Source organism: Stegodyphus dumicola, chromosome 6 (genome assembly GCF_044657685.1).
Source record: "Stegodyphus dumicola isolate Sdum_Otavi_A_Nest chromosome 6, ASM4465768v1".
NCBI lineage: Eukaryota > Metazoa > Arthropoda > Arachnida > Araneae > Eresidae > Stegodyphus > Stegodyphus dumicola.
The window spans coordinates 365406-509584 of record NC_140773.1 but is presented as its reverse complement, the minus strand read 5'-3'; the positions used below and the strand labels follow the sequence as shown (position 1 = coordinate 509584).

Genomic DNA, 144179 nt, shown 5'->3' with positions numbered 1-144179 from the left:
AAATGTAGCTCTAGAAAAGAATTTTAAAATGATTTTCTGTTTCCATTTCAGCTGTAGCGCAATCGATTGGACAGAAAACATCTTTCCTCCCTCTTATCGAAAAAGGCAATTTCTTCCGTCCAAATCCAATGCTCAGTCAATAAGGACGTCACTTAGTCAGTCAATGTTCAATTTTTATTCAGTCACTGGTCAGGCAAAGAGATCTTCACTTTCTCAGTCGATTTTCAGTGAATGTCCAATTTTTATTCTGTCACTGGTCAGTTAATCAGATCGTCACTCAGTCACTAGGCTGTCAATGAGATCGTCACTTAGTCAGTCTATGTCCAATTTTTATTCAGTCACTAGTCAGGCAAGGAGATCTTCACTTTCTCAGTTCCTGTACAGTGCATGTCCAAATTTTAGTCTGTCAGTGCTCAGTCAATGAGATCATCACTCAGTCACTGCTCAGTCAATGTCCAAATTTAGTCAGTCTCCGGCCTGTCAAAGAGATAGTCAGTCAGTGAGTCACTGGTCAGACAATGTCCAATTTTTAGTCAGTCAACGGGCAATCAAGGAGACCGTCACATAGTCAGTCAATGTCCAATTTTTAGGCAGGCCCTGGTCAGTCAATGTGATCGTCAGTTAGTGACTGGTCAGAAAATGTCTAATTTTTAGTCAGTCACTGGTCAGACAATGTCCTACTTTTATTCAATTAGATTGTCATTTAGTCAGTCACTGGTCAATGTCCAATTTTTAGGCAAGTACTGGTCAGTCGAGATTGGTGAATTGACAAACAAATCTATCACGAATACAAACTGAAATTGTGTAAACTTATCTCAGATCTATATAATATGTTTTAAGTCTTTTGTTTATTTTTAATTTTTTAAAGCAGAAATATTTCAGTAATGTTTTTCTTATGTTTGAAATTTTGAAACGCTTGCTATGATTCGAAGAAGGATGTTGAGTGTACTCGTCATCAAAGCAGATAACAGGGCCGGTACCAACGACGAGATCAACGAGCTGTTCTTCAGAATCTTCAGTTGGTTTCAGTTCTGTTCTGTCTTCTTGATCCAGTTTGCCATTCATTTTTGGTTCATTATTTGTGTTAAGGAGATTACCAGAATCGATGTCTCTTTGTGTTCCAAGATCGTTATGCGATACAATGCATTCAGCATCCAATGATTCAATAGAGGCATTGAAATTGAATTCTTCCTGTTTCAAGATGGTTATACTGCTATTCGTGCCTATTTGATTACCTGAGTTATCAGGTTTTGGAAAATCAAAATCCTTTTCTGTTTCCTGTTGGAGGTAATTAAATTGCTTTTCATCGCTGATATTGTGCACATCATAAGAATTATTATCGAAATCTTTGGAAAAATGGCCGATGTGGTCAGTATCACTATCAATATGCAACTTAAGAAGATTATTATCAAAAGCTTCGAGGAGATCGGTGTCACTGTCTATGTCCACATCAAAGGAATCATCATTAAATTCATTAATATCAGCATATGAATCAAGGAAATCTAAATTACGTACCGTGTTTCCGGCATTAAACTTGTGTTCATTACGGTTAATAAAGTTTTCCTCATTATTTTCCCGAATTCTCTCTTCTCTTCGAGAAAACAAAAGGAAGGCGGTCGCAAAACAAATAAGTATGCCCAATAGGCTGTCGATAAAGGGTGTTGGTATAAAAACGTAACACAATACTGTCAAAAAAAAGAACTCCATTTCTAAAAATGGTTCGAATGCGATTTCAGCATCAAAAATAACAAGCAAATAAGCTCCACACGTAAGATTTTAGCACCACTAGATTTGATATCTCTAATGATTATGTTTTATAAGCATTGTTAAAAATGTATACATTAACTTTGTTTTAATTCAACAAAGCCTAAAACAATTATTGGTAAATTCATTGTTCCGAACTTTATTAAAAGGATTCTTTGAATATGTAACAATGAAAGGTATTCTGATATATAACTCTACTCACAATAGAGGGAAGATTCTATGAGTCTGTCTTTCGTTCGGTCTGCGTGTAAGCTGATAGACTCAGGCCTACGAATTTGCTACATAGGTGCATACAGACAAGAGCCAGTGCACCTCGAAACGAGGTTACCAAAATTCGAATGACTTTTTAAATTTTATTTTTTTATTTTTGTTTTATTCATTTTTTTGATAAAATCGGTAATTCTCTCTCATTACATCAGCAATAATGGCACGCAACCATTATTGCTGTTGTATCCCTGTCGCCACTGTTGATGATATCAGCACTGTTGCCATTCGGAAAAATGAGGACGAAAATAAGCGTTTTAAGAACTTTTAATTAATATCTCTGCTTTTTGCTATTTTTTGGGATAAAGGTGGAAGCGGAAAACGAACCAACGCTAAACTGCCGCTGCCATACATATTCAAATAAATGTTTCTTTTTTGGGAGTTTCTTGCAATACAAAGCATAAACGTAATACTTATATGTACATATATATATACATATATATGAGATTAATATTATTAAAACGAAAATACTTGAATACTCTGGGAAAATATTTTTTATACAAAAAGTACTTTCAAAACATGAATTTGTCTTGGATTTATTAGTGCAAAGCACAGAGAATCATGTTTACCTGCCACTCTGATGGAAAGGGTTTCATCTACCTTTGACTGGGTAAAAATGAAGCTAAATATATGCACAATACAAAAATATATAAAACTATTTTTAATTCTTTAATAGTCACCTCTTTAAGATAAAATCAACTGGTTAGCGTAACATGAACTTACGTTATACAATTAGCGAGAACGATACACCAAAATGAGTTTTGGTGATCGACGTACTGAGTGTACATAGTGTTTTTTCTACTTTTCATTATTTACCCTTTATTACATTTACTTAATTATTGCTGATAAATCGATATGGACTTTGCGAAACCTTGGGGCAGCACATTGATGTTTATTATGCGTTACAAATTTCAACAACTGGTCTGTGCAACTATGCTCCGCTCACTCATGTTACATGCCTCAAAAACTACGGCCACGATATTCGTTAGCTTCAAGACATGGAGCAAGGAGGACGCTACTGCCGTAGCAATAACGAGGATAAAGTTAAGCCAACGGGTTTATGATACAGGTGTGCTAATTTGCTTTTACGATGTGAAAGTTACGCTTCAGATATTTTAAATCGCTATTTTACACAAGTTATCCCGCTGTTACATATTGCCACATTGGATGTGATTCCGAACTTCAAGTGAAAAGGTTTGTTCCAACATTGGGATTTATTTTTGACTTTTATATGATACCCACTAAGGAGAGATATAGATAGGTAACGATTTCAGGGTATTGTACCTCTTAAATAAGCGAAGACCTATGAACTATGACCTATATGTTATTAGAGGGAATGTAATTAGCGCTAGGAAGGCTTATAAATAATAACCTCAATCATATGCTTACATACGAAACCATCACAACAGACGACATTCTGACATCATAACAGACGACGACATTTCATACGACCATCATAACAGACATTCTGAACATGGAAAATGAGTGAATAGAACATAACACTTCAATTCTCTACATTCCTCAATAATAAGATATACTAATTTGGAAAGATGCTCAGTAGAATTCAAGTCAGGGCTTTTAAGTAACCAATTTATGACAGAGAAGTCAGAGGAATGCTCTTCCATCCAACCAACCAGTAGCCAACCCTAACCTTTGAGAAGCGCAGTTATCTTTCTGAGATACTCCCTTTCCGTGTGAATGACAGGGACATAAATGGATGGAGATGATAGCTCATCAACTCCACGTACAGAATCATATTGAGGAAGGTAAGAACAAGTACTAAAGATCCCAAACACAACCAGAAGAAAGCATCCCAAACCATGATTAAGCCTCCACGGCCTTGTACAGTTCCAATCTGTGACACCGGATTCATACATTCATGATTCTCTCGCCATATTCTGAGCCTCCCATCGGTATTAATTAGAGGGATCGAAACTCATCACTCCTACACATCTCATAGTGTCTATTCTCTATATTCTCTTGGCCAGGTAAGAATGGCAACTCGATGGCATGCATTTAGGAAATGTACCCTAGTGTGTCTACGGCTTCCGAAGGCCATATGGTGAAGGGAGCGATACACGATCTTTTTACTCACTGTACGACTGTCGCTTGCTTTAGATAGGTGGTAATTTGGGCTAATATTTGGCTTCATTGACCATTGTAATATCTTATTATTTAATAAATAAATATAATTATTGTTGAAGTGGCAACGCCATATTTGTATCAAACCGTTACTCAGCAACGAGAGATATTGTTTTAAAAAAGATTTTGTATTCTGAAGATTTTACAGCTAGGAGTAGTATGAAATTTTGCCACTTAAGAATTGTATAAAATTGGTATATCACCGAGAACTAGAAATAAATTTTATGTTCTACTAAGAAGATTGTCTGTTTTGTAAATTACTGCAAAATACATTACAGTCTTAATAAATTGGAGGTTCCACCGAGATACTGGAAATTAGGAGTGCAATTATCAATTTCGATGGTGCTGGTCTCCTAATCCCAGAAATTTGCTGAATTTTTTAGAACAAGTTTGCTAATACCAATTGCCAAGTTTTTTTTTATTTCAAGGAGAAATGGATGTAAGAAGTCTGCCGTTATAAAGCCAGATTTGAAGCGGATCATTCAAAGGTTATCTTCTGTGCTTCTGTAACTTGCGTCCGAACAAAAACTGTCAAAAATAGGATACTGCTGATCTCTGAAGATAAGATTAACTTTTGGTTTTCTTAAAAAAGCTTTTATTGAATTTTAATAATTTATTTCAGAATTATAGTTTATCGTGTAAGATTTTGTTTAAAATAACTGACCCCAAAATTATTCAGCTTGAATTTATAATTGATATTTGTGGTATAGAAGTATTTTGAAATTATTATTTATGCTTTACTTTTATTTGTATTGAATTTTTATGTTGATAAATGATATTTTAAGCAATCCCGGCATTTATAAAAAAAAGAACTGCTAGCTGAGTTTTTGAATTTGTTGCCAATCAGGCGCGTGAAAATAAGTAATAACGTCAAACTGACGTAGAGTGAATTGATTATATTGCAGAATTGGCAAAGTCTGAGTTCTCGCCATCCAGGCGTGTATTAGATAGTAACGTCACCCCGACGTATTACAGATTGTATATTCTAAAAGTTGTATTGCCAAACTGGCAAAAATTGTTTTTGTTATCGCCAACCAGGCGTGGAGATAGATAGTAAAGTCGTCAAACTGACGTGGGTAAAATTCCATTGTATTGCCTAACTGGCAAAGGTGTTTATATAGTTATAACTAACGAGGCTTGTGAATAGTGAGTTAAAACGTCAACCCGACGTAGTATTATAGTATGGAACAGCTTTAGTATAGCCCACATTCAAAGTTTGGCGAATTTGGTTTGGCGCCAAAGCACATGAAATACGTTGTTTTGAAAAATGGTTGCCATCCAGATTTTCGACGAAACTCCGTGTTTCAAAAAATGGCGGCCATCTTGATTTCACCAGAAATCGTGGATAACAGAAATAAGTTTACGACTATTATACACGATTTTAAAAGAAAGAAATATTAAGAAATGATTAATAAAAATGATTAAGGTTAAAAGGATGTAATTTTAAAAACAATACCGGAAATCTTTAGCTATTTCACCTTTAATAAATAATTTGGTGTGACGTCACAATGTATTCTCCATGCTACGCGTAATTTCTATTTTCTCTTTAACAAAAACAATGAATTGTTTATTATTGTAAATTAACATCAAATTCTTTAAATTTACATTTCTGAGCTTAGGCGTAAATGAAAATAAGTATAATAAATTGTTTATATTTAAAATTATCATGATACAGTAAGCGAATTCTACCAGTTATTACAACGATAAAGAACGTCGCAGTCTCTCATACTTGTATTTCATACAGCTTCCATATTTTCAAAGATTTTTAAGCTTTAGCATTTATACAAATAAAAAAAGTTTTTTTTAATTAATACTCTGGAACATATCAATTTTTATCATATTTACAAATAAACGTTTTGCTACGTAACAACATAATCCCTTATATACCAGTAAGTAGACAATTTTCATTATTTTCTAGTACATTAATGAAAAACAGGTTCTTAAATTCCCAAATCACATTATATACTCTGTAGGCAGGCATACTAGAATTCTACACATAAATAAATAAAAAATTTAATTTCTCGCAATGAAAGAAAATATTATAAGAAAATAAATACTACAAATTAGGAACACTAAGCAATGCTTCACATACACACACACATACAGTGTCTCACAAAACTGATGGAACACTTGTGCTTTACAAAAGGAAACTGTAGTAAAATAAATTTAAAAAAACATGTAAAACTTTTTTGTGGGTGTGTTTCATACTTAAATTTAGTAACAATTATTACATAACATACATTTTCTCAAAATATTAAAATATCAATTTAATAAAAATACAATTGTTTAGAACGGAGCAAAAAATGGCTCACATAAGTGATGGGACACTTACTTTTATCCAAAAATTTTACTTTATAAAAGGTTTTAATATTTTGTCGGATTTCCTTTTACTTTTAAAACATGATTTAATCTTCTTGGTATGGATTCGACTAATTTTTTTGCGATTTCTGGAGTGATTTTACCCCATTCTTCTTGAATCACCGATTTTAATTGTTGTTTTGAAGAAATGGTGTGTTTGCGAAATTCTTCCTTGGGTTTTATGCACACCAAGATTCTACCGTCAGAATCAAATATATTAAATTTACTCTCATCAGCAAATATAACTTCATTCCAGTAATCAGAATTCTTATTTATGCGGGATTTTGCGAAAGCCAGTCTGAGGTTTCTATTCTTTTCACTCACGAAGAATTTTTTCCTGGCTGCTCTACCGTGATATCCAGCAGATCGAATTACTCTTCCAATAGTCTCAGGATTAATAATTACTCCATATAATGCTTGTAAATCAGCAGCAACTTTAGGAGCACTTATTCTTGGATTTTTTTTAATATTTCGAACGATAATTCGCTTTATTCATTGGATAGCTTTAATGGTCGACCAGGTCTTTTTTTATCCTGAATCATATGATTCTTTTTATATCGTTTAATTATACTAAAAACTGTTGAATGACTCAGGTTAACTGTTTCAGCAGTTTCTCTAATAGAATTTCCACGTTCAATTTGCAAATTAATAACTAATTTTCGAATTTCAGGCAAAGTTTCTTTTCGTTTAGCATTCATGGCTTCACAGAGATAAAAAACACAAAAATTCCAAAACAAACTGGAGAGAAATACTGCAGACGATTTTATAAATTATTGCCAATTGCTTTTGAGTAAAAATAAAAACCCCAAGAAATATTTTTATTGCTTACTTCAGACGATTTTTGTTGCATAGTACGTAGTAGTATCTAATGGTGTCCCATCACTTATGTGAACCATTTTTTGCTCCGTTCTAAACAATTGTATTTTTATTAAATTAATATTTTGAGAAAATGCATGTTATGTAATAATTGTTACTAAATTGAAGTATGAAACACACCCACAAAAAATATTTACATGTTTTTTTTAATTTATTTTATTACAGTGTCCTTTTGTAAAGCATAAGTGCCTATCACTTTTGTGAGACACTGTATTATCAAAGAACTCATATTATCAAGTGCGATTACGATTGCAAACACTACCGTATTATAATAATGAGGTAAAAGTTATTTATAGGGTCAAAGTTTACAGTTTTTGAGTAGATCGTCGGACTATCGATATATATCGTAAGTCGAAAAGCATTATAAACATATCAAAACCAAAAAATTAAAAATACAATTTAAATGAACAATGATGTCTTAAATATAATTCACAATTAAAACAACAATACAAATTTAAAATACGCAAACGATATGTTAAACATTGCATATAAAATACGTTACATTACAGCTCGTCATCATACATTATTTCGTTTTCCTTTATACACAACGATCCGTATTCGCTCGAAAAACATCAAAGCTCGGTGTCCATGTACACATCCATCTTTTTCCATCTTAAAAATATCAGAGAATTGCACAACCTCGGCATTGCGCACTATCTTGGCTCTGCCCATGTACACATCGATCTATTTTCACTTAAAAAAATCCTATAATTGCACAAACTAGGCACCGCGCACAACCTCTGCATTGCGCACTACATTGGCTTTGCCCATGTACACACCGATTTATTTTCACTTAAAAAACATCCTAGAATTGCACAAACTAGGCACCACGCACTACAATGGCTTCGCCCATGTACACATCGATCTATTTTCACTTAAAAAAAATCCTGGAATTGCACAAACTAGGCACCGCGCAGAACCTCGGCTTTGCGCACTACATTGGCTTTGCCCATGTACACATCGATCTATTTTCATTTAAAAAAACATCCTATAATTGCACAAACTAGGCACCGCGCACCACCTCGGCATTGCGCACTACGTTGGCTCTGCCCATGTACACATCGATCTATTTTCACTTAAAAAAAATTCTAGAATTGCACAAACTATGCACCACGCACTACAATGGCTTTGCCCATATACACATCGATCTATTTTCACTTAAAAAAAAATCCTGGAATTGCACAAACTAGGCACCGCGCAGAACCTCGGCTTTGCGCATGTACACATCGATCTATTTTCACTTCAAAAAAACATCCTATAATTGCACAAACTAGGCACCGCGCACCACCTCGGCATTGCGCACTACGTTGGCTCTGCCCATGTACACATCGATCTATTTTCACTTAAAAAAAATCCTGGAATTGCACAAACTAGGCACCGCGCAGAACCTCGATTTTGCGCACTACATCGGCTTCGCCCATGTACACATCGATCTATTTTCACTTGAAAAAACATCCTAGAATAGCGCAAACTAGGCACCGCGCAAAACCTCGGCATTGTGCACTACATTGGCTCTGCTCATGTACACATCGATCTATTTCCACTTAGGCACCGCGCAGAACCTCGGCATTGTGCACTACATTGGCTCTGCCCATGTACACATCGATCTATTTTGACTTAAAAAATCTCCTAAAATTGCACAAACTAGGCACCGCGCACAACCTCGGCATTGTGCACTACATTGTCTTTGCCCAGGTACACATCGACCTATTTTCATTTAAAAAAACATCCTATAATTGCACAAACTAGGCACCGCGCACAACCTCGGCATTGCGCACTACGTTGGCTCTGCCCATGTACACATCGATCTATTTTCACTTAAAAAAATTCTAGAATTGCACAAACTTTGCACCACGCACTACAATGGCTTTTCCCATATACACATCGATCTATTTTCACTTAAAAAAAAATCCTGGAATTGCACAAACTAGGCACCGCGCAGAACCTCGATTTTGCGCACTACATTGGCTTTGCCCATGTACACATCGATCTATTTTCACTTGAAAAAACATCCTAGAATAGCGCAAACTAGGCACCGCGCAAAACCTCGGCATTGTGCACTACATTGGCTCTGCTCATGTACACATCGATCTATTTCCACTTAGAAAAACATCCTAGAATTGCACAAACTAGGCACCGCGCAGAACCTCGGCATTGTGCACTACATTGGCTCTGCCCATGTACACATCGACCTATTTTCATTTAAAAAAGCATCCTATAATTGCACAAACTAGGCACCGCGCACAACCTCGGCATTGCGCACTACGTTGGCTCTGCCCATGTACACATCGATCTATTTTCACTTAAAAAAATTCTAGAATTGCACAAACTTTGCACCACGCACTACAATGGCTTTTCCCATATACACATCGATCTATTTTCACTTAAAAAAAATCCTGGAATTGCACAAACTAGGCACCGCGCAGAACCTCGGCTTTGCGCACTACATTGGCTTTGCCCATGTACACATCGATCTATTTTCACTTAAAAAAATCCTAGAATAGCGCAAACTAGGCACCGCGCACAACCTCGGCATTGTGCACTACATTGGCTTTGCCCATGTACACATCGATCTATTTTCACTTAAAAACACATCCTATAATTGCACAAACTAGGCACCGCGCACAACCTCGGCATTGCGCACTACATTGACTTCGATCTATTTTCACTTAAAAAAAATCCTAGAATTGCACAAACTATGCACCACGCACTACAATGGCTTTGCCCATGTACACATCGACCTATTTTCATTTAAAAAAACATCCTATAATTGCACAAACTAGGCACCGCGCACAACCTCGGCATTGCGCACTACGTTGGCTCTGCCCATGTACACATCGATCTATTTTCACTAAAAAAAAATTCTAGAATTGCACAAACTTTGCACCACGCACTACAATGGCTTTTCCCATATACACATCGATCTATTTTCACTTAAAAAAATCCTGGAATTGCACAAACTAGGCACCGCGCAGAACCTCGATTTTGCGCACTACATTGGCTTTGCCCATGTACACATCGATCTATTTTCACTTGAAAAAACATCCTAGAATAGCGCAAACTAGGCACCGCGCAAAACATCGGCATTGTGCACTACATTGGCTCTGCTCATGTACACATCGATCTATTTCCACTTAGAAAAACATCCTAGAATTGCACAAACTAGGCACCGCGCAGAACCTCGGCATTGTGCACTACATTGGCTCTGCCCATGTACACATCGATCTATTTTGACTTAAAAAATCTCCTAAAATTGCACAAACTAGGCACCGCGCACAACCTCGGCATTGTGCACTACATTGGCTTTGCCCATGTACACATCGACCTATTTTCATTTAAAAAAACATCCTATAATTGCACAAACTAGGCACCGCGCACAACCTCGGCATTGCGCACTACGTTGGCTCTGCCCATGTACACATCGATCTATTTTCACTTAAAAAAATTCTAGAATTGCACAAACTTTGCACCACGCACTACAATGGCTTTTCCCATATACACATCGATCTATTTTCACTTAAAAAAAATCCTGGAATTGCACAAACTAGGCACCGCGCAGAACATCGGCTTTGCGCACTACATTGGCTTTGCCCATGTACACATCGATCTATTTTCACTTAAAAAAATCCTAGAATAGCGCAAACTAGGCACCGTGCACAACCTCGGCATTGTGCACTACATTGGCTTTGCCCATGTACACATCGATCTATTTTCACTTAAAAAAACATCCTATAATTGCACAAACTAGGCACCGCGCACAACCTCGGCATTGCGCACTACATTGACTTCGATCTATTTTCACTTAAAAAAAATCCTAGAATTGCACAAACTATGCATCACGCACTACAATGGCTTTGCCCGTGTACACATCGACCTATTTTCATTTAAAAAAACATCCTATAATTGCACAAACTAGGCACCGCGCACAACCTTGGCATTGCGCACTACGTTGGCTCTGCCCATGTACACATCGATCTATTTTCACTTAAAAAAAATTCTAGAATTGCACAAACTTTGCACCACGCACTACAATGGCTTTTCCCATATACACATCGATCTATTTTCACTTAAAAAAAAATCCTGGAATTGCACAAACTAGGCACCGCGCAGAACCTCGATTTTGCGCACTACATTGGCTTTGCCCATGTACACATTGATCTATTTTCACTTGAAAAAACATCCTAGAATAGCGCAAACTAGGCACCGCGCAAAACCTCGGCATTGTGCACTACATTGGCTCATGTACACATCGATCTATTTCCACTTAGAAAAACATCCTAGAATTGCACAAACTAGGCACCGCGCAGAACCTCGGCATTGTGCACTACATTGGCTCTGCCCATGTACACATCGATCTATTTTGACTTAAAAAACATCCTAGAATTGCACAAACTAGGCACCACGCACTACAATGGCTTCGCCCATGTACACATCGATCTATTTTCACTTAAAAAAAATCCTGGAATTGCACAAACTAGGCACCGCGCAGAACCTCGGCTTTGCGCACTACATTGGCTTTGCCCATGTACACATCGATCTATTTTTATTTAAAAAAACATCCTATAATTGCACAAACTAGGCACCGCGCACCACCTCGGCATTGCGCACTACGTTGGCTCTGCCCATGTACACATCGATCTATTTTCACTTAAATAAAATTCTAGAATTGCACAAACTATGCACCACGCACTACAATGGCTTTGCCCATATACACATCGATCTATTTTCACTTAAAAAAAAATCCTGGAATTGCACAAACTAGGCACCGCGCAGAGCCTCGGCTTTGCGCATGTACACATCGATCTATTTTCACTTCAAAAAAACATCCTATAATTGCAGAAACTAGGCACCGGGCACCACCTCGGCATTGCGCACTACGTTGGCTCTGCCCATGTACACATCGATCTATTTTCACTTAAAAAAAATCCTGGAATTGCACAAACTAGGCACCGCGCAGAACCTCGATTTTGCGCACTACATTGGCTTTGCCCATGTACACATCGATCTATTTTCACTTGAAAAAACATCCTAGAATAGCGCAAACTAGGCACCGCGCAAAACCTCGGCATTGTGCACTACATTGGCTCTGCTCATGTACACATCGATCTATTTCCACTTAGGCACCGCGCAGAACCTCGGCATTGTGCACTACATTGGCTCTGCCCATGTACACATCGATCTATTTTGACTTAAAAAATCTCCTAAAATTGCACAAACTAGGCACCGCGCAGAACCTCGGCATTGTGCACTACATTGGCTCTGCCCAGGTACACATCGACCTATTTTCATTTAAAAAAACATCCTATAATTGCACAAACTAGGCACCGCGCACAACCTCGGCATTGCGCACTACGTTGGCTCTGCCCATGTACACATCGATCTATTTTCACTTAAAAAAAATTCTAGAATTGCACAAACTTTGCACCACGCACTACAATGGCTTTTCCCATATACACATCGATCTATTTTCACTTAAAAAAAAAATCCTGGAATTGCACAAACTAGGCACCGCGCAGAACCTCGATTTTGCGCACTACATTGGCTTTGCCCATGTACACATCGATCTATTTTCACTTGAAAAAACATCCTAGAATAGCGCAAACTAGGCACCGCGCAAAACCTCGGCATTGTGCACTACATTGGCTCTGCTCATGTACACATCGATCTATTTCCACTTAGAAAAACATCCTAGAATTGCACAAACTAGGCACCGCGCAGAACCTCGGCATTGTGCACTACATTGGCTCTGCCTATGTACACATCGATCTATTTTCACTTAAAAAAAATTCTAGAATTGCACAAACTTTGCACCACGCACTACAATGGCTTTTCCCATATACACATCGCTCTATTTTCACTTAAAAAAAATCCTGGAATTGCACAAAGTAGGTACCGCGCAGAACCTCGGCTTTGCGCACTACATTGGCTTTGCCCATGTACACATCGATCTATTTTCACTTAAAAAAATCCTAGAATAGCGCAAACTAGGCACCGCGCAGAACCTCGGCATTGTGCACTACATTGGCTTTGGCCATGTACACATCGATCTATTTTCACTTAAAAAAACATCCTATAATTGCACAAACTAGGCACCGCGCACAACCTCGGCATTGCGCACTACATTGACTTCGATCTATTTTCACTTAAAAAAAATCCTAGAATTGCACAAACTATGCACCACGCACTACAATGGCTTTGCCCATGTACACATCGACCTATTTTCATTTAAAAAAACATCCTATAATTGCACAAACTAGGCACCGCGCACAACCTCGGCATTGCGCACTACGTTGGCTCTGCCCATGTACACATCGATCTATTTTCACTAAAAAAAATTCTAGAATTGCACAAACTTTGCACCACGCACTACAATGGCTTTTCCCATATACACATCGATCTATTTTCACTTAAAAAAAAATCCTGGAATTGCACAAACTAGGCACCGCGCAGAACCTCGATTTTGCGCACTACATTGGCTTTGCCCATGTACACATCGATCTATTTTCACTTGAAAAAACATCCTAGAATAGCGCAAACTAGGCACCGCGCAAAACCTCGGCATTGTGCACTACATTGGCTCTGCTCATGTACACATCGATCTATTTCCACTTAGAAAAACATCCTAGAATTGCACAAACTAGGCACCGCGCAGAACCTCGGCATTGTGCACTACATTGGCTCTGCCCATGTACACATCGATCTATTTTGACTTAAAAAATCTCCTAAAATTGCACAAACTAGGCACCGCGCACAACCTCGGCATTGTGCACTACATTGGCTTTGCCCATGTACACATCGACCTATTTTCATTTAAAAAAACATCCTATAATTGCACAAACTAGGCACCGCGCACAACCTCGGCATTGCGCACTACGTTGGCTCTGCCCATGTACACATCGATCTATTTTCACTTAAAAAAATTCTAGAATTGCACAAACTTTGCACCACGCACTACAATGGCTTTTCCCATATACACATCGATCTATTTTCACTTAAAAAAATCCTGGAATTGCACAAACTAGGCACCGCGCAGAACCTCGGCTTTGCGCACTACATTGGCTTTGCCCATGTACACATCGATCTATTTTCACTTAAAAAAATCCTAGAATAGCGCAAACTAGGCACCGTGCACAACCTCGGCATTGTGCACTACATTGGCTTTGCCCATGTACACATCGATCTATTTTCACTTAAAAAAACATCCTATAATTGCACAAACTAGGCACCGCGCACAACCTCGGCATTGCGCACTACATTGACTTCGATCTATTTTCACTTAAAAAAAATCCTAGAATTGCACAAACTATGCACCACGCACTACAATGGCTTTGCCCATGTACACATCGACCTATTTTCATTTAAAAAAACATCCTATAATTGCACAAACTAGGCACCGCGCACAACCTCGGCATTGCGCACTACGTTGGCTCTGCCCATGTACACATCGATCTATTTTCACTAAAAAAAATTCTAGAATTGCACAAACTTTGCACCACGCACTACAATGGCTTTTCCCATATACACATCGATCTATTTTCACTTAAAAAAAATCCTGGAATTGCACAAACTAGGCACCGCGCAGAACCTCGATTTTGCGCACTACATTGGCTTTGCCCATGTACACATCGATCTATTTTCACTTGAAAAAACATCCTAGAATAGCGCAAACTAGGCACCGCGCAAAACCTCGGCATTGTGCACTACATTGGCTCTGCTCATGTACACATCGATCTATTTCCACTTAGAAAAACATCCTAGAATTGCACAAACTAGGCACCGCGCAGAACCTCGGCATTGTGCACTACATTGGCTCTGCCCATGTACACATCGATCTATTTTGACATAAAAAATCTCCTAAAATTGCACAAACTAGGCACCGCGCACAACCTCGGCATTGTGCACTACATTGGCTTTGCCCATGTACACATCGACCTATTTTCATTTAAAAAAACATCCTATAATTGCACAAACTAGGCACCGCGCACAACCTCGGCATTGCGCACTACGTTGGCTCTGCCCATGTACACATCGATCTATTTTCACTTAAAAAAATTCTAGAATTGCACAAACTTTGCACCACGCACTACAATGGCTTTTCCCATATACACATCGATCTATTTTCACTTTAAAAAAAATCCTGGAATTGCACAAACTAGGCACCGCGCAGAACCTCGGCTTTGCGCACTACATTGGCTTTGCCCATGTACACATCGATCTATTTTCACTTAAAAAAATCCTAGAATAGCGCAAACTAGGCACCGTGCACAACCTCGGCATTGTGCACTACATTGGCTTTGCCCATGTACACATCGATCTATTTTCACTTAAAAAAACATCCTATAATTGCACAAACTAGGCACCGCGCACAACCTCGGCATTGCGCACTACATTGACTTCGATCTATTTTCACTTAAAAAAAATCCTAGAATTGCACAAACTATGCACCACGCACTACAATGGCTTTGCCCGTGTACACATCGACCTATTTTCATTTAAAAAAACATCCTATAATTGCACAAACTAGGCACCGCGCACAACCTCGGTATTGCGCACTACGTTGGCTCTGCCCATGTACACATCGATCTATTTTCACTTAAAAAAAATTCTAGAATTGCACAAACTTTGCACCACGCACTACAATGGCTTTTCCCATATACACATCGATCTATTTTCACTTAAAAAAAATCCTGGAATTGCACAAACTAGGCACCGCGCAGAACCTCGATTTTGCGCACTACATTGGCTTTGCCCATGTACACATTGATCTATTTTCACTTGAAAAAACATCCTAGAATAGCGCAAACTAGGCACCGCGCAAAACCTCGGCATTGTGCACTACATTGGCTCATGTACACATCGATCTATTTCCACTTAGAAAAACATCCTAGAATTGCACAAACTAGGCACCGCGCAGAACCTCGGCATTGTGCACTACATTGGCTCTGCCCATGTACACATCGATCTATTTTGACTTAAAAAATCTCCTAAAATTGCACAAACTAGGCACCGCGCACAACCTCGGCATTGTGCACTACATTGGCTTTGCCCATGTACACATCGACCTATTTTCATTTAAAAAAACATCCTATAATTGCACAAACTAGGCACCGCGCACAACCTCGGCATTGCGCACTACGTTGGCTCTGCCCATGTACACATCGATCTATTTTCACTTAAAAAAAATTCTAGAATTGCACAAACTTTGCACCACGCACTACAATGGCTTTTCCCATATACACATCGATCTATTTTCACTTAAAAAAAAATCCTGGAATTGCACAAACTAGGCACCGCGCAGAACCTCGGCTTTGCGCACTACATTGGCTTTGCCCATGTACACATCGATCTATTTTCACTTAAAAAAACATCCTAGAATAGCGCAAACTAGGCACCGCGCACAACCTCGGCATTGTGCACTACATTGGCTTTGCCCATGTACACATCGATCTATTTTCATTTAAAAAACATCCTATAATTGCACAAACTAGGCACCGCGCACCACCTCGGCATTGCGCACTACGTTGGCTCTGCCCATGTACACATCGATCTATTTTCACTTAAAAAAATTCTAGAATTGCACAAACTATGCACCACGCACTACAATGGCTTTTCCCATATACACATCGATCTATTTTCACTTAAAAAAATCCTGGAATTGCACAAACTAGGCACCGCGCAGAACCTCGGCTTTGCGCACTACATTGGCTTTGCCCATGTACACATCGATCTATTTTCACTTAAAAAAATCCTAGAATAGCGCAAACTAGGCACCACGCACAACCTCGGCATTGTGCACTACATTGGCTTTGTCCATGTACACATCGATCTATTTTCACTTAAAAAAACATCCTATAATTGCACAAACTAGGCACCGCGCACAACCTCGGCATTGCGCACTACATTGACTTCGATCTATTTTCACTTAAAAAAAAATCCTAGAATTGCACAAACTATGCACCACGCACTACAATGGCTTTGCCCATGTACACATCGACCTATTTTCATTTAAAAAAACATCCTATAATTGCACAAAATAGGCACCGCGCACAACCTCGGCATTGCGCACTACGTTGGCTCTGCCCATGTACACATCGATCTATTTTCACTTAAAAAAAATTCTAGAATTTCACAAACTTTGCACCACGCACTACAATGGCTTTTCCCATATACACATCGATCTATTTTCACTTAAAAAAATCCTGGAATTGCAGAAACTAGGCACCGCGCAGAACCTCGATTTTGCGCACTACATTGGCTTTGCCCATGTACACATCGATCTATTTTCACTTGAAAAAACATCCTAGAATAGCGCAAACTAGGCACCGCGCAAAACCTCGGCATTGTGCACTACATTGGCTCTGCTCATGTACACATCGATCTATTTCCACTTAGAAAAACATCCTAGAATTGCACAAACTAGGCACCGCGCAGAACCTCGGCATTGTGCACTACATTGGCTCTGCCCATGTACACCTCGATCTATTTTGACTTAAAAAATCTCCTAAAATCGCACAAACTAGGCACCGCGCACAACCTCGGCATTGTGCACTACATTGGCTTTGCCCATGTACACATCGACCTATTTTCATTTAAAAAAACATCCTATAATTGCACAAACTAGGCACCGCGCACAACCTCGGCATTGCGCACTACGTTGGCTCTGCCCATGTACACATCGATCTATTTTCACTTAAAAAAATTCTAGAATTGCACAAACTTTGCACCACGCACTACAATGGCTTTTCCCATATACACATCGATCTATTTTCACTTAAAAAAAATCCTGGAATTGCACAAACTAGGCACCGCGCAGAACCTCGGCTTTGCGCACTACATTGGCTTTGCCCATGTACACATCGATCTATTTTCACTTAAAAAAAATCCTAGAATAGCGCAAACTAGGCACCGCGCACAACCTCGGCATTGTGCACTACATTGGCTTTGCCCATGTACACATCGATCTATTTTCACTTAAAAAAACATCCTATAATTGCACAAACTAGGCACCGCGCACAACGTCGGCAATGCGCACTACATTGACTTCGATCTATTTTCACTTAAAAAAAATCCTACAATTGCACAAACTATGCACCACGCACTACAATGGCTTTGGCCATGTACACATCGATCTATTTTCACTTAAAAAAAATCCTGGAATTGCACAAACTAGGTACCGCGCAGAACCTCGATTTTGCGCACTACATTGGCCTTGCCCATGTACACATCGATCTATTTTCACTTGAAAAAACATCCTAGAATAGCGCAAACTAGGCACCGCGCAAAATCTCGGCATTGTGCACTACATTGGCTCTGCCCATGTACACATCGATCTATTTCCACTTAGAAAAACATCCTAGAATTGCACAAACTAGGCACCGCGCAGAACCTCGGCATTGTGCACTACATTGGCTCTGCCCATGTACACATCGATCTATTTTGACTTAAAAATCTCCTAAAATTGCACAAACTAGGCACCGCGCACAACCTCGGCATTGTGCACTACATTGGCTTTGCCCATGTACACATCGATCTATTTTCACTTAAAAAAACATCCTATAATTGCACAAACTAGGCACCGCGCACAACGTCGGCATTGCGCACTACATTGACTTCGATCTATTTTCACTTAAAAAAAATCCTAGAATTGCACAAAATATGCACCACGCACTACAATGGCTTTGCCCATGTACACATCGATCTATTTTCACTTAAAAAAAATCCTGGAATTGCACAAACTAGGTACCGCGCAGAACCTCGATTTTGCGCACTACATTGGCCTTGCCCATGTACACATCGATCTATTTTCACTTGAAAAAACATCCTAGAATAGCGCAAACTAGGCACCGCGCAAAATCTCGGCATTGTGCACTACATTGGCTCTGCCCATGTACACATCGATCTATTTCCACTTAGAAAAACATCCTAGAATTGCACAAACTAGGCACCGCGCAGAACCTCGGCATTGTGCACTACATTGGCTCTGCCCATGTACACATCGATCTATTTTGACTTAAAAATCTCCTAAAATTGCACAAACTAGGCACCGCGCACAACCTCGGCATTGTGCACTACATTGGCTTTGCCCATGTACACATCGACCTATTTTCATTTAAAAAAACATCCTATAATTGCACAAACTAGGCACCGCGCACAACCTCGGCATTGCGCACTACGTTGGCTCTGCCCATGTACACATCGATCTATTTTCACTTTAAAAAAATTCTAGAATTGCACAAACTTTGCACCACGCACTACAATGGCTTTGCCCATATACACATCGATCTATTTTCACTTAAAAAAAATCCTGGAATTGCACAAACTAGGCACCGCGCAGAACCTCGGCTTTGCGCACTACATTAGCTTTGCCCATGTACACATCGATCTATTTTCACTTAAAAAACATCCTAGAATAGCGCAAACTAGGCACCGCGCACAACCTCGGCATTGTGCACTACATTGGCTTTGCCCATGTACACACCGATCTATTTTCACTTAAAAAAATATCCTATAATTGCACAAACTAGGCACCGCGCACAACCTCGGCATTGCGCACTACATTGACTTCGATCTATTTTCACTTAAAAAAAATCCTAGAATTGCACAAACTATGCACCACGCACTACAATGGCTTTGCCCATGTACACATCGATCTATTTTCACTTGAAAAAACATCCTAGAATAGCGCAAACTAGGCACCGCGCAAAACCTCGGCATTGTGCACTACATTGGCTCTGCCCATGTACACATCGATCTATTTCCACTTAGAAAAACATCCTAGAATTGCACAAACTAGGCACCGCGCAGAACCTCGGCATTGTGCACTACATTGGCTCTGCCCATGTACACATCGATCTATTTTCACTTAAAAAAACATCCTATAATTGCACAAACTAGGCACCGCGCACAACCTCGGCGTTGCGCACTACATTGGCTCTGCCCATAGAAATCAAATACCGCTGGAAACGTAGACTTAATCCGAACAACACAGTCTACCAAGCTGAATTGTTAGCTATTTAAAAAGCAATCGATCTCTCATATGGTCACCAAGAAACTGTCTATATCTATAGTGACTCACTGTCGAGCATAGCCGCCATAGAAGGACCAGCCAGCCGAGACCCCTTCGTACTCAACATACAAAGGGCATTAGTCAACCTCCCACTCAATTATCGTCCCATCATTAGCTGGGTACCAGCGCACACAGGTGTAGTCGGCAACGAGCTGGCGGATGAACAGGCAAAACAAGCGGCTTCGGGTATCTTCCTGCCAGAACATGCTCTACCTCTGCCTTCCACTTATCTCAAAAAGATTACACGCGGCGACCATTACGCAGAATGGCAGCAGAGATGGGATACTTCCCGGACAGGTCGAAGGACGTATAAATTTATCCCAAAAGTTACAGACCTTGTCTTCTCCAACTCATCTTCATTGACTACGTTCCTCTCTGGGCACGGCCCGTTTCCTGATTACCTACACAGATTTGGACTTAGAGACTGTGATCTCTGTGAATGTGGACTAATCGGAACGCCAGACCATTATGCATTTACATGCAGATTGACAGAGGCGCACCACATGCGTCCTCCTTCAGATAGATATTGGAGGGAATGGACAAAAGTGCTACTAGAACGGAGGGGTGCGTGCTTTAAGCTTCACAAGATCATCAAGTTCTGCAGGGTACACTTTTCATTTGTCACCTAATACCTCCCAGCGCATAACCCTGCTACCAGATAAGTAATATCTGTTTGCTACTGTTATGTCCATATTATTTTCATCATACTCTTATCCTATTCGTTAGATGCATTTAACGTATTACCTTAAATACTACACTTTATGTGACTTTTACTTGACTGTAATAATCATCCTCGATGTGTTTATAGTATTAACTTAATTATTATAATTGATATCATATGCTTTCATTTTAATCTGAATTTTGTAACTACAGTATATGTTGTCAACACATTAACGTGTCTAATATATTAATTTAATCATTATAATCGTAATCTTATGCCTTCCACTTAAATTGAATGTAGTAAATACATAATCCAACGTATATATATGTAAGTGGATTCCCATCAGCATTAAGTAATGAACTGACACTCTTATAAGTATGTTTCATAAGCAAATTATCTTAAGAATGTATTATATTATGTATATTTAAGCATTGCCATAAGTAATGTAAGCAAGATCCTGTATGCGTATCAATAATATGTGTTGCCAGTTGTACAAAATTTCATGCTTGTTTAATCATTGTACCATGGTATTCTGTGCTTTGCTTACTGTACTCAGAAACTTCATTCTTAGTACTCATTCATCTCAGTATGTTGCCATTTTTATCTCTTATGTTTTTATTGCATATTACCAAGAAGTGTCATGTAATCAAAATGCGCACTAAGTCATGTCAGCCATAGCACTTCCCTATATTCTTTATTATTTTACTGCTATGTAATTATGCCTTATTGCAAATCGTGTAACCTACTAAGCAAGCATATCTAATCTAGAATTTATCATGCGCTTACTTAGTATTAATAGTTATAAGATAGTTGCATCATTTCGATGTCCGCACAAAATTCCTGAAACACAGCTGTATGTTTTGCATTAAATTAAGAAATTTTGAAACTTATAGTACTATTTGCGAACCTTGTTATGCACTTATGAGCTTTAGTATTAAATACTATTCTTTAGTTACTCACTATTAATTGTTATTAATATATCTCAGTATCATTCATTTACTTACCTATTCAAATTTGCAATGTTCTGCATTCGAGTATTTAATTATTTATCTTATAATCCTATATATTATGTAAGCGCATATTATGAAACGTATATATTATGTAATATGTAAATAACGTGTGTCTGCTAGGACCTATTTAATGTTAATAATATTCTGTGTGCACAGCTACTAATGAGTACAATATTTGTGCGGATAGTAAGTTATATAATTTGTTCATTGAGCAAAACAGTAATAATAATTGATACTATGTATATTTTTTTTAATGCTATGTGTAATTTTAGTGCTATGTATAACCTTCATACTATGTATGTAATCTTCATGCTATGTATATCATCATGCTATGTATGTATGTATGTACAGTATGTCTTTAGTATGTGACACGGACAGATACGCAGCATAGATTAAGCCAAGTTCACCAATAACGATTTGTAGTGAAGTCCGGACACCTTACTAACTCAATGTACTAAATTTCATGCAGTGCTCTTAACCCATTACTGCCGATGGAACATTACACAATCAGAGCAATTGTAATTACACGCGCGTATGAATAATACTCAGCTCAGTACAGCACTTACATCTTTTCATGTAGCAGACAACGTCTGCAAAGGTGCCATTGTAACAACCATTACTGTGAATCGGTAACTTCTGACTTAGACTCAATAAATGCCGCTGGTTTGCGGGGCTCGCCCTGGCAGTGGCGGAAGTAGATAGTAGATGATTTCTACAGGTCAGGCACTATTCCGATTGGTTATACCTGAGGCCGGAAGCCTGGTCTGTAGTGCTCTGCCCATGTACACATTGATCTATTTCCACTTGAAAAAACATCCTAGAATTGCAGAAACTAGGCACTGCGCACTACATTGGCTCTGCCCATGTACACATCGATCTATTTTCACTTAAAAAAATATCCTGGAATTGCACAAGCTAGGCACCGCTCACAACCTCTGCATTGGCTTTGTCCATGTATATAGCGATCTCTTTTCACTTAAAAATCAGAAATTGAATAAACTCTGCATTGCTCATATACTAAGAAATCTGCTTTCACTTAAAAGAAATCGGAGAATTGCAGAAATTCTCGCATAAGCAACTCCATTAATTCGCGTTGTAAAAAAAAAAAAAAAAAGTTTCTAGAAAAATTGAGCTTACTACATGCGAATCAAGATCCTAGCCTAATTGATTTCTCAGCCGTACATTTCTTGCAAATACTACCTTTCGATGACTTTTTCTGACTAACTAACCAGCATGGTATCTTAATTTTTCACAGAAAATGTTATCCTTCATTAATCGACAATCCATCAAAAATCCTCTAAAAAGTTCATACTCTATTGTTAATTCATACATAAGATATCTGTTCCCAAAATTTTACGCTTGCTTGAAAACTCCCACCTTAAATTTTCCTTTATAATCTCCTGATACTTAATTACAACATCACTAACAGCAGATTTAGAGCAAGCAATAACTAAACGCAAAAATATCACCTCAAGTAGCCAAAAATATATATATATATATATACAAAATAGTATTCACGGTATCTGAGCGTTAAACAATCGCCAATAACAGTGTTACGAATTATGTATTTAGATATTAATTTTAGTAGAATTCTAATTTAAAATGTTGTATTTCCTCCTGCAACGCAGCGTGAGACAAATTTTAAGACAAATCTATAACGGAAAAGTAAGAATACAGGGCACGTGCATTAAACTTTCAGTAAACGGATATGTCGGTAATTTGTATTGAAATTGAATAAATGTAACTGACTACTAAATTAGCTGTAACCGTAATTCCATCCTCTTGTTTACATTGCGTTTGGCGAATAGTATGGGTTACCAGATCATATCATTTATCGCCGCTCTTGGCGATATTTTTTTTGTTTAAAATTCCGGGTGGGCTATACTAAAGCTGTGCCTATAGTATATTGTACCAACCTGGCAAAGTTGTTTAAATAATTCTCTCCAATTGGTTAGTGTGAATTTCGTATTCGAGAAATTAAATCTCGCCAGAAATTATATATTTTTAATACAAGTACGAGCTTTTAGATTGTATTTCAAAAGGAAGCCTATTAAAGGTAACTTGTGTCAACATGTCATTCTTAGCTGGGAGTAAAACACAGGATTTAAAAGTATTAGCAGAAGAGTTAGGTTTAACCGTGAAACCTGAATTTAAGATTGCTTAGTTGCATAAACTGATTACTGAAAGTCCCGGTTATAATGAGGAGTTTACTCGAGAACTACTGGCTGCAATTAGAGAAGAAAGGGGAAAAAAGGAAGAATGCGAAAGAGAAGGAAGAGAAAAAGAACGCGAAAGGGAAGAAAGAGAAAAAGAACGTGAAAGAGAAGAAAGAGAAAGAAGAGAAGAACGCGAAAGGAAAGAAAGAGAAAGGGAACGCGCAAGAGAAGAAAGAGAAAAGGAACGCGAAAGAGAAGAAATTGAAAGAACAGAAGAGCGTGAAAGAAAATAAAGAGAAAGAAAACAAGAGCGTGAAAGAGAAGAGCGAATTAGAGCCTTTGAGCTACAGAAACTTCAGTTGGAAGCAATGGCTGCAACAGTGCAACCGGTACAAACAACGCAGTTACCTGAGCAGCCTTTAAAAATCAGAATTCACGATGTCATGCCACGTTTCAACCCTAAAGAAGATGAAATAAGTTTATTTCTGGTGTTATTTGAGCGTCAAGCTAAAATAATGAATATACCTGCTGAAAATCAAGTGACTCAACTTATTTCATTGCTGCCTCCCGACATTGTTCAGCTTATTGCTAGAGAACCAGAAGAGGACGCGAAAAAGTATGAATATGTAAAAACTTTACTGTTACAACGATTTAAATTAAGTGCGGAAAAATTTCGACAACTATTTAATAAACATTAAAAATCTACTGAAAGTACTTGGTATGATTTCTACTATGAATTAAAGAATTATTTAAAAGGTTGGCTTAACGGATTAAACATTAAAACTTTTGAACAGCTAAAAGATCTCATGCTGGTTGATCAAATAAAAAAGTGTACCTCTCCTGATTTCAATGAACATTTTATGGATCAATGGACAACCATCATTTCACCTACTGAAATAGTTAAGAAAATTGAAGATTTTGAAGATGTGAGAAAAACAATAAAACCGAAATTTTCTACCAATCAGACTGAGAAATTTAACAAAGGATCATTTAAACCGCGTTATGATAATTTTGTGAAAAAAATAGAGCAACCGCCTCATTTAAAGCATTCTGATAGATGGGATGATTCAAAATACAAGAAAGATCATCAGCAAAGGAATCAGTTCCAAAACAAAAACCAAGAGAATTTATATGACAAAAGATACCGACCACGTTGTTTCGAGTATGGATCATATGAACATTTTAAGCCTCAGTGCCCTCGCTTAAAACCAAATGAAAAGATAAATTGCGTATTTTCGAATGATGATTTGTTAAAGACGTGTACAATTAACGGTTTAGTTAATGGGTATGAAATGCCTATTCTTCGAGACACAGGAGCCACAGTAGATGTTATATCTCGAAAATATGTAGATAAAGCAAAAATGATTGGAAAACATGTCTGGGTACTATCTCTTAAATGACCATTTCGTATGTCTACCGTTAGCTGAAATTGAAATTAATTGCGAACTTGGTCATATAAAGACAAAAGCAGCTGTTGTTACAAATGATCCTGGCAGATATGTATTGGGTAACAAAACTGCTCAGTTGTTCAAAGATAAACAGTTCTTAAATTTAGAAAGAATAAATGCGGTTTTGACACGATCTCAAGTAAAACGATCTCGAGAAGGAGATCGAAGTAGAGACACCGAAATGGGGAAAAAAGAAGAACTGTCTGTTATAGAGTCTGACGAAGCTATTTTACCGCAAGCTGATGAGAAAAACAAGGAAATTAAGAAAATAATTAATTCTAATTCAAAGGAATGTAAAGGAGAAAAAGAAATTAGATGAAAATGGAAATGAAAGGGAAGTAATTGTTATTCCTGAAAAATATAGGGATCAAATGCAGAACTACACAACTTTTATTCAGAACCAAACAAATAATAGTACTAAAACTCAAGGTAATTGGGTCAATACTCACCCTCCTAAAAGTCAAGCTCCTGTCAATGCTTCACAGAAATCTGACAAACAATCTAAGCGTTCATCTCTTGATGAGGAAACTGAAGTTATATATATGGAAGTTGACTCACATTATTTACCTGGTGATTCATCTTCTATGGATCATGTGTATGATTATTCCTCTACAAGTTCCCCAGTTCCTTCTCCAAAAATTAAAGATGTGTTTGACAGTTCGTTAGCAGCAGATCAAAGAAATTCTTATAAAAGAACTCATGAAGGTGCTTCTAAAGCTGAGAAATTAAAAATAAATTCAGAATATAAGCTCGCGTCAGAAACCTTAGCAAAGAGGCATAAACATGATAGAGGATACTCAAAGTTGCCACATTCAATGAGAATGCAAGTAGCAGATAAGAACAAACAATCATCTCGCAAAGAGCAAAAACTATCTTACAAGAAAGAACTGACAAAATTAAACGATTCTCAGTTAAACGTTCCAGATGAATTGCCAAGTTTTGGAGTTGAGATGCCATTTAAAGAGAAGTTTTTATAGAAACTAAACAGACAAGAGCGAGTTGTTGAAGAAGAAAAACTGCCACAAAAGCCTCTGTCACACTCACCAGATTTCAGTAAGAAGTTTACAGGAACTGAAAAAAAGTACTCTACCACAGAAAAGGAATGCGCCGCCATAATATTTGTTGTAAAGAAACTTCAATGTTATTTAGACGGCCATACTAAATTCCTCATCATGACCGATCATAATCCCTTAGTTTGGCTCAAAAATAATGTGAGTTTAAATCCACGACTTATGAGATGGGCACTAGTACTACAACCCTACAATTACACGATCGTTCATCGAAATGGTAAAAACCATAAAAATGTAGACGCATTAAATCGTACTCCCTGGCTTGATTAAATAATTTGTTTCTCTATATAGATAAAAAAATATTTTGTTCCTTCCTCTCTTCTTCAGTGTATGCTATTATGCTATTTCTTGTTTAATTCTCCTTTAAATGCTTGTATTTTAATTCTGTGTTGTGCTGATATTATTGTTTTAAAAACTGTAAACTTTAATTTATAAAAATATAAATTAAAGTTTATCTGGAGGGGGGAGAGGTTGTAATATCTTGTTATATAATAAATAAATATAATTATTGTTGAAGTGGCAACGCCATATTTGTATCAAAACGTTACTCAGCAACGAGACATATTGTTTTAAAAAAGATTTTGTATTCTGAAGATTTTACAGCTAGGAGTAGTATGAAATTTTGCCACTTAAAAATTGTATAAAAGTTGTGTATCACCGAGAACTAGAAATAAAATTTATGTTCTACTAAGAAGATTGTCTGTTTTGTAAATTACTGCCAAATACATTACACCATGTACAATACGGCTGAGATTTCTCATACCACGATTGTTCTAAGTTAAATGTGCTTTGCACTTTGCAGAGTCTCTACTTCTTTTTCCCACCATCCGTGTATTCTCGGTATGCTCTTGACACTGTTGACCGTTAAAATCCTATCCCGCTGAGGATTTTAGAAATTGTATGGCCCATGCGACGAGAGATTACTATCTGCCCGATATTGAAATTTTACCTATACTGGTATATGAAACAAGTGATTATCGACAAGCATAGTGTATGTGCATTTACCACAACTCCTTCACGTAAGCCCAGATGCGGCGCAGCGCTATTCAATTTGCATAGCCATGTCTATCCCTAATTTAGTGGCACTTCAGTGTAGTTACAACTCATGAAGCTTGGGCATACGTGTAACGATTGCAAGAGATAAACATGAATTTATTGCCGAAAAAGAGGAGCAAAAGACTTAATATATTGGTTCCGAGAAAAAAAAAATTTTTTTTTCTAAAGGTTTTATTGTTCTTACAGGATTCTTTTATAAGGGGAAACTTAAAATAAGGAAAGTAGAAAAAAATATCAAAATCAATTCGGATTACAATCAGAAATAACTTTAAACACCTATATTAAAAGACGAAATTCCATCACTTTATCCAAACAATCTTGACTGTATTAAGTTCCATCAGGATAAGGCTACAAACCATACCTCTAAATCTACCGCTTTATGTTTTGCAAAAAGTGATATATGAAACCGCAATTGAAGCCATTCCCTCTAGATGCATATCCACCAAATCTCCTGATGTGTCTCCTATGGATTAATGTGCATTTGTACTTTTAAAACAAGCTCTTTATACGTGGCATCCCCAAACATTGGACGGACTGTGGAACATTGTGAACGAGAAGTGGCATAAAATCAACCTTGATGTTTTCAGGAAAAGGCTTTTGTCTTACAAATCAAGATGTAATATGATGGTTCAACAAAAGGGCTCTCAGCCGGAATATATTAGAAAATGAAATTATAACGTTTGTTTATATATATAATTCTTTGCAAAATCCTTAAAAGGATACCTCAAAACCCCCTGCACTCAGTCATTTGCGATAGTTACGTTAAATTTTAAACTTCAGACTAAACGTTTCAGGATTATTCATAGAGTTTCCTTTATTCTCATTTTTATTAATAATGCTTCATAAATATTTATTCAAATATATGAAAGTATATGAAAGGTTCATTTTCTAATTTATAAAATACGCTGTTTTTAAATATTTTTAACCCAGAGGGACATTAGCCCGAATTCTGTCCAAACGTTTATGTCTGCAAATGAAAAAATGATGCCTTTGGGCGCAATACAAAGTCTGAAAGCTTTCAGTTTAATATTTGTTTTGGGTGTATCTGTGGGGTGTAAATTCTTTACCTTCCAGTATATATCCAATCGAGACATTTTTATAAAAGTTATTTAAATTAATTTCTTCCAAATTTCATTTCATGATTGATTTGTTTGAGTAAAAGTTAGGTTATTTGAAAAGGGGAAAGAAAAGGATGGTTACCTGCCTGGCGCGAGGGATGGCTTAGCGGAGAACGTTCTATGGGAAATCTTATATACATCGAGATAAGGAAAACTGCAGAATCCAACCATGCAGCCAGCACGTTGGCGGGGAATCAAACAGGGTAAAACTCTTAGTATTCTTAAACAGAGGGCATATTGCTATGGGACACATATTGAAAATACTTCGTTTGAAAAGAAAGCAGTATATTCTCATTTATTATTTCTAGTAAGTTTTGACATGAAGGCGACAGAGAGAAAAACATGTAAAATACAAAATAACATCCTTATTCGTGTTTTAATGATAATCTGGAGGTTTTTTATACGAAATGCCGACAAATCACATAGGAAAAACGAAAAGGAAGTAGCAGACAACAAGGGAAAATATGCCTAAGAAAAATTTCAATAATAGCTACAGCTTAACTTAATTCAATGAGAAGTTATATTTAAAATAGAGCATATTGGTAAATCATAACTGAATATGGTGTGTAAACTAGTAAATTAATTTAAGAGCACAAGAAAAACAAATTTAGCAACGGCATTTAACTGCAAATAATATTTTAATTTCAGGTTACCATATAATTTAATTTAAATTTTGCAGTTCTGAAATGTAGCTCTAGAAAAGAATTTTAAAATGATTTTCTGTTTCCATTTCAGCTGTAGCGCAATCGATTGGACTGAAAACATCTTTCCTCTCTCTTATCGAAAAAGGCAATTTCTTCCGTCCAAATCCAATGCTCAGTCAATAAGGACGTCACTTAGTCAGTCATTGGTCAGTCACTGGTCAGGCAAAGAGATCTTCACTTTCTCAGTCGATTTTCAGTGAATGTCCAATTTTTATTCTGTCACTGGTCAGTGAATCAGATCGTCACTCAGTCACTAGGCTGTCAATGAGATCGTCACTTAGTCAGGCAATGTCCAATTTTTATTCAGTCACTAGTCAGGCAAGGAGATCTTCAGTTTCTCAGTTCCTGTTCAGTGCATGTCCAAATTTTAGTCTGTCAGTGCTCAGTCAATGAGATCGTCACTCAGTCACTGCTCAGTCAATGTCCAAATTTAGTCAGTCTCCGGCCTGTGAAAGAGATAGTCAGTTAGTCAGTCACTGGTCAGACAATGTCCAATTTTTAGTCAGTCAACGGGCAATCAAGGAGACCGTCACATAGTCAGTCAATGTCCGATTTTTAGGCAGGCCCTGGTCAGTCAATGTGATCGTCAGTTAGTGACTGGTCAGAAAATGTCTAATTTTTAGTCAGTCACTGGTCAGACAATGTCCTACTTTTATTCAATGAGAATGTCATTTAGTCAGTCACTGGTCAATGTCCAATTTTTAGGCAAGTACTGGTCAGTCGAGATTGGTGTCATGGCAAACAAATCTATCACGAATACAAACTGAAATTGTGTAAACTTATCTCAGATCTATATAATATGTTTTAAGTCCTTTGTTTATTTTTAATTTTTTAAAGCAGAAATATTTCAGTAATGTTTTTCTTATGTTTGAAATTTTGAAACGCTTGCTATGATTCGAAGAAGGATGTTGAGTGCACTCGTCATCAAAGCAGATAACAGGGCCGGTACCAACGACGAGATCAACGAGCTGTTCTTCAGAATCTTCAGTTGGTTTCAGTTCTGTTCTGTCTTCTTGATCCAGTTTGCCATTCATTTTTGGTTCATTATTTGTGTTAAGGAGATTACCAGAATCGATGTCTCTTTGTGTTCCAAGATTGTTATGCGATACAATGCATTCAGCATCCAATGATTCAATAGAGGCATTCAAACTGAATTCTTCCTGGTTCAAGATGGTTATGCTGCTATTCGTGCCTATTTGATTACCTGAGTTATCAGGTTTTGGAAAATTAAAATCCTTTTCTGTTTCCTGTTGGAGGTAATTAAATTGCTTTTCATCGCTGATATTGTGCACATCATAAGAATTATTATCGAAATCTTTGGAAAAATGGCCGATGTGGTCAGTATCACTATCAATATGCAACTTAAGAAGATTATTATCAAAAGCTTCGAGGAGATCGGTGTCACTGTCTATGTCCACATCAAAGGAATCATCATTAAATTCATTAATATCAGCATATGAATCAAGGAAATCTAAATTACGTACCGTGTTTCCGGCATTAAACTTGTGTTCATTACGGTTAATAAAGTTTTCCTCATTATTTTCCCGAATTCTCTCTTCTCTTCGAGAAAACAAAAGGAAGGCAGTCGCAAAACAAATAAGTATGCCCAATAGGCTGTCGATAAGGGGTGTTGGTATAAAAATGTAACACAATACTGTCAAAAAAAAAAGAACTCCATTTCTAAAAATGGTTGGAATGCAATTTCAGCATGAAAAATAACAAGCAAATAAGCTCCACACGTAAGATTTTAGCACCACTAGATTTGATATCTCTAATGATTATGGTTTATAAGCATTGTTAAAAATGTATACATTAACTTTGTTTTAATTCAACAAAGCCTAAAACAATTATTGGTAAATTCATTCTCCGAACGTTATTAAAAGGATTCTTTGAATATGTAACAATGAAAGGTATTCTGATATATAACTCTACTCACAATAGAGCGAAGATTCTATGAGTCTGTCTTTCGTTCGGTCTGCGTGTAAGCTGATAGACCCAGGCCTACGAATTTGCTACATAGGTGCATACAGACAAGAGCCAGTGCACCTCGAAACGAGGTTTCCAAAATTCGAATGACTTTTTAAATTTTATTTTTTTATTTTTGTTTTATTCATTTTTTTGATGAAATCTGTAATTCTCTCTCATTACATCAGCAATAAGGGCACGCAACCATTATTGCTGTTGTATCCCTGTCGCCACTGTTGATGATATCAGCACTATTGCCATTCGGAAAAATGAGGACGAAAATAAGCGTTTTAAGAACTTTTAATTAATATCTCTGCTTTTTGCTATTTTTTGGGATAAAAGTGGAAGCGGAAAACGAACCAACGCTAAATTGCCGCTGCCATACATATTCAAATAAATGTTTCTTTTTGGGGAGTTTCTTGCAATACAAAGCATAAACGTAATACTTATATGTACATATATATATATAACCAGAGATTAATATTATTAAAACGAAAATACTTGAATACTCTGAGAAAATATTTTTTATACAAAAAGCACTTTCAAAACATGAATTTGTCTTGGATTTATTAGTGCAAAGCACAGAGAATCATGTTTACCTGCCACTCTGATGGAAAGGGTTTCATCTACCTTTCACTGGGTAAAAATGAAGCTAAATATATGCACAATACAAAAATATATAAAACTATTTTTAATTCTTTAATAGTCACCTAATTAAGATAAAATCAACTGGTTAGCGTAACATGAACTTACGTCATACAATTAGCGAGAACGATACACCCAAATGAGTTTTGGTGATCGATGTACTGAGTGTACATAGTGTTTTTTCTACTTTTCATTATTTACCCTTTATTACATTTACTTAATTATTGCTGATAAATTGATATGGACTTTGCGAAACCTTGGGGCAGCACATTGATGTTTATTATGCGTTACAAATTTCAACAACTGGTCTGTGCAACTATGCTCCGCTCACTCATGTTACATGCCTCAACAACTACGGCCACGATATTCGTTAGCTTCAAGACACGGAGCAAGGAGGACGCTACTGCCGTAGCACTAACGAGGATAAAGTTAAGCCAACGGGTTTATGCTACAGGTGTGCTAATTTGCCTTTACGATGTGAAAGTTACGCTTCAGATATTTTAAATCGCTATTTTACACAAGTTATCCCACTGTTACATATTGCCACATTGGATGTTATTCCGAACTTCAAGTGAAAAGGTTTGTTCCAACATTGGGATTTATTTTTGACTTTTATATGATACCCACTAAGGACAGATATAGATAGGTAACGATTTCAGGGTATTGTACCTCTTAAATAAGCGAAGACCTATGAACTATGACCTATATGTTATTAGAGGGAATGTAATTAGCGCTAGGAAGGCTTATAAATAATAACCTGAATCATATGCTTACATACGAAACCTTCACAACAGACGACATTCTGACATCATAACAGACGACGACATTTCATACGACCATCATAACAGACATTCTGAACATGGAAAACGAGTGAATAGAACATAACACTTCAATTCTCTACATTCCTCAATAATAAGATATACTAATTTGGAAAGATGCTCAGTAGAATTCAAGTCAGGGCTTTTAAGTAACCAATTTATGACAGAGAAGTCAGAGGAATGCTCTTCCATCCAACCAACCAGTAGCCAACCCTAACCTTTGAGAGGCGCAGTTATCTTTCTGAGATACTCCCTTTCCGTGTGAATGACAGGGACATAAATGGATGGAGATGATAGCTCATCTACTGCACGTACAGAATCATACTGAGGAAGGTAAGAACAAGTACTAAAGATCCCAAACACAACCAGAAGAAAGCATCCCAGACCATGATTAAGCCTCCACGGCCTTGTACAGTTCCAATCTGTGACACCGGATTCATACATTCATGATTCTCTCGCCATATTCTGAGCCTCCCATCGGTATTAATTAGAGGGATCGAAACTCATCACTCCTACACATTTCATAGTGTCTATTCTCTATATTCTGTTGGCCAGGTAAGAATGGCAACTCGATGGCATGCATTTAGGAAAGGTACCCTAGTGTGTCTACGGCTTCCGAAGGCCATATGGTGAAGGGAGCGATACACGATCTTTTTACTCACTGTACGACTGTCGCTTGCTTTAGCTAGGTGGTAATTTGGGCTAATATTTGGCTTCATTGACCATTGTAATATCTTATTATTTAATAAATAAATATAATTATTGTTGAAGTGGCAACGCCATATTTGTATCAAACCGTTACTCAGCAACGAGAGATATTGTTTTAAAAAATATTTTGTATTCTGAAGATTTTACAGCTATGAGTAGTATGAAATTTTGCCACTTAAGAATTGTATAAAATTGGTATATCACCGAGAACTAGAAATAAATTTTATGTTCTACTAAGAAGATTGTCTGTTTTGTAAATTACTGCAAAATACATTACAGTCTTAATAAATTGGAGGTTCCACCGAGATACTGGAAATTAGGAGTGCAATTATCAATTTCGATGGTGCTGGTCTCCTAATCCCAGAAATTTGCTGAATTTTTTAGAACAAGTTTGCTAATACCAATTGCCAAGTTTTTTTTTATTTCAAGGAGAAATGGATGTAAGAAGTCTGCCGTTATAAAGCCAGATTTGAAGCGGATCATTCAAAGGTTATCTTCTGTGCTTCTGTAACTTGCGTCCGAACAAAAACTGTCAAAAATAGGATACTGCTGATCTCTGAAGATAAGATTAACTTTTGGTTTTCTTAAAAAAGCTTTTATTGAATTTTAATACTTTATTTCAGAATTATAGTTTATCGTGTAAGATTTTGTTTAAAATAACTGACCCCAAAATTATTCAGCTTGAATTTATAATTGATATTTGTGGTATAGAAGTATTTTGAAATTATTATTTATGCTTTACTTTTATTTGTATTGAATTTTTATGTTGATAAATGATATTTTAAGCCATCCCGGCATTTATAAAAAAAAAAGAACTGCTAGCTGAATTTTTGAATTTGTTGCCAATCAGGCGCGTGAAAATAAGTAATAACGTCAAACTGACGTAGAGTGAATTGATTATATTGCAGAATTGGCAAAGTCTGAGTTCTCGCCATCCAGGCGTGTATTAGATAGTAACGTCACCCCGACGTATTACAGATTGTATATTCTAAAAGTTGTATTGCCAAACTGGCAAAAATTGTTTTTGTTATCGCCAACCAGGCGTGGAGATAGATAGTAAAGTCGTCAAACTGACGTGGGTAAAATTCCATTGTATTGCCTAACTGGCAAAGGTGTTTATATAGTTATAACTAACGAGGCTTGTGAATAGTGAGTTAAAACGTCAACCCGACGTTGTATTATAGTATTTTGTGCCAACCTGGCAAAGTTGTTTAAATAACTCTCTCCAATTGGTTAGTGTGAATTTCGTATTCGAGAAATTAAATCTCGCCAGAAATTATATATTTTTAATACAAGTACGAGCTTTTAGATTGTATTTCAAAAGGAAGCCTATTAAAGGTAACTTGTGTCAACATGTCATTCTTAGCTGGGAGTAAAAAACAGGATTTAAAAGTATTAGCAGCAGAGTTAGGTTTAACCGTGTAACCTGAATTTAAGATTGCTCAGTTGCATAAACTGATTACTGAAAGTCCCGGTTATGATGAGGAGTTTACTCGAGAACTACTGGCTGCAATTAGAGAAGAAAGGGAAAAAAAGGAAGAATGCGAAAGAGGAAGAGAAAAAGAACGCGAAAGAGAAGAAAGAGAAAAAGATCGCGAAAGACAAGAGAAAGAAGAGAAGGACGCGAAAGGGAAGAAAGAGAAAGGGAACGCGCAAGAGAAAAAGAGAAAAGGAACGCAAAAGAGAAGAAAGAGAAAGAAAAGAAGAGCGTGAAAAAAAAAAGAAAGAGAAAGAAAAGAAGAGCGTGAAAGAGAAGAGCGAATTAGAGCCTTTGAGCTACAGAAACTTCAGTTGGAAGCAATGGCTGCAACAGTGCAACCGGTACAAACAACGCAGTTACCTGAGCAGCCTTTAAAAATCAGAATTCACGATGTCATGCCACGTTTCAACCCTAAAGAAGATGAAATAAGTTTATTTCTGGTGTTATTTGAGCGTCAAGCTAAAATAATGAATATACCTGCTGAAAATCAAGTGACTCAACTTATTTCATTGCTGCCTCCCGACATTGTTCAGCTTATTGCTAGAGAACCAGAAGAGGACGCGAAAAAGTATGAATATGTAAAAACTTTACTGTTACAACGATTTAAATTAAGTGCGGAAAAATTTCGACAACTATTTAATAAACATTAAAAATCTACTGAAAGTACTTGGTATGATTTCTACTATGAATTAAAAAATTATTTAAAAGGTTGGCTTAACGGATTAAACATTAAAACTTTTGAACAGCTAAAAGATCTCATGCTGGTTGATCAAATAAAAAAGCGTACCTCTCCTGATTTCAATGAACATTTTATGGATCAATGGACAACCATCATTTCACCTACTGAAATAGTTAAGAAAATTGAAGATTTTGAAGATGTGAGAAAAACAATAAAACCGAAATTTTCTAACAATCAGACTGAGAAATTTAACAAAGGATCATTTAAACCGCGTTATGATAATTTTGTGAAAAAAATAGAGCAACCGCCTCATTTAAAGCATTCTGATAGATGGGATGATTCAAAATACAAGAAAGATCATCAGCAAAGGAATCAGTTCCAAAACAAAAACCAAGAGAATTTATATGACAAAAGATACCGACCACGTTGTTTCGAGTATGGATCATATGAACATTTTAAGCCTCAGTGCCCTCGCTTAAAACCAAATGAAAAGATAAATTGCGTATTTTCGAATGATGATTTGTTAAAGACGTATACAATTAACGGTTTAGTTAATGGGTATGAAATGCCTATTCTTCGAGACACAGGAGCCACAGTAGATGTTATATCTCGAAAATATGTAGATAAAGCAAAAATGATTGGAGAACATGTCTGGGTACAATATCTCTTAAATGACCATTTAGTATGTCTCCCGTTAGCTGAAATTGAAATTAATGGCGAACTTGGTCATATAAAGACAAAAGCAGCTGTTGTTACAAATGATCCTGGCAGATATGTATTGGGTAACAAAACTGCTCAGTTGTTCAAAGATAAACAGTTCTTAAATTTAGAAAGAATAAATGCGGTTTTGACACGATCTCAAGTGAAACGATCTCGAGAAGGAGATCCAAGTAGAGACACCGAAATGGGGAAAAAAGAAGAACTGTCTGTTATTGAGTCTGACGAAGCTATTTTACCGCAAGCTGATGAGAAAGACAAGGAAATTAAGAAAACAATTAATTCTAATTCAAAGGAATTAATTGAATCTCAGCATCAAAGCAGAGATCTAGCCTCAATGCTTAGCGAAGCTAAAGGTGAAAATTTCGAAAATGATTTCAAAGTAAAGGAGAAAAAGAAATTAGATAAAAATGGAAATGAAAGGGAAGTAATTGTTATTCCTGAAAAATATAGGGATCAAATGCAGAACTACACAACTTTTATTCAGAACCAAACAAATAATAGTACTAAAACTCAAGGTAATTGGGTCAATACTCACCCTCCTAAAAGTCAAGCTCCTGTCAATGCTTCACAGAAACCTGACAAACAATCTAAGCGTTCATCTCTTGATGAGGAAACTGAAGTTATTTATATGGAAGTTGACTCATTTTATTTACCTGGTGATTCATCTTCTATGGATCATGTGTATGATTATTCCTCTACAAGTTCCCCAGTTCCTTCTTCTCCGAAAAGTAAAGATGTGTTTGACAGTTCGTTAGCAGCAGATCAAAGATATTCTTATAAAAGAACTCATGAAGGTGCTTCTAAAGCTGAGAAATTAGAAATAAATTCAGAATATAAGCTCGCGTCAGAAACCTTAGCAAAGAGGCATAAACATGATAGAGGATACTCAAAGTTGCCACATTCAATGAGAATGCAAGTAGCAGATAAGAACAAAGAATCATCTCGCAAAGAGCAAAATCTATCTTACAAGAAAGAACTGACAAAATTAAACGATTCTCAGTTAAAAGTTCCAGATGAATTGCCAAGTTTTGGAGTTGAGATGCCAGTCAAAGAGAAGTTTTTAAAGAAACTAAACAGACAAGAGCGAGTTGTTGAACAAGAAAAACTGCCACAAAAGCCTCTGTCACACTCACCAGATTTCAGTAAGAAGTTTACAGAAACTGAAAAAAAGTACTCTACCACAGAAAAGGAATGCGCCGCCATAATATTTGTTGTAAAGAAACTTCAATGTTATTTAGACGGCCATACTAAATTCCTCATCAAAACCGATCATAATCCCTTAGTTTGGCTCAAAAATAATGTGAGTTTAAATCCACGACTTATGAGATGGGCACTAGTACTACAACCCTACAATTACACGATCGTTCATCGAATTGGTAAAAACCATAAAAATGTAGACGCATTAAGTCGTACTCCCTGGCCTGATTAAATAATTTGTTTCTCTATATAGATAAAAAAATATTTTGTTCCTTCCTCTCTTCTTCAGTGTATGATGCTATTATGCTATTTCTTGTTTAATTCTCCTTTAAATGCTTGTATTTTAATTCTGTGTTGTGCTGATATTATTGTTTTAAAAACTGTAAACTTTAATTTATAAAAATATAAATTAAAGTTTATCTGGAGGGGGGAGACGTTGTAATATCTTGTTATTTAATAAATAAATATAATTATTGTTGAAGTGGCAACGCCATATTTGTATCAAAACGTTACTCAGCAACGAGGCATATTGTTTTAAAAAAGATTTTGTATTCTGAAGATTTTACAGCTAGGAGTAGTATGAAATTTTGCCACTTAAAAATTGAGTACTTTTCCGTTTTGGCGGCGCAAGCGATAAAGTCGCCAATAATGATACAACCGATGCCAAACGGAATATTTTCGCTGGTAACCTTTTACGCCTCATTTTGAAAACAAGTCGCAGCTTTTTCTTATCAGATTGATTGTTTCTTTCAATACTGGCATATAATTACATAGAATTTTTATCAGATAGTTCAGTTTTATGTCTAAGGCCATTTTCGGTAATTAAGTCAATTAGGATGCAATCACAGCGCTTACCCGAAGCCGAAAATATAGAAAAGGTAAAGTCAAGGGTTAAATTCATCAATTCTAATGAGAATGCATTAGCGAAGTAAAGCACTGCAGTTTTACATAATTTCTGAGTAAGCTATTCGTACGAATTGAAATATTTCTTGCATTTAAACTTAATTTCCAAATTTAGATTTAACTTGAAATTAATGTAGATAATTGCTGAGAGCATTAGATTTTTGTAGAGTAGTTTACGTGAGATGAGATCGCTTGGGGTCACGTGATATGAACGGGCGAATCAGAATGTTGAACCATGAAAGCATAGTAAATTTTTAATTGATGTCTTTTTAGAAATTTATTGTTTTTATTTATTGGCTTTTTATAAAATTTTAAGTGATATTAAAATGTTTATGCCTTCAAAAAAAGAATTCTTAGAACTAACATTTTTTAAATATTTTTTATGTGTATACTGTATGTTGTCGCCAATAAATTCTGCTTGGCGAGATTTGCGCCAACGAAACGGAAAAGTACCAAAAATTGTATAAAATTTGTCTATCACCGAGAACTAGAAATAAAATTTATGTTCTACTAAGAAGATTGTCTGTTTTGTAAATTACTGCAAAATACATTACACCGTGTACAATACGGCTGAGACTTCTCATACCACGATTGTTCTAACTTAAATCTGCTTTGCACTTTGCAGAGTCGCTACTTCTTTTTCCCACCATGCGTGTATTCTCGGTATGCTCTTGACACTGTCGACCGTTAAAATCCTATCCCGCTGAGGATTTTAGAAATTGTATAACCCATGCGACGAGAGATTACTATCTGCCCGATATTGAAATTTTACATATACTGGTATATTAAACAAGTGATTATCGACAAGCATAGTGTATGTGCATTTACCACAACTCCTTCACGTAAGCCCAGATGCAGCGCAGCGCTATTCAATTTGCATAGCCATGTCTATCCCTAATTTAGTGGCACTTCAGTGTAGTTAAAACTCATGAAGCTTGGGCATACGTGTAACGATTGCAAGAGATAAACATGAATTTATTGCCGAAAAAGAGGAGCAAAAGACTTAATATATTGGTTCCGAGAAAAAAAAAAATTTTTTTTTTCTAAAGGTTTTATTGTTCTTACTGGATTCTTTTATAACGGGAAACTTAAAATAAGGAAAGTAGAAAAAAATATCAAAATCAATTCGGATTACAATCAGAAATAACTTTAAACACCTATATGAAAAGACGAAATTCCATCTCTTTATCCAAACAATCTTGACTGTATTAAGTTCCATCAGGATAAGGCTACAAACCATACCTCTAAATCTACCGCTTTATGTTTTGCAAAAAGTGATATATGAAACCGCAATTGAAGCCATTCCCTCTAGATGCATATCCACCAAATCTCCTGATGTGTCTCCTATGGATTAATGTGCATTTGTACTTTTAAAACAAGCTCTTTATACGTGGCATCCCCAAACATTGGACGGACTGTGGAACATTGTGAACGAGAAGTGGCATAAAATCAACCTTGATGTTTTCAGGAAAAGGCTTTTGTCTTACAAATCAAGATGTAATATGATGGTTCAACAAAAGGGCTCTCAGCCGGAATATATTAGAAAATGAAATTATAACGTTTGTTTATATATATAATTCTTTGCAAAATCCTTAAAAGGATACCTCAAAACCCCCTGCACTCAGTCATTTGCGATAGTTACGTTAAATTTTAAACTTCAGACTAAACGTTTCAGGATTATTCATAGAGTTTCCTTTATTCTCATTTTTATTAATAATGCTTCATAAATATTTATTCAAATATATGAAAGTATATGAAAGGTTCATTTTCTAATTTATAAAATACGCTGTTTTTAAATATTTTTAACCCAGAGGGACATTAGCCCGAATTCTGTCCAAACGTTTATGTCTGCAAATGAAAAAATGATGCCTTTGGGCGCAATACAAAGTCTGAAAGCTTTCAGTTTAATATTTGTTTTGGGTGTATCTGTGGGGTGTAAATTCTTTAACTTCCAGTATATATCCAATCGAGAGATTTTTATAAAAGTTATTTAAATAATTTTTCTTCCAAATTTCATGTCATGATTGATTTGTTTGAGTAAAAGTTAGGTTATTTGAAAAGGGCAAAGAAAAGGATGGTTACCTGCCTGGCGCGAGGGATGGCTTAGCGGAGAACGTTCTATGGGAAATCTTCTCATATACATCGAGATAAGGAAAACTGCAGAATCCAACCATGCAGCCAGCACGTCGGCGGGGAATCAAACAGGGTAAAACTCTTAGCATTCTTAAACAGAGGGCATATTGCTATAGGACACATATTGAAAATACTTCGTTTGAATAGAAAGCAGTATATTCTGATTTATTATTTCTAGTAAGTTATTTCTAGTACATGTTATTTCTAGTATGTTATTTCTAGTACATGAAGGCCACGGAGAGAAAAAAATGTAAAATACAAAATAACATCCATATTCGGGTTTTAATGATAATCTGGAGGTTTTTTATACGAAATGCCGACAAATCACATAGGAAAAACGAAAAGGAAGCAGCAGATAACAAGGGAAAATATGCCTAAGAAAAATTTCAATAATAGCTACAGCTTAACTTAATTCAATGAGAAGTTATATTTAAAATAGAGCATATTGGTAAATCATAACTGAATATGGTGTGTAAACTAGTAAATTAATTTAAGAGCACAAGAAAAACAAATTTAGCAACGGCATTTAACTGCAAATAATATTTTAATTTCAGGTTACCATATAATTTAATTTAAATTTTGCAGTTCTGAAATGTAGCTCTAGAAAAGAATTTTAAAATGATTTTCTGTTTCCATTTCAGCTGTAACGCAATCGATTGGACTGAAAACATCTTTCCTCTCTCTTATCGAAAAAGGCAATTTCTTCCGTCCAAATCCAATGCTCAGTCAATAAGGACGTCACTTAGTCAGTCATTGGTCAGTCAATGTTCAATTTTTATTCAGTCACTGGTCAGGCAAAGAGATCTTCACTTTCTCAGTCGATTTTCAGTGAATGTCCAATTTTTATTCTGTCACTGGTCAGTTAATCAGATCGTCACTCAGTCACTAGGCTGTCAATCAGATCGTCACTTAGTCAATGTCCAATTTTTATTCAGTCACTAGTCAGGCAAGGAGATCTTCACTTTCTCAGTTCCTGTTCAGTGCATGTCCAAATTTTAGTCTGTCAGTGCTCAGTCAATGAGATCGTCACTCAGTCACTGCTCAGTCAATGTCCAAATTTAGTCAGTCTCCGGCCTGTCAAAGAGATAGTCAGTTAGTCAGTCACTGGTCAGACAATGTCCAATTTTTAGTCAGTCAACGGGCAATCAAGGAGACCGTCACATAGTCAGTCAATGTCCAATTTTTAGGCAGGCCCTGGTCAGTCAATGTGATCGTCAGTTAGTGACTGGTCAGAAAATGTCTAATTTTTAGTCAGTCACTGGTCAGACAATGTCCTACTTTTATTCAATGAGATTGTCATTTAGTCAGTCACTGGTCAATGTCCAATTTTTAGGCAAGTACTGGTCAGTCGAGATTGGTGACATGGCAAACAAATCTATTACGAATACAAACTGAAATTGTGTAAACTTATCTCAGATCTATATAATATGTTTTAAGTCCTTTGTTTATTTTTAATTTTTTAAAGCAGAAATATTTCAGTAATGTTTTTCTTATGTTTGAAATTTTGAAACGCTTGCTATGATTCGAAGAAGGATGTTGAGTGTACTCGTCATCAAAGCAGATAACAGGGCCGGTACCAACGACGAGATCAACGAGCTGTTCTTCAGAATCTTCAGTTGGTTTCAGTTCTGTTCTGTCTTCTTGATCCAGTTTGCCATTCATTTTTGGTTCATTATTTGTGTTAAGGAGATTACCAGAATCGATGTCTCTTTGTGTTCCAAGATCGTTATGCGATACAATGCATTCAGCATCCAATGATTCAATAGAGGCATTCCAACTGAATTCTTCCTGGTTCAAGATGGTTATACTGCTATTCGTGCCTATTTGATTACCTGAGTTATCAGGTTTTGGAAAATCAAAATCCTTTTCTGTTTCCTGTTGGAGGTAATTAAATTGCTTTTCATCGCTGACATTGTGCACATCATAAGAATTATTATCGAAATCTTTGGAAAAATGGCCGATGTGGTCAGTATCACTATCAATATGCAACTTACGAAGATTATTATCAAAAGCTTCGAGGAGATCGGTGTCACTGTCTATGTCCACATCAAAGGAATCATCATTAAATTCATTAATATCAGCATATGAATCAAGGAAATCTAAATTACGTACCGTGTTTCCGGCATTACACTTGTGTTCATTACGGTTAATAAAGTTTTCCTCATTATTTTCCCGAATTCTCTCTTCTCTTCGAGAAAACAAAAGGAAGGCGGTCGCAAAACAAATAAGTATGCCCAATAGGCTGTCGATAAAGGGTGTTGGTATAAAAATGTAACACAATACTGTCAAAAAAAAGAACTCCATTTCTAAAAATGGTTCGAATGCGATTTCAGCATCAAAAATAACAAGCAAATAAGCTCCACACGTAAGATTTTAGCACCACTAGATTTGATATCTCTAATGATTATGGTTTATAAGCATTGTTAAAAATGTATACATTAACTTTGTTTTAATTCAACAAAGCCTAAACAATTATTGGTAAATTCATTGTTTCGAACGTTATTAAAAGGATTCTTTGAATATGTAACAATGAAAGGTATTCTGATATATAACTCTACTGACAATAGAGGGAAGATTCTATGAGTCTGTCTTTCGTTCGGTCTGCGTGTAAGCTGACAGACCCAGGCCTACGAATTTGCTACATAGGTGCATCCAGACAAGAGCCAGTGCACCTCGAAACGAGGTTTCCAAAATTCGAATGACTTTTTAAATTTTATTTTTTTATTTTTGTTTTATTCATTTTTTTGATGAAATCGGTAATTCTCTCTCATTACATCAGCAATAATGGCACGCAACCATTATTGCTGTTGTATCCCTGCCACCATTGTTGATGATATCAGCACTGTTGCCATTCGGAAAAATGAGGACGAAAATTAGCGTTTTAAGAACTTTTAATTAATATCTCTGCTTTTTGCTATTTTTTGGGATAAAAGTGGAAGCGGAAAACGAACCAACGCTAAATTGCCGCTGCCATACATATTCAAATAAATGTTTCTTTTTGGGGAGTTTCTTGCAATACAAAGCATAAACGTAATACTTATATGTACATATATATATATAACCAGAGATTAATATTATTAAAACGAAAATACTTGAATACTCTGAGAAAATATTTTTTATACAAAAAGCACTTTCAAAACATGAATTTGTCTTGGATTTATTAGTGCAAAGCACAGAGAATCATGTTTACCTGCCACTCTGATGGAAAGGGTTTCATCTACCTTTGACTGGGTAAAAATGAAGCTAAATATATGCACAATACAAAAATATATAAAACTATTTTTAATTCTTTAATAGTCACCTAATTAAGATAAAATCAACTGGTTAGCGTAACATGAACTTACGTCATACAATTAGCGAGAACGATACACCAAAATGAGTTTTGGTGATCGATGTACTGAGTGTACATAGTGTTTTTTCTACTTTTCGTTATTTACCCTTTATTACATTTACTTAATTATTGCTGATAAATTGATATAGACATTGCGAAACCTTGGGGCAGCACATTGATGTTTATTATGCGTTAAAAATTTCAACAACTGGTCTGTGCAACTATGCTCCGCTCACTCATGTTACATGCCTCAACAACTACGGCCACGATATTCCGTTAGCTTCAAGACACGGAGCAAGGAGGACGCTACAGCCGTAGCACTAACGGGGATAAAGTTAAGCCAACGGGTTTGTGCTACAGATGTGCTAATTTGCTTTTGCGATGTGAAAGTTACGCTTCAGATATTTTAAATCGCTATTTTACACAAGTTATCCCACTGTTACATATTGCCACATTGTATGTTATTCCGAACTTCAAGTGAAAAGGTTTGTTTCAACATTGGGATTTATTTTTGACTTTTATATGATACCCACTAAGGACAGATATAGATAGGTAACGATTTCAGCGTATTGTACCTCTTAAATAAGCGAAGACCTATGAACTATGACCTATATGTTGTTAGAGGAAATGTATTTAGCGCTAGGAAGGCTTATAAATAATAAGCTCAATCATATGCTTACATACGAAACTATCACAACAGACGACATTTTGACATCATAACAGGCGAGGACATTTCATACGACCATCATAACAGACATTCTGAACATGGAAAACGAGTGAATAGAACATAACACTTCAATTCTCTACATTCCTCAATAATAAGATATACTAATTTGGAAAGATGCTCAGTAGAATTCAAGTCAGGGCTTTTAAGTAACCAATTTATGACAGAGAAGTGCTCTTCTCTGTCATAAATTGGTTCAGAGGAATGCTCTTCCATCCAACCAACTAGTAGCCAACCGTAACCTTTGAGAGGCGCAGTTATCTTTCTGAGATACTCCCTTTCCGTGTGAATGACAGGGACATAAATGGATGGAGATGATAGCTCATCAACTCCACGTACAGAATCATATTGAGGGAGGTAAGAACAAGTACTAAAGATCCCAAACACAACCAGAAGAAAGCATCCCAGACCATGATTAAGCCTCCAGGCCTTGTACAGTTCCAATCTGTCACACCGGATTCATACATTCATGATTCTCTCGCCATATTCTGAGCCTCCCATCGGTATTAATTAGAGGGATCGAGACTCATCACTCCTACACATTTCATGTCCACTAGTGTCTATTCTCTATATTCTCTTGCCCAGGTAAGAATGGCAACTCGATGGCATGCATTTAGGAAAGGTACCCTAGTGTGTCTACGGCTTCCGAAGCCCATATGGTGAAGGGAGCGATACACGATCTTTTTACTGACTGTACGACTGTCGCTTGCTTTAGCTAGGTGGTAATTTGGGATAATATTTGGCTTCATTGACCATGTACAATACGGCTGAGACTTCTCATACCACGATTGTTCTAACTTAAATGTGCTTTGCACTTTGCAGAGTCGCTACTTCTTTTTCCCACCATCCGTGTATTCTCGGTATGCTCTTGACACTGTCGACCGTTAAAATCCTATCCCGCTGAGGATTATAGAAATTGTATGGCCCAAGCGACGAGAGATTACTATCTGTCCTATATTGAAATTTTACCTATACTGGTATAAGAAACAACTGATTATCGAGAAGCATAGTGTATGTGCATTTATCAACAACTCCCTCACGTAAGCCCAGATGCGGCGCAGCGCTATTCAAGTTGCATAGCCATGTCTATCCCTAATTTAGTGGCACTTCAGTGTAGTTACAACTCATGAAGCTTGGGAATACGTGTAACGATTGCAAGAGATAAACATGAATTTATTGCCGAAAAAGAGGAGCAAAAGACTTAATATATTGGTTCAGAGAAAAAAAAAATTTTTTTTTCTAAAGGTTTTATTGTTCTTACTGGATTCTTTTATAAGGGGAAACTTAAAATAAGGAAAGTAGAAAAAAATATCAAAATCAATTCGGATTACAATCAGAAATAACTTTAAACACCTATATTAAAAGACGAAATTCCATCACTTTATCCAAACAATCTTGACTGTATTAAGTTCCATCAGGATAAGGCTACAAACCATACCTCTAAATCTACCGCTTTATGTTTTGCAAAAAGTGATATATGAAACCGCAATTGAAGCCATTCCCTCTAGATGCATATCCACCAAATCTCCTGATGTGTCTCCTATGGATTAATGTGCATTTGTACTTTTAAAACAAGCTCTTTATACGTGGCATCCCCAAACATTGGACGGACTGTGGAACATTGTGAACGAGAAGTGGCATAAAATCAACCTTGATGTTTTCAGGAAAAGGCTTTTGTCTTACAAATCAAGATGTAATATGATGGTTCAACAAAAGGGCTCTCAGCCGGAATATATTAGAAAATGAAATTATAACGTTTGTTTATATATATAATTCTTTGCAAAATCCTTAAAAGGATACCTCAAAACCCCCTGCACTCAGTCATTTGCGATAGTTACGTTAAATTTTAAACTTCAGACTAAACGTTTCAGGATTATTCATAGAGTTTCCTTTATTCTCATTTTTATTAATAATGCTTCATAAATATTTATTCAAATATATGAAAGTATATGAAAGGTTCATTTTCTAATTTATAAAATACGCTGTTTTTAAATATTTTTAACCCAGAGGGACATTAGCCCGAATTCTGTCCAAACGTTTATGTCTGCAAATGAAAAAAATGATGCCTTTGGGCGCAATACAAAGTCTGAAAGCTTTCAGTTTAATATTTGTTTTGGGTGTATTTGTGGGGTGTAAATTCTTTAATTACTGGGTGTAATTCTAGTATATATCCAATCGAGACATTTTTATAAAAGTTATTTAAATTAATTTCTTCCAAATTTCATGTCATGATTGATTTGTTTGAGTAAAAGTTAGGTTATTTGAAAAGGGCAAAGAAAAGGATGGTTACCTGCCTGGCGCGAGGGATGGCTTAGCGGAGAACGTTCTATGGGAAATCTTCTTATATATATCGAGATAAGGAAAACTGCAGAATCCAACCATGCAGCCAGCACGTTGGCGGGGAATCAAACAGGGTAAAACTCTTAGCATTCTTAAACAGAGGGCATATTGCTATGGGACACATATTGAAAATACTTCGTTTGAAAAGAAAGCAGTATATTCTCATTTATTATTTCTAGTAAGTTTTGACATGAAGGCCACAGAGAGAAAAAAATGTAAAATACAAAATAACATCCATATTCGGGTTTTAATGATAATCTGGAGGTTTTTTATACGAAATGCCGACAAATCACATAGGAAAAACGAAAAGGAAGCAGCAGATAACAAGGGAAAATATGCCTAAGAAAAATTTCAATAATAGCTACAGCTTAACTTAATTCAATGAGAAGTTATATTTAAAATAGAGCATATTGGTAAATCATAACTGAATATGGTGTGTAAACTAGTAAATTAATTTAAGAGCACAAGAAAAACAAATTTAGCAACGGCATTTAACTGAAAATAATATTTTAATTTCAGGTTACCATATAATTTAATTTAAATTTTGCAGTTCTGAAATGTAGCTCTAGAAAAGAATTTTAAAATGATTTTCTGTTTCCATTTCAGCTGTAGCGCAATCGATTGGACTGAAAACATCTTTCCTCTCTCTTATCGAAAAAGGCAATTTCTTCCGTCCAAATCCAATGCTCAGTCAATAAGGACGTCACTTAGTCAGTCATTGGTCAGTCAATGTCCAATTTTTAGTCAGTCAACGGGCAATCAAGGAGACCGTCACATAGTCACTCAATGTCCAATTTTTAGGCAGGCCCTGGTCAGTCAATGTGATCGTCAGTTAGTGACTGGTCAGAAAATGTCTAATTTTTAGTTAGTCACTGGTCAGACAATGACCTACTTTTATTCAATGAGATTGTCATTTAGTCAATCACTGGTCAATGTCCAATTTTTAAGCAAGTACTGGTCAGTCGAGATTGGTGTCATGGCAAACAAATCTATCACGAATACAAACTGAAATTGTGTAAACTTATCTCAGATCTATATAATATGTTTTAAGTCCTTTGTTTATTTTTAATTTTTTAAAGCAGAAATATTTCAGTAATGTTTTTCTTATGTTTGAAATTTTGAAACGCTTGCTATGATTCGAAGAAGGATGTTGAGTGTACTCGTCATCAAAGCAGATAACAGGGCCGGTACCAACGACGAGATCAACGAGCTGTTCTTCAGAATCTTCAGTTGGTTTCAGTTCTGTTCTGTCTTCTTGATCCAGTTTGCCATTCATTTTTGGTTCATTATTTGTGTTAAGGAGATTACCAGAATCGATGTCTCTTTGTGTTCCAAGATTGTTATGCGATACAATGCATTCAGCATCCAATGATTCAATAGAGGCATTCAAACTGAATTCTTCCTGGTTCAAGATGGTTATGCTGCTATTCGTGCCTATTTGATTACCTGAGTTATCAGGTTTTGGAAAATTAAAATCCTTTTCTGTTTCCTGTTGGAGGTAATTAAATTGCTTTTCATCGCTGATATTGTGCACATCATAAGAATTATTATCGAAATCTTTGGAAAAATGGCCGATGTGGTCAGTATCACTATCAATATGCAACTTAAGAAGATTATTATCAAAAGCTTCGAGGAGATCGGTGTCACTGTCTATGTCCACATCAAAGGAATCATCATTAAATTCATTAATATCAGCATATGAATCAAGGAAATCTAAATTACGTACCGTGTTTCCGGCATTAAACTTGTGTTCATTACGGTTAATAAAGTTTTCCTCATTATTTTCCCGAATTCTCTCTTCTCTTCGAGAAAACAAAAGGAAGGCAGTCGCAAAACAAATAAGTATGCCCAATAGGCTGTCGATAAAGGGTGTTGGTATAAAAACGTAACACAATACTGTCAAAAAAAAGAACTCCATTTCTAAAAATGGTTCGAATGCGATTTCAGCATTAAAAATAACAATCAAATAAGCTCCACACGTAAGATTTTAGCACCACTAGATTTGATATCTCTAATGATTATGGATTATAAGCATTGTTAAAAATGTATACATTAACTTTGTTTTAATTCAACAAAGCCTAAACAATTCTTGGTAAATTCATTGTTTCGAACGTTATTAAAAGGATTCTTTGAATATGTAACAATGAAAGGTACTCTGATATATAACTCTACTCACAATAGAGGGAAGATTCTATGAGTCTGTCTTTCGTTCGGTCTGCGTGTAAGCTGATAGACCCAGGCCTACGAATTTGCTACATAGGTGCATCCAGACAAGAGCCAGTGCACCTCGAAACGAGGTTTCCAAAATTCGAATGACTTTTTAAATTTTATTTTTTTATTTTTGTTTTATTCATTTTTTTGATTAAATCGGTAATTCTCTCTCATTACATCAGCAATAATGGCACGCAACCATTATTGCTGTTGTATCCCTGCCGCCATTGTTGATGATATCAGCACTGTTGCCATTCGGAAAAATGAGGACGAAAATTAGCGTTTTAAGAACTTTTAATTAATATCTCTGCTTTTTGCTATTTTTTGGGATAAAAGTGGAAGCGGAAAACGAACCAACGCTAAATTGCCGCTGCCATACATATTCAAATAAATGTTTCTTTTTGGGGAGTTTCTTGCAATACAAAGCATAAACGTAATACTTATATGTACATATATATATATATATATATATATATAACCAGAGATTAATATTATTAAAACGAAAATACTTGAATACTCTGAGAAAATATTTTTTATACAAAAAGTACTTTCAAAACATGAATTTGTCTTGGATTTATTAGTGCAAAGCACAGAGAATCATGTTTACCTGCCACTCTGATGGAAAGGGTTTCATCTACCTTTGACTGGGTAAAAATGAAGCTAAATATATGCACAATACAAAAATATATAAAACTATTTTTAATTCTTTAATAGTCACCTCTTTAAGATAAAATCAACTGGTTAGCGTAACATGAACTTACGTTATATAATTAGCGAGAACGATACACCAAAATGAGTTTTGGTGATCGATGTACTGAGTGTACATAGTGTTTTTTCTACTTTTCATTATTTACTCTTTATTACATTTACTTAATTATTGCTGATAAATCGATAGGGATTTTGCGAAACCTTGGGGCAGCACATTGATGTGTATTATGCGTTTTAAAAATTTCAACAACTGGTCTGTGCAACTATGCTCCGCTCACTTATGTTACATGCCTCAACAACTACAACCACGATATTCCGTTAGCTTCAAGACACGGAGCAAGAAGGACGCTACAGCCGTAGCACTAACGAGGATAAATTTAAGCCAACGGGTTTATGCTACAGATGTGCTAATTTGCTTTTACGATGTGAAAGTTACGCTTCAGATATTTTAAATCGCTATTTTACACAAGTTATCCCACTGTTACATATTGCCACATTGGATGTTATTCCGAACTTCAAGTGAAAAGGTCTGTTCCAACATTGGGATTTATGTTTGACTTTTATATGATACCCACTAAGGACAGATATAGATAGGTAACGATTTCAGGGTATTGTACCTCTTAAATGAGCGAAGACCTATGAACTATGACCTATATGTTGTTAGAGGAAATGTATTTAGCGCTAGGAAGGCTTATAAATAATAAGCTCAATCATATGCTTACATACGAAACTATCACAACAGACGACATTTCATACGACCATCATAACAGACATTCTGAACATGGAAAACGAGTGAATAGAACATAACACTTCAATTCTCTACATTCCTCAATAATAAGATATACTAATTTGGAAAGATGCTCAGTAGAATTCAAGTAAGGGCTTTTAAGTAACCAATTTATGACAGAGAAGTCAGAGGAATGCTCTTCCATCCAACCAACTAGTAGCCAACCGTAACCTTTGAGAGGCGCAGTTATCTTTCTGAGATACTCCCTTTCCGTGTGAATGACAGGGACATAAATGGATGGAGATGATAGCTCATCAACTCCACGTACAGAATCATATTGAGGGAGGTAAGAACAAGTACTAAAGATCCCAAACACAACCAGAAGAAAGCATCCCAGACCATGATTAAGCCTCCAGGCCTTGTACAGTTCCAATCTGTCACACCGGATTCATACTCGTACATTCATGATTCTCTCGCCATATTCTGAGCCTCCCATCGGTATTAATTAGAAGGATCGAGACTCATCACTCCTACACATTTCATGTCCACTAGTGTCTATTCTCTATATTCTCTTGCCCAGGTAAGAATGGCAACTCGATGGCATGCATTTAGGAAAGGTACCCTAGTGTGTCTACGGCTTCCGAAGCCCATATGGTGAAGGGAGCGATACACGATCTTTTTACTGACTGTACGACTGTCGCTTGCTTTAGCTAGGTGGTAATTTGGGCTAATATTTGGCTTCATTGACCATGTACAATACGGCTGAGACTTCTCATACCACGATTGTTCTAACTTAAATGTGCTTTGCACTTTGCAGAGTCGCTACTTCTTTTTCCCACCATCCGTGTATTCTCGGTATGCTCTTGACACTGTCGACTGTTAAAATCCTATCCCGCTGAGGATTATAGAAATTGTATGGCCCAAGCGACGAGAGATTACTATCTGCCCGATATTGAAATTTTACCTATACTGGTATAAGAAACAACTGATTATCGAGAAGCATAGTGTATGTGCATTTATCACAACTCCCTCACGTAAGCCCAGATGCGGCGCAGCGCTATTCAATTTGCATAGCCATGTCTATCCCTAATTTAGTGGCACTTCAGTGTAGTTACAACTCATGAAGCTTGGGCATACGTGTAACGATTGCAAGAGATAAACATGAATTTATTGCCGAAAAAGAGGAGCAAAAGACTTAATATATTGGTTCAGAGAAAAAAAAATTTTTTTTCTAAAGGTTTTATTGTTCTTACTGGTTTTATTGTTCTTTTATAAGGGAAAATTTAAAATAAGGAAAGTAGAAAAAAATATCAAAATCAATTCGGATTACAATCAGAAATAACTTTAAACACCTATATTAAAAGACGAAATTTCATCTCTTTATCCAAACAATCTTGACGGTATTAAGTTCCATCAGGATTAGGCTACAAACCATACCTCTAAATCTACTCTTTATATTTTGAAAAAATTGAGATATGAAACCGGAATTGAAGCTATTTCCTCTAGATGCATATCCTCCAAATCTCCTGATGTGTCTCCTATAGATTAATGTGCATTTGTACTTTAAAAACAATCACTTGTACCTTGCAAAACATGCCCACCGTGAAAAACAAGTTCACCGCTCCTCAGCATCCTCTTACTTCCTCCCCGGGGGGCGATACCGCCCCAATTGAGAACCAATGTTCAATCACTTGACTAGCTAATATTTACTGCATTTTCCCCTCGTTTCTTCTCAGGTTACTTGGATCATAGCAAAACACACGCGGGATGCCTTCGTGGAGGAAACTTATTCGCATTTACCTTACACATGAGAAAAATCACGAAATTTCTCTTGAAACTAACTCGTTCGCTGGGATTTGAACCCCGGTCGAACTATAAGAGTGTTAACCGATCCTACCGCTGGAACGCTGATGGGTATGTATTTTCTTTAAGAATTTAGAACACAAATGACCTTCAGTTTCCTTATATCACCAAAGTCTTCTACCGTTTCATATAAAAATAAAATTACTAAAAATATGTGTGAAAAGACATGTAAATATTTTGGTTGAATTTGGATTCAATTTAATTACCTTCATTTCAGGCTATAATTTACGTAATAGCACACTAAATATTTGAATTTATGAACACATGAGGATTACCCGCCCCCAAAAAGTTCGAGAATAATAAAAGTTCATGATGGCCAAGAGCCTCGAGTGGCCGTGCGGTGAAGGTCGCTGAACTTTGGTAGTTCGAATCCCGCGAACGGGCTGGCTGCATGGTCGTTTTCGTGGTTTTACCCATGCATAACGTGTATACGAGCCAGTTTTCCTTAGAAAGACCTCCACAAAGGCCTCCCTCCGCTTAGGCGGCCCTCGAGGCTTTGCCGTAATCATATAAACCAAACCATCATGATGGTAAAGCCATTTAAATAAACGTACATTGTTCTACGCCAGTGCTGTAATTCGACATTCCACAAAAATGTGTCTCGCTCAGATAACCAATATCGACTCACTAGCGGCCGAGCGCTAAAATCGCTGGACACTGGTAGTTCCGACCTGGGTTCGAATCCAGGCGAACGGGCTGGCTGCATGGTCGTTTTCGTGGTTTTCCCCATGTTTAACATGCATACGAGCCAGTTTCCCTAGGAAAGTCCTCCACGAAGGCATCATTCCTCTTACGCAGACACCCCTACTGTTCTTTGCCATAATAATAAACTAGAATATGTATTCATCTCCCGCAAAAGGGAGAAAATTACAGCCAGTGCAGAAAATTTTTAGATTCACTTTTGCAGATTAAATTTCCCATAAAATAAAGAAACAGTATTCAGTACACATAAATCATTATTTGAATGGATGTAAATACTTACTGTAGACTACATAAACCTTATTTCCAGCTTAATGTAAAATATTTTCCCCTTAAAATTTATATAATAAAAAACAGTTAATTCATATTACTTCGAATACTTGCTTACTTACATAGTTAAAATAAAATCGGGTGTAAAGTTTATGCATATTTATCATTAATACTACATTTTACCTATTAACATTTAAAACTATTACAAGACTAAATTACTCCTGAATGCTTATTTATAAGCCTTCAGCCCTTATATTTGATCAAACTCGACTCATTTGGAAAGTATTAAATCATGTGTTTGTTCTCTTGCAAAATCCTGTGAACTCTGTGATTTCTTGAAAAACCGAAACTGAAAATTATACTTATGATTGCTAAATATTATATTCGTAAGATTATTAGCTCAGAAGGGCTATTCATTTCAAAACGCCATTTTGCATCGATTCACTTTTCAAACTGTTGTCAAGAAATATTATCGTAATGTATTATATTTAAAGAAACTAAATAATGAAAAATCTGCATGAATGTTTCTCGCATCGTGAAGAAACAACGGTACCTAGGGCCATATAATTTTGAAAAACGTAGTCCTCCAACCGAACACGGACCGGAATTTTTAATTTGTTTTATTATCTAGTTCATATTTTGTAAAACTTTAACGAATTTTTTATTAACAAGCTCAATGATTTTAAAGCGAGCAATGGCAACACTGTACGGGGAAAAAAAAAAAAAAATCTCCAGCGCGCGATACTGTGTATCGGAAATTCTAAAGATATGCTCATTTTAAAATTATTTTCCATTATTGCTGTCAAAGTGAATTTTACGGTTTAAGTGCGAAGAACACGATATTTAATAAATAAAGGTAATCCACAAAACGTTAAAAAAACGCCCCAATCTACAAAACGTTAAAAAAAAAACGCCCCTTTGAGAGTAATGTAAATTCTGAAAGGTCATATTTTTTTTTTTTAATTAAAAAAAAATATTAAATTTAGTTTTCTTATTTGGACTAATTTTACTATAATCTTAAAGACAGCCTGAAATTCTCAAACGTACACATTTTCAAAACATAAAGGTATAAATGTAATGGGACTCGGAGACAAGAAACAAGCAGTGCTATTGGCAAAATAAAGTCGGATTCCCCCCCCCCCGAACAGGGGCACCTTGAAGCCCGAATTTTTAATTCATTTTATTATGTTGTAAAGTTTATTTTAATTTTATAACAATTATTTTTAATTTTGAAACCCTTTCCTTTAAATTCTTGTTTCCCCATTACAAACCCCCTACCAGAATGAGTTTTTAGTAACGCGTTGCATGTAAATGAGATAGAAGGAGTATTTAAAGAAGGTTCAGTCTAATCGCGGCATACATTATATATAATCTTCTTTTGTTATTTATTACACTGTAATGTATTTTGCTTACTGCACTTTTGGATGAATTCAATCCAAATCGCGTGATACACGCGATCATGAACTCTGATTTGATATGCTGTCATCAGTAATGATTTATTACGCTGTCCAAGTTAATCTGCATAGCCATTAGAACTAACTCTTCTACTCTTCTAAGACTGTTTTATGTATGGCTTATGTATCAACTAGCCAACGAACGGAAACACCAAACATTATATTTAAAAGGTGCACAGAATTTTACTCTGCGGAAAAACAACTTTATCAAAAACAAAACAAAAAAAAAAAATTAAATTAAAATGTATTACATATAAAAAAATCACAATGAAATAAGCAATACCCCTTAATACAGACATTAATTATCCTAATAAATAAATTAACCAACTTCCCTTGTAAGGATCCTAAGTTTTACTAACGTTTATTTTATTTTAAATCTTTACTATCATTTCTTATTTTCTACTTCCGGCCAGAATTAAAAGCTTTTAACTTATTTATGCAAATTTGTCTTGCTAACGCCAAGTACTTAAGTTGTGGCTTTTTGCCAAGCAAGAGAGAGGAAGGAGTTATTAGAAGCAGGCCTCTGGCCATAGTAGTTTTACTCGTTTGCTGGTTGCCTTCAAGGCCAGAGGTTTAATCTTCTTGATAATTTTAAACGTATCGTAGTTTTAGCAGCTCTTTGTACTACATACGGCTTTTTGTTAATTAACGGCCAATCTTAAAGTAGGCACTTGTATATTAATCCAAAGTTAGTTTAGTTAGAGTTTTAGTTAATATTTTTATATTCTTACGTTCAGACCACAAGTGGTTGGTCTCTGTATTCCGAAGTTCCGGAAAGCTCTGTAAAGATAGAAAAATAAAGGGTTTCGTATACCCTTCCTGTGTGTATTGTCTACTTCACAATTTATCGAACATAGCTTGAGTAAGCTCCCTGTTCCGAGTCAGGACAGTTCATGTTTCCAAAGCAAGTAAAGAGGAATACCAGTCCTGATACCCTTGCAAAATCCTAACAGTTCAAATGGTATAAAGCATGGGTGTGTAAAGTGCGGCCCAAACGCAAATTATGAAAGTATTTAAATTTACACATTTTTATTTTTAAAAATGTTTGAATTTGATTCATATATAATCGATTCATTCACATTGATTTTATAAAGATTACCTACCCCACAATAAATATCCTAATTTTCACAATCATGCTTTATTAATGTCTTCAGCTTTTGGAAGTACCTATATTTGTGAACAATTATTTCAAAAATGAAGCATACAAAAAACAAAAATAGGACAGACAAACATCTTGAAAATGCATTAAGAATTGCAACCTCGTCTATTGAACCCGATATCGATTTGCTTGTTCAACAAAAGCAAATTCATCCATCTCATTAGCTTGAATTTTTTCTATCTTTATGAAATCCAAACTAAATGAAACAAAACTTTTACAAATTAATCATAAATATGTACCTATACATGCCTAATTCAAATTTAAAAAAATCAATAATAAAAAGAAGTTAATTTGTTTTAATAAAACAACATAGAGCTCATTTTTATTTCAATTTGTTAAAAAATATGTTTCATAAAAAAATCATGCAAAACTTTTTATATAATTAAAACATAATATAAAAAATTGCAATGAAATAAGCAATAAATCTCCATATTTTCAAGAGAAAACAGTCAGTCCAATATCCAAAGCAATGAATGAAAAACTGTTGCCAAAACCCCATTTCCAAAAGAATAAAACTATCATCAAAAAGCTTTCAATCTAAATTCTGCTTTGTAGATGACATGATTCAAAATATACAAACCTCTTTGCCATTAGCTAATAAAGAGAGAGAGAAAAGGAAATTCTTTCTGTTGTGCCTCGCGAGAATAAGAAGATTGCGATGTGAGTGTTGGGCGTCCAAAAATCAAAAGAAAATAAGCAGCACTTAATCTCATATTTTCAACAATCAGCAGTCCAGTATACAAAGCATTGAATGAAAAACCACATTTCTAAAAGAATGAAGCTATTCAAAATTATGCGATTTCATCAAGAAAGATAAAGTAAAACAAATCTGATTTGAATTTTGAAAAAATCGCTTCGAGGTGCACTGGCTCTTGTCTAGATGCACCGATGTACCAAATTTCATAGCCCTGGATCTATCAGCTTACGCGCAGCACAAACAAAAGACACACACACAGACTCTTTTTTTTTTCTTTTATTACATGTAGGTTTGGTTTGGTTTATTTAATTATGACAAAGCACACTAGGACTATCTGCCTAAGGGAAGGGATGCCTTCGTGGAGGACTTTCTAAGGGAAGCTGGCTCGTATACACGTTACACATGGGGAAAACCACGAAAACGCCCATGCACAGCACATGCAGCCAGCCCGTTCGCAGGATTTGAACCTCAGACCGAACTACCAGTGTTCAGCGACTTTATCGCTCAGCCGCTGGTGGGCCTCTAGTAGAGAAGAGATTAATCACCCTCCATCCATCCTAACTGTCCTCCTAGACTCATTGACCAAGTAATCGCTCTAATTCAAGCGCCCACTTGTACACACCAAGACAGCCGGAAAACAACATGCATTTAGCAAGTTAATCATGGTGACTAGCGGAACTTTGAACTTCAGCAGGAGAGCTTAGACCTTAGTGGGGCGTGTTTGCCGTCCGGCTACTCAGTTATTAAGCCCAATATCCTATGCTCGGCCGTATTGTACGTATCTGTTGATAATCGCCAGCTAATTTAATTTAGGGCCAACTAGTTGGGTTATTGTGTCTAGCTTCGGCTACGTCTGTTTAATTTAGTGTTAGGTTATTTTCTTAGAGCTTGCTTTAGAAGGCCAAATGGAGGCTAGTAGAGGAAATGAGAGTTCTGGATCGGGAGCTTAGGGAGCGGGAGTTGAGAGAGCTCCCGAGAAGGAAGGCTCAGCCGTGGAAGGGACGCTTATCTGAAAATGGGGACAGGGAGCCTTATCAGGAAGTGGATGCGAGTAGAGTAGTTGCTACGTCACAGAAAAAGGACGTGTGCTTAGATTATTTTCTTTTTTTAATTTGGTGATTATAGGCATTTAGTAGTTATATGATAATTTGTAAACTTGCTTATTTATATTGAGTTCTTAAAAACGTATATCAAGTAGGTGTTTTAAGTGACTGATACAGTTATTATCTTGAAACAGATATTAGCATATAATAAAATGTTTCCTTCACAGTATAACCTCTTCCGAAGATAATTATTTTCTTACTTTTATTTATCCTATGACTGAATATATGCAAAACTGCTACATGTCATCACTATTTAATAAGAGATTATATTTTACCGATTTATCGGAGGTGATTTCCCTTCGTTAATAAATTTTTAGCCTTTGTGTTTTTTCTTCGTATTGATTATCTCCTAGTTACCCTGAACGAGGATTATTTTCGAATTTAATGATTGAGTGATCCTATACACTCAGAATTTTACCTTATTTCTTAAATCTTCTGTTCATAATATTACATATACTTTCCGTAATCTTCATTACATTACTCATTTTTATTCTTAAATTCATTTTACCCAGAGTTTTTTCAGACTTGTTAGGCAATACTTTTAACTTACTCGTTATATTTTATGAGTGCAATTACTAAAACACGCATTTTCGTGTATTATATTATTCAATGTAATTTTTAACTTTTTTCGTTCTTTTCAACGTTAGCGATCTTCAACATATTCTGTATTTTAACTTATTTCATGCATTTTCTAATCATATAGATGACTTGTATTTAATTTTAGATGTAACATTTCTAGCTTGTTTTGTACATTTTAACCTTCACACTATTTAATATACTCAAATTTTTAACCAGTTTCTATTTTCACACTATATACATGACTTTTACTTGATTTCTCTCATACATCTTAACCTCCATGATTTCCAATATAGTCCTAATTTTAACATAATTGCTATATTTTCACATCATATAGACTTTTATTTAATTTTAGGTGTAAATTTTAACTTCCAACATACTCTGAATTTTAACTAATTTGCTATATTTTTACACTATGTACATGACTTTCATTTAATTTATAGCTACTTTCATACGTTTTAACCTTCGTAATTTCAAATATACTTTACATTTTAGTTTAATTCCTATATTTTCTGACCATATATATGAATTTTGTTTAATTTTAGATGTAATTTTTAACTTGTTTCGTACATTTTAAACCTTCGTAATTTTTAAAGTACTCTAATTTTGAACTTGCTTATTACATTTTAATACCATATACCTAACTTATTTAATTCTAGATGTAAATTTTAACACCTTTTCTATTTTTTATCGCTTTTAGTTTTCAACATACTAAGAATTTTAACTAATTTGTTATATTTTCACATGACTTTCCTTTAATTTGTAACGACTTTCATACGTTTTAACCTTCCTAATTTCAAACAGGCTCTTAATTTTAGCTTAATTCCTCTATTTTCTTACCATGTATATGAGCTTTATTTAATTTTAGATATTATTTTTAACATGTTTCGTACATTTTATACCTTCATAATTTTTAGAGTACTCTAATTTTGAACTTTTTTATTACATTTTCCTGCCATACGCATGAACTTTAGTTAATTTTAGATGTAATTTTCATACTTTTCCGGCACTGGGTTTCTTTCTAGTTTCCAACATACTCTAAAGTTTAACTCTGTTTTATAATTTTTTATTGTAATTGCGCTTGTGATATTACTATTTCAGCTAAATTAACACGCTTAAATTTCTTAAAAATAGAGATCGATTTCAATTAAGCATTTTATTTTACAACCTTTAACTGTTATTCATATCCAATTCGTTGAATAGCCCTTACTTAGTCCATATTTTATAGTACTATTTTAATTTGCCAATTCTACAATTTATCATTCTGTAGTACTCTTACCATGACTTATCCTACTACTTTACTTCATTATTAACTTCATTCGCATTTTCAAACTTTAACATTTCCTGCATATTCTGGCATTTCCTTTTAATTCTTAATACCCTTTATATCTGAATATATGTTTTTATGCTCTTCAGTGTTACCAATGTTCAGTTTTGAATCTTGATTCTCATTAAGCTAGTTTGATAGATTCCGAATTTTTAGAATGAAATCTCAACTCTCATCCATAATTTTAGACCCATATTCATTCTTTCATGTACTCATAGAAAATTCTTTCTCATTATTTTGAACGCTCAGTACCTTTTAATTCAGTAATTTGTACTAATTGAATGCCTTCTACATCACTTTAAATGTCTTGACTATGTAAATTTTCACTTTATTACCTTTCCCTACACTAAGTACGGATATTTCTGCCTTCATGAACGGCTTTCATGTGAAATGGACGAAATTTGACGTTACATGTATAAAAGAAATTTCTAAAATAAATATTTCCAGTATTGAATAAGAGATGAATGACCATCGATTTTACCCATTGGTTACAATTTCATCTCTTGAAAGTTTGTTTTATTGATATGCATTTATTTCTAACGCATAGTGTTAATAGATTTTTTTTAACTTAGCCCAGTTCCAACTTAATTCACTAGACAATTTCATATATAGACTATTTTTCAATTTCTTAGACTAAAATGTTCTTTTCGCAAATGTCAGTTTGCATTAATTTATTTTCTTATGAATGAAATCTTTTGAAGTACTTTACAAAACATATATCATTACCAATATTTACAGAAGGAACCAAAGAGTAAGAGACATTTTACCCAAATCTCTACTACAATTTCGAATATTTTAACCTTCTTCATCACAAATACAGAAATTTCTTCGTACAATACTCACCATAGCAGTTAAATATTCCTTACTAATACACATTTAACAAGTAATAACTCATTTTCAATAAAAAATTACACCCAAATAAGTATTACGTTTTCTTATAATTGTACATATATGTTTGCATTACAGGAACTTTCTATGCATTTTCGAGAACTGTAATTTGCTAAATATTACCTTTTTCTGAGTGAAAAACTCCAAAGACCACCTAAATCATTCATCTTTTCCTGCAGTATTCCCACAGTACACAATAACTATCTTAGAACTATTTTCTTAATATTAAGAACTAAATATGAAATAAACATTTTTCACTGTAGAATATTTAAGCTTTTACCCAAATCAGAATATAATCTTTACTGAATTTAAGTTATTTACCCAGAATTCCCAAGAAAATGTGCGATGGAAAGCAATATATTTACCTAAAAATGAGTCTTAATACATTTTTATTGGTTCCAGATTTACTATCAGTGGGAAAAACCTGAAGTTCACTTTATATACCCTCGTCAGTATACACAGAAAAGTCATGAACCTTTCTGTAGTACAATTAGCCCTTTACATACGTTTAATATTAATCTAAATAATTTAATTAACTTTCAACTAGGATTTTTAAAAGAAAAGAATATTTATGCGATGCATTATTAAATTACTCCCACGCGTTGTTAAGGAAAATGCAATTAAATATTCACGTACACACTAAGAAAATTCCACTCGTTAGGAACAGTAAAACCTTACCAATACTTAAACGAAATGTAAAATCGTGTAATGCATTAATATAAAACCTGAGTAACAAATCATATCTTATAAGCAGTATACGGTTAAAAAGAATTTTCTTATAACTTATCAACTTTTAAGAAGTAAGAGTAAGGTAATTAACCAACTTTTTAGAAATGCTCTTTTATTTTCTAAATCTACCCTTTTGTAGTAACAAGAAAATTCAGTGATACCCCTATTTTATTTTTATGTAGCATGTGCATTTCTCCTAACAGATGAAAATCCAGATATCTCACTTTTCCAAAGATTTAGCTTTAGACTTACTTTCATAGGAAAAGGAAAATAATTTTACTTAAAAAACAGGATATCTTCTACTAAAAGACCTTGAAAAAAATCGCGATCACTACTGTATGTAGCACTCAGTGATTTAGTTTCAAACCAAATTTTGATATTGTTTAATCCTGCAAGCAACAATTTTCACCTTCGAGTTAAATTTTATACGACTGCAACAGATTTTTCAATGACTTTCATACTCACAATGTGTAAAAGACTTCTAGTTTTGACTATTTTTATTTCTAATATTGAGAAATACATTGATTATTTTCAGGAAACGTCATTTCACAATCATATTTTACCACTCTGAAACTTTTGAATAACACTTTCTATCATAACGACAACCAGATACTACATTATTTTTTTTACAAAAACATGAACATTTTTTTTTTTTTTTTTTCTAAATCCTCTTCTAGAGATACTAATAAATTCTGCTATAGAAAGAAGATTCAATTCCTATTATAACTCTATATACTATTTTCAAAGAGAAAATACACTCTAGATGATAACATATCACCCATATATTTTTAAAAATTTAGAACAATTTCAGTAAGGCAAATTATCTACAGAGTTTTCAAACGCGGATATATTTCTGAAAGAAACTACCTAACATACCGCTCATTTACTTCTAAACCATTTAAATAAAACCAAACAATTAATAAAATATTTGAATTTTTGATAAAGTTTAGTACATCTATCTATACAGTTATTTAATTCATGAAGTACCAAATTTTGAAAATAATAAGAGTAAAAACATCACTATTTTAGAATTTAGGAAGAGATCTTCAATAATGAGAGTGAACATATACCGAACTTCATGCAAGATTTTTATCGTTTCATACCAAACATTTCACTATTTCGTAGATTCTAAGAACATAGCCCAATCTTTTTCAAAGAATATATATCATTTCACATTAATTAGAGAGTGCCATACGAGTTTAATTGCAGGTGCTTACTGAATGACGCTAAACCTTTCAAGGAAAAAATCAAATAATTTTCATCTTTCATGAAAATTTTTGAATAACAATATTTCATAAGAGCTAGAAGACTTAGTGCAATGAAACTGTATCAAAAATAGAAAACTATTTTCCAAAATATGAATTCCCATTGGAAATTTTAGATATTCTTATGTAAAGTTATATCCGAAGTTATATCACTTCAGTCGAACTTGAAGACCAACCAGATTTATTACATGATTTGATACATTTCTCGTATTTTTTCCGAAAATAGAAGTTTATATTTTTCATACGCAAACTATTACAACGAATTACTGACATTTTATTCCCATATTACTTACCATTTTTTACTGCACAAAACTATTGTAAGTTCCATGTTCGAAGCTCAGCATCCATAAATTTCACATAATACTACAGTTACACAGTGCAAATTATAAGATTTAAGATTAATTTCATACGTAAGCGATGATACAATAGAGAATATGGAAAAGGCATTAGTGATATGGATAAAAGACCAAAATCAAAAATGGATTCCAACTGATACTAATGCTATTACAAATAAAGATTTATAAAACACTTAAGAACCAGTAACCGTCGACTTCACTAGGAGGGCGGAGAAGGAAAGTATCTTTTTCTGTAAGTCATGGTTGGTTTGAGAGATTTAAACAAAGACATTCTTTACATAATCTAAGATTGAAATTAGAAAGCACATCTGCTGATTCGGATGCAGCACAACAATATCCAGCAAAATTTGGTGAAATCATTGGTGTCAACTCCTACACTTCTAATCAGATCTTCAATGCTCATGGGTCTGGGTTGTTCTGGAAAAAAATGCCTGAAAGAATTTATTAGCTAAAGCTTGCAAATCAGCTAGTGGTCATAAGGTAGCGAAAAGTCGTATTACAATTGTTTTCTGTTGCAGCACTTCAGGCGATTATATAATGAAACCATTGTTTATTAACAAATAAAAAAACTACACTCATTTAAAGGAATAAACATAAATAACCTTCCCGTTTATTGGATGGCTAATAAAAAAAGCATGTGTCACAGCCATAGCTTTCAATGAATGGTTTCTTAACATGTTTGTCCTAGATGTTAAAACTTATTTAAGTAAAAACGGATTGCCTTTTAAGGCTCTTCTATTAATTGATAATGTACCTATCATCCTCAAGATTTACAACACAAAAATATAGAAGTTGTCTGTTTACCAAAGAATACAACTTCCTTATTACAGCCATTAGATCAAGGAATAATTTTGACTTTTAAGGCATTGTATGTCAAACAAATTTTCAGGTATATTTTAGAACAAATGGAGAATGATGAATCTCTTACTCTTACGGATGACTGAAAGAAATTTACAATCTTAGATTGTGTTAAGCATGTTGGACTGTCATATACTTAGATTAAACAATCAACGCTTAACGCAAGCTGGAAAGCAATGTGGTCGGATGGTGCTAAAGACGAGAATGATAGATTACCATTAGATCACGAATATTCTCAGACCTAAATTGGTCCAAACTAATAAGAAGGTTTTGAGGATTTAGCTCAGGCAGATATTAAAGAAATAATGGCTGGTGAAGAACTAAATGAGGATGAGTTAGTTAACATAATTCATGAAACAAACATGATGAAGACAATGATTCTGATGAAGAGCAATCTTAACCAGTTGCATTCACAGCAAGAGCCATCAGCGTAGGACTTGAATTGGGAAGAAAATTAGGTAATCATTTTTTACAATATGATACAAATGTTGAATGAGCTCTCCGATTCCAATGGGAGCTTAGTAAGTGCTTAAATCAATATGAGGAGGTTTACAAAGATTTAAGGAAAAACCATAGGCAATTGTTAATTACGGATTTCACTACAAAGTCTTGTTGATCTGAAATCTTCCCTAATCCGTCAAACCATTGAAGCAGAATCTTATCAAGAATGATCGTGTGATGAAAATGACATTGTACCAATCAAGAAGAAAAGTGATTAATTCATTAAAGTGATTAAACTTATAATAATTTTTTGAATGATCTTATATTTTCCTAATGTAAAATAAATTAAATATGCACTTCTATTATCTACATATATTTGTTATTTTATGAACAAAGAATAATGCTATTTATTTTAAGATGTCTTAATTTTGTTTTATCTAACTAAATTATGCACATTTAATGTTTTTCTCATTTTACATAGCAAAATCCAAGATTTCGATTTACACGGTTTTGTGCGGAAACCATCTTCCGTGTAAATCGAGGGATAGGTGTATATAACGTGCATCTGATTTTCTTGCAGACATTGGCTGATGGGCTCGGGGTCCAGGTATATTGTGAATTTTAGGTTTCGTTTGAAGTAAATTCAAAGCGATTTCTCTTCTAAAATTCATGCGAATGATTTCTAATATAAAGTTTTTGTGTAAATGTGTGCAAAATTCACTCAGCAGCCACAATCATATTCAGCATTTTGATAAATAAGTTCTAATACCATTTTTTGCTACGAAACTGGTCGATAACGTCTAAGAAATCAATCCAAAAGGTCTACTCCACCCATTCCTTCACTATATAATTTTATAATGTGAGGTTGGAGAACATAAACTTCCTTTTTTTTAAGCTTGGACACATCTTTTTGCTCTTTCTAATGGTTTGTGAGTGATAACATTTGATGAAATAGTTACAACAGAACTGTAGTTTCAACGGCACATATATACAAATTACCCAATTTGAAATTTTGACATTTCTTTTGCTGTTTTAAGAGGACTTTGTTCCATTCTCGAATCTTGTACTGTGCCATTTGCCTTTGTTAGACAAATCTGTCAGCAGACTGTGCGATGAAAAAAAATTATGGAAAAATACTTTGTTTCTCTAGATTTCAAAGACAACTTTTGATCTAAGCTGCAAATTTGCATTTTTCAACTTTTCGGAGAACCTAATAAATCCTTATGAAGCAGATGTGGTCATTTCTAACAAAAGAAACAAGCAGATATCGGAGCTCAAAACAGGGAACTACAGCTGAAACCAATTACCACATCCTCCTTGGTGAGAGAGGTCATACCCTCTTCCAGTCCTCTGCCCCATCCTTTCTACAGAAATAAATGACACACCATTAATGCCTCTAAAAAAGGGCATGTTTACGAGATACGAGCACTGAATGTATTTAAAAATCTAATAAAGAAAAATATACGTGTGATATCACTGATTTTGCATATCATTACGTGCCAATTTTACACAGTCTTGAGGAAATATTTCTCATTATTATTTGAATTTCTTTTATTAACTTATTAAACTTGTCCTTTTCAAGTATGATGGGGAAATGTTTGGGTGGATTTGAATTTTTAGGAATTTTATAAAAAAATTTTGTTTAGTACTGTAAAAATCGTAAAAAAAGCTAATTTTTAGAAATTTTTTTATGCTGAAATATTCATGTTTAAAAAATAAATCATACCTTCTATAGTAAACGGCAATTTTTTCAAACTGACAGATATATTTTATTTTTTAAAAAATATTAAACATGATGTTCCAAAAAAGGAACACTGGCATGTAAAAGGTTAATAATTCTATTTTAAATATGCTAATGAGTTAATTCAGTTCATAAAATTCTAACTATTGTTTTCAAAGAAGATAATATAATAAACAATATACTAGAAAACAAATTACGATTTTATTACTTTGCAGCTTTAGTGCAAGAGGCAATTAATTCATTACTTATAATTACCTCATATAGATGTAGTAAAACTGCTCCATTATAGTGATAAGACTGCATTTTTATTGTAATAAGATGACTTGGTAGAAGTAAGTTGCAATGGACTGGCGGTGGTTCTCTGCATCATAACCTGAAGACATGATTGCATAGTTAGAACAATGGATGCATAAAAAAAAACTTGCAGACATGGCCTAAATTCCACAAATAATTTTATTTCTGGATAATGCATATTATCACTGTGATTGCAGTATGCACCTCCCAGTTTTGTACAGATTACATCATTTTAAAGGATGAAAATTAGAAAAGTAATCTCTGTGGCAAGGCAAAAATAACAGAGCAATAATTTTTGTAACTAATCAAAAAAACATCCGTCATCTAATCTGCGTTGCGCACTCATCGATGAAGTTTGAACCCAACACCTGTACATTAAACTGCCATGTGATCTGAAATGGAATGCTGTATAAAAGCTTAAATGCGTCGCAACTCTCTCTTTTCTGTCATCCCTTCTGCTTCCAGAAGACTGTGCCTCCTTGCTGCAGAGTTTACTTTTCACATCGATTTTGTGTGTCTGCGCATACTGAAAAGTGTGCACATCTTCTGAAAGATTCTAACAGTGTTTATAGTGAAAAAAGTGTCAGCGAATATTCAAGTTTGGTGCTTTAATTTTGTGTTTAGTACTGTAAATTCTTCAGAAAAATTATAATTCAATGGTAATTATTTTGCAAATTTTTCAATGTTCAGTTTTCAGAAAAAAGTAAAATTTAATAATGAAAACAAGATCACATTCAAAAGAAAATGAAGAAGAAACTGAAACTGACACAATCAGTGTGGATAAATTTCCGTGAGCCATATTCGATGGAACAAATCATGACATTCCAATAAATAAATACTTTTTATTGTTTGAAAAGAAATGTGACTCTAAAAATGTCGCCGCGAAAGATAAAGCCTTACTGTTTTTTTGAACGTTTAAAAGACGAGCCCTTAGCATTTTATTTAAGAGAATATGTTGAGTTAGAATGGAAAGAAGTAAGGAATAAATTTCTTATGTATTTTGCTAGTGCAGAAACCATCACTTTTAGTGACTTTATTAACTGCACTTACTCCAAATTCACTGAGATTGACAAATATTATAGACAAAAGTTAAAATTGGCATAAAGTCTAAAATTAGATAACAAAATTATCATCAATATGTTAAATCAGGGTCTGCCTGAACAGCAGAAAATGTAAGCACAATCCAAGATTAGATCAACACTGCTAGGAAATTGTTTCTTAGTTCAAGTTTGTCTACCTCAGCTTCATTGGGAGAACAAAAATTTGCAATTCCAAGACCAAGTATACATCCAAGTTTTTACAAGTTTAGATGTAGGTTTTTAAGACCATTTTTCAATCCTAGATATAATGTTCCACAAACATCGAGAAATTCCCAGCCACGTCAACTGTCTTATCTGCATAGATCATTTCCTTCTTTAAGTCTAAACAATCAAAATTGTCAACAAATCAAACCAAAAAAAGAAGTGAAATTATTTTAAAGTTAAGGTATAAATTAGTTAAAAAGAAGTCCTCGCAATTCTAGGCACAGGGTCTCAGGTAAATGTGCTATCTGAAAATATTTAAAATTCTATTGATGCAAAAATTGAACTTACTCAAAATAATCCTAATACTAAATTATGTTTATTATCCACAGGTCTTGTTGTAACTAAAGTAATTAAATTACTATGCAAAATAGGTAAAATTAGTAATACTATAGTATTTTATGTTGTGAATTCTAATTTATCTTATTTATTATTATCATTATCTTGTGTTTCCTTATTTAAATAGCAATTAAATTTAAATAATTATGAAGTGTATCAATTTAAATGCATGATAAGTAAAGTTATTCAATTAAATAAACATTCTCAGACTAAATTTGTATGTAAGAATAGTGTTAAGTACTAAAAATTTTTATAATTATGCTAAAAATAGTGAATTTGATCAATAGCAAAAATTATTAAGTAACTATAATCATATATTTGCTAAAAACAAATATGATGTGGCTGTATGAATATAGAACCTCCATGAGTATTCTTAACTTCAGAATTACCCATAGCCTCTCGATCCTATAGAGCCCCTAAAGATAGTGAAATTAATAGATAAATAGATGAATTATTACATTGCTAGTATCATGAAAACCATCTTTTAGTCCTTATGCTGCACCTGTAACTTTAGCTTTGTTAACTGATGATGAGAGATGAACAAGTATAATCCAGGTTATGTATTGGTTATTTGAAACTTGATCAAATTACCAAAACAGACTGTAAACCTATTCCTAGAATTGATGTTGTGTTAGATAAGTTAACAAATGCAAACATTTTTTCCACATTGGACTTAACATCAGGTTATTAGCATATAAAATTAAATGATAAAGTTACTGAAAAATTGGCATTTACTACAAATTTTGTTATTTATGAATTTACTAGATTATCTTTTGGTTGGAAAAATTTCCTCAGCTGTTTTTCAAACAGCTCTTGGACAAATTTTAAACAAATGTCAGATTCAATTTCCTTTAAATTATTTTGATGACATTATAGTGTTTTCCGCACATTTTGATGAACATCTTAAAATAATATTTGATATATATGAAAAACAAAATATAAAATTACTTTGTTAAAGAAAAAATAAATTTTCTAGGATATGAGGTTCAAGCAGGAAAATATCAGCCCAGTAATGCAAATATTGAGGTTATTAAAATATTACAACCTCCCTAAAAATGTTAAAGAATTACGAAGATTTTTGGGAAGTATAAAAGTATATCATAAATTTATTCAAAATTATGCAATAATTAGAGCTCCTTTAACAAATTTACTTAAAAAAGATACTCCTTATAAGTGGACTAACGACTGTCAAATAACTTTTCAAAAATTAAAAGATGTGTTCATTTCAAGACCCAGTCTAGCTTTGTTTAATCCAAAATATCCCTGTCATGTATTTTTAGATGCATCTAAAGAAGCTGCTGGTGCAGTTTTAGAACAAGATCCAGATGTTAACCTACATCCAATTGCTTCCCATTCTAGAAAATTAAGGTCTTATGAACAAAATTATGCAATTACTGAATCAGAATTTTTAGCAATTATTGATGCCATAGATAATTTTTATTATTATTTACATGATAATCATTTCACTGTACATCCTGATCATGCTGCTTTAGTTTGGCTTAATAATATTAAACATCCTACAGGTAGGTTATTCAGATGGTCTTCGAAATGATCTATGTATGACTTTGATATTAAGTACAAAAAAGGTTTTACTAATGTTGAAGCTGATACGTTAACTAGAAACCTTATTTGTCAACATTTAAGTTTGCAGGTTAATTTATTATCATTAGAAGAAATTAAAGAACATCAAAATTTAGATAATGTCTCTAATCCTAAGTATAAGAAAATTAATGATGTATTAATTACTAAAAAACAAGGATTATATAAAATTGTAATACCCATATCTCTCAGAACTAAATTACTCGAAAGGTTTCACTTACAATTTGGTGATATTGTGTCCTCAATGTCAAATTTATTATCTCTTCAATTATTGACCAGGAACTGTTCAAGATGTTAGAAATTACTGTAAACATTGTGAAGTATGTCAGTTTAATAAGAAAAGTAACAAAAAAGAATTGGGTTAATACAATTTTTACCATCCCTTGAGGAACCTTTTGAAATATTGTCTATTGATACTGTTGGTGGATTAAATTATTATAACTCTACTAAAAACTTAACATTATTATCGACCATGCTATTCAGTATACTTGGACTTTTGTTTCCAAAAGTGTAACTACTGATTCTTATACAAATTGTTTAAGACAAATTTTTCAAATTCAAATACCAAAGAAAATTTTAAGTGATAGAAATGCTGCTTTTACGTCTTCAAAATTTAAGCACTTGCAAGGTATATCCTAATTTTATAACAGTTATTTTTAAGTTAAAGCTAATCTCCTGTCTCTTGCAGCTTCAGCTTGAGTTTTTAGAATCATGTTAAATACAAATTACAAGGAGTACTATTTAAGTCGATGTTCCACTGACTTCGAGAGAGAGAATTAGAATTCCTGAATAGCGTGTGTTTGCTTACGTCTCTCTAAGCTGTTACTATGCTCCCGTATTACGTGCCCTTGATAGCTTCGCTAGCTAATTTAATATTAGAAGCCAACTTAGAAACTGCGTTAGCTTTGGCTAAATCTCTTTAGTTAGACATTAGCTAAGTTCTTATTTCTTACATTTTTGAGTTAAGCCTAAGGCTTTGTTGTACGTCCTGAGAAAAGGACCAATTTTATTTTGAGCAATAAAGAATAATTAACCCTTCTTGAGTTTAAGTTTCTATTTTTAGACTTGAGCAATTATTCACTTAGTAGTTCACTAGGTTTTTCAACACTTAGTTAATAGATAAAAGCAAGGAAACCTACAGTGATGCCCTAAGCATTTTTGATGAACCATGCCGTTGGAAAATGAAGACCTTCCAAATGTTGCAGTCACCAGCAAACCTTATGGAGGGATTATGTTTCATCGTAGAAACCATGTGAGCAGCTATGAAGCTAGCAATAACATTCGATGGCCAATGTTCCATGATGACTTTCTTAGAGCAGCTGAATCAGCATTTTACTTTACATCCCAAAAACCAGCTGCAGAAAGTTACATTTGCTACAGCTAACCTAAAATGCCAGGCCCTGAGTTGGTTCAAGGGTATCGGTTCAAGGGTATCAGGTTCAAGGGTATTGCTCGTTCAAGGGAACCGAGCAAAGTTGGAGGCAGAGTTAGTTAGTAAATATCAGACAAGCGTCGAAGCTTTGATGGACTTTATTCTTTGAAAAATTAAAATATTTAATTTATTGTATGGAAAAAAGCCAGATAAGGAATTAAAGTGATTTTGCCTAGCCTGCTGGGGTCGATTCAAGATTTCCCGGAGGTAGAAAAATGGCCAGACCTTGGAAAACCTATTTCAGCTGGCTGTGAAGTTCCAAAGTAAATGAGCTGCTGAAAACACATGTTCAGAAAACTTCCGCCAGTATTCGAGGTTTTCGCCTTAACAGAAACCTCAAAGTAAGCAGAATTCTTACTGGCAGGCGGGGAAAGCTGAAAAAGAAGATAACAAGAAGACGGGTTAGTCGAAAGTATTTGGAGATCACAGTAAGAAGCTGCAGAAGCAAGGGATTTAAACTGATCAGGGCAGCCGAAAAGAGGGCCAGGTCAACCCCTGGAACAACAGGGGAAAAAAAAAAAAAAAACCATTGGAAATTAAATTAAATATGGTAGTTATACAAAAATTGTTCCTTGCCGGAAATTCATATTTTATTGAACAACGTCCCTACTACTGCCTTACTGGACACTGCAGCGCAATGCAGCTTTTTGGAGCAAGACTTCTTTAAAAGGAATTTTCGCCATTACGATAGTTTAAAACTACAAGACAAAGGGAAATTGCTGCCTAAGGAAAACAGTGTTGTCTGCATTGGAAAAGTAAGGCTGCACATGCAAACAAAGAATGAGATATGAAAAGTTAATTTTCTGGTAGTGAAAGACCTATTAACTTCAGTTATTTTGGAGGTTGACTTTTAATGCACAGCAAGTGCAAAATTTAATTTTAAGAACTCTATTTTACAGGTCCAGATGGATACTGTTGAAGAAGAAGAGCGGGCCATGCCAGATGTTGACCTCAACCATCTTCAGGAAGAGGAGAAAAAGAAAATGAAAAATTTGGTAAGAAAATTTTGTAAATTATTCGATGAGAAACCTGGCTTCTGTCAGGTCGTGCAGCACGAGACAGATGTAGGAAACACTCCCCCAGTCCGGTCTAAGGTGTGATCTTAGCGATAAGACCACGTGAAGGAAGAAATCCTGGAACAGCATATTAAACAGATGCTGGCAAATAAAATAATTGTTCCGATTAGCAACTCCTACGGAAGCCCGGTAGTTTTATATAGAACGAAAAATGGCCTTGCATACCCAGATCTGAATTCATGGAGTGTTTTTTTAATTTGATACAACACTTACAGGAGAGTTAGAGGCGAGTCTGTTAAATTATCTGTGGCTTAAGCAATAATATACAAAATGAATCAATAAATTTGATAAGAAATGCAATTTTATGCAAAATTGTAGAAATAACAAAAATTACTAAATATTTCCCATTATTGGCAATTGTACTACAGGCATAAGTGTCTGTACGCCAACGTGAACTGTCTGTGCAGTCGATATTTGTGGTGGCAGAAAACTTTCATTAAAACCCAATACATTTAAATTTTTACACCAGAACAGTTTATTAACGATGTTGTTCTCTTTGAAATTGCAGCAACACTTTTGAGCAGATTTCTTTAAGTACCACCACTTCTTTTTAACTTTATTTTAGACTTTTCACATTATTGTTTTTCATTATTGGATACTGCAGTTTTAGGTCTAATATGGACTTTTTTCTTTCTTTCTGAAAGGGAAACGAAGTTTAAATGAATGCAGTTATAAAAGAATTTCAAAGTATTCGATAAATAAAAAAAATTTATTTACATGGAAAAGTTAAGGCCAATAACTGAAGTAATTCTTATATATACAAGTCTTGTTCGAAACATCATAACAGTTTCAGTTCCCGCTTCAGAAGGCTGCCGCAGATTTTCTGCACAAGGGACAAGTACCATTCTGTAATTGAGATTTAAATTATACAAAATAATAAATAAAATATACTTAAGCATGGTTAAAAAAATTATGGGAGAACAGAGACAAAATACATTGAATACATGAGATTGCATATGCAAGCAGATGTATGAACAATATCCACATACATTTATCTTTAAACGAGGATGGCATTTACTTACCATTCTAAACCACTGAAGAATACGTTCCTTAGGATAAAAATGGCTGCATGGCAAACATTTCGCTTTCTCCGTTTCACAAAGATCTTTTAAACACACACGAAAATTTATTCTCTTATCTGAGGAAGAAATGTAATTAAGAAATTTAAAAAAAAAACCATTCTATAAAAGAATTGTTTCATATAATCTATAAAGGAAAATATACTTGTTCTAACTTTAAAATTAAACTGATTTATTGAACTCAGTAGTAGTAAAAGAAAAATTATTCAGATTTCTACCATAAAAGTAAAATTTATTAAAAAATTTTTTCAATGTAACAAATTTCATGAATAAGTAAATCTTTCTTTATTTATAAATCAAAACAATTTCTATTATAAGCATTAATATACCATCAAATGAAAACAACACGAGCGTTCTTCCCTGCCTTAATGATCTAGCACCTCTGTTTTTGGAAAGCATAATTTAAGTATACAATTTTCTAACCATTATTTCTTATAATAATTAATAGCTGTATCATAACGGTTTAATGCTCTGTGCCCTGAAAAGTCCTTACCTGGCTTTTATTTTTGTGTGGGTTGTACACATATACTTCCAACTACAAAACTGTTTAAAATGATGCAAGTGTTCATATTTTGCAATTTAATGTTGAAAGACATCAATTTGGTAAAAATTATGAAATTTTACTTTTCATATCTCCCTCCAGTTCCTATACTTGTTTGAAAAATTTCAGAATAAAACAAAAAAAATGCTTGAATCTCATACAACAAAACTGATAAAGATATTCGATATTAAAATCGGAGATCCTAATGAGGAGCTGTACACAAATGAAAAAACAAAATTTTTATATTTGTACATAACTAAAAATAAAATTTCAGTTAGGAAAAAGATTCTTAATTAATATGCATTTCTATGGATATTATTCTGAAAAATACTGATCAATATAAAATTTTGCAAAATGCAGATCTCGTATACAAAATCTTGTAGAATTTCTATTATATATAATTTCCATTACACACACATATAGACCATATCGACAAAAATCTTTACGTAGTACAGTACTCACAACTTATTAAAATTATTTTCGTTCCAAGCACATTCGAGTTTTATTACAAACGATATCAGTTTTAAACATTCAATGTAAAATAATAACTACCAATTAATTAATTAATTTAAAAGCAATAATTCAAAATTAACACAAAAATTAAACTATTTATGTAGTTTTGAAACTTGTTTTTTTTACAAAACTATTTTTATAAAACAGGTGAAATTTTATCCCATACAAATGACTGTTCTATGTGTTCATATCCCCCTCAAATTGTTTAAAAAGTTTTTAAATTGCACACTGTAAAAAAAAAAAAAAAAGGGTCGCTCTTTACAGGCAAAAGTTTTGTAAAGTTACAGAAATTAAAACGTTACATGAGAATTTCCTGAAACGTAAACAGACCGAAATATAACTGTGTTGGAAGCAGACGATTTAAGAGTACACTTACAGGCAAAGACTAAGGTTTCAGTTTGGAACACTTGGATCAGGTAACCGATTGGAGAGCGGAGCGGGGGGATCTCAGCCAATCAGGAGAAAACAACAATAATTACTTTAAAGATAGTAGCAGATATATACATGGCTGCCTGTGTGTTTGTAACGTTCCTGAGCGTTAAGTAAATCTTTCATAATTACTGTTTGAAGTATTGTTATTTATTTTATGGATAATTCTTATGCACTTTACACTGTTATATATATTGATCCAGTATTTTAACATTTAGCCCTTGCTACTAGTACATATCAATACCCATAATATGTATTCTATTTAAGATGCTCATAATATGTATTCTATTCTTTATACTTAACCAAAGAATATGTGTTCTATAAATATTCTTTGGTCTAACGGCAGGATGATTTGTACTAGAACGAGTATCTAGCAAGCACATGCACTATCTACATTGAATATAGTGCAAAATACTTATTCTAAATATAGATTTAATAATAGTATTTGTGATTGTGAATCCAATAAATTCAGCCTTCAATTGACCATTTTATTTATAACCAGTATTTTTTATACAACCAGCAGTAATTAATTGAAACAGTGATATCGTATTAATTTCGTATGAAAATTTTATAATTCCAAAATGAAGTAATTACATTTGATTAAAAATTTATCATATGATAATTTTCGTAATGTTTTGTTTTCCTGCCTAGGGGCAACTTCGTTATTCTATATATTTTAGTATATTAATATCAACAGGGAAAAAGTGAAAATGACCTAAAATATTTTTCTAGCAATACGTTAACCCATTTATGCCTAGCGCTCCATTAATGTAACGGTAGTTGTGAACAAAAACAACATATTGCACTTTATTCCCCAGAATATCATTTCATTAATATTTTATAAACTACAAGTTTTATTAAACTCTGTAACTGCCATTGCATATTTATAATGTTTTAAACATATAATATAACATGCAAATCATAAAGTAACTTCTTTTAAAAAAACAAATTGTGACTATGTGGAATTTTAAACCATTCTGTATGTGTATGTCAGTATTAAAAATCAATTAATAATAATAATTTTTTAATAAAACATTAATTTTAGAATTAACAATATAAACATACATAAATACAATGTCAATTCAAGCCACTTTTCCTTATAAATTCCTCCATAAGTACATGCGTCCCTTTAGGCAACTAGCTTTACATGCTTTGCCATGTTCCAGCAAACCAAATTATACAAATATGCAAAAAACTGTACTTTTAAGTTAATGCAAGATATAAAATTCTACATATTTGTAAGCTACATTAGTTTACTTACAGCTTGGCATTTAGTTATCCAATGATTTGCTAGTAACAACTAATGTAGAATGCAAATATCTTTTAAATAAAAGAAAATTAGAAGGGTCTGATTTTTAGATATTTTTAGACCTCTCGAATACGCATCGAGTGTGCTATCATTACATAACAAAGGCATGATGGGAGGAGGGAGAAAATACCTATACAGTAACTGAAGGTAATATTTCTTGCTTCTGTTATTGCTAATGCAAAAAGAAAAGCAACGGTATGAAAGACCTGAAGTGTATTTATAATTTAAGCAATTTGCAGTTGCAGAATGTCCAGTATTCCAAGGGACCTTTCTTAAAAATATTTATTTAAAAAAATATTTAAACATAAAATTTACAAACTTTGTAGATGTGGAATATCACTCTTAATTTATTAATTTAATAGTATTTTGCATAACACTGGTAATAATTATTAGTTAAATTTTATGCAGTTTCTGATCTGAGTTTAACTTTGTAATGTTAATTTTATATATAAATTCAAATGTTCTGTTTGGTAAAGTAGAAATTCTGGAATATTTCAAAAAGAACAAAAATGTACTCTATCTATTAAGACAAGTGATTTTTTTTTTTTTTTTTTTTTTTTTTTTTTTTTAAAGCTGAAAACAAATTTCTGTGAAAAATTAAAATTATAATTCTAAATGCAAAACGAAGGAATAAATTTGAAAATTATCAGATAAACCCCAATGTTGGTAATTTTTGCAATTTTTTAGAAAATTTTTTATACTTTTCTGAATGAAATACGCTATTTTTTATTAATATTAATTACTACAACTAAATTACTGTGATTTAAATACATAATTTGGCTTAAAATTTATTTGAATTTAATTTTCTAATTTATTTCAATTGAGTATATTTCATATAACATAAGTCTAAAAATAAACTTAATTCTCATCCTGTTTACTGAAATAATTTTTTAAAGATAAATGTCATTTGTTTTCCTTAGATTTTTTTCATGAAGATACATGTTTATATATGTGGGGAGATAGAGGTATTACCATGTTTACTCACAGAATTTTTTCCCTTTTTTTTATTAATTTTATAGTAAGAAAATCGAGAGAGGAAAATTGTTCTATCAATTTAATTTTGAAAGACGTGATTACAGTAAGAATATACCAAATAAAACATATTTAAGGATTTTGTAACTAATTATTTATTTAAAAGAAACCTACTTTAATGCATTTGTAATATTAGCATTTCAGTACCTAATAAGATAATTTCATTCCTGCTTCCCTCTGCTTTTAATTTCATCCACTGCTATTATTGTCCAGGGCTATTCCCTACATCTCAAAGCATTTACTACTTCTAAAATTGCAGTTTGTGTCATCTTCTGAAGCATGCAAGTCATCACCATTCAGTCTGTCTTACCACATGCAATAATTTTTCAAACTTTTAAAATGGATTCGTCCACATACTCATTGTTTTTGTCATGCTAAGAAAGACAAACTTTTGCTTATTACCTGCAAAGGCCATGCTGAACCTTGTCATATCTAAGTGTTGGATTTTATGCCAGCCTAATACAAAAAATTACCCTTAAAGTGAGCAAGCACCAATCGATACTCACTCTGCAATTTTCACCAATCGATACTCACTCTGCAATTTTGCCACATCAGCTGCATAGTCAAATTCTCTAATTATTTATATAAGATTTGAGGCCTAATGAGTAGCAAAGATGACAGCAAGAATGGGAGAAATCAGAGTTATAGAGAAGTAGAAATGAGATAACTTATTAAATGTTGTAATTATGTGGATTCTTATTGAAATGCAAGTTTTTTTTAAAGAAATAAAATTATGATAGTTACTAGTAGCTTATCCATGATTACTTTGCATTTATATTCTTACTTTACAATTTTCTTTGGAAGTTAAAATTTTTTCCTAATTTTCCCCTCTCCATTTCAGATGATAAAATTAGTATATATATATATATATATATATATTATTATTAAAAAAAAAAAAAAAGGGGGAATACTGCACGAACAGCATTAGATAGCCCCATTTTTCTTGAAGCTGTTCACTGTTATTCTTTTATTAATCAGAGCCCATGCACCCAAAATCCAAGGCAAATTAGTTATTAAGATGAAAACGACACCTACATGAATGAATGTTTTAAAATTTAAGGGAAACTCACTGTATGAAAGACTGAAGGAAGGTGAAAATTAGGTAAATAATTTAAAAAATTTCAGAAGCCTGTGATAAAAAGAAAGCTAAGAAGAAATAAGTGAGTAAATACATTACTTAGGGTTTGAGATTCAGTGATTCATTTGGCACAAATTTCTAATATTGCTTTAGAAATTTAAAGGTAATAGATAATTTAATATTTTTTCAATGCTAGAAAATTTTTTCTGAAATTAAGTATACTCAGGGTTCGTACACATTTCTGCACATGGAAATTAAGCACTTTTAGGGACCATTAATGAAAAAAATTAAGGACCTATGAGCAAATGGGAACTGAATAAATTCAATTAAAAATATTATTCTATGCCTGAATTTCACTTTTGTAATACCATCCTAAAAATAAAATAGATCCCCAAGTAGTATGCATTATTACTAAACATGAATTAACATAATTATTAATAAGTTTAAGAATAAAATAAAGTTCATGCAGTTTATCAAGTAGCATTAAATATTTTACACTTATAATAGGTTGGACATATTTGAAAGATGATAAGTGACATTTACGTTTTACTAATAGTTAGCTGTATGTTGATTTTTTTATGTGTTATTTTGTCACATACTTGATAAGTCTAGATCAAAGGTTCTCAACCGGTGGTATGCAAGAAAAAAAATAGGTGGTACACAAAGAAGAAAAGTATTTTTAACTATTTATTTCAAAAATTAAAATCCCAACATCCTAATTGAGTTTTTTTCTCTAACACTCGTAAATTTATGCGATCTGAGCTTTGTTCAAGATTGGTGGTGGTAGTAGTACTTTGTAGTGGTGGTACTAAAGGTTTTCAATTTTTGTTTAGATGGTACACATTAGTCAAAAGGTTGAGAACTGCTGGTCTAGAGGTTTAGTAAATAGCAGGTAGATTTTATGTCAAACGACATAAGTTAAAATGAGAAGAAAGATCATAATCAGCATGATTCATAACAAAAGACTGAATGTTATCACCGCTACTGCTTGTCTAAAGAGAGACCTGCTAATTAGAACAAACTCGAAAGACCTGGTGTAGGCACGGTTAGCAAGTGTTGAAAGTTATTTAGACTCTGTTTGATGCAGTTAGTGTCATAGCTTTGTGCAGAATTCCAGGGATTGTAACACAGTTAATATACTTTCAGGTTCCAATAAGCCATTCAAGCACCAGAGGTAATAATTTATTTTGTATTATTTTAAGTCTTACTAGATGCAAAGAATAAGTTTTACTTGAATTTATGCATTTCTGTGTTTTATCTTGTAACCACAGTGAATATTAATGAAAGGAAATAATTCGCTTTAATATGTAGAGATAATTTTTAAGGGTAAGCAGTTAGTTATAAATAATTAAATTAGGTAAATAGGTAACCTTAGTCATTATGGATTTACATGGTCACTATTATTATTTTTTAACAATATTTGTTAAAAAAGCCCTATTAAAATCAAAATCTAATAAAATTTCAGAGTTTAAAATACATGTAATTTATGACACTGATTCTTAAATGATATTAGAATAATTACACATTAAAAGCTACAAAACACTTATGTTTTGTAACAATAACACTTAATATTTATCCGTCATTTTAATTTGAAGACTTCTCAAACATTTTGGCTAATTTATATCGATTTCCTTCTCTTTAAGCATCTTTTCTAACAATAATTAAAGATTTGCCTCAATATGCAAACCAATGCTCTCACTAGTTTCTGCGTGCTTTATCTCCTAACTTGTCAACCACTCCATCATGTACCTATGAGAGTTTACTTGATTTGGTAAAAGTTAAATAGTCCCAAACCCCGATAGATGTGAAGCAAATTATCACTATGTCTGAAAGTAACTACAATATCAGACAAAGGTTTAAATAAGCCTCTTATTTAAAAAGAACTTCGAACAAACATAAAGGCATGTTCTGATGCTAACAAAGTCAATCACAATGACGTAATTAAACAAGAACAGTCAAATTCAAACTAAAAATGTGGATTAGTGGTCAAAGATTATACAATTTAATTTAATCTGGCTCAGTAACTCTACCATATAATGAAATAGAAATGGAAAATTATAGTAAAGGCTGAAATCATAAATAATTGGGTAATTTACATAATAATAACTGCACGTATCTTTGAAGAATAATTTTCTTTATGTATTCAATTTCTTTCTTCAACACGTTTCCTTTTCATTTTATAATTTTTGGATTTAATTAAGGATTTCTGTTATTCTAAAAAACACTAAATGCATTTAGAATGTACAGAAAAAGTGGCTAATTTTATTTCTTTAGTAACGTGAATACTCAGAAGAAATGTGAAATATATATGGTAAAGGCCAGTTACAGAGCTGATGTAGCAGAATTTTTAGAATTAAATGACACACCAAACAACAAAATCTAGAAATGGCAAAACTTTTAGAATTTAGAGCTGGCATTGGAAGCATTTAGAAAGGCACTAGGCAACAGAATATATATCCAAAGAGATTGCATCAAGTGGGAAAATGCCTATGTGTATTTTGTATTTTGCATGGGCGCAGCCCCGGCCCCCCTAGCCGATTTAAATCGGCCACATGGCCAAAACGGGACAGGCCCGTCCAACACAAAAACGAGAAGCCACCGAGCCGGCCATGCTCAAAATTTACACAAGGAAAACCACAATTCAAAATTTACCTGAAAAGACTTAATATTTAAACAACCGAGAAACCAAAGCCCGAGACCCGAGTAACAAAAAAGGTTAAAAAAGGAAACATAACAAACACAAAATTACGAGAGCAAATGGTTGCAATTTTATTGCCTATGTGTATGGTATATTAAGACATATTAGATTAATCTTTTAAATTGCAAGTTTTCAATTTCTTTATGAATAAAAAAATCCCTTTCTATAATGCCTGCCCATGTGAAAAGATTAGAAGCATTTTTGATATTTTACATGCTTGTGTCTAGTGAAAAGTAGAGAAAATAAGGAGAAGATAAACATGTTAAGATTCTAATATCAGAAGTAAAACATTCAGATATTATATATTTTTTTGTTGTTGTTGTTCTTCCAGATGTTCTCTAAAAAGTAAGAAACTCATTGCAAACTTTCTGTAAAATACATCCATTACGTGTTGATACCATGGAGACATTTTTTAAATCTTCTAGAATCGTGGGTCTATAAATCTTGCCTTCAAATCCTCCTAAACTGCAATGTCTAAAACGCTAAAAAAAATTATCCCTACCATTTCTGTAACAGCAAAAAATCAGAAATAATTTTTTTTTGGGGGGGGGGAAAAAGGAGGAGGGAAGAAGTATAAAATTAATTTTATAGAGAAAACTGATGCACATTCTGAGAATTTTGAATATTCTGAGACAATTACATGGGAAAAACTCTTACTAAGAAAAAATTAAAAACAAGACATTTTTAATTAATTACATAACTAATTTTGCTTTTGCTAAGAGCTGTTTCGTAAATTGTGCTTTATAGCATTATACCTTGTTTATTTTTCAGATTCAAAATATTGTATAATAAGTTGCCAAAATGAAACTTTATAATATGACACTAAAAAATAAAAATGTTTTATTTTAATGTTATTTTTTAAATATTTCAATATATTACCATCATTTTATTGAAATTTATCAATGCTTTAAAAAAAACGTCGAAAAAGCCTCAAATCTCGGAATTAAAAAGTTTCTATAGAAACTAAGCTTAAAATCGCCAAAATGTTGAAAAGTCGCCAAATTTAGAACCGTTTTATAAAAGAATTCACATTTCCAAAAGTGAAAAGTTGTTTAAGAGCTCTTTATTAGAAAAAATGAATTTCGAAATGCTTATATTTCACTTCTTGCTTAAAAACTCGAGTATCCCATCATTTATATTAGAAATAGAAACAAATTGTAACTCATGAACGCATTCAAAAGATAACCATATATACAGCAGTGAATCGCCAAAAACATTCCTCCAAAATGCTAATTTCAAAATGGCAGTCGTAAAAACAGAGAGAAATTTCAGATGATTAAAATTAATGACCTTCTGCTAATTTTGGCCATAATTAAGGACTTTTAAGAACCAAAAATTGATTCCAAAAATCTAAGGACTCTTAAGGATTGTAGAAACCCTGAGGGCCACACAAAGAGTCGCAAAGAATTTATGAATGATAAAAGAAAAGATCAAAGTAGTCTATTGAATGTTTTATAGATACGGGATGCAGTACTATTCTAATGAAGACTTCCGTCTTCGAAATTACGATTGCCGATACAAACGGAAAGGGACAAAAAAAAATATTTGGAATCGAGAATGTATATCCCACATCTGCAGTGACCTCGTGTTAAAGCTCAGGTTTATCAACAAAAATCAAAACAACCCCAAATTTGTTTATCCTAAATGATCAGACACAGCTGCATGACATGTATCAGAAGAGATATTTTAATTTATAAATATCTCTCCCGATACATGCCATGCAGCCAACATTTATGTCATTATTTTAACATAAGGGTTGGCTTATGTCACAATAAAGTGATATGTCTAACATACGATACCCTAATAAAATTCCATTTGTGCAACTGAAAAACGAAATGGAGTGTGAACACATTAAGAAACCAATGCTATGAATGTTATATGCTAAGAAACCAATGGAAGTAACAGGATAAACTTTGTGCATGCTGTAACCCCATATATAAATCATGAACTGATATTATTTCAAAACACACATGGAAGTCCGGATTCAGTAAAGGAAGTTACTAATTGGTAGGGTAAATATTCCCAGTTATGAACACAGGACACAATTGCAGATTAAAAGGAAACCAGGGTAATAGATATAACAGAAGATTGGGAATTAAAGGAAATAGATATGCCTAGTATTTACAAAGATGATGAACAAAACCATGTATATTCTATTTCTCAAAATATTCAACCAATTAAGATAGCTGATATAAAATTTGCTGATGAAAGAACTGATATCTTGAAGTTATTAAATGAATTTAGAGATTGCTTTGCTCTTAATTTAAATGAATTAGGATGCATGGATGTAATAAAAATGGACATCAAGGAAACGGACGGAAGGAAGCCTGTAGCTTCTCGCCCCTACAAAGCAAATACAGCTGAACATAATGTGATAAAAGAAATTGCTAAATGGAAAGATAATGGGATAGTTTCCGAAACTAGATCCCCTTATGCTTATCCAGCGTTACTAGTAAAGAAACAACCGGACAACATTGAGTGGTGATTGATTACTGCAGACTTTACAATTAGACAATAAAAGATAAGTTCCCTTTCCCTCGAATATTTGATAGTTTAGAGTGTTTAGGAGGATGTAAAATTTACACTACTGTGGATTTAATCCATGGCTATTTGCAAATACTGTTTAGAAGAAGACATTGAAGACAACGCTCAGTACTCCTGATGAAACAGGACAGTCCGAAAGAATGACATTTGGGTTTGCAAATGCTCCTGCTCAGTTTCAGCATCAAAAGTCGCATGTCCTAGGCCCCTTGTTGAATACTAAGGTGTTACGTTATGTAGATGATATACTTATTCCTGCAAAATCTTGGGAAGAGATGATTTTCAAATTACAAGAGGTACTAGAATGCCTAAGATGGGCAAATTTAATCTTGAAATTATTAACATGCGAATTTGTGAGTAGTTGATTTTTTGGGTTTTATTACAAAACGAAGGTGGTGTAAGACCAGACTGTTGAAAAACAAAAGCCATAACATAATTTCCAGAACCAAAGAATATACACGAAGTGCGAAGGTTCTCGGGTCTAACTGGATTTTTCAGACGATTTGTGCCGAAGTATGCAACATGGTGAAGATGGAAAATGGCAATCTTGTTTTGTTGCATTAGCAAGAAAACAACAAAAGCAGAGAAGAAGAACCATTCCAGCAAATTGGAGTTAATAGCAATCATATGGATGTTAGATAGGTTAAAACAGTTCTTAATTAGCATAAAATTTACAATTATTACCGACTGCCAAGCCCTTATGAATGCGAATTCATAAGGGCTTGGCATATGAATATGAATATGAATATGAATGCGAGGAATTCAAATTAAGGACTTCCTACCGAATTTGGTCGAAATCAATAACTTTTAAGGACCAGAAATAGATTCCAAAAAAATCTAAGGACTCTTTAAGGACCGTACGAACTCTGCTGAGGCTTATCCAGGGCCAGTGCTAGACATTTTGTGGCTCAATGCAGTCTCTGTGGGTCTGAAATTCCACTGCCAAGCTTCTGTCTAAATTCTGAAAATTTTGCCCCCCCCCCCCCGTAAAATTTTTGCCATTCCTTAATTTTGTTGCTTTGTGCTTCTCTAAACTCTAAAAATTTTGCCTCTCCTATATTCTGCTGCCCAGAGCGACTACACCAGCTCGCATTGTTCCTGGTCTTACCTGAATAACCAGTGAATAATTCTCAATTCAAGTAGCAGTAAATGAAATCTTTCAGCATATAAATATCATTGCATATGGAAAGAAATTTCTGTTAAATTTCTCATCAATGGACTCAGTACTTCACAGCGGAGTGAATATAAAAAGGTTACCCATGTTCTTTGGTATTCAGTTTCTAATATATTAAAAAAAAAAATTGTTTAGACTTCACTGCCTCACTTCTCAAGTTGCAGTGTGTTGATACTTTCATTCAGTGATGGAAGCAAAAAATAATTATTCGCCAGGTTGGCATCAGTGCCAAAATGATATTACAAATTGGGATTCTCCACATATTTTATTATGGAAAAATATAAAATTTGTAAGCATAAAAAAATGACAAAGTGAAGAGAGGGGAAGGTTGCTGGTGATCGAAATATTTGGATTTTAGATCATTCCGGGTATCGGATATCAAGATTTTGTACTTTTTACTGAATTTTTCATTCCTACACTCAGTAAGAAAATTTCCTATTATATAGTATTCTCAAAAAGACCTCACAGAATTACAATTGAAGGGAAAAATCCATGTTGAATCATTTTAATTAAATTTATACTTTAAGGCCAAAAATCATGAATATTTCATTTTAAATATTTCAAAATATTTCATTTTAAAATTTGAGATTTTTGGCAAAAAATCTCAAATTTTAAAATGAAATACCTTCGTCAATTTTGCTGCATTATTATGAAAAAATATAAAATTTGTAAGCATAAAAAATGACAAAGTGAAGAGAGGGGAAGGTTGCTGGTGATCGAAATATTTGGATTTTAGATCACTCCGGGTATCGGACATCCAGATTTTGTACTTTCCACTGAATTTTTCATTCCTTCACTCAGTTAGAAAAATTTTTATTATATAGTATTCTCAAAAAGACTTCATAGAACTACAACTGAAGGGAAAAATCCATGTTGAATCATTTTAATTAAATTTATACTCCAAGGCAAGCCAAAAATGATGCCAAAAATCTCCAATTTTAAAATGAAATAAATTGCTCAATTTTTGCAGCAATTTATTTTTTGTGAGTATAAAAATTTTCCTAAATTTAACTACAGGGACAGAGGGACTTACATACTAAACTGGATTTAAAAATTTAAAAGTGCCAAATATTAGCATCATTTGAAATGTTTTTGTATTACAATACATCGTTTGAAATCTGGACGTCCAATATCCAAAGGTATGGACAACCAGCTAAAAATACATTAAAAATACAGAATGAAAGATAGAAAGAGGAACAGTTGTTAATTTATTATATTCAATAACAAAACTAGGCTCATCAAGGATTACTCATGGTTACATGAAATCAAAGTAAAAAATTTTATGCGTTTGGCGAGTTTCTGTTTACGAAAAATGGCCAACAGGAAAATTAAAGTACTAAACAACTCTACAAGCAATTCAAACAGCTTAAAATTAAGAGTTCTGAAAATCATGTTGAAAAGATAATAATCGGGTAAAAAATGCTAAGCTTCGAGCATGTAATACTACATGGATTTTACATGGCTTTACATAATTTTTTCATTATACCAAAATCAGAAAAATGTTTTAATAAAATTAATGCATGTTTTACAGCCAATGGAACTCAAAAGCATGAAACCGACTACAAATCAAACATTTAATGACATTTAGAAAACAAAAAGCCATTAATTACTTTGAATAAAAAGGGGATAAATGCCTTAAAAAACAGTTTTTGAGAAAGCATGTCTTACTAATTTCTTTTCTCCGAGGAAGAAATTATAAATCAGTATTACCTTAAGAAACACACTACACAGATGCAAGTATTTAGCAAAATATTCAGGTATGATATGAATCTAATAGTTGTTTTAATTAATACAATTTGATGATAATTAGCATAATGGAATAAGATAAGCACAGGATATCATAATACAGAAATGTTTCATTATAAGTAAGGAGGAAAAAAAAGTTTGATGTGAAGTTAAATGATTAAAATGGAAGCATATAGAGTTAAAATGCTTACCAATCTGCTCCTTTGATAGTTACATTTTCAGTTCAAGCCATTCGTAACTGTAGGAAAAAAAGGAATTATAATTAATAGCAAGAATTAATCATAAACATGCCACAAGAATGGGTGTTATTTAAACATGGAATCGTTAAATATTCTTAGCTACTTAGAAAGAAAGTGAAAAATTGCTGTAAGTCATAAAAAATGTGAATATTCAAAGAGTTTTATATGAAAAACAAAATAATTAAGAAATAATTTAACTATTTTAAAGAATGTTCCTTCAACAAGAATCCGAAATTTATTAAAAGGTTTATTTAGCACATTTAAACTATCATTTTAATAACATGATTAAAATTTTGGTGGTTACCTTCATACATATATATAGTTGGTAATCATGAATCAGTTAGGAGTAGATAAGTGTAGAGAATAATGTTACATCAGTAACATTCATGCAAGGAAGTGGACACAAGGATTCACAATATTGCGCTTTTCGCAACATCCAGATATTCAGATCTAAAGGACTATTTTAAACTACTAAAATTTTAAACCACACAAAAGGGGAAAAATGGGGTAGCTATATCTCCTTATCTACTGGGCCAATTGACAAAATTCAGATTGAGTTTTCTTACATTTAAAAAACAAGACTTAACAGTTGTTCTAACAAAGGTATAACTTCAACACAAAATCAGACTTTTCTGAAAAAACATACAATTTTTTTTCTATATTTCGATTCTACACCTCAAATTATGCCAAAATGCCAAATTTTGTAAAAATATCATGCATAGTTTTTTAAAAAATCAACTCTTAAAATGTTAGCTACTCACTGTTAATTGAATTTGGTAGATATTTATAAAATTTACTTGATTTTTCTAAAATTAAATTTACTTGATTCTTTCTTTCACAATCCAAAATTTAGTTTCAATCCAAATAAAATTTGCACACTTTTTCTGATTTATTTTTTAAATTTGTATTTCTTAACAATTTTTATAAATTTTTTGAAAAAAAATCTGAATTATAACCTATAAAATTTTTACGATCATCTTTAAAAGTAGAAGTATTTCTAGGTATATCTTCAAAAATATTAGTTTTTTATTAAACATTTCTGAAGACACATATGAATTTATATAATGGCCGCACTTTGAAATTTTACATCCTTTTTTGGCGGGGGGAGGGAGACATTACCCGTAACTATGGTTTCCAAATTTTGTTACGATCTTCAATGAGTTTCCACATCTATTTTTAACTTAGCATTTCCAAAAACAATTTTACAGAAAATTAATCAGATGAAATCCTTTCAATTTTACTTATGTTGAACAATAAATACAGTACAAAGTCCGAAATCCAGACGTCCATTATCCGGAATGATCTAAAATCTGGACCCCAAAGCCACAAACATTTTTTTTTTTTTAATGCTTTACGCATGCGAATTTGATTTTTTCTTCCATAATAAAATATGGAGATTTTCACTTGAAAATTCCAATTCTTAATTTCCCTTAAGGCACTAAATAAAATACCTTGTTATGGAAAAACAATCACGTAACGGCGGTATCGAGTGCCAGCCCTAGATAAAGCCTTAAGTATATGTGGAAGTTTATTTATTCAGGACTCAGATTATTTTGAAGCATGTGCAAGAAATAAACATAGGTATAGTTGTTGTGTAATTTGAAGAAAAAGGCTAGAGGGCGCTGTTGCTCGCTTAGTTGTAAGAGAATAAAGTTTGTTCATGTTGAAGGCGGCGGCCTAAGAATACGCTCTGTATATAGTAATTAAAATATTGTTAAAAATGAAAAAGTGTTAAAATTAGTAAACCCACTGAACCACCATTATCTGACTTGGAGATGCACAAAATTATTAGATGGTGCATCGGCGTAAGGAATTAAGGCTTTGTGAAGATTTTAGGTGTTCGATCCAAGTGTTTCGATTTCAATGGATATTTCATATTCAAGGGACAATGGAATTCCAAATAAAGGTAGGGAAATCTTAAATTAATTATTTAGTGATTATTTGTAGTACATTAGTAAGTATTTATTATTGCTGTCGTGGGTGTATTTAAATTAAATAAAATGGAAGAGAAGTTAGATAGATTGAAACGTAAACATTCCACATTGAGATCGTCTGTTAGTAGGTTAATTAAAGTGATTGAAGATAAATTAAAAATTGAAGGGGATGAAAATTTGATTAAAGAATTACGAGAATTGTTTGAATTATTAACCGAAAAGAAAAATAATTTGAGAACGCTTGATGATGAAATACAAGAGTTAATTGATGTTAACTTAATTGAAGAAGATTGTAGTATAAGCGAAGAATACAATGGCAAATGTATAATTGCTTGTAGTCAAATTAAGCAGTTTCTAGGTGCGGTTACCGCAGTACCGCCAGCGAGGAATCCCCAAAGTTCTGATTTAAACCAGTCTAGTGGTAATGGAATTTTGCATGTAAGTTCCAGTTCTAGTGGGAGTAGTACGCTGAAATTACCAAAATTAATGATTGATAAATTTTGGGGAGACCCCAAACAATGGAATGAATTTTGGAATAGTTTCGAAAATTCGATACATAAAAACGAAACGCTTTCAAAAATACAAAAATTTGTATACTTAAAAACATTCTTAACGGGACAAGCTTCGAATGTTGTGTCAGGCTTTGAGTTAACAGAAAGTAATTATGATAGTTGTGTAGCATTACTAAAGGACAGATATGGTCGAAAAGACCTGATCATTAATTCATTCATGAATAAAATTCTCAATTTAGAAGCTGTTAAAAATTCTGCTAACGTAAAGGCTTTACGTAAATTATATGACGAATTAGAAGTTTCGATTCGTAATTTGGAAACTTTAGAAGTAACTTCTGGCTCATATGGACATTTATTAATTCCAATATTATTAAAATTAATTCCGGACGATTTAGTTTTGGAATTTAATCGGCAAAGAGGATCGAAAGATAAAGTTGAAGTTTCGGAATTAACACAATTTATTAAAACGGAAATAGAATGCAGGGAAGTTTCAAATCTAGTATTAAGCGAAAGGAAAAATCCTGTGCCTCCGCGAGTCTATCAATCAAAATATGAAACTAGAAAATATATAAAAAATACACCCACGGCTGCATTTCATACTGCAGTTAACCAAAAATGCATCTTTTGTGGTAATTTGCACGAGTCATTTAAATGCGAAGTGAGTGTTTCTGATAAATTAAAGAAACTAAGATTCGAAAACCGCTGCTTTTCTTGTTTTAAAAAATTCCATACATCAGAAAGGTGCAGAAATAAAACTAAATGTAATAAATGTGACGGTATGTATCACAATGAATCGATTTGTACTAATAAATCCCTTGTAAACAAAAAGTTGGAACAAGGTTATTCCAAAAATGAAACTGAATCTCTGACTTTGAATTCTGAGGAAAGAAATAAAGTTCAAAACTTAAAATTGATTGCTTCTGTTCCTCAAGGTGATAATAATAATGACTGTAATTCTAGGGAAATATTATTACAAACTTGTACAGTTTATGCTTGTTCTAAGTATAAATCAAAATTAACTAGATTAATTCTTGATCAAGGCAGTCACAGATCCTTTATAACGAAAAAATTGGCCGACCATTTAAAACTTACTCTAATCCGTTATGAAAGACTTTCTGTTTATTCATTTGGTGCGACGAAGGCAATGAATCATTCCTATCCGGTCGTTGAAATCGAAATTCAGAATTGGAAACAAAATAATAAAATAAAAATTGAATGTTTGATCTCGGATGTTATTTCCTCGGCGTCCATCAGTGTGCCTAGTAAACAAATTGCAGACTTCATGGAGCATATGGGGTTGCAGATCGCCGATTGTGCAAGAAAAAATAACATAGATGTTGAGATATTAATTGGAGGGGATGAATTCTGGAATGTAGTTTATTCTGAAAGAATTAAAATATCTGAAGGGTTGTACGCAGTCAGTTCTGTGTTTGGTTGGGTTGCCGCAGGAATCCAGAAAAATAAAACAAACAAAAATTGTTCTGAAAATTTAGCGGTAATGACAAACACTGTTGTGTTGAAAGATTTAAAAGGTTTTTGGGAATTAGAACATATGGGAATTAATGATTCTGATGATTATTCCGATATTGACTGCGAAATAGACCAGTTTGAAAGAAATTTGCAGTTTAAAAACGGAAGATATGAGGCAAATTTAATCTGGAAATACAGTCCGAATAATCTAGGAAATAATTTTGAGGTAGCTAAGAAACGATTCGCAAACTTTCACAATAAACTAAGTAAAACTCCGGAGATTTTTCGGGAATATAAAAATATAATTGAGAACCAGATATTAGAAGGAATTGTGGAGGAATGTCCAAATAATGATACAAATTTGGGATATTTTATGCCTCACCGAGCAGTGATACGACCTAGTGAAACTACTAAGGTAAGAATTGTGTACGATGCTAGCTCAAGGACAGAGGACACGAATTCGTTAAATGACTGCCTTGAATCGGGACCTAATCTAAATCCAAATATACTAGACATTATGTTAAATTTTCGTAAGTTTAAGATAGCGTTTTGTGGAGACGTTGAAAAAGCCTTTTTGATGATAGGAATTGCTGAAGGTGATAGAAAATTTCTAAAATTTCTTTGGTTTAATGAAAATAATGACTCCTTTAAGATTATGCAAATGTGTCGCGTAGCTTTCGGTTTGACTATATCTCCTTTCATTTTGGCCGCCACTATAAAATATCACATTCGAAAATATAAAGATAAAATGCCAGACAGTTTCCAAATGTTAAATTCTTCTGTCTATGTCGATGACCTATATTTTGGAGCAGGAACGGTTGAAGATGCATATCGGTTATCTGTAGATGCGGTTAATATATTTAAGGATGCTGGGATGAATTTCAGAAAATTAAGAACTAATTCTAAAGCATTAAACGATTTATGGGTCTTAAATGGGATTAAGGAATCAGATAACAAATTAACTAGTGAATCGAATTTCTTAGGCATGATTTGGAATTCCATTGAAGACAATATAAAGTTAAATTTAAAAAATTTAATTGACTTTTCTACTGGAAACGATTTTGCTACAAAAAGGAAACTTTTGCAAAGTATCGCCCAAATATACGATCCATTTGGATTTATTGCACCCTTTGTTATTCGGGCAAAAATTATTATGCAAGAAATCTGGTGTTCCGGTTCTGACTGGGATGAGGTTCTTCCTGCAGAGATTAAGGACAAATTCAACATTTGGCGGGAGGAACTTAATGATTTAACTGAAATATCGATTCAGCGAAATTTCTTTGATGACGATCCAATGAATATAAGCCTTCACCTATTTTCGGACGCTAGTCCTAAAGCATATGGGGCCATCGCATATTTCAGATATTGTACGAGTGATTCTAAAATTAAAACTTCCTTTATCATGTCGAAATGCAGAGTTGCACCTTTAAGAGCAATCACGCTTCCTCGTTTAGAGTTAATGGGAGCACTCGTGGCTGCTCGAATGTATAAATATTTGAAAAAATTGTTTGGTGATTTAATTGAGGATGTTTATTTTTGGAGTGATTCCGAAATCGCCATTACTTGGATTAAAGGTTCGCCAAATAACTGGAAACCATTTATCGCCAATCGTGTTACAGAAATACAGAGTATATGCAACAACAAATTGTGGAACCACTGCGAAGGAAAACAAAATCCTTCCGATTTACTAACTCGAGGAATTAGTGCTCAGTCACTAATTAAGAATGATCTGTGGTGGCATGGGCCACACTGGTTACGTTTTCCTACTGAAAACTTTCCAAAACAAAAGAAATTAAAACCAAATTCAGAATCGTTGGAGTTAAGAAAAAGTATTATTTTGACTGCACCTGTAATTAACAATGAATCCCCAATTTTGCATATAGAAAAATTCAGTTCTTTAGGAAAATTACTTCGAATTACTGCCTATGTATTTAGATTTATTGGGAGACTTCGGAAAAGGTCTACAGAGAATGGACCTTTAAGTGCTTTTGAGATTAAAGCAGCTGAACATTATTGGGTAAAAATTACGCAACGAGAATCGTATCAAGCGGAAATAATTAAGTTATCAGATAAAAAATCAATTCTCGATTCTTCCATCTACTCCCTTAATCCAAGGCTTGATGAGGAGGGAATTCTTCGGTTGAAAGGTCGCATTCAATTTGCAGACTGTCAAGAGAATTTAAAACATCCTATTCTATTACCCTCAAAATGCAAGTTTACCGAGTTGATCATCACGGACTCGCATGAAAGGGTATTCCATGCTGGAGTTAATTCGACACTAACTCAGATCAGAGACAAATATTGGATCATTAAGGGAAGACAGCGTGTTAAGACTATCATCAGCAAATGTGTGATATGCAAACGATATAGTGCTCGTCCTGGGGTACAGGATATCGCTCCACTTCCTCCAGACAGAATCCAAGAGTCGCCTCCATTTGCTGTGACCGGGTTGGACTTCGCCGGTCCATTTTTTACGAAAGACAGGCAAGGTAAAGTTTACATGCTGTTGTTAACGTGTGAGGTCACTCGTGCCTTACATATAGAGATAGTAACTGATCTCAGCACTGAAAGTTTTTTGCTAGCTTTCCAAAGATTTTTAGCTCGCTGAGGACTGTGTACCATCGTGTACTCCGATAATGCCAAGACTTTTAAAAGAGCTGATAGAGAACTAAAACATATTTTTAAAACTTTGTGTGACTCATCTGTGAAAGAATTATTTTCTGCTAGAGGCATAAATTGGAAATTTATTATTGAGAGAGGTCCATGGTGGGGAGGGTTTTGGGAGCGTATGGTACGAACCATAAAATCCAGCTTGCGAAAAATTATTGGTCGATCATCCCTTACTGTGAAAGAGCTTGAAACAGTGCTCATTGAAATCGAGGCAACGATTAATTGTAGACCAATTACCTACGTGTTTACCGATCCCAATGAACCTTCTCCACTAACACCCTCTCATTTTCTGGTTGGTAGACGATTGCTATCTCTGCCTGCTAATAAAATAACATCAAATAATTTGATTGGGTCAAGAAATTCAATTATTAAACGATATAAATACCATCAAGATATTTTAAATCATTTTTGGAAGCATTGGAGATCAGAGTATCTTTTTAATCTGAGATTTGCCAATATTTGTCCTCCACACTCTAACGCATCTCACTTTAAAATCAACGATATTGTCTTGATTCATGACGACAAACATCCCAGAAATCTTTGGACAATAGGTAAAATTTTGGAATTAATGCCAGGCAGAGATGGTAAAATAAGATCTTGCATAATTAAAACACCTACTGGTACCTTAAAAAAAGCCTATACAATTGTTATATAATATGGAACTTAACTAATGTTTGTATTTTGTATTTTTAGGTTTGATTATCCTGACCTTGCTGATAGGTATCATTTAATGTTTTGTAAAATTTTATGTGCTTATAATTATGTATGCATGTTTGTTATATTTAACCATTTCTCCAGGATTTATTGTCGAAATATTAATTGAATATTCTAGGATTTATTATTGAAAGATGAACTCTCCACCGAGTTCAGGTGGGGAGTGTTGTGTAATTTGAAGAAAAAGGCTAGAGGGCGCTGTTGCTCGCTTAGTTGTAAGAGAATAAAGTTTGTTCATGTTGAAGGCGGCGGCCTAAGAATACGCTCTGTATATAGTAATTAAAATATTGTTAAAAATGAAAAAGTGTTAAAATTAGTAAACCCACTGAATCACCATTATCTGACTTGGAGATGCACAAAATTATTAGAATAGTAAATAACTAAACTAATACAGTTCAGGCTTAATTCAGTACTCTATAGGAGCAAGACAAAATTTAGCGAAACAGCTTGGCTTTCGTCGTCAAGATTGTGATACACAGCCAATAATGTATAATCGATGCTATTAAGTTAGGCTAAAATTATCTTTACTGATTCTAAGGCATTTCAATTAATGCAGCAGACTGCACTGCGCTCTGCTCTTCTAATTTGATCCAGCTTATTATTTTTTGCAGACTCTTTTTATTACGGCAATTTTATAAAAACTAAGCTTGAACTTTCAATTAAGTCGAAAAGTGTTTCCAATTCTGGAGTTGCCAAAGGATATCCATAGCGAAACTAAGTTTTCATGTCCATTAAACAAAAAGTGGAATTTCTGCAAAATATGGATAAAGGCATATCCGTCTCAAAATTATGCGAGGAATATGGCATTGGAAAGTCCACTATATATGAGACAAGAAAAAATAAAAAGGAACTTTTTGAATTTTTTGTGGAAGCATCTTAAACAACTTGCATTGAAAGAAATGTTTCATAAAGTAAACAAATGAATATTAAGCTTTCTTTTGTAAATTTTAATACCCTTTAGATCATAATTCTTCTTTATTTCATAAATTACGGTTTCATATTTTTAATTTTATAATTTCTGCATGCAATCCTACCAGATTTAAACTGATGATCTATAATCCGGAATCGCCGAAGTCCCGACGAGTCTGTATTAACGGCTTTTGACTGTATATAACAAAACATCACTGTTGCCACAAAAAATCTACATTATAAGGAACATATTAAATTGTGTATTAACTGAGTTCGTGCACGTTCCTGAACAGGCCCATTTCCTTCCAATGGATTCACACTCCATCATTGATACAGAATTGTATTGAATTTTAATTGTATAATTTCTGCATGCCATCTTACCAGATTTAAATTGATGATCTATTATCCAGAAAAATCCCAAATCTGGAATCGCTGAAGTCCCGACCAGTCCGGATTTCAGACTTTGTACTGTATTTATTAATACCATATGAAGAGATACTTTTAAGAATATTACTCAAATTTTTAATGCATTTTATTTTCACTTTTTTTAAGTGTTTGTTAGAGTAAATTTTTAATTTTGCAATGTTATTGTCTGTTATTTTACTTAATTTTATATACAACAAAATTTATTTTGTAGATTTCAAAATTGTGCATCATAAACATATTTAATACTTCTAAATATATAAAACAATACATAAAAAATATAAATAAAACATGCTTATCTTCTACTACAGATATGTTTAACAGCAACAAAATTTAATAATAAGATTTTTCTTTTCTTTCACGGTTGAAGCAAATGCAAGAAATAAAAATAATTCTGAAGACATTTTTTATGTTGAAAGGTATTTAGTGGCATTAACTGCACAAGATATTTTTAAGCAAGTTGTAGCTTCTATTTAAAAGAGCCACTGATATTATCATCCAAGACTCATATTTTCAAACTACAGTTAATTTTTATATAAACATGAGGTTTAGAATAATCACTTTCCTAAAAATCAAATAATGACACAAACATCACATTCTTTGGAGCCTGAATTAATCAGAATCACAGAAGTTTAGTGGTTATGTAGAAACTATCCGCAGCAGGACAACTCAGAAAGTTCTGGGAACAAGTAAAATATACACAAAAAATTTTGGAATCATTTACCATGATCTCTATTAAATAAATTTAAGATGATTTCTCAAAATAAAAATTCCACTTTTTAAAAAATTAAATCCTGGAAAGCACTTTCCTGTTTTCACACATGTGCTTAAAATTCTAATTTAGAATGCAATTGTCAAAAACTGAATCATTGCCTATGAAAAAATACTTCATTTTCAGATTAGATATCAATTCCCCTCCCCCCTCAGTAGTACATAGAGTTCAAACTGCAAAATGTCCTGCAAAAAAGAAATAAAAATGCATTTCAATAGTCAGTACATAACGGAATATGCTATACAATATTTACATATATGTTGCTTCAAAGCACTAAACTGGGACGTAAATTTCTTCTGAAATTTAAGATGAATATGAAAAAGGTACACAATAAATAATTATTAAACTAACTTGAAGACCTTTAACCAAGAATTTAAACATGCTGCTAATTAATGTACACAGAATCATAACCTCTAGTGCAGTAATACGAAATAGCAAATGTAATAAACAGTAACTCTTTAATCAACATTAAGAAAACTGCTGAAACTGAACATGAAACACAAAGTTAATAATTTCAAAAAAAGTAATAAAAAAAGTGTTTCAAACCTTTACATATAATAACATGTATACACACTTTTGGGCATAATAGCAATTCAGCCTTTTAGGGCATAGTGCATGCTGCAGGAAAGGTTTGAGATGGCACACAAAGTTGTCTCAGTTCACCAGTTCCTTTGGCCAGTGAAGGCAAACTCATTAGTCAACAGAGTCAATTATCAACAGTTCAACACTGAAATCTCTTTACAAAGCCATATTTTTTAAACTTAAATTACATAGATATTTATACTGTTATACACTTAATTAGATGCTGGCTTTTAGTGAGAACGTTTTCGATCTGATTAAGGTACGTTCGCTAAGTTTCAACTTTTTTCCAACTCTCCCATCCATACTTAACTTGTATTCTTGTTTCGTGTATCTTCTTCCATTCATTCTCTGTATATGTCTAAATCATCTTGTACCTTTCTCAATACTACATCTTTTTTCGCTCCACAACACTCCCTAAAATTAACTCAATACTTCAGTTTTTAAGTCTTAGTTAAACTATATATGTATGTTGAATAAAATTTGATATTATACTTAATAATGATACTATTTATTGATAAAAGAGAATTGTAAGATAGCAAAAAACTTAAATCACAATAATGACTAACAGAACACTAATGTGAACAATGGCCTTGCATCTCCTTGAAAAGTTTGCATTTTGTATGTTGTTTTTAATTTTAAGCATTATTCCAAGTTTTCATGAATAAGAGGACTTCTCGATTTACTCTTGACAAAAAGTTCATGTTTGAAAATGATTGTTCGTATGAATATGTAGACTCAAATAAGGAAAACATCAAACGTTAGTTTTTTAAGCTGATTATATGTGTCGGGAATAATATTATTCCACATGTTAAAAATCAGCATATCTTCCTTCTCCAGGTTACTCGTGCTGTGAACTAAGCACACATTATTTTTCTCAATGTTTCTGTGTCTGAGATGTTCAAATTTCAAGTTCCGTATATATATATATATATTTTTTTTTTAATCCAGCAATTGATTTCAGAGTTGCCAATGTGAATACTAAACAGAAAAATTCAATTCTGTTTCACTAGTATTAAGGGGTTTTTAAACAAAGGCTAACGTTGCTTTGCTAATTCTGAATTCCTGAAACCTGCTGAGAAAAACTTCTCTCGTATCTAAAACTGTTAATTTGAAATAGCAAATGTCAATATTAGATCTATTTTCTTGGGGATGTTTCAACAGGCTTGGAAAGTGAATCAAAGTTTCTGTTTCAAAATCTTGAGCAAAAAGAGATAATTTGCTTTCAAATGAAATACTTACCATCGTAAATGAAATAGCTTCTTACAACATCAGAAAAATTGTGTTTCCTTTCTTCTGTAGTTTTTTTCATTAAGCTGATTTAGATGAGATGTAACGTCTACCATAAAATAAAATTTTTGGATCCACTGATCATTCATTAGTTCTAGATTATAAACACTCTTTTCAAGGAGAAATGCTTTAATTTCTGTTAATAAGGATGCAAAATGTTTCAAAACATTTCCTCTTGATAACCAATGCACTTTATTATTCAGCAGAAGATCTGAGTACTTGCTCTCTATTTCAACTAAAAATTCCTTAACTGGTGATGATTAAAAACTTTAGTTATAATGGGGTTCATAATAATATAATCACGAATTCCATAACTTTGCAAATTTCTTCTGGAAATGTCTGCGCACAAAGCACTTTTTGATGAATGATACGAGGGTAAGTAAGATCTTGTTACTGATTTTTCCTTTCAAAATAATAACAAATATGTTTCTTACGCCGGTCATTCTTTTTGCCCTGTCTGTTGCAATTGAGACAAGTTTATCGAGTGGAATATGATGTTTATGAATACATCCAATTACAGCAATTGCAATATCTTCTTCACGTGTTTGACTTTCTTCTTCACGTGTTTGAAGGGCAGTGGGTTTTTGGGGGAATAGAGCACAAATCAGGTCGCTGTTTTTTAGTTGCTGTGCCAGACAGAACAGCGGATACTCTTCTCGCTTTAATTAAGGATTGGATCAAACCGGGAACCCAGATTATTTCGGACTGCTGGAAAGCTTATGACCGTTTGAGCGAAGAAGGTTTTAATCACTTGCAAGTTAACCATTCGCTCCATTTCGTAGATCCTGAAACCGGAGCTCATACTAACACAGTTGAAAGACAATGGCGTGACTTCAAAAATTCTTTGCCGGTTTACAATCGTCGAGGAGATTTTGAAGGATACATAGCCTGGTATTTGTTTAGGAAAATTTGCTCTGCATTGAATGAGCATCCATATGTTAAATTTCTTGAAATTATTAGAGACATAGACTGGGAAGATTGGCATGTACTTCAGGGAGGGGCGGTTAAAGGATCTTCGAAATCTTAAAAACAATACCTATTATTGGATTTTTTTTTCAAATTTTTTTGTTATTTTTCATCTTCATGATCCATTAATTTGGCTCTAAATTGCTTTATCTATTTATATATTTTTTTTTTTAATTTTTTTATTCCTGCCCTTGATATTACATTTTCCAAATTTTTTTCATTGATATCTAAATTATGATTCCGATTTTTTTTTTTTGTGATACTTATCAATAAACAACAGATTAAATGATTCAAGAAAAATGTAAGTAGATATTTTTCTTTTATTTTATAATTGTATACTTCAATTTTTGTTAAAAAAATTCATACACTATTTTTAAAAATTGCTGAGATAATTATTGTCACATATGTTTTACTGTTAATTATATTCTATACATTTATATTTTTATATTTTTTTATATAAGGTATTTTAAAGTATTTGAATTTAATAATATTCTAATTCTTTTAAATGTTGGATGATGGTTTTTAATTCGATATTCAATTTCAGTAATAATTTAATCTAATTAAATGTTGGCACAATGTTTTATAGCAGTGTTTTTATTCTCTTCTTTGCTATATGAAAGTAATAACCAAACCAAAACCGAAAGTAATAACCTTACTTTAGTATTTTATACTCATAGTAAATGTATTTATTTACACTTGCCTGCCATCTTAAAAAACGGCATTTTCAACAAAAAATTAATCTATTACTTCTAACGATATTTATTTTTTTTAAAGTTTCGAATACTTTGAAAACAGCGTTTTTCAAGATGGCTGACGTTTGTAAAAATCGTGCCAACATATGCGCCAACGTAAATCGCCAAAAATCTGTGCAACCGTCTAACAAAGTAGCACCCAAGCTGTTACCCGGATGGGCACTGATGCGTTGGTGAATGTCCCCCTGCAAGATTGTTTGCCATACATGCTCCAATATTCAAGTTAGATCACTCTGATCTACAATGGTACAAGATGCTTGCTCATCAGAGCCCAGACATACTCTATTGAAAAGAGACATTTGGCAACCATGCCTGCCATAGAAGTGTTGAAAAAACACAAAGACTACCATAAGTAAAAAGGTGCAAGGTTGAGCATTATCCTATGGAAATATATGTTCAGAGGTACGTGAAAGGAATGGCAACACTATGGGGTGCTGAATCTTGTATTCGATGCTGTAAGGATGTCATGTAATGACAACCACCGAGGTCCAGCTAACAAATGAAATAACCATACCATAACTTCTGGCTGATAGACTCTGTGGAGAACAACAATTAGGTGAGTATGCCACCACCGTTCTGGGCATCTCCAGAAACATCTTCACTGGTCATTGGGGTTCATCACTGAATATAATTCTATTTCAGTCTGCGAGATCCCAGGCCAAATGCACTTCCCACCACAGCAGACATGCTTGACGGTGTGGAACAGTGAGGGGCAGTCAGTGCCATGATTTCAGCCCCCATTTACCAAGTTTTTATATTAACAGTCACTCTGATGTTCTGGTTACTTGTTGGATCATTCATAAGCACCGATTGGACAATCAGGCTGTTCTCGCATTCTGTTGTTACTCTCAGTCAACCGCTACTTTTTTGAAGCTCCGTACAACCATGCTTCGCCTGTTCCTAACAACATCATCAAAAATGGTAACATCGCTCTGACCCAATTTCCTAGCAACCCCTGCTATTTGACCATCTTGCTGTTGTTAATACAACTGCAGGTTCTCTCTCAAATGGTGACATTTGCTCATAATGCTTGAGAAGCCATCTGCAAAGCATTGGTACAGTCCATGTGGGTTGACAGAACAGACTGGCATGGAAATTATGCCTTATCATTAGAATGCCCTGTTATTTTATATACCATCCGGATGCTCTGTAGTAATGAGCTGGAGCTCCAACTAGTCAGTCATTAGCTGCCAAAAGTTATCATAAGGTATGGGCATATACAATTGCGCCCCATTCATATAATACCACATTGATGCGTCACTTTTTAGAGTGTACAAATGAATTAAAAGCTATTTAACATTTAAGGCTATTTTTAGACATTTTGAGCAGCTATGTGAAGGAAATAGGGAAAAAACCTTACAGAAGTATAGAAGACTGAATTTCTCTACTGAAAGCCATAACTAATTCCCTTTATGCTGTTCATACCGTAACCTATATTGTAATCTGAACTCCATCCACAATGCAAGCCATTTGTTTTGCAATGATGCTCAGCTTCCTTTCTTGTACAATCTACTATGCACTTAACCAGAGCAGTTGCTTTACTCCTTCTGCATGTAATTTTTTTCCTATGACAGAATTGGCAAACACTGATCGAAACACAGATCAGTGCTTCACCAGAAATGATGAGAATGAAAACCCTGCATTTGTAACAAAATTGCCATAATTTTTTATAGAAAAATGAGGGCACTGCTTTTGAAGTAGATTTTATTTTTAATGCAGTTTTTATGTTAATTAGACTCCATATGTCACCTTCAGTCACCATGGCTTGCACGAGTAACTGAAAAGTCAAAATTGCACACAGAAGACAATACACAATTTTCTGAAAATTTTTTTAAGTTGCCTTTCTCCACTTTATCTGCACTTTGGAAGAACTTTTTTTTTTTTCCTCCCAAAATGACTTAAGTATGCTTACTGCATAGTTTTAAATAAAAATACACACAAAAACCAAACACATGTGCTCAATGGCTTCAACAGGTACAGTACTAGAGTCCAATAACACTCGCACAGTGCGATGTCAGCATAATGATTTAACTGTGACAAACCAATTCTACTCTATCAGTACAATTGCTGCAGCCAGTAACACATATTAATCATGACATCAACACAATCATACATGTTTATCAATCACTTTTGCTTACTCATGTAGTCACTTGACTCAAACTTGGAATTTTCTGTAGCAATTTTTGTTATATCTTAAAAAGCATAAAATTAACTTTAGACCAAAACTCAGTCACATCATCATAATAGCGGATTTGAGTTCTGAATTATTCATGGGAAACAGGACAACCATTTAAGTCCCAAGATCCTTCAAAAAAGTATTAAAAAGTTCAAGTCAAGAATTTGTATGCTAAATTAAATACTGTTAAGAAAAACAAGTTTGAAAACATCATTAACCAACATATAGACTGAAAAGAATTATATCAGACTTATTGTGTCAAGATGTGGACCAAAAGATAGTTCTAATTTATGGTTAAGATAAGATAAGCATCATCATTTACATACTTAACCCACTCTTAAGATTACTGATCCTGACTCTGCCAGTCACTTATGAAAAAATGAAGATACAAATATTTCAAACTAAATGATCCTGCTTACATTTACAATTACAGAAGTGATCTTAGGATCCAGCTTGTACAGCCATTATATCCTACATTATATAAAGTGCAGAAACAAAACATTTTGAACACTACCCAATCACCTAAAGGGGAATAAAATGTTATGGTTTTGAATTCGATTTACACAAGCCTGATTTCATCATCTACTACAATGTTTTAAAAATATGAGTTATGTTCTTTATGCTAAGCTTGTACCGTATGCATTAAATGATGCTTAAACAATATATTTTGTAAACTTTAAAACATAAACCAACTGCAGTAACACATTATTAAATAATATGATAAAGGTAGGTTAGGTTATTTGAATATGGAAAAGCTACAAGGGCTGTCTGCCTAAGAGGTGGAGGACAATTTGAGACAAGCTGGCTTGTATTTATCAGCCTGTCCCCATGAGTTTTGACCCAAACTGGATCAAACTGTCAGTATTCAGTAGTGTGGGCCACTGGTGAGGCAATACAATAAAGAATATGCCAACATTAATGTACTGCGGAAAGAACATACTCATCAGCATTTGTATCCATATCTTCTTCAATAAAAAAAACTCAACATTTTCATATTCATCATCTTCATCAGACTCCCGTTCACAGAATTCAACATGGGCAGGCTCATTTTCATATGCATAAAGAGGTACAGGCATTGATAACAAGCTAAAAATAATAAAATTTATAATATCAATAGAAACAGATGCTGCCAAAATATAAAACAGGTTTTAAAATTTTTAAATTAAAAGGAAATAGTGCTCTTTTTCTGATGAAACATTACATTAAATATTTATTCCCAGTCAGAACGAATAAATTAAAAAATAAAGCACAATGAAACAAATTAAAACTCTCAAAAATTACAATAAAAAATTCATATTATACAGTGTCAAACATTCCTCTCTACATACATATAATTCTAAGTTAAATTTAAAGATTCACTTCATTCAAGGTAATTATCAGCATGGCTTTACCCAAATATTAATTAATTTACCATTCTTCTAGTGTATTTATTGGGAAATTAATTGACTTAGCAAAATAAGAAAATGCGCAAAATTTAAAGTTAGAACTCCTTTCACAATCAATCCTATCTTTTTAAGTTAGAAGGAAAAATTAGTCACCAAAATCAGGTAAAGACAAATTATCAAATACAGTACAAAGTCCGAGATCCGGACTCGTCTGCAATCCCAAATTTTAGGTCATCAGTTTACATTTAGTAAGATAGCATGTAGAAATTATCAAATTAAAAGTATGAATAGTTGTTTACAAAATAATGATGCATTTATGACTTTAAGAGAATGAAAGTTTACAATAAATAAATAAACTTCGATATTTATTTGCTTAAGATAAAATAACCCGCTGAACAAGTATTAATTTAGGATTCAAACAAAACAAAAAAAATCAGTGTTACATCTGCAAATTTTCACAGGACTAGTTTCAATGGTTTTAGCGAACCATCGAAACTTAAAATAATTTACATTTAGAGAAATGTTTATTATATTAAACATTTCTCTAAATGTAAATTATTTAAGTTGCATTGTCACTTTCTCTTTATTTTTACAGATAGATATTATTCTTTATTCAATTGCCAGTCCTCCAACTGCCCTCTCGAAAATTCCCACTAAATCGTCAGTTGAAATCTTTTCATTCTCGTAAACCTCTCTACTTTTTCCACTATCAGTAGCGATATTTTCTGAATTTAGAACCATATTAGATTCCGCCATGTGTTAGTTGATTAATGATTGGGACACTGTGATCACAGATGAATAACATCAATATCCAATATACCAGTTTAATATCAACATAAAAGATTACCAGGTCAATCTTTGGATTATGGTAACTTGGTGATTTTTTGGCGAAAATTTGGTGACCAACCCTGCTACAGCAACCTGCTAGTTTTTGTTTGAACGCCATTTTGTTTTCATGAAGTAAAGGCATTTTTTTTTTTTTACTCAACATTTTTTCCAACAATCTGCTAGCCGAATTACGCTTATGCTAGAACTTTTATGGAACAAAAGTGCTTAATCATGATGAAGATTAGGTGCGAAATTGGGAGAAAGTGCAGAATCGCAAACTGCTTGCCACGTTTTCAAGAATTGCACATACACGGTATCCATGTACATGTCGACCTATTTTCAATCAAAACAAATCCCAGAATTGCACAAAAATGGCATTGCGTAAACTCTTGACTTTATCCATGTACACTGCTAAAGTCCTAGCTAGTAACCTTTATCGTCTTACCAAAATGTCGCCAAACTACCTGTTACCATATTCCAAAGATTAGCCGATTACCATCCTGTTTGGTATATAGTTACTAGCATTTTTTTTAAAAAAATCTTAGGTATTGCTGCTCAAGATATTTCTAAACTGTCATAAGTTAATACTCACTGATGAAATATGTCATGAGTTAATACTTGGTGATGAAAGCTTAAAATAATGAAAAATTATTTCCCAGTTTGGCATCAGGGTTATAAGTTATTTGGTAGTTATTTGGTATAAGTTATTTCTAAACTGTCATAAGTTAATACTCACTGATGAAATATGTCATGAGTTAATACTTGGTGATGAAAGCTTAAAATAATGAAAAATTATTTCCCAGTTTGGCATCAGGGTTATAAGTTATTTGGTAGGTGTAAATTTGGCAGAGAACTTTGGTAGTGTTTCAGTTTGCGACATATGCCAAGCAAAAAGCTGTTTGTAGAGCCAAATTATTGATAATAGAATATGCCTATAGTGTAGTGGCTCACGTTTGTTTTCTAACACTTATGCTTTTCACCTTTACTTGCAAATGTCTGTTATTAAATATTACCAAAATGGCTTTTTATTTCCCATAGAACATATCACTATATTGACTATGGTAAGGAGCTAGCCTGTTATAATGAACGACTTTAGGCTTGGAATTTGATGACTTAGGGATCAGAACTACAACATTGTTCAGCCTGTGTAAGTACCATCCCAAGGTGACTATTTAGGAGAGAGTCCTTTCCATCAAATCGGATTCCTCAAACAAACCTTGTCTCCTTCCTTCAATCGATGTCCTGTAGCTCTCGTGTCATATCGAGTCTTCATCTTCTCTGTTGCCAAGTTAACTCACTCTTGTGCAAAATCATGTATAATTTTGAACCATAGCTGGACATCTTGGATGTACTCTTCAGGGAATGAAGGCGCATCCAAAGGACAACAAACAAGAGATCACTAGACAGACGAAGGTCGCAACTGAAGAGCATATGGGATGAGAAATAAGCCAGTGGTCTCATGGACAGCACTGGCAATAGGTCAGTAAGAATAGTGGTAGTGTCTTGTCCTAGTCCTTTTCGTTTTTGGAAACCATCAGGGAGAGGTTATTAAGGATGGTTCAATTAAACCTCTTTACCATACCGTCTGACTGAGGATGTAAAAGTGTCGATTGGGTTTTGTCGACGACAAGTAGCTTGCAGAGTTCTTTAATTACAGTTGAGCTAAAATTTCTTCTTTTACAGGAATGTAACTGAAGAGGCAATCTGAATCTGGAAATCCAGTGCTGTAACATTACATCTGCTACCGTGATAGCCTCTTGATTGGGAATAGGATGATACACTTCAGGCCACTTGGTAAAGTAACCAGTGACAATAAGGACGTATTTGTTGCCATCAGCAGTTTGTGGCAGATGTCCCAGGATGTCAAAGGCAATACATCCAAAAGGTATTCCTACATTGTAATTTTGTAGCTTCCCTTGGTTGCATTTCTTCGTTCTTTCCGACCAGCACAGGCATCGCAAGATCGGCACCACTTTTGCACGTCATCCTTTGCGTTACTGCAATAGAACTCTTGAACTCTCTGCAAAGTCTTCTCTGTTAAAGTTAATTCGCTATTGTGCAAAATCATGTATCATTTTGAACCATGCCTGAACATCTTGGATGTACCCAAAGTGGTCCAATTCAAATTTCTGGTATAAGACACTGTTTCAAATATGGAGCGAGTCCCAGAAAGCCCAGTATTATTTTGCCGTAGAACTATCGATTGAAATGTCCTGTCAGGTAGGTTTTGTGTTTGAAAACTCCATTAAGTCAATTATAGGTTTAATGTCACTGTCCTGCAGCTGGTCTTTCCTGACTTCTTTGTCACTGCATAGGTCTCAATCAGCCGATGTTGATTTCATACGACCGGTTTAAGCAGCTTGTATTTCCCATTGACCTTGACACAATATGAGCAGCTTTTTAGGGCAGGGTCTTCTAGACAGGGCACATCGACATTTACATGTGATGATCCCTTCTGATGACAGACAGTCATGTCATATTCCTGGAGTCTGTATCTACCAGGCTATTTGGATTTCAAAATTCTTGAAATTTAAAAGACAGGTCAATGATGCATGATCCCATGTGGAGCAGGAATTTTCTGCTGCAGAGATAATGATGGAAATGTCCTATAGCCTTAACTATGGCAAGCAAAACACGTTGGAACAGATGTTAGAACCTCCTTCAGGTTGCTAAATGCTAAATCCACACAAACTTTTGTTTGCTGTCTGTGAAGTGGTCTTGCGATGTATGAAAAATTCTTCACAAATCTCCTATAGTAGTTGCAAAGACCCAGGAAACTTCTCAGCTGATGCACATTTTCGGGGTGTCTCCGGCCTTCAACCACTGACACCTTTTCTGGATGTGTACCCACCTTCAGCAGAGATGACACGTCCGATGTAAGTCACTTCTTGTCTGAATAATTTGCATTTGGCAGGACTCAACTTTAGACTGGCTTCGTTCACTTTCTGAAGTACCTTTCTAAGATTTTCTAAATGTTCTTCATAACTCTTCCCGACGATGATGATCATCCAAGTATATGAGACAAGCTTCACAGGAAAGACCTCTCAGCACAGTCTCCATGAGGCACATGAATGTCGCTAACGCATTACATAATCCAAATGGTGTCCAAGAATATAATCAATTTTAGGAAGAGGGCAGCTGTCTTTCTTTGTACCCTCGTTTAACCCTTTGATGCACGGTGGTCGTGCCCTGAAACCACCATTTTCAGATTTTTTTTTTCTCCTCTTTTTTCCGAAATTTTTGAGTGAAAATGAATTGATTACTGATCTTTTACATCTAAATAACACAAAATGACTGTAAAATCATATATGTTTTAGGTATTAATACTTCAGATCGGATGCCTTTTAAAATTCGTTTTCGATGAGACAAAATAACTTCCTTTTATTAATATATACAACTTTAAATTTCAAAAGTTAGTCATCGCACATCAGGATTTCTGTCATAAACAATAAATAATTGCAGTAATTAAACTGCATATATATAAAAAACCTCTATATATGTGGCATTTGCTATGTGGTTTCAGGGCGCGACCACTGCACCACTAGAGCATTGTGTCACAATGCTTACAATCCTCTAGAGGCTTGGTGGTCACGCCTTGAAACCACTGGCATTTGTTTCTCAATGACGTTCGCTTGCTTTTCAAATAGGAATGTTTATTTTTACCCGGATATAGATAAAGGGTTTTGAAACCACAGAGTTTAAGTTTAATTCATTCAATGAAATTTATTTATTTCTAGGAAACATTTTCCTTAATAAAGGCTAAAAATTGAAAACTAGGAAGCATAAAGTTACCAGTAAGAAATCTCTAACAAAGTGAAAGACCATCCACATAATCCAATTGCTATATTAATTAATCTCAAAATAAATAAGAAATATTGACTTCCAGTTAACAGTTACAGAAAGAGGCTCTCTGCAGAAGCATATATGTTTTATGAAAAGAAATTTTCCCTAAATATATTAATGATTACTATTTTTATGTCATAATTTATCAGTTCTAAAGATAGCAAAAAAAGAAAAAGAATTTTCAGGAAAGCTTAACTTTGAACATTTCTATTATTTTGTGAAAGCAAAAAAAATCTGTTTATTTTACAATTTTTAATTAACATAATCTAATATTTTAAAGCATATGCATAACTTTATGATAAGAAACATATTCATGGAAGGGTTATTTCACATTAGGAAAAGCTTCTATCATTCTACAACTTTTATTTATTTTTAATTAAAACAAATTTTAAGACTATTTAACAGGAAGAGAGAAATAAAATGGAATGGAAATATCCCTATTATAAATAACCAATAAAAGTCCTGAATTTTTTTAAAAAAGTGTGGAAATTTTTCTCTTTTTAAATATTTAACATCACTGGATAAATAGTAGCATTTAGGTTGATTAGCATATTTCAGCTAAATATTCACCGTATCCTTAACTCTTACTATCTATCACAATATCAAATATACCTAATATTAAAAGTTTGAAAAACATTATTATAATTAAACTGTCTTGGTCTAAACATCTTACCAGATTAATAAAGTTCTGCTTCAAGTAAGAGAAAACCAGTTATGTAATTAATTGATAATACTGTATTATATTCTACAGGATATCTTTGTTGGTTTTCCAAGAGGTTTTTCCTTTCGAATTCTGTCCTGCTTCAGAAAATATGTTATAGTGTCAAAAGCTGTTAAATACATGATTTTAGAAATTTTCAGAAAGATCATTTGAGAAATTTTACTAAAAAATTTCCTTTTTCTACTTGCAAACCAAAAACAAATTTAAGAGTTTCTAGTTTATTTACAGCGTGAACTCCGTCTAAGGTATTTTGTGCGTTATGGCATTTTGTCCCATTTTTAACGAGCATTTTAAGCACACGGTTCTGAAGAATAATGGTCAACTTAATATAATATGTGACATGACGAAAATATGGTCAGCCTATTTTTGAAGTTATACTTTACATCTGGATTTATTGTATTGAAGACTAAGAAAACGCATAATTCAAGGAAACTAACGTTTTATAATTTTAGTTTCGCACATTTAAATATTCTGGCACTTTTTTAGGAAACTAAACATATTCGACTACATTTGCACATCAAAAATTTTAATTTACTCGTATATTGAATTCCTGTGTACAAACGGAACACAAATATTAATATTTTGTATAGTTGAAAAAAAATATATAAGTGAATACATACAAAACAAGCCTTTTGAAGCTTCCTTCTCCATATCCATAATCATCTGCTAATAAGACACACGTGAAGTTATAGAACTTTTAAAATCAAAAGCCCGCGGTACACAACAGATTTGTTCTTTGGTGTAACCAAAACCACAACCGGCGAATCAGCTTTACGCTGCAACGCAGTGTTGCCAAATCGCGCAATTTTTTCGCAAATTTGCTACTTTTGACAAAACTATGCTGCCAAAATTTATGTGCTTGTAATTTTGCGAAATTTTCGCTGCTCTTTTTTCTTAAACGCACACATGTTAAAATATATTTTCTCTTAAAATTAATTTATAATAAAAAATTTCCCCCCCCCTCACTTGTTCCACCAGATAGGTCATGAGGCTTGCAGAAGTAAGGAAATACATCAGCAACAGATAAGAGCTATTAATACAGATGAATAAGACAACAGAATAATATATGAAACCTAGATCTGGAGAGAATAACGAATATATTGTTCCGGATTTTGTATTTTAGTTAGCAATTTTTAGTAGAATTTTAATTAAAATCGTTTTATTTCACCGTGTAATGCAGCGTATGAAGAGTTTTAAGAGAAGCTACGCCGAAAAAGTAAAAATACTGGAGCACGCGGTGCTTGTAATAATAGATATCTGGTAATGTACGAGTATATTTAATCCGAATAAATGTAATTGACTACTGTGCTAGCTGTGACCGTTAATTCTAATCTTTTGCTTTACAGAAACTGGTGCACGATTGAAAAGTTTTAAAACGCCGGAGAGAAATATCTCAGTTCAGTTGTTTACATAACTGTTTTGTTGAGTGTAGCGAATTTGCAGTGAGATCGGATTAGCTTTCTCTGAGCTTTGGATTGCGTTTTATTTGATGTTTTAGTAGTTTAAAATGTAACTACTGCGTGATATTGTGCGCATATCTAAGAGGAAAAATCCAGCATTGTGTTTTAATTCTTGTGATAAGAATAAATTTCGGCGCCCCTCTGGCCTAGGCTCCCTTATACAGTGAACAATTTTGCCACCCCCATGCGGCGGCCTTTATAGCAGTTCTTTCAATCATGGCCGTAAGAATGTACAACGTTCTTCAATTCATTAAAAAATATGACTTATTTTGATATCGGATTTCTAACTTTAACATTAGGTTAAGTGTCATTAGGTTAACTGGAAGCAGAAAAGATGAAAAATATGCAACAGTTTTCGCCGGGAATCGAACTACGGACCTTTGAAATACCGGTTCAGAGCGCAGAACCACTACACCACGAAGGCATGCTACAGAAGTTTGAGAAATACCTTCCTTATATACTCTCCTTTTTAAAGGGCGACTAGGGTTTTAGGGAACCTAGTCGCCAAATCCTGGGTGCGGAGAATCATCATTCACAACCCTTTTAGTTCGGGCGCCACTTGTAGAGTCATTAGGATTTATTTGGAAGCAGGCAACCAATATAAAAAATGAGCAACCGCCTTCGCCGGGAATCGAACCACGGGCACCAGTCCAGCGTGCTACCGTTACGCCACGAAGGCACGCTAGGGAAGTGGGAGAAATACCTTATAACTTGGCATGTTTTGATTGTCAATAAAATACATTCGCTAGATTTGGCGCGAGGTTAAATGAGCACGTTTACTAAATTTGGCGCTTTTGCGCATATATTTTCGCTGCAATTTTTTACAGTCCCTAAAATGGAAAAGAACCAATTTTATTTTTATTATTGGTTTCTTTAAATTTGAAATTACAATCATTTAGTTGGAATACTTTTCCCTCCTTGAACATTTGCATATCTTGACATTTGCATGTTATGGGTGATAACGAACAGTAGTATTTTTTTATTTATTACATGAGTTATGAGAACTAGTTATTATGTAAGAATTTAAAGTACTCTTTTTTTCATCAGTATCTGATTCAGAAGTATATGTATGTGCGTATATAAGTGTAAACATACACAGACACAAATGTATATACATATATACATTTCTGCACCCGGTCCTAATAACAGAACAGTACGGAATTAAATTTAACTTACACCATTTGAAATAAAATTACTGCAGAGATTTGCATTGTTCAAGTACTTTTCCCCTACACTCTATTATATGTACGTACGAAGGATGTGTTTATGCACATACCTATATACGCACATACATTTCTGAATCCGGAAGAGTGATACCATATACACACACATATATATATATTGTTGTATGATCTCAAATTCATTTAGTTCGAAAACAAGTTATTCTAATACTTGCGCAATAGCTGCAAAGTAAGATAATAATAGTTTATTTACTAAAGAAATATTGACTATATTATCTCCTAATATTAATTTTAGTAGAAGTATCTAAAAAGAGTGAACCCACAGGTAGAACCCACAGTTTAATTCTGAAAATTGTTTTAAAGTAACTTGAATGTAAATTGTTAAAAATGTTTTACGGGGACTTGAATAAAATCATGAATAACAAAATTTCAATTGGAAAAAGAAATTAAATTAAAAGCAAGTAATTATTGCCATTGATCGGAAATTAGTTGACTTTTCAAGTATTTTAAGCATTCGTAAAAGAAAAAAAAAAAAAAAAAATGCTTATAAACTACTTGTATGAAAGTGCTTTCTGTACACAAACGCAAGAAAATTTTATATTAAAGAACACTAAATCACAAAAGCACGTATGAAAGTAAATCCCAAAATAGAAATAGAAAAAAAGTAATCAACTTCATGCATCGTTATCATTACAAAAATCAATTTCATACATTTGTTTTTTATTAAATGGAAGAAAAATCAACTTCATACTATCTTAATTTATTTTTTAATCGACCGTCCGAGGACAGTGATAAGTTTTCTTTTCTGAAGGTCAGTATCTGTCAGATTATTATTACATTATAAGGTGTTACATTATAAGGTATTATGATTACATTATAAGGTATTTTTTCCACCTTCTTAGCGAGACTTCGTGGTGTAGTAGTGTGCACGCTCAGCGCGTAATTGAGAGGTCCGCGGTTCGATTTCCGGCAAGGCATTGCCACTTTTCCTTTTCTCCTGCTTCCAAACAACCTAATGTCTCTACAACATATTTTATTCAAATTTATCATACATGAGTTAAACTACCTGCGTTTCACTTTTTAGAATGAGCATAAAATTTTACTAACCATAATTATAAGGAACTAAATAAATGATTGCTAAAATGAAGACAGCGTAAGGTTGCTTATGGACATCGTGTATATCAGCGGTAGTCAACCTTTCTATACCTACCACCCACTTTGTAGGTAGTAAAATGCCCTTACCGCTCACCGGTTTCGCAGTAACCTAATTTAGCGTCAATGCAAAGTAAATGTTTGAGTGCAGCTTTACTAAAATACATAAAGTTAAATTTATCCATTTATTTGTAGAAACATTAGGTCATTCTGAAGCAGGAGACATGTAAAATGAGCAATGCCCTCGCCGGGACTCGAACCACAGACCTCTCGATATACGCCAAATGTACTGGCCATAACACCACGAAGGCACGCTAAGAAGGTGGGAGAAAAACCTTATATACTCCCCGTTTTAAAAGGCTAACGGGGATTAGCGGACTCAATCGCCAAATCCTGGTGGTGGAGAATAATCATCCACCAACGTTTTTAGTTCAGGCGCCAGTGTAGAGAGATTAGATACTTTTTGAAAGCAGGAGAGGACACAAATGAGCTATACCCTCGCCGGGGCTCGGACCACTGTCCTCTCGATACGCACCGAGTGTGCTGCCCATTACACCACGAAGGAACGCTAAGAAGGCGGGAGAACACTTTATATATTAATATTTGCTCATATTTTTATGAGATAGAAAGTTACGTTCCGCGTAGCTAGCTGGGACATCGGTTCCAGCGAAAATATTTCGCTAGGAGCCTTTCGATGGTAGGAAAAGAAGAAACTCGTTTCTAGAAAAGATTTCTCCTAGCGTCACTCTTTGTTAAGATGTGATAATCCCATCATCGCGCTATAGTCACAGAACAACACCTAAGTGAAATGGCGAAGGAATGGAACAGAAATGGAACAGAAAATATGGAAACAGAAAAGAGCAGCTCGCGGGGGAACGGACTTTAGAACCAGATGCACAAAAGCCTCTACCGCCCACCATTAATTCTTTCGCATCGAAAGAGGATCCAATCTATTTTCGTCAAACATCGGAAAGGCCCGTGTGGGCAAATATCTCTTGGAATGGTTTTCCTTCCCCCATGACAAGTAGAATGCTACAGAACTAACTATAACTTACTTACGTAAAGCGACAACTTCTTTCTTGGATGCTTTCACCACAGTGTGCAGTTTCCCCTTGGGACAGGATTGCAACTTTGGGAATCAACAGCTAAACACTGACAGTAAACAATGGAAAAAGATGGTACATTAAAATAACAGATTTACTTTTATTCTCTTCAAAAGAATGGTTAGGTCGTCGATGATTAGGATGAACTCCCGAAAGCAATGCACTAACGAGATGGGGGAAAGCACTAGGTAGAAATTTATTCAGACATTCGGGCGGCCTGCCGATATCTCAATCCTCGGGCGTTTGGGACGACTTCGATGCGAAAGCGTTAAAGCTTAAATAGCCCATTAGTGGACGGTAGGAACCAGATTGACCCTTCCTGGTGTCATATACAGGGTGCGTCATAAAAATGTATGCACACTTTGAACTATCATATAAAATGTATTTTCTTAGCTACAGGGTTAAATTTATAAGGAAACGTAATGTTATGTTTTCTCCACATATGGCAGCAGAGTCGTCGATCGAGCTGTGCAATCCAGGTAGTGCCAAGAGAGTAACGTTGACATGGCGGGTGGTATGTTTGCGCTTCCAAGAGCGGAAGCGGGTTATTAAATGGTACTGGAAGTTTGAGAATGTTGTTGACGCTTAGGTACAGAGATGTGATAATGGGACGGATCCGCCTTCAAGGTTAACAATTATACGTCTACGAGAAAAATCCGAGGTTCACAGAGCAATGTCTGATTTACAGTAAGGCCGACCTTACGCGGTTGCATGTGGTGAATCCTCAGCTCCAATGCTCTAAGCGTTTCAATGTTCACCACAAAAATATTAAAGGCAATGTCATATGAATGTATTGTAAGTGCTAGTGGTGAGTGATAAGGTACCAGGACAGTGGATAGGACGCAGGGGACCAATCGAGTTTCCCATGCTTCTTACGCCGTTCGATTTTTAAATGCCTACTCACACTTTCCCTATATCTTGTTCAAATTTTCAGTCGTTAATAAAATACATTTTATTCGTCTACTCAAGTTCAAATACATTTTTTTAAACTTGTAGTGAATGATGATACTTGATGTTAATACACGGTTTTTTTTTTCATATATTAAAAATTTTTACTTTATTTATTTATTTATTTTATTTTATTTTATTTTATTTTATTTTTTTTTTTTTTTTTTTTTTTTTTTTTGTATTTTTAAAATTTTTCTTTGTTGACCTAAGTAGGAATTGACTTTAAAAATCTTTTTATTTAATTAATTATTAATTAATTAATTTTCAATCGTTAATAAAATACTTCTTGTTTATCCACACAAGTTCAAATACATTTTTTTAGACTTGTAGTCAGGGGCGTAGCTAGAGGGGGGGCAAGGGGGGCATCTGTCCCCGGGCGCAGAATCCAAGGGGCGCCAAACTGATGTTACCACATTTTAGAATTAAATGTTTTCCATCCTTGGCAAGCAGTAGGGCGCGCGAAATCTTCAGTTGTCCCTGGGCGCTGAAAACCCTAGCTACGACTCTGCTTGTAGTGGATGACACTTGATGTTAATACAGTTTTTTCACCTATTATTATTATTATTATTTTTGTATTTAAAAAATCTTTCTTTGTTGACCTAAGTAGGATTTTTTTTTTTTTTTTTTTTTTTTTTTTTTTTTTTTAATACTACTTGTTTCTTATGAGGATAGGTGATAGGAGATAAGGTGGATAGAAGATAAGATGTACCGTTCGTAAACCACGTCACCATGATACATTTTGGGATCAGATTAAAGCGGAGGGCGAAGAAATCCCATTGCACATTTTGGTGACAAGTACGGAATGAGTCTTGATTCGTACTGAGAAATGTATCAATGAAGGCCAGCAATTTGAACATGACACCATTTGGAACATTCTGTTTGACCAGTGAATTAAGCATATCCGGGTATTTTAAATAGTGTCTAACCTTTTAAAAGGGAAGCACTACAAGTATTTTGGTCAACTGTGCAGTCGGCGATATCCTGATCTGCATTAGAATGGCGTCGCGAAATGTTGAGTGTTGTTGCGCTGAAGATCTATTCGATTTTGTGTGGAGAAAATTCAAGGTACCGGAAGTGCAGCTTCAGGAAATATATCATAGAGATAAAAACCACAAAATCTAAATTTACCGAACCTATTGGAAGGTGGGTTGTCATCTTTCAGCTAGCTGCCAGGAAAGGTGCCAAATTGCGATTTGAAGAATCGCTTAAATCGGGGGGGGGTGGAGTCAATTTCGCTAAGGTTTACGATGAATTTTCGGTAAATTTTCTTATAAACAAACGAGATATTTTTCATCAAATTGCGGCTTCGTGAGCCTTTTACGCTGAATTAACTTTGTATCAGTACAGTCACTGCGATGTGAACCAAAAGCAAGTTCTGTGTTTAGCACCAAGTTTGTGGTCTAAATTCTTCGTTGAACATTTTAGCAAATCCTTTAACGAAAAGGAAGGCTTTGAGGAGTTCCAAAGAAGAGCAAAAAATGAGTTCGCAAATTGGTACGTGAAACTAGATCACTTTCCCTACTTAAATATCCTTATAAAGTGAATCAAGCTGAATTCACGAGAATGCTTAATCTTGAAAGCGACGGCAAATCTACTAATTTGAACAACTCTTTAATAAGGTCTATGCACGGTAAGCAATTTCAGAATAAAGATTTCGGGCTCAAACGATGTAGAGTATTTTCGGTGCAGAAAACTCAATTAGAAATGAATCTGCAGGAAAGTTCTCAGCAAACCGACTCAGAAAGTCAATTAGAAGCTGACTCGGAAAGTGAACTGGCTCAAAAAGGGACGCCTGCATCAGAAAATCAATCAAAGGATGTCTCGGAAAGTGAATCGTAACAAGAACAACTAAGGTCCGAATCAAGAAATCGTCAGAAGATGACTCAGAAAGTGAATCGCAGCAAGAAGAAACGAAGCCTGGACCGAAAAATCAGTCAGAAGAGGACTCTGAAAGTGAATCGGAGCAAAAACTGATGGTCTGGGTGTGAATCTCGATTAGAAGATGACGCAGAAAGTGAATTGCAGCAAGAGGTACTAAAGTCTGAACCACAATCTTGATCAGATGAGGACTCTGAAAGCGAAACACCGCAGAAGCTACTGAAACTTGACTAGGAATGTAAATTTCAGCAGAAAGAAAGACCGATTCGTAAAGCCAGTCAAAAGTTCGCTCAAGAAAGTAAAGTGTAACCGAAAAAAAGACCAATTCGGAAAGTCAGTCACAGAAGTACACTTGGCAAAGTGAAGTGCAGCAGAATCAAAAATTGACTTTGGCGAAAAACAAAAGCAACTAAAAGCTGACTCTGAAAGTCTACAAAAGGCTGAATGATGGTGAAACTTAATTACAGTTCTGAAGCAATGTGACCAGCTCGTGGAACTTTAATGTTTAAAGAGGTATGTTCAATAGCAGTGAAACTAACAGAAACTAATGGCCATATCTTAATGAAAGACTGCAATCATTAAATCCATATTAATTTTTACCATTTTTCTTAACATTGTATTTTTAAGTGAAATTTTGATGTATGATTTTTGAATGTTTTTAAGTTTTAACCTTATAACTTCACTTTTTAGAGTTTCTTTTAAACCATTTAGACCTGGTATATATTAACATTTTAAGTGTTTAGCGGTGTACTTGTGGACAGCATTATCATTTAAAAAATACATGCAAGATATTTTAAGTTAGCATTTAATGGTTTAATCCTAGTATCCGGTGCACACGGGATTTGGCTACTTTATGATCAGTAAAAACGGGACATACACGATGAGTAGTTAACGGGTCATTCAAAGAAAATATATAGTTAAACATAGTATATACTAGGTATATAGTATATATACTATGTATATACACACATAGCATATAGTGTATAGTATATATATATATATAGATATACAGACTTTTTTTGGATCATTTTTGGTGTTGGCGATAATTTTCAAAGTCGCGCCAAGGCTGCACCGTATACTAGGATTTTACCCATTTAATTAATCCAAGATCTTTAAAATTACAGGTAGGTGAAAATTATAATGTAGTTTTAAAGTAACGCACAAAATGTTAAAAGAGTCCCTATGGACGTAATTTAAACAAATAAATTATTTGATTTAATAGTCGGAAATAATATACCAATAATGTGATAAAACCATTCGAATGAAATGAACAAAAATAATTATCTGATGAAAATATAAAATAAACATATTTTCATCAGATAATTTGCTTAGTTAAAAACACTTCCTTTATTAACTAAACAGTGTCTATGTGGCTAGGTATTGCTTTTGGAACAGTAAGAAAGTAAGTAAATTCAGTAAAGAACACTGTTAAGTCCTGTAAAAATAAGCAATTATAAATTCAAAAGATCTGGGACACATTTTCCTTTGAACAACTTGTAATTTGTTTCTCGTTTATTCAATTGTTTTAAGTTTATAAGCATTTTTAAGTAACCTCGACTTTCAAATATTTTCGCTGAATAAGAAATTTCACTTTTCAATAGCTTTGAAAGATTATACATGGCAGTTTCATACAATAATAAAACCTCTAGCAAAAAGATTGTACATGTTTTCAAATAATCTCAAATAATTTCGTTGAATAAGAAATTTCAGTTCCTGATAGGGTTAAAAAAAAGTTATACTTTGCAGTTTCATACAGAAACAGAACTTCTCTAGCAAAAATCTATCACCTTTATCCAATTTAAATGGATTTTGACGTGCCCGATGTTCTGATGTAAAACATTTAGTTGGTAGATTATATACCATACTCGAAAATTATAATTCCTTTCATTAAATAACCATAAAATAGCAACCACTGCCTCTAAATTTTGCAATCTTAATTTTCTGGTCATTAACCGAAGTCTGAAATGCTTAGTAGCAGATGAAATATTTTCAGGAAAATATATTTCTTTTAACTAGAAATAATGTTTGCAATAATAAAGTTGGTAAGTATTTTTCAAGTAACCTCAACTTGCAAAATTTTCGCTGAATAAGAAATTTCAGTTCCTGATGGGTTTAAAAACAGTTCGCAGTTTCATACAGAAATAGAACTTTAGCAAAAATCTATCACCTTAATCCAATTTAAATGGATTTAGATGTACCTGATGTTCTGATGTAAAACATTTAGTTGGTCGATTATATGCCAAGCTCGAAAATTAGAATTCTTGGCATTAATTAACCATAAAATAACATCCACTACCTATAAATCTTGCAATCTTAATTTTATTCTGGGTATTAAGCCGAAGTCTGAAATACTTAGTAGCAGATAAAATATTCTTATTTTGAGAAAAATTTATTTCTTGTATCTAGAAATAATGTTTGCAGTAATAATGAACTCAAATATTTGTTGCGCATTTGAACATATTTTAGTGATCATCAGTATCGAAATAGTGTTCATTTGGAAAAGGTAATCGTGAAACGAACTGTGAATTTCTTCTATTCCTGTCATCAGAATCATTCCATCAGCCACCGTGCTCAACACCGCTAATTAAACCTACATAATGATCCTAGTTAGCCTATGTGACTAAAGTATAAATGTTGCATATTCAAGTCCTTTAAAATTATGTCATTCCTTCCAATTTGTGCTCAGCAGCGCTTTAAAATCCCTGAACACTCGTAGTTCGTCCAAGGATCCAATCCGCCAACGGGCTGACTGTATGGGCGTTTTCGTGGTTTCTCTATGTGTAACGAGCCAGTTTCCCTTAGAAAACCCTCCACGAAGGCATTCCTCCCCTTAGGCAGATAGCCCTCGAGGCTTTGCCATAATTAAATAACCTTACCTAACCCTTAGAAAGTCCACCACGAAGGCTTCCCGCCCCTCAGGCAGATACAGTCGAGACTTTGCCGTAATCACAGAAACCAAACCAATCTTTCCCGGCATTACATGCACGAAAGCAACACTTTCCTTAAGCTTAACTTGGTTTAGCCCTCAGGGTTAGCTTAGTCCTCGAGGTTTTGCTGTACCTTATCAAACGAAACCTTTCAATCTGATGTCAGGATATTCTTGGATATCTCACTTTTCTAATACCGTTCTTGCACATATACCTCAAGATAATTATAGCAAGCAAGGCTTTTATACCTCAAGATAAGTATAGCAAGCAAGGTTTTTAAATACATTTAAAATTGTATCGAATATAAGCACATTAGTTTTCTTACAATTTGATTATCTGCGGTTATTTACTTATTACAGATTCTTTTTAACAAACGATATTAAGTGTAAATCTATATACATTTTCATACATACGTTTATGCACATTTTAAAACTGGTACCATAGCAAACATGGCTTTTATGGTACCATTTCTAATAAATGTGAGAGACTTCAGCGTGGGCTGAATCGAATTGCTTGTAATAGTTTTGGTGTTAAATCGAATGTTAGCGCAATTATTTATAAACAAGGCATCGTACCCCTTATTTCATATGGATGTAGAGCTTGGGGATTGTCTCTAAAAAAGAAAATTAACTCTAAACGCCTGCTTCGAGTTCAAAGACGAATTTTGCTGCGAGTTATAAGCGGTTACCGAACTATTAGTTACAATGCTGTTTTCTCTCTTGCCGGATTTCCACCACTGGATTTGTTTATTCTGACTTTTATAGATTATAAGAATAGTCTTGCAAATTACTCCAATTCTCACTTTGATCGTTTATTGCCCTTGTCTGTTCTACCACATCCTTCTGTAAGACAACCAGTACAGATTCTGGATAGTACGGACACTGATGTTAATTCATTCTCATTTGTGCTGTATACGGATGGTAGTAGGATTGATGATAAAGTTGGTTTTGCTTATGTTATTTTTGAAGATGATATTGAAATTGAGTGTCACCAATTTCGCATTAGAAATGAATGTACTGTATATATTTCTGAACTTCTGTGTATTAATTTTGCAATCAAGTGGATAATTAGCCAGAATGGAAGTGGTTCCAGCTACTTAATCTGTACGGATTCACTCTCTTCCCTGGAATCTCTTAAAAATACCTCTTTATGTAATGATATTATTGTCAATATACAGCAGTCTCTCGGAGATCTGGAGAAGAGGGGTATTTCAGTGTTTTTTACATTTGTCCGTGGTCATTCGGGTAATTATGGAAACGAGAGAGCTGATTGGCTTGCTAAGAATGCAACTAAAATGATATTAACGTTGATGTAAATATTCCAAAATCTTATTTAAAAAAACATTCAAAGCTAAAACGATTGAGCGGTGGAACTGTGATTATATCTCTTCTGATAAGGGATCTGTTACAAAAGCATTCTTCCCAACTATTTTTGAAAGACTGAAAAGTAAGGACTTGTTGCTCAATTTTAAAGTTACGCAATTTTTGTCTGGACATGGTAAGTTTAATGTTTATCTTGAACGATTTAAGCTGATATCTTCCAATTTGTGTAATTGCAATCTTAGCGTTGAGCAGAGTGTTTTCCACTTCCTTTTTGATTGCCCACTGCTTGATAAAGCAAGAAATCTTTTGAAATGTAGATTCAAATTCATTGGCCGCCGAAATGTTATGATTTTGTATCCTCGATTTCGGCCTACCGAGCTTTCAATGATTTTGTTGACTTTTATTTTAAACACTGTTAATGATTTCTTTATACATTTTTATACTTTTGTATTTACTTGTGTTTTTTTTTCCTTGTTATGATTTCATTGTATTGTTGAAAACTGATGATATTACTTACTATTCTGCCTTTTTCACTTACGATTTGTAAGTCTCGTGCGATACTTTGTGGTGCACGAGGATTTCGTTTTCTTTAAATTTAAAAAAAAAAAAAAAAATGGTACCATGATCTGAATAATCCTAATGCATAACCCACCGAACAGTATATTAAGAATCCATCGTTATATAAATAAACCTGCTTAATGTTCTTTATCTGAACGTTTGTGTTTGTCCAATACTCAAAATATGTTATATAACTATGGGGAATTTGCGAGAGGATTCATGTTATGGAAAACTCCGTGTAGAACATTTTAAGGCAATCGAGCCAAAAATTTCGTTATGCAAGGGGAAAATCATGAGAACAATTCTGCAGTCGATGCGTTCTCGGAGATTCGATGCAAGATTAGTCTTGAACTATTTGGTAGAGTTACACACTGAACTAACTGACTGTTTAAATGTTTTAACTTAATGCTCAATAACACTATTTTCAGCTTCTGCAATTAATTACAATTCAGTAGTTCAATATAATTCAACAACTATATTTGGGTTTTTGATATAAAAATTCTAAAATGTTTAAGCAAAGATTGGCTGTATTTTTGACAATACATTCAGTTACGTACTGCGAATTTAACAGTATAGGACTGACTGCAGTTATAACCATGAGTGAAAAAAATAGGATTTTAAATTGCATATCTTGCTCGCATCTTTTAAACTGAATATTTTTAATTCTTAACAGTTTCCAAGGGGAACAACAACGTTTTTGTTTTCAGAATGTACATATAAAAGTTTGCAAATGTATCATTTTATTTCAATTTTGTTTATTGAGATAAGGAATTGTAAATGTATCACCTTTATCGAACACATACCAAACAATTTCCTCCAGAAAAATATAGGCCCTGAGATCACCATTTCTGTGATTAAGTATAATTTCGTCATTAGCTCATTTGGATTGTGATATAATTTTCATAAGCATGACAAACACACTTTTTAGGGTATTGTTTCAATAAAATGGGGTGAAACAGAATGGCACTATTAAAAATATTAATTAGAAAACAAGAATACGCTTGTGAGAGATAAGAGTAATACGTTGTGATGACTTCGCTACTTATAGACGCATATGAATCAGCCCCCCCCAAAAAAGAGGTTACAATCATCGGCATTTTTTTTTTACTTATTACGTGCTCCGCCGTTAGGAATACACTACACGAAAAGGGAGGAATGCTCCGTGGAGGCCTTTTTAAGGAAAACCGCCTCCTATCCAAGTTACAAAACTTACCTGACTAGCTCTCGAGCCTTCAGTATGCTTTCAAGAAACAAAGCGTTCAAAACTTCTTCCCCGACAAATTCACCTCATTTAAAGGATATATTTAATTACAGATTTCACAGATGCAGGCCCTAAACTGGAATCTCTAAGGTACTGGTAAGGGTAGGGCAAAATATCTCTTGCTGTTAGCCAGTATACAGACGAATGTATCAAAGTATGCACATTACAAGGGGAAAACCCCGAAAACGCCCATGTAGCCAGCCCGCTCTTCGGAACTCGAACCCCGGACCAAACTACCAGTGTTCAGCGGCTTTTGCCGCTGGTGGGCCGAGTGTCAGCATTTGAAATGCTACATTTCTTTTTTTCATTCAGCATTTTCTTTTCTTTCATTCAGCATTTGAAATACTAGCATTTGAGCTATTACTTTTTTCCAGAGTGTAGACAGATGGAACTAGTTGTTTAGCAGCGGTTGTTGGGGTAGGTGAAGTAAGTTCGCAGAAGCTTCAGAGCAATTTAAATCGCAAGACTTTTAGAAAAGTGGTTTCGCTTGCAGGTGCTAGCCGCAATTCGTTGTTCTGATTCAGTATCTGGAGGGTGGACATATTATGACTGTCGATCGTTACTGTGCCTCTCAGACAAGATTACGTAAAGTCATCCAACGTAAACGCATCCTGTAGAACAATGGGCCCAATAGCGGCCGAGCGGTAACGTCGTTGAACACTGGTAGTTCGGTCCGAGGCTCGAATCCCGCGAACGGACTGGCTGCATGGGTGTTTTCGTGGTTTTCCACATGTGTAACATGTATACGAGCCAGTTTCCCTTAAAAAATCCTCCATGAAGGCATCCCTTCGTTAAGGGGGTCTCATACACCTTAAACTCCTTATGATATTCAAATATGTGATTGTTGGAAGAATTGAGATATTTCATTTATTTTTAAAGCAATTACTTCCAACTTTTTACAGATGACTGCATAATATAGCTGCTTTGGGAACTAGTAACCAGAAAGTTTGTGTTGCCACACATATTATTGTAATTTAATCCACTTTGTGACAAAATTTTTCGTCATGTTTTGCCGCGCATGATATTTTAAAAATGGCTAATGGTACATACTTGAAATTTGTTGGAATTCTTTATATGGGCACTATTTTCTAACTGAACCCAAAATTTGACGAATATTTTAATATTAAAAATTTTACGCACAAAAACATTACAGATTTTTTTAATAAAATACATTTTATAAACTGAACTCCAAATAAAATAAAAATTTAACATGAAATTCTTAGAATTTTTGGTTCACAGTAGTTTCCAAATGTTATAAGAGCTATATATTAAGTATGGAATTAAATTATGCAACACAATGTTTTAAACTGTGCGAGCAAGGTGGAAACACGACGAAAACGTTTGTTACAAAGCGGATTAAATTAGAAAGATCATTATGCCACAAATATTTTTATGATTACTATTTCAGAAAGCAGCTATATTATGTTGTCATCCGGTAAAAAGTTGGAAGTAATTGCTCTTAAAATAAATAAGTTATCCCAATTCTTGCAACAGTCACATATTCGAAGATCTTATGGGTTATAAGGTGTATCAGTTCCCTTAAGGCAGCTCGAGTGCTTTGCCATAATCTAATAAACCAAACCAAACCTGTAGAACAATGCTCGCCAATCTCGATACCCCATACTCAAGAATTGCTGCAAAAGTTTAAATGGGAAGTCGGGAGTCTGCCTCCATATAGCCTAGGTTTAGCCCAAGTTAGTTTCTTTCCTTATAATAGAAGAAGCATCTATCTGAAATGAGATTCTCTTCAGTGATGTGAAAATAACCACCCTGAAGTGGCTCAATGGGCAGGGGCCCACCAGCGGCAGAGCGGTAAAGTCGCTAAACACTGGTAGTTCGGTCCGAGGCTCGAATCCCGCGAACGGGCTGGCTGCATGGGTGTTTTCGTGGTTTTCACCATGTGTAACGTGTATACGAGCCAGTTTTCCTTAGAAAGTCCTCCACGAAGGCATCCATACCCTTAGGCAGATAGCCCTCGTGTGCTTTGCCATAATTATATACACCAAATACACCAATGGGCAGGTACATGATTTCTGCAAATCCGGGTTAAACAAGTGGTGCTGTGGTCATATAAATGCCTAAATAGGTTTGGTGATTATGTGGGAAAATGATAGACAAGTGTGCCTCTTAATTTCCTTTTGTATTTTGTATCTATTTTTAATAAATAATTTTTATTACCCTTGTAACATTTTTTTTTTTTGGATCCACCCTTGTATTTCTACGAAAAATTGTTTAATGCGAATTGCTTAAAATTGCCTGATATTTCAGTACAGTTTTATAGGAAATGTGAACAATTAATAATAAAAACTAGAATTTCAAGTAAAAGCAGAAAAAGACTAGGCAAGTGTGGGTTCGCTAATGAATGACGCACTTTAATTACTTAAAAATTCTAATGACTTAAAAAAAATCTTACTTCTTACTTAAAAATTCATTACTTAAAAACGACTCATTTAAAGTCATGAAAATGCTTAATTTTGAAAGATTAAGCATTTCTTTTCTTCCAGTCTTCAACACAGTTCAGTACGGTGAGCAGTTAAAGAATAAATTTTAAAGAAATTGTCTCGATATTGTCGGTGCAGAAAACGAAGCTTGACAAGAACTCGTAAAGTGAATTAATGAAAACTTAACCATGAGTTGACCGGGGAAGTGAACATCAGAAATGCTCATTAGAAACTAATACAGAAGGCTGTTTAGAATTCGACTCAGAATGTGAATTCCAACGGTTGCGACTGAAAATCGGTTCGGAAAATCTACAAGATCCTCCTAGAGTGTGCAGGGAACTGGTTTTCAATCTGAAATAAAGAACCAAAGGAAGAGAGATGTTAAGAAAGCTTAAGAGGAAGAGGATGCTTTTGCTTATGGCAAAGCACTCGAGAGCTATATGCCTAAGAGGAGGGAAGCCTTCGTGGAGACTTCCTAAGGGAACTAGCTCGCATACACGTTAACGCCATGCAGCCAGCCCGGTTGCGGGATTCGAACCTCGGACCGAACTTCTGTGTTCAGCGATTTTACCGCTCGGCCGCTGGTGGGCCAACAAGAAAGTGGAAGTGAAATGAATTAAAATGCAGTTATGCAGATTGAATGCCTAGTCCTTGAAATACGAATGTACAAGAGATGCAGAAGAGAATTTTAATATATTTTAACAAAGTAGTCACACTGGGGCAAGTGAAACGAATAGGTAAACCTTTAGAAGTAATTGTAACATTTAAAATTACATAAATTTTCTCTGCCTATTTTTTTCAGCATTGTATTTTCAAGCAAAAATTTTTATTAGATGGTTTCTTGATCGATTAACCATTAAGCAAAATAAGTAGGTGCTTAGAACATCGAGCAAAAGGGGCATTCCAAAAAGGACTCGAGAACACCAAAATATTTCATCTTTGACGGACTTGACAAAGTTATGCGCCTGAATCTCTTGGAGCTGCTAAAATTGTGCTTCGCTTTTTTATTAGACCAACAAAAATGTACTGTATTCATATTTTCGTAAAATTTTTCATTGCCAGTTTTATCACGAAATGAGCAAGTACATTTAAATTAAGACCACAAGCGTAAATATATAAGGGGACACCAGAATGTTTTAAGCACCTCTAAATGTCTTAATCCGGGAGATTTATTACTATTTTTAAATCAATATGCAAAGCATTTATAAATTAGTATTTGCGTTATTCAATTTTTTTTTTTTTTTTTTTTTTTTTTTTTTTTTTTGTGGTGCACACGTCGCCTAACAACGAGATTGTTTATGTTTAGGAACGTGCACGAACTCGGTTAATACACAATAATTTAATAATGTAGATTTTTTGGGGCATTATAATGTAGATTTTTGTGGCAACAGTTATTTTTTTATATATTGCTTTGAGGTTGATAAATCACGGAATGTTATTCTTTTTGTAATGTTTAGAATGCTAAGTAAATAAGTTCATTGTTAGTTAAAAAGGTTTTCTCTGCGAAACATATTACCATTCGTCCGAAGTTATTAAATAAGTCAAGAAATGAATAATTTCAAACAGTTTATTTCTCGAGTTACAGCTCTGGATTGCACTCGCAGACGCGGAGCGGCGTAAATGAGACACTTTACCGCTTGTTATATCGTAGCGCACGGCACCGCAACCGTGAAGTTTAATCGTAGCGCAAGTGGTTAAAGCCTGCTGAATACTGGTAGTTTTTCCGGATTCAAACACAGGTGACAGGTGAATGCGGGTCCGGAGACCCGGGCGGCTTTCGTAGACTATTCGGGTATTTTCCGGAGCCAACAAGTGTCTAGCATAAGCAACTCCTGATTCTCCAAGAGTTGATTCACTGAATTATACTGATTCGTTCTGTTGGACAAAACGGCTATATGGGCGTTTTCGTGTTTTTCCCCCATGTGTAACGTGTACACGAGCCAGTTTCCCTTAGAAAATCCTCCACGAAGGCATCCCATCCCTTAGGCAGCTAGCCCTCGAGACTAGCCGTAATCTCATAAAACCAAACCAAACCGTTCGTTTGGAGAGGTGTTGATGCCCTCAGGTAAACAGAAATATACCTGCATTTAAAAACATTATATACATGAGAGTAGTCGAAGCCCTAAGTTATATCACTCATGATGATACACTAAAATACACGTTGAGTTACAAAAACATATTTCGCACATACAACTAAGACGTTAATACAGTGTCTTGAGAGCATTAGCTCTGCACAGGAAGACGCCAAAGTCCTCAATATGAAGCGTACCATGTGACCGTGTGGGAAATGTATAGTTGAAATAATATTAGCATTATTAATTGCCCTGCTGAATTTTGCCGTAGTTCTATCTGAATACTTCTATCTGAATGCGGCTATCTACATGCGTCTGATGAATATGTTACGGTGAAACACCGAAATCTGGAGAATGTTGACTTTCACCGGTGAATGTCAACATTCACACAGTCTCTTGGTGTACGTCCGAAATATTTTCCAAATACTCTTATTTCTGACTTACACCGGTCAATGTCGATATTCACCATGTACTAATGGTGAATGTTGAATATATAACAATATTATATTTTCTTCTCCGCAATTCAGTCGCGAATAAAAGCACTTGAGACTTGAAATAAGAACTTAAGAACATGAGAACCTAAAACACACAATACATTCAAAATGAGAAAGGAAAATAATAGAAGTTAAAAACTTACTTAATTATACAGTGCGTTCTAAATGAGAAAATAAAATAACGGTAATAAAAAACTTACTAAATTATGTGATTCAAATCTTATATATTGCAACAACTTAAACTATTATGGCACTTTATGACCTCTCTTTTCGACTTTCACCAGAACATATCTGTGATTGTCGACATACACCGGTGAGGGTCCGAATATACAAGAATGTAGTGAAATATTCGGTCTTTCACCGACGTATTTGGTGAATGTTGATATTCTCCGGTGAAAGTCAACATTCTCCAATTTCGGTCTTTCACGGTAACAAATATACTTAGAGTAACAAGGGAATGCGATTCGAACAGAGGCGAATGGGCTGCATGGTTGGATTACTATAAGACAGCTTCGCTTTGAAAGCAGGGGACTACAAGCCGACGGACGGAAAAACCCAGGGATAAATAGAAGGGCTAGCTCATTTCTTTGTTTGACTCCTCGCCGACGCGAGCCTGATGGGGGGACGTAACAGGCAATAATCTGACGTCGCTGTGATGCCACCTGTCCTGATTTCCCGCGTTTAAAACAGTAGTTTCATTGAGCTGCGAGACGATTTTCTAGAGGTTACATATCCCAAATTAATTTTAATAATATATATATCTGTTTTCTAATAATGTATATATGTAAAATAATTTATATATATGCAATTTTAGTCAGTTTTATTTTAAATTCTATATTGTAAAGTATCGTTTACATAATATGTCTTTTTGAGCAACAGTAACGTGCCGTAGCACTTACAAAAGTATGAAAGGATGATATATTTTATTTCATGGAACCAAAGGATCCAAATGAGAGTTTGCTTTTGACGAAAGAATGGATACACAAATGTCAAAGAGAAGATTCTATTAATGTGAAGAGCGGAAAAATCTGCAGCGAACATTTTCTATGCATTGTTTATGAAGATGATATGAAAAATCGCTTGTTTGGATAGCCACAAAAAGAAACTGTTGAAATGGAATGCTGTGCCGAAAGTAAATTATGATGACAATGATAAATCGAAATTGATGATGACAATAATAAATCAAATTTTAATGATTTTGAAATAAAACTCACAAATCGGAGAATTTGGAAAAATGTCTAAAGCATATTTTTATAAAGACGCAGATTAATGCATTACTGAAAAAGAAGAAAAAAATCAGGTGGACTAGTGAAAATATTTCACGTTGCATTGTCATAAGAGCTCTGTCATCTTAAAGCTATGATATTTGGAAATAAAAAAAATTAAAAAAAAAATTGGAATATCTTTACCTAGTATTATCAAATTAAAGAAATGGTGTTTATTTTATTTTTTAGTGTTTTCTAAATTTTAGTGTAGTCCAAGAATTCAAAGTAATGTTCTTACTCTAAAGAAGAAAGAGGCGAATATTTGTATTCTGTAGAAAAAATATGCGTTCTCAGTTTCTACGAAATGCATATAGATTGAAAACTCTGCTATGACTCTAAACTGGACTAAGTTGGTTCTTTTCAAAATGTGCAGTTTGTTTTAATCAGAGGTCTCATTTCGCGCTCTGCCTCAAATTACTGAGAAACCGCGTTTTAGATAGAGGATTTGTTTTAGAAGATGTAACTGTTTTAAATTTTGATATTATTAAAGAGGTTTTAAATAGAGATTGAGAAGAAATCAAATTGTGTCACAAACTAAAACCAAATTATTTAATGGTCAAGGGAAACGAAAAACAAAAAGTCGCTCCAGAGAAAACATTATTTTCAAAAAATACCGCAAAAGGTATACTCTACCCCCACAGGAAATCAGAAAGCATCTGACTTCTATGAGTTAATCGATAATATCTTCGGTATTATGAATAGTACTAAAATAGTACCAACAAGAATAACAAGTATTTAACAAACTAATTTTTGCTAAGTACTTGTTAAAGTTATTCTTATTGTATCCTTTGTAACTAATTATTGATTAGATTTTGTGCTAGATTAGCATTCTAGATAAAATATAATAGTATAAAACATCAAAGTAATTGGTATAAAAAGACCTGCTTCCTTTACTCACACTTTTGAAAAATTAAATTCTGTTTTAGGTACTCTGAATAAAGCTATTTTGTCAAAATTAAGGTAACAATCTTATATACATTTATTTAATTGTAATATAGATATAAGTATAAATTACAAAATTATTTAAAAAATATCTATTATATTGAATCGGAAGAGAATTATAACAATGTAAAATTTACAATTAGGCAAAAAATCAAACGTAGGTTAGCAGAAATGTTGCCATATATGTCATATATGTTTAAACCTATGTCAATGTAAAGTTGTTTTTTGAGTAAATTTAAATAGCTGCTATTATAGTTATCTTAGAAGCAGTATAAAAATTCTCTCAGTTAGCATGCAAATAAAGAAATGATTAGAAATAAACGTGCATTAAATAAAAAAACCTGCAAATAAAAATTAAAAAAAAACCACGGAACTTTATGTTAAAAGAGTAGCACATTTTATCTATCATTTTAAAATTGAGTAAGCATTATTAAATTTTTTAATCGTTCAGTCTAAAATGCATAAAGCAGTAACATTGCCTCTTCCAAATTATAGCTATCTTTCACACACAGCTCATTTTAAACGCTGGTTCAAAAACGCTAATTTCCAAGCTGTGAATTATATTGGCGCGCTCAGTGTCATCATGGCTACGTCATCACTTCTCACTTTCTGCTTCAGGGGGAAAAGCTCTATGAGCTAGCCCTTCTCTTCTAAGTCCTGGGAAAAACCGCTGGTGAACACTGGTAGTTCTACTCTGCTTCGATTCCGGCGAGCTGCATGGGCGTTTTCGTGGTTTTCCCCATGTGTAATGTGCTTACGAGCCAATTTTCCTTAGAAAGTCCTCCACGGAGACATTTCTTTCCTTAAGCAGATAGCCCTAGTATGCTTTGGCACAATTTGTTAAACTAACTAAAATTGTATATTGAAATAATCTCGCAGCATTACGCGAAATGTAGGTTCTGACTTTGGTCCACTTTTGATCTGATTTCTGAAGTACTGAAATGCCAGACTGGCATCTTAAAGAACTCTCATTGCCGGTCGCAGTAAGCTGTGCTGTTTTATTCTTCTTAACTCGTAAGTTTCCTCACCAGGTACAGAGTGGTTAAGGATTCTGAATACTGGTAGTTGGTTTCGACTTGGTTTCGATTTGATCCTGGATTTCAATTTTTTGTGAGTTTTCGTCATGTGTAGGGTGAATATGAGCCGGTTTCCCTCCGAATATCTTCCACGAAGGCATTCCACCTCTTAGGCAGATAGCTCTTGTAACTCTGACGTCCACAAATAACCTACCTTAATTATTATTATTATTATTATTATTATTTGAATTTCTTAAATGAGATACAATTTTTTTTTTACTATTTTCCCAAGTCTGAAATAGAGGGGAGGGAGCAAGTGCAGGACACAACTTGCAAAATAAATAAACGAATCGTTAAATTCTAATGGTGAGGTTATTTAAATACAGCAAAGCACACGAGAATCATCTGTCTAAGGGAAGGGACGCCTTTGTGGAGGACCTACCAAGAGGAAACTAACTGGTATTAACGTTACTCATGTGGAAAGTAAACATGCAACCAACTCTCTCCCCTGAAATCAAGTCAGGTCCAACTCTCAACATTCGCCGGTTTTAATCACTTTGCCATTGAGGGGGGGGGGGGGGGGCTATAAGTCCGCAATTGAATTTTTTTAATACTGTCTGAAATGGGGAGGAGGGAGGAAGTGCAGTACAGATACTTGTAAAATAAATAAACGAATCGTTAAATTCTAATGGTGAGGTTATTTAAACACAGCAAAGCACATGAGAACCATCTGTCTAAGGAAAGGGACGCCTTTGTGTATAGAGATTTTAAATAGGTTTCCTATATATACTTTGTTCCAAACTAAGTTTTTTAATTCACCTATCTTTAAAGGTTATTTACCATTTAAAAATCTGTTTTAGTTAAACTTTTGTATCTATACATTAAAGCACAACACTTACCAAACAATTATCTACAACAAGACACCTGCGGCAGCAACGCTGTTCATAAGCCAACGTTAAACGAAATACGTTGTTTTTAACCTCTTATAACAGTGTTCTTGATTTCAAATAAGTGTATAAAAAGAGTTTTTAGATATGTCATTCAGTTTCATCTCTATTTATTGAAATAACAGTCCTATATTTCTTACTTCTACAAAACTTTTACTTCAATCGAAGTGAGGATTGGAGTATATTTTTTCGCTGGAAGTGTCTAGTTGGCGCTTATATCTTAATAGAGAGAATGCTTCATAAAGGAAAATTTCCCATTTTTACATAATCGTACATAATTTAAAGTTTTCTGCTTTCCTTTAAGTTCTTTTATTAAATAGAATTTTAAAATATTTGATTCACTTAATTATCACACTAAATTCTAGAGAATGTTTAGTCCAAATGGGAGTTAGCCCAGATTAATAGTCCCGAAACGGCATTTTCAGTTGTATCACTTATGCGATATATGGCTTTTAAGATTGTTGCCACAAAATATTATCGCCTTGTATTATATTTAAAGAAAATAAATAATGCAGAATTTGCATGAATGTATGCATGTTTTTCGCATTGTGAAAAAACATCGATACCTAGAGTCATCCAATTTTGAATTACGTAGTCCTCCACTCGAATATGGGCATCTGGAAACCCGAATTTAGAATTTGTTTTATTGTCTATTTCATATTTTGCAAACCTTTAACGAATTTTTGTTAAAAAAAAACACTACAATTTCAAAGCAAACAGTGGCAACACTGTAGGGGAACTCTCTGGTGCATTCGAACTTCTACGACCCGGGAAGACTATTTTAAACTGGATCAAATAAAATTTTAAATCTTTAATGTCATCTGCCATTTCGCCTTCACATAATACATTAACATAATATCGTTGATCACAGGAAAGACCCAAGCGTCAGTGTCTGCCTGAAAAAAAAAAAAAAAAAAAAAAAAAGTATGAAATGTTTCAGATTTTAAATTACGTCCAAAGGGGCGTTTTTTAACATTTTGTGTGTTACATCATGTTCCTCGCACTTAAACCATAAAATCCAGTGCAACAGCAATATCGCAAAATAGTTTTAAAACGAGCATATCTTTAGAATTTCCGATACAGAGACTCACGCGCTGGAGATAAAAATGTTTTTTCTGCACAACGTTGCCATTGCTCGCTTTGAAATCCTTGAGTTTGTTAATCAAAAGTTCGTCAAAGTTTTAAGAAATAGGAAATCGATCATAAAACAAATTTCAAATTTCAAATTTGGTCTTCCACATGCTCATATTCGTTGGAGGATTACGTTATTCAAAATTCGATGACTCTATGTACCGTTATTTTATGACAATGTGAGAAATATACATACATTTACGCAGATTTTCATTATTTAATTTCTTCAAATATAATGCAGGACTCTAACATTTTATGGCAACAGTTTGAAAAGTGAACCGACATTTATCCGTCCGACGCAAAATGCCAAAACGAAACTAATAGTCCTTCGGGATTCAAATCCCTTTGGACTAAAAAAAAAAAAAATATTTAAGCATTAAGCAGCATGCATTCATTAAAACACCTTTGAAGATCATAACTTGAGTGTTCGTAACTTGAGACACCGTTCATCATGGAGGCGATTTTGCTCAGATAATGTTTGTGACCCGAGTTTCTATTATTTCTAATAAAGGGCGGACTTACTATAGAGAAAATCGGCACGGATTTGCCTATTGCCAAGGTTTCAATGGCATTCCTTAGTCTGTTATTATGGATAAATAAATGATGAAATATTAAAAACGAAATAGAGGAAAGAAAGACCATTGCATGAGATAAGCAAAAAATAAATTATTTACCTTTAAAGGATTCATTGCAAACCTTTAACAAAGTACTGCATTATCCAGTGCCTTCTTAATTTGGGAATCTCTTGGGCTCAAAACCCGGAGGAAACTTAAATGTTTGTAAGTGGATAGTGTCTCTCCGAAATGTGGCACTTATATTACTGGCAAGCCGAATGTCCAGTCGAGGGGAGGATGGTAGAGAAAGAAAAATTGGGTGTTCTCCATCAAAACTGGCACTGATCTTCCGTTTTCTCAGAGATGTAGTGTCAGTTAATTTTCCCATTTTAAATTTTAAGCAATTATTAAACACACAAATGTTTACTCTGTGTTTTAGATTACTGTTGAAATATCTCTGCTGTCCAATAATGATTCTCTTTGGTTTTATTTAAACTTCGGGCCCATCAGCGCCGAGCGGTAAAAGTCGCTATACACTGGTAGTTCGGTCGGAGGTTCGAATCTCGCGAACGGGCTGGCTGCAAGGGTGTTTTCGTGGTTTTCCCCATGTGTAACGTCTATACGAGCCAGTTTCCCTTAGAAAGTCCTCCACGAAGGCATCCCTACCCTTAGGCAAATATCCCTCGAGGCTTTGCCATAATCACACACGACATACTTGTTTTACGTTGTCAGTACTTCTTTATCAAGTTCAAATTTTTCTCATAACATAAAATAAATTTACATTCATTTCCACGAATTAAGCGCTATCAGTTATTGCAATCTATCTTTACATGTCATAGATACATTTAACTTTAAAAATTTTTGTTCAGTACATTACACACCAATTTTACTTATTCCCAATAGAAATACTAACAGAAAAGGTACCTCTTATTGCATATTCTTGTGCTAAGCTATGTAATTTGCATTCATTCTGCTAATCGTAATATGCCTGCTTTCTTAATATGTTTCTTCACTTCTCATCTTTTTGTGCATCATTCAGGAGTGAGCAATGTATCTGGAGGCTTGCCTCCATTAGATGAGTAAGCAATTGTGCACGTACCCTGCTCACTATTATTAATGTATTGTTGAATTGATTATCTCAATTGTATTGTTGAACGTTTAATATTTCTTGTTATTTGCAGCAGACTAATGCTTCTTTGAATGTAGAGCCACTCAAGTGAATGCCACAGCACCTTTAAGTAAAAAGGAAGTATTGTAATCGCGAAAAATTTCAGGCATCATATTTCAAGGCAAATATCCATTTTCACCGCTATCCAATGCAGTTTAACGATGTTTTTGCGTGACATCTGCACGTAAGGGCAGGATAAAGGACTCTTTTTCCTCCAAAAAAACTGTAAAACTATTTTAAAATTAATTCTGAAGAGAATTTTTCGCGGCGTCTGTGCGTACGTATATCGCATAACTCAAAAACGAGTAGCCTCAGAACGTTGAAATTTTGTATATAGGACTACTATAACATGTAGATGTGCACCTCGTATTTTGGTTGCAATCGGCCGCACCCGAAGTATATAAATATATGTATATATATATCCACTCTGTTACTCGGCTCAGTGATCTCAGGTTTTTACTCTTATATGTTTGTAAATTGTGCATTTTTTGCTTTAAAAATGATTGAATTATGTTGTTCTTATCTTCGGGTTAAGGTTTTTTATGCATTTAGTATATCTGTATGCAATATGTTTAGAATTATCAACAATTTAAAAGTTGCTTAAGTGCCGCTAAGCCTAATAATTTTTCCACGGCGGCCATTGCTTGTTTACATTTGAAACAGCAGAATAGTAGATTTGTTGCCAATCTAGAGAAAGTAACCTTCGCAATAACAAAGATAACGCTTTCTTTTATTATTGCGAATTAAATCATGCTTAATCCATTCTGAAATTTATTCGAGGAAATAAGTGTTTAAAATTTGCTTAATAATTTTCAATAGACATTTTGAGTTTTAATGTATTTTTGCCTTGTCGCGAAGTGAGAACTGAATTAATTGAATGAGAAATACTGAATCGTCTGTGAAAAACTGTTTCTTTTTGTTGCTGCTGTTCTTTGCTTAATTTCTTTTATACATCGTTTTAGATTTATTATGGTATTTGAATAGAACATGTGGAAGCGATTAGATAATTCTTAAGATGATATGAATTTTGTGCATTCTGAGTTAAAGAATGAACGAAATGTAACGCTGTTAAGTGAACCTAGGGACAGAGTGTCTCTGTAGTAAACAAATGCACTGAATTTTAAAAGGCTATTATTCTATTGTGGTTTATGCGCTATCGACGAAGTAGATTTAATTTAATCCAATAAGTTTAAATGAAATGCAAGAAAACTGCGTATAATTTAATATTCCGTACAAGCAAGTCATGTCGTGCACACATCAGATTTTTTTATATTCTATTAGTTTTCTTTTAAAGTTGTTCGAAAAAATTATTCAGTATCTTTTTACGTAAACCTTATATCGCATCATATTACGCATGTGCATTGGCTTACAAATACATATTATTTTAGTTTGTATATTTTATATCTAATTCTTGAAGATGATTGATGAAATATAAATTCCATAGTAACACGAAAATGAAACTCGATTCTTACATTTTCGTATTATATATGTTACTGGCAAAGTATGAAACGCCGGTGTTCTATAGAATGCTTAGGCACTGTATATAATGCAAGACGTTTTTAGGCAAAGTATGAAATATGAGAATAATTACATACTTTCCCTAGGCATTGCGTATAATATCTAGGCATTCTATAGAATGACAAATGCTTTTTAGGCAAAGTTTGAAAAAAAAAAGTTCCTGATAAGGTTATTATTAAAAAGAGCATATCTTTAGAATTTCCGATATACAGCCTCGCGCGCTGGAGATTTTTTCTGTACAGTTTTGCCATTCTTCGCTTTGAAATCGTTGAGTTTCTTAATCAAAAATTCGTTAAAGTTTTACGAAGTATGAAATAGATAATAAAAGAAATTCCAAATTTGGGTTTTCAGATAGATGCCGATGTTCGGGTGGTGACTTACGTTATTCAGAATTGGATGGCTCTAGATACCGTTGTTTTATTACAACGCGAGAAACATGCATACATTTATATGCAGATTCTTCATTATTTAATATTTTAAATATAATACAGGGCTCTAATATTGGGTGGCAACAATTTAAAAAGTGATTCGCCGTTTATAGTAAATCAACGCAAAATGACAAAAATGGCTATTAATTTCATTTTGGCCTAAAAATTTTAAAACCCAGTCTCACGGTGTGGAGTGTCATTGTTTCTTCCGTACAGTCTTGCCATTGCTCGCTTTGAAATCGTTGACTTTGTTAATCAAAAATTCGTTAAAGTTTTACAAAATGTAAAATCGATAATAAATCAAATTTCAAATTTGGGCTTCCAAATGTCCATATTCGGGTGGAAATGTTCAATATTCAAAATTTGATGCCTCGAGGTTAATTAGAAATTGCAAATAATTCTTTGATATGTTCGACTGAAATGTATTAATTCCTTCTCATTCAAGGCGATTACGTTTAATCAACAGTTCACTTGATTTGTTGGGAATTAACAGAAATCTTTCGAAAACTAGATCATTTAGGATACGGTTCATACGCTTTCGCTATAAAGAATCAAATTGGAAAACATTAAAAAAATCTTGAAGAAAAATCTCTTTTCTATGTTATAACGGCAAAAAAATATCTTTTACTTATATGTGCTATTAAAAAAGTGTGTTAGCGTAAATTGATGGTTTAAAATTCATTTTATCTGTGTACTATCATTTAACATTTATAGTGAGTGTTATTTTATCCTATGAGTATCATTCCTAAGGAAGGTTTCTTTCTAGCAAGCTGTAAAAAAGGCCGATTGCAAAATTTGTGTGTCATATTTTTAACTGCCTACCTTCAAAGTGAAAATCTGATCTTTTGCTTTTGTTTATTATTTGAAAGAAAATTACTAACTAGTAGCACAATTTTCAAATAATAATTGTAAAAGAAAAAAAATCAAATAAATATTAAAAAAAAAATCTGAAGTCTTTCAGATTTTACATCACGCTTAAAGAGGCGCTCTTTTAACGTTTTGTATGTTACCTTTATTTATTAAATATCATGTTCTTCGCATTTAAACCATAAAATTAAGTATTATAACAACTAAACTCGCTTGGTCTCCTGGAATAGGCATTGCAGTCAATTATGTGTATCCCGAAATGCCGGAATAGCAGTGAACTGGGGAAAATAAAGGGTAATTATACCCTTCTATCTGTGTCATATCTTCTACAATTTCAAAGAACATAGTTTAAAGTAAACTCATTGTTCTACTCGGAACACTCACATGTATGCCAAATCAATTAGGCGAAATAGTAGTTCTGATAAATGTTTTAATAGGAACTGGCAGCGGGAATTTTTTCCCCACCCTCAATTGGGGCAATTTTTTCCCACCCCAGTTGGGGCAATTTTTCCCCACCCCAGTTGGGGCAATTTTTTCCCCACCCTAGTTGGGGCAATTTTTTCCCACCCTAGTTGGGGCAATTTTTTCCCACCCCAGTTGGGGCAATTTTTCCCCACCCCAGTTGGGGCATTTTCCCCAGCCCAATTGTGGCAATTATTTCCCACCCCGGTTGGGGCAATTTTTTCCCCACCCTAGTTGGGGCAATTTTTTCCCATCCCAGTTGGGGCAATTTTCCCCCACCCCAGTTGGGGCAATTTTTTCCCACCCGAATTGGGGCACATTTTTTGCCAGTGGTAACCAGAAATGAGATTTCATACCCAAAATTTATCGCTAATCGAAGGGGCACCCAGTTCTACACCATAGCCTTAGGTTTTAACAATTTAACACTCTTTTCTAACAGTAAACACTCTTTTCTAACAATCTTTTTAACACTCTTTTCTAACAATAACCTTAGTATTGCACCATCTTTTTCAAGCACTGATCGGGTGCTGCAGCCCTTCACTTCTGCGGAAGAGAAAGCGTTCTTATAATAGACGTTCTTATAATATACGTTCTTATAATAGACGTTCTTATAATAGACGTTCTTATAATAGACGTTCTTATAAAGCGTTCTTATAATAGACATAATTAATAGTTTTCTCTTAATAGTTTAACTTCAACTATAAATGATTTTTGCTGTCATGATTGTATTTTCTTACTTAATGCAGAGAAAAATCTCTCCTGTGTTTCGTTCTTTCCTGTCTGTGAGTAACGTCTATATAAGTAGCATTATATTTACTAAATAGTCAGAAATTCCGATATCTGCATGGATTTCCACGGTCAGAACTTCCAATATCTGCATTGACCTAAGTGCAATGGATATGATTTGAAAGTTTCATTAGCGGCTGAGCGGTAAAGTTGCTGAACACCGGTAGCTTTGACCTGTGTTCCATTCCAGTCAAATCGGCTGGCTGCAGGGACGTCTTCGTGGCTTCCCCAATGTGTAACTTGTATAAGAACCAGTTTTCCTTCGAAAGTCCACCGGGATCTAGTTATATTCATATAATGAAAATTTATCCTTTGACTATAGAGTTTTTCTATTTGCATTTCATGGTCTTAGTTCTTTCATATCCTAGTTCTTTATAAAAGAATTTTATGTGTTTGATGTTTTTGCAGGTTTTATTATACACTTGCTATTTTATACTTGCATGTAATGTTGTCTTAAATTTCCATGCAGTGTGCATTGAATAGTGCATGGTTTCTTGTCTTTATTTATAAGTTTTGGAAATACACAACCTTTTGTTTGGCGCAACATAACTCTCATGGGCTTTGTGCCAAAATAACCCAACCAACACTTAAAAAGTCCTTCATGAAGACATCCCTCCCCTTAGGAAAATACCCCTCGCGAGCTTTGCCATTGTTAAATAAACCAAACTTGAAAAGTTCCATCATCAAATCACATTCTGTTTTCGTATCTATTCGTCGCGTTCTCTGTCGCGATAGATTATCTTAGTGTAGCAAGGATTTAGTACCTAGACAATACGACCACAGTTATGCACATCAAAAATCGCATAACTGGAACTGGTGTACTATACTGTATATATGAACTCTGACTCAATCCATGAACTTTTCATGAACTGCCAATGAACTGTGAACCATCTATGAACTGCTACAATGTCCCCAAAACATCCCATTAATATCACAATAACTTAACCAAGTTAATTATGTTTAATGTTTTTCCATTCAGTTCTATTTGTTTATTTGTGTACGTATACTTTCACCATCAAAGACTGTAAGGTATGGTATTGCAATGTTATTGCCACCAGCAACTGTATCTTTCGGCCCACAAGTTCTCTATGCCTTAATGATAACGTTTCAATTAACACCGATGCGTGGCGTAAGTATACCCTGTGGAGGTGTTCTTCTTAAGACGGTTAGTGTGAAGGAGCGACACCAGTTCTGCCAATGGCGATGTGTTGGTGCTTCCCACACTTAGTCCTGTCCTGTACATTTATTTACAGTTCTCATCATTATGAAAGAATCAGGGGATTTTTCTGGAAGAATATTTTCCCTGGAACCGTTTCATCATCAAACATACTGCTTATTTCCTTTTTATAGTTATGTTTCAGTCTAAAAGGTCTGTCTTCATACCTTAGGCTACTTTAGCCCTTCAAGATTTTTAGGTACTCCTTTTCTCCAAGACATAGTTGAAAGAACTCTTAACGAAAATACTGTAGCTATTACAAGCTAAAAAATAAAGAGAGGGGGAACAGTTGCTACTACAAATTGGTGTCTAAGATATGTCAGATGCGAAGAATGGGTAATATGAATTGCGTGATTGCTTTGCTACACGAACTGAGGGTGTAATTCCATAGGCCTAATCTCGAACCGAACTACCAGTGTTCAGAGACTTTATCGCTCGGTCGCTGGTGAGCCCACATACTCTAATGCGTAAGTATTTCAGCCACGCTATTAAAATCCTTGTTGCTGAGAAGCTTTATGAGTGCCTCTTTCCTTTAGGCTACGTCAAGAGTAATTTCAAGGCAAATTACGCTGACAGCTGATTTAGAATCTTTAAACCGGAATTTAGGAAGTGAATTCTTATTTTCTTTTATAGATTGATAGATAACTATAGGATACTTGAAACTCGATGTTAGGTTAAGTATAAGAGTAAGGACCACCTGTTATTACTTACACTAAGTATGCCCCTTATACTAGTTATCCAGAGTTATTAATTTCAGGGCAAATTACCCTGACAGCTGATTTAGAATCTTTAAACCGGAATTTAGGAAGTGAATTCTTACTTTCTTTTATAGATTGATAGATAACTATAGGATACTTGAAACTCGATGTTAGGTTAAGTATAAGAGTAAGGACCACCTGTTATTACTTACACTAAGTATGCCCCTTATACTAGTTATCCAGAGTTATTAATTTCAGGGCAAATTACCCTGACAGCTGATTTAGAATCTTTAAACCGGAATTTAGGAAGTGAATTCTTATTTTCTTTTATAGATTGATAGATAACTATAGGATACTTGAAACTCGATGTTAGGTTAAGTATAAGAGTAAGGACCACCTGTTATTACTTACACTAAGTATACCCCTTATACTAGTTATCCAGAGTTATTAATTTCAGGGCAAATTACCCTGACAGCTGATTTAGAATCTTTAAACCGGAATTTAGGAAGTGAATTCTTATTTTCTTTTATAGATTGATAGATAACTATAGGATACTTGAAACTCGATGTTAGGTTAAGTATAAGAGTAAGGACCACCTGTTATTACTTACACTAAGTATGCCCCTTATACTAGTTATCCAGAGTTATTAATTTCAGGGCAAATTACCCTGACAGCTGATTTAGAATCTTTAAACCGGAATTTAGGAAGTGAATTCTTACTTTCTTTTATAGATTGATAGATAACTATAGGATACTTGAAACTCGATGTTAGGTTAAGTATAAGAGTAAGGACCACCTGTTATTACTTACACTAAGTATACCCCTTATACTAGTTATCCAGAGTTATTAATTTCAGGGCAAATTACCCTGACAGCTGATTTAGAATCTTTAAACCGGAATTTAGGAAGTGAATTCTTATTTTCTTTTATAGATTGATAGATAACTATAGGATACTTGAAACTCGATGTTAGGTTAAGTATAAGAGTAAGGAACACCTATTATTACTTACACTAAGTATGCCCCTTATACTAGTTATCCAGAGTTGCAACGCCTTCCTAGGGCCCATGGTACCATTCTGGTGCGGAGATGCTGCTGTTTGCAAAATGATTTGAGTAGTATCACTCGTTGCAGAGTTTTTAGACCCTTTGGTGCCAGAATATCCATTATTTGGGCTATGCGCTTCTTCACATGGTTATTACTGATTGCGCATTGGACGCACGAAATCGCATCTTGTTCTAGTCTTGGTTTTCTCAGGTGCAGACGTGTTGCTATGATGCGTGTGAAGAGATAATGCTCTGGATCACCCCCTCTCCCCATGTACGCATAGATTTGAATGTGCGAGATTTAATTGTGTTTCGTTCCACAGCGTGTCCTCTTTTCACTGAAAGTCATTTTGGATAATCTTTGGAATATGGTAACAGGTAGTTTGTCAATATTTTAGTAAGGCGATAAACGTTACTAGCTAGGACTTTAACAATAATCTGAGAAGTACGCAGTTCGAAACACAGATTATTTTATCTCAGAGAAATGAGGGATCATGAGACATGTAATGTGACATTTTACGGAAAATTCCAACCGGGATTTTAGCTAATAAGCACTTAAAAACAATTTCGCTGCTAAAGTGCAGAATCGCCCACTTATTTGTTTGGCGCTTTTTACAAGAGTAAGAAGAATTGGATTTTTGTCAATTTTCTTTGACTTTTTAAGTGAAAATAGGTCGATGTGTACATGGATAAAGTCAAGAGTGTGCGCAATGCCATTTTTGTGCAATTCTGGGATGTTGTTTAAGTGAAAATAGGTCGACGTGTACATGGATACCGTGTATATGCAATTCTTAAAAACGCGGCATGCAGTGGGAGATTCTACACTTTCTCCCAATTTCGCACCTAATCTTCGTCATGTTTAAGCACTTATGTTCAATAAAAGTTCTAGCATAAGCGTCATTCGGCTAGCAGATTGTTGGAAAAAAAATGTTCATAAAAAAAAAAAAAAAAAAAAAAAAAAAAAAAAAAAAAAAACTAGCAGGTTGCTGTAGCAGGGCTGGTCGCCAAAGTTTCGCCGAAAATTTGCCAAGTTACCATAATCCGAAGATTCACCGTCATTTTTACTCGTTAATATGATAGTTTACCAATTACTTGTGTTTTACACAAAAAAAGAATAAATAGGTAACTTAAAACATCTACATTTGTTCTTTGAATTTTGCAATAATTTGTAGAAAACTACTTCTTTACCTTTACATTAAAACAGGGTTTCTTAAACTTTTTGCAGTTGCGACCTCCCTTTTATCACTGAGATTTCTTCGCGACCCCCAGGACCCCATAATATTCACAATAGTTTTGTGGGACCCCATAAGTACTGCACAAATCCGACACGCGCGTGAGTGAAACTGTGAATTTTTTCACTTGCACTGTAATATACTATTGCAGTTTCAGGTCATTAACTTTAAGACATAAAACAATGTGAAAATTTTAAATAAGTAACAGACGAAATGACAGCGTCACGTGCAAAGCAAAGAAAATGAATATTTATATTATGAAACTATATTTTAAAGCAGGGTATATTTTAAAGCAGTTTAAAGAATACGTCGAAACGTTTTCGTTTTTTCTTCTTTGTCTGTATTGTCTTATCTTTATCTATTTTCAGTTACATTGCTTAAAAGTATTTGGTAACTAAAATTATTATAAGTTAAAGAAATATCAAAACTGCTAAAATTTTTGGCGACTCGCAGTTTAAGAAACCCTGCTTTAAAATATACTTATATCTCTCAAAGAATTTTACGAAGCTCTTTATGTTTCTTTTATTTCTACCTGTATTCTGGTAATGAGTTTAAAACTTCAATGTAGGGGTTCTCAACCACAAAGGAAATATTCCTTGGGGGAGATAAGTTTGATAGTTTCAGGGGGAATGCGGTGAGCTTTTTAATTACCTATTTTAATTTATAAATATAAAAAAATTACTTTTATTCAAGTTTTGATATTTATGAAGACTTTTCCACTTTTCTTTGTTTAGTTTATAAAACACAATAAAAAGAATCTAAATTTATGTATTTTTCGAGTTTATGAAAGGATGGGAAAGGGAAATCGTCTAGTATTGGTGAAAGAGGCGCATTGGGTATTTGGCATATGTGATAACGGCAACGCCTCAGGGCCATCTGCCTAGGTCTATCTATACGCCTTCGCAGAGGACTTTCTAATGGAAACTACCTCGTATACACGTTACACATGGGGAAAACCACAAAAACGTCAATGCAGACAGCCCGTTCGCAGGATTCGAACCTCGGACCGAACTACCAGTGTTCCGCGATTTTACCGCTCGGCCGCTGGTAGGCAGACGGTGCAGGGCGGGGAAAAAAAAGTGAAAACTATTGCTTGAGTAGAATCACGGATATAAGAATATTTTAAGAAATGGTGGATGTTGGAAAAAAAAAAAAATTCGGCTAAAGTGCAGAATCGCCCACTTAATTGATTGGCGTTCGTTTGGCGCTTCTTTAAGAGTAAGAAGAATTGGAGTTTTGTCAATTTTCTTTGACTTTTTAAGTGAAAATAGGTCGATGTGTACATGGATAAAGTCAAGAGAGTGCGGGATGCCATTTTTGTGCAATTCTGGGATGATT

General features: G+C 34.2%; 1 long non-coding RNA gene across 3 annotated transcripts; it reads right to left on the bottom strand.

Moving 5' to 3' along the window:
• Positions 1 to 41861: 41861 nt before the first annotated feature.
• On the bottom strand, positions 41862 to 109551 carry LOC146996634 (uncharacterized). Of its 3 annotated transcripts, none has more exons than XR_015041524.1 (7): positions 109393 to 109551; positions 102936 to 103081; positions 86781 to 86827; positions 73472 to 73587; positions 73167 to 73295; positions 66664 to 66781; positions 41862 to 42015 (listed from the first exon to the last, which is right to left on the bottom strand). It is a non-coding gene; the product is annotated as an uncharacterized LOC146996634 (long non-coding RNA). The 3 variants fall into 3 exon arrangements; XR_015041525.1 differs by lacking the exon at positions 41862 to 42015 and adding an exon at positions 66016 to 66031; XR_015041526.1 differs by lacking the exons at positions 41862 to 42015; positions 66664 to 66781 and adding an exon at positions 73068 to 73086.
• Between the last annotated feature and the right edge of the window lie 34628 nt (positions 109552 to 144179).